This window comes from Python bivittatus, unplaced genomic scaffold, assembly GCF_059951505.1.
Source record: "Python bivittatus isolate LINGU-HERP-01145 unplaced genomic scaffold, Pbiv_v1 ctg000020_np1212, whole genome shotgun sequence".
NCBI classification, from domain to species: Eukaryota; Metazoa; Chordata; class Lepidosauria; order Squamata; family Pythonidae; genus Python; species Python bivittatus.
The window spans coordinates 26,964,836-27,086,731 of record NW_028277030.1 but is presented as its reverse complement, the minus strand read 5'-3'; the positions used below and the strand labels follow the sequence as shown (position 1 = coordinate 27,086,731).

General features: G+C 38.2%; 1 protein-coding gene across 13 annotated transcripts; it reads left to right on the top strand.

The window, feature by feature from the left end:
- The first annotated feature begins 8,044 nt into the window (after positions 1 to 8,044).
- On the top strand, positions 8,045 to 110,336 carry TAF1B (TATA-box binding protein associated factor, RNA polymerase I subunit B). Of its 13 annotated transcripts, XM_088136285.1 has the most exons (21): positions 8,045 to 8,252; positions 9,770 to 9,824; positions 17,210 to 17,277; positions 54,169 to 58,220; positions 60,826 to 60,916; positions 64,865 to 64,941; positions 67,001 to 67,276; positions 68,403 to 68,501; positions 68,900 to 68,990; positions 73,177 to 73,274; positions 75,190 to 75,288; positions 79,806 to 79,932; positions 82,442 to 82,595; positions 83,219 to 83,318; positions 99,326 to 99,473; positions 100,293 to 100,470; positions 101,175 to 101,221; positions 102,026 to 102,116; positions 105,552 to 105,622; positions 107,905 to 108,127; positions 109,342 to 110,336. In XM_088136285.1, exons 7-21 carry the CDS (start codon positions 67,259 to 67,261, stop codon positions 109,532 to 109,534), a joined length of 1,737 nt encoding a protein of 578 aa, XP_087992411.1. In that variant the 5' UTR covers positions 8,045 to 8,252; positions 9,770 to 9,824; positions 17,210 to 17,277; positions 54,169 to 58,220; positions 60,826 to 60,916; positions 64,865 to 64,941; positions 67,001 to 67,258; the 3' UTR covers positions 109,535 to 110,336. The 13 variants fall into 13 exon arrangements, with proteins under 13 accessions (XP_087992411.1, XP_087992402.1, XP_087992483.1 ...); XM_088136276.1 differs by lacking the exon at positions 9,770 to 9,824 and having other exon boundaries at positions 17,210 to 17,268; XM_088136357.1 differs by lacking the exon at positions 9,770 to 9,824 and having other exon boundaries at positions 79,809 to 79,932.
- The last annotated feature ends 11,560 nt before the right edge of the window (positions 110,337 to 121,896 follow it).

The following is a 121,896-nucleotide window of genomic DNA, read 5'->3' as shown; positions in this document are numbered from 1 at the left end:
GCAATTGCTGTACTCATCTCGGGTCATCTGTGTGGGAGATACTATCGCAAACTCTAAAGTAAAAGAGGATTGTTCACAGACTGTTCAATCCATAGTAGGATTGCCTTATATTGTGGCCCAGATAATGTTGTATAGCTATGGATGTTTGAGTGGCTTGCTGTAATGCAGTGCACTTAATATGCACAGTGTATGAGTAACATCAAGCATAACAGTGGTCATATGGCAAACAAAACTGAAGCCTTCTTTTGCAGCCAATGAAACTGTGCTGTAAGTTAGAGTACCCTTTAATGAAAATATTCACAAAATAACCAAATTGCAATTACATAGTACTAGTATAAGACCGAGAAAGTTTGATACTGAGAAAGAGCAAGAGAAGCTGATAGATAGCTTTGCATTATGAATATGGAGATTGATACCAAAATTATTTTGCATTGTAGTTGTCAAGCTCCCTCAGAATTACACTGTCATTTTTTCAGTGGTTTGCCCCAGAGTTTGGGCGGGGATCATGGTCTTGGATTACAAAAGTGTTGCAAAAATTAGGCTGGGTGGCTCACGCAACTGCAGGCCATAGGTTGCCCACCGTGGTCTTATTGTGTGAAATATGCAAAGCACAATGATTTAATCATGGTTTTAAGCAGTCTGGTTACTTGTGCTGCAAACCTGGATCACAGCAATTCATAAAAAGAAATGCTACTTCCATCTGCAGAAGGGCCTTCAAGCCAGCAGAGGTTTCTGCTTGGAGGAGACATGATTTTCATTAAGTCTCTTCGCAGACCCTTTTTAATCTCCTCACAGTCCTGTTCCAGAGCTTTGGGAAGGGGCCACAAAGGCTGTAGGGATAGAGGGAACTGGAAAAGTTGCTTTCCTGCTGTTCTTCTCTTGGAGGGGTCTCATGAGTGGGATTCTACTGAGGGATGCACCTCATCATGAAGCTTTCAGCAACAATTAGATCTAAGGCCCAGAGTCCAATTCTAGTCCTGAAACATAACACCAAAACATAATGATTGCCTATAAAATATTTATAGATGTGTAAAGTTATTCTGCCAACAACTGTAATGTGAAAATGCCACTGTTTCTTTGAAAAAGACATCTAATGAACTTCTAGTTCTGATGTTTTTTTGCTTGCCAAGAAGGCATTTATTAATCTCATCCCTGAAAGAGCTTTTTAAAAAATCCAGTTATATTTCAGATTGTTTAAAAAGTACTTGTCCTCACACATAGATGTCTGTGCTATTTTGTATGCTATCTAATAATAATAAGATCTATCTATCTAATAAGCCTGATACCATCAGAGGTGCTGGACTGCCATAGACTAGGGATGCTAGACAGGAACAATGAAGTTGTAGTCCAATACAGAGAGCACCAGTTGGGGAAGGCCCCAGCTGAAGCACAATGCTTACATTGTAAGTAATGTTCTTTTCTTTTTTTTCTTTTCTAAATTCACAAAATACAAGATTTTTCGTTCGGATGACAGCTTTGAAAAATGGCCTATGAAGCCTTTGCCTTTGAAAGTTATTACCAAAAAAAAAAAAATCTCCAACAGGAAATGTCAAGTTTACTTTCAGCTTAGGTAGGAGACCATCCATTTCTTTAGGAAACACATTCTGTCGTTATTGTTTACTTGGAAGTACATTTTTATTAAACACACACAGTTTGTCTCTTTGTGTTAACTTGACTTCACTAAACTCTGGATTTTGAAAGAAAATGGGGAAGACAGAAAGAAATGACTTATGCAGGCAGGTGGTATCCTGTAAAATCATAAATTCATGGTGAGCAGGATGATCTTATGTCTTCTGAGAAAAATGATCCAAATTTCAGTTTACTTGGTGGCAAATTTCTATGTTCTCTACAGCAACTCAGATGTTTTAGTCTATGTCCTCAATATAAGGTTTGTAGATAAATGCATGCTTTTGGGGATTCCCTATTTCTTTGTAGTCCCATGTCTGTGATCCTTTTACATCCTTTTCTGGGAAAAAGTGGGAGAATGGTAGCCCCCTGCCCCAAAAACTGCACTGGTTCCTAACTTGTTGCAGTTGGTATCATTGTGTACCATCTATGACAATCTTCACAGATTCACAATCTTGTGTTCTCTCTCTCTCTCCAAAGCTCTCGCAAAGAGTGGGAAAATACATAAAAGGGGAATTTCAACCTTGTTGAGCCAAAAGTCTTTATCTGAAAAGTCTCTGAGAGGAAGAAGCAATTACTTTTGTTGTGCAACATCTGAAACTCTGATGGATGGATTAGCGGAAGCTGGAATCACATTTCTGTGATAAATGATTTAAAACAGCAGAAATCTCCGGATACTATCTTGTAACAGCTTACTCTTTGCATGGGCACGAGCATGATAGTATTAAAAAGGGAGATAGTATTAGCAGATGGGAGAGAGACACACCCCATAGAGTTGAGGCCAGCTGTATGGCTGGGCCCCATTTGTTGAATTAGCAAAAGCACTTCTCTTAACTATGATTATGGTAGATTATAGGCATATAGTAAATGCCATGTAAATGGGCTCTTCCCATGTAAACCATAAATATTGCCCTTACATAAGATCACTGGAAATACAAAGACAAACAGTTCAACTTGTAATAAGCATGCATTTTAAAAAGATTTGAATAATAAAAATCTACCATTTTTAATTATAAAAACTAGTGGTGGGGCGAGCCTCCCAGATATCTATTTATGGATATTGTAATTGCAGATTTGCTATATGTTCGTATATGGTTTGCTTTTATTCCTGAGGCCATAGAAACCAGAACAAGTGCAGACATATTCCTCATATAATTCCCAAGGCACCACTCCCAAATGTCCATGATAGTATCTCAACAAAGGAGTTCACACCCTATTCAGAAGCATCTGCTTTTGATAAAACAACCCTTTCTTTCTGTTCTGAAAGGCTGTATTGAGGTTGTACAGCCTAAATCCCAGCAGAAGGTGGGTCCATTTCTTTAGAGGGTGCTATTTGTACAGAAACATGCTGTATGTATATTCAGATCTATTTTTGACACAAACTGTAAACAGTGTGTTGTTATTCTGTACATGATCTGTTTACATGACAAGGAACCACAGGAATTATTAGAATTAGCTAGGCTGTAATAGCACACTGACAACTTTCAGCCACTAAAGGTGCTAACCCACCTCCTCAACTTGAGTTAGTTTCTGATTCGTCTGTCTGTGTGTCTCTTTTTATGCAGTTAATATCCAAAAGTTGCTTGATTGTTACCTGGAACCAGATGCCTTGACAAACCACTGCTTTGTTGTGAGAAAAACCCTATTCATGACACAAAATCTACCATTTTTCCCCACTGGGAAAATGGTCAGTTGACAGCATTTTTGGAGTGATATTGTCAAGGCCATGGGGTTTGTGATGGGACCATATCTGCGATAATCCTGTAATAAGATAACAACTTACCTCTCCCCATCCTTTAAACAAAAATACATATAATTATTTTTAATACAGTAGTTTATGCTAAAATAGCATTCAAGCCAAATATGGCCTCTGAGGATTCCTTGATTAGCTCTGTTCCCATCATCCAGGCCCCAGTGTCTCTTCTTAAAGCATGAAAACAGTAGCTGATTGTAGATAAGCACAGTTCCCATCTTCCATTTTAATAAGACTATTAACATTTCCCTATTAGATCCAGTGGATCAATTTTTAAAACTACACTGCAGGCTGGGAATTGACTTTCTCCTGGGCAAGGAAGAATTAGCTGTCCTCAAGAAATGCAGTAAGATTTCAGAAATAAGTCCATTATGTATTTCCAAATGGCTGGCTGCGTTAATCTTTTCAGCAAAAATACAAAGAGTGTTGTGGCACCTAAAAACTAACAGGACTATAAACTGTGTGTCGAATGAAGTAGATTATGGCCCACAATGATGAATGTGACTATCTTCACAGTACTGATGACCTGTAGTTGGTGGCAACACCTAGTGGAGCTTGGCTGATCCCCCAAAAGCTAAACAGGGTTGGCTTGGTTAGTACTTGGATAAGAAACTACCAGGGAATCCTACGGTTGCAGATGAAGCTGGGAAGATAAAAAATCTGAAAGAGGACAACGACAGACCAGTTCTGCATTGTTGCCACAGTCCTCAGAAATTGAGCTTGACTCAAGGAAGGTGACCTTTTTCAGATGCTACTACTCTACTCTCTTCAACATTGCCACTGTGTGTGAATGTAGGGAAAGGGGCAAAGGGAAAGTGAACATGGGAATGTCTTTGGGAAAACACATTACTGGCAATTATCTCTCTCCCATAGGCTTGCCCTCAAATCAGTGCGTCCACTAATTCAAAAGAGGTCCCTGTTACCAATATAGCCCCTATCATTTATCCATTTGGGGTAATGATTAGGAAAGAGACCTAGTCTTTGATAATGGAGAGGGCATATAAGCCTTATGGCCAGCAGCCACAGAGACGTGTATCCTTCACACCTCTTTCTGCACAGCGGAAAAGACAAAAAAAGTGTAAAGTGCCTGGCAACTGCTTTAAATGCTAATGAAGCATGGATGGGTCTTCTTTGAAGTATATAAAACCACAGTTATTTCAGAACATTTGATTCAGTCCTGCTTCGTCAGAAGCTTTAACCGCGAATCTGCCGTCTCTGATATTGATCTCCCATTCACTGATCAGGATCTCCCCTGCTTACTCATCATCTGTGCATAGACTTTGAATCAGAATAAGACATTGCTCCTCTTCACCTGGAACTAATCTCAATCTCACTTTAAGGGATATCGTAATTTTGTACAGATCACATAGGTGACACCACCTGAAGTTATAAATTTCCCTTGAGATTCAGGACTTTTCAGGCTCTTACATATCCAGTATGTAGAGGTAGTATAATTTTATCTGAATTCATTTTCATACAGCAGTGTACAAGTAGCTAATTACTTCCTTACAGATTGCACTATTGTCTGCTGCTATTTCCCATAGAAGCAGCAATTCACAGATACCGTAGCTGATTGGGCAGGATGTCTGGTGAGCTTTTGTTCTGTATTTTAAGGAATAATAAAATACCAGTAAGATTAGACTGTAAAAATCGGGACAAGGGCTAAATGGCAGCACCCCTCAACTGTTCTGCCATCTAGTGGTTATCTGGATTTTTGCTGCCCAAATCTGGAAGCCTTGACTAAAGGCTTTCTCTGTAAGAGCTTTTCTGCCCACAAAGTTTGGTGTGTTACAAAAAGAGCAAATGCCTTAAAGTAGAAATACCTAAAAGGATCTCCAGTCCGTATCATGCTGAATAATTCAATTTCCATACACCAAGGCGGCTGCTGCTGCTGCTGCTGCTGCAGCAAACTGGGGTAAAATTCTCTCTTCCTGATATTTTTTTAATGAACAGGAAGAGGAAGAAGTAATGGAAAGACAAAGGATTTGATTCTAAAGGGACACAGGAATAAATAACAGGCATTACATTAGCCAGAGGATTCCAGTGTAGAGGAAGGAAGTTGTTGGAAGAGATTCAGTGGCTAGTCAGCAGCTGCAAATATATGGTGTTATAAACAGCAGTAACAGTCTGGCACAAAATTTCCTTCTGTAAATTCTATTTAGGAACAAATAAAATAAGGAAAACTGCCCCCCTCCCTCAACCCCAGACAGAAACCAGGAAGCATGCCATGTCACAATGTCTTGTGTGCAAAATGCATATTCACATGCCATAATATGAGTCACTCATTTGACTGGTCATATTAGGGAGTAGTTCCAAGGTTGTGCAGATATTTAAATTGATGCCAAGGCATTTTGGCAGCCATCTCCTTCTAAAGTGGCTAGAGGATAAGGTGGCTGGGATTTTAACATTTAAATTTCATTTAGACACATATGGAGATGAAAAGTGTGGTTTCTTCAAATTCTTGGTTATTTAATTATTTTGAAATAAAAAGTCCCCAGCAGCCTAGTGATAAATACATTTATTAAGGCAAACAACACTCCCCCCCCGCCCACAGATTGGTTTTCAGGCACCCTGAGAGTCTTTGGTGCTGCCTCAGACCAAATTGGCTGCCTCTCTTGAATGTACTTACACTGCTTTACCTGCTATAAATAGTGGGAAGATAGAAAAGGCCTCTTTGGGAAAAACAAATTTGACCTGTGCATTAGAACTGAGTTGATGATGGAGGAGGATACAGAGAGGATAGGGGTTTTGCTGTTTGTTTTCTTCATTTACTTATGCCCATACATGCTGTTATCCAAAAGAATAGAATTGCTGATATTTACACAGTATCATTCTTTCACCTAGATTGCTCCAGCTGGTTTGGATTATAATTCCCTAGGCCATATGGCAAATGATCGAGGATCATTGTGTTTTTAGTTCAACAATATCTGTACAGCACAATTTAGGAATGGGTGGGATAGGAGAATTTAAAGTACAGGTTTGGTAGGTGTATGAAGAAAAGAATCTTGGGAGTTTTGAGAGAGAGAACTAGCTGCCACTTTGTCCCTTTTCCATTGACTGATTGATTAAGTGCCATCAAGTTGTTGCTGACTCTTAGCGACCACTTAGATAGATTTTCTCTTTGACATCTGTCCCTAACCTGGCTCTTCAAGTCTTCCACATTGCACCCATTGCCACTATCATTGAGTCCGTCCACCTTGCTGCTGGTGGTCCTCTTCTTCTCTTTCCTTCTACCTTCCTCAGCATTAGAGCCTTCTCCAAAGAAATTGCTTGCATAATAAGCCTGGTCATTTGTGCCTCGAGTGAGATCTCTGGGCTGATTTGTTCAATGATCCATTGGTTTGTTTTCTTGGTTGTCCATGGTATTCTCAGGAGTCTTCTGCAACACCAAAGTTCAAAGCGCCAATACTCTTCCTATCCTGTTTCTTCAAAGTCCAGCGTTTACTTCCATAGAGTGTCACAGGGAATACTGTTGCTTCCACTATTCTAATCTTTGAAGGTATAGACACATCACAGCATCTGAATATCTTTTCCAAAGCCTTCCCGGTTGGGGCTTTAAATATCTTCATCCCATTCATAACTCACATCTCACATTCCTAACCCACAGGTCATTTCTATAATATACTGTTTACCTATTGCTAAGATATTGCTAAGACCATCTCTATGGACAGGCCAGGATGTTCTCAATAGGGATGCTGCATTATACAGCAGGAAAAAATAAATAAAAATAAATTAGCAAGGGAAATAATTGCTCAGGGAAAAAGGTTAGGCAGTTTTTAGAGTTTCCTTAACAGTGAGTCACATAACAATGTACCAGTATATTCAGCAGAATGTGGCTGGGTAGTAGATATTAAGCAAGGGCTGAATTAAGCCAAATTGGAAGAGCAGGCTGGGCTGATTACATCAGAATATGATGTGGAAAATCATCACTTTATCACGTCTCATAGGAGGTAAAATGTTCAAAGTTTGCTCTTCAGTAAAGAGCACAAATCTAGAGTACAGTGTTATTTCTATATTTTATTAGGCAGTGTTGTGTTTTTCTTCAGCTAAACTGACTAAACAAGCATGGCCTGTACTGTGGAATAATGTTTCATATAGGCTATGCTGCGTAATTGGTACCAAAAAAACCTTCAACTGTATTCAAATCCATTCATACTTTTCAGGAAGGAGAAAAGAAAAAGGACTGTATGTATGGGATCTGGAAATAACAAGAGAGATACTTGCATAGACATGATTGGACTTAAAACTGTTATCTCACCTTTTAGTCCTTCAAGAACACTTTCTAGGACCCAAAGGTTTATGAAAGTTAATTGCTATAAGCCTGTTATGAGGGTAAAGCTGAGTTTAGATCTCTTCACAGATGATGCTTGATGAATGACATTCTAGCTTAGCTACTGTGGTGACAAAATGGGGCAACCCATTTACTCCAACCCTTGCTCTCCAAAGGAAGGATGTGATAACAAAGGAACACAATTCTTGCATAGATAAAACATGCTTTGGAGATTTGAACAATCTCATTTTACTAGGAGGAAGCTGAACATTGTTGTTTTACACTCTGTTATTTGGCAGGAATCCACCTGTGAGTCATCATGAAACCGCACCTTTTCTATAAACCTTATTTGGAAAAGTAAGGGTGGGAAGTGGATTAGAGAGGCTGTGGGAAAAGGCTTGGTGCTAATAAAACATGATCTGCTTCTTCCTGATTTCAGAATTAGCCAGAGGCCATTTATTTGTGTATTGATTTTAAAGGTTTCTAAATTCTTCACTCACAAAAGGGAACACACAAGCACAGTTCCAAGACCAGATCAGAATACTGAGTTTGCAAACTGTCGTTTTAGCTTAAGCAAAGGAATTCCAGTTCCAGCCGGGCAAGGTAAGGCAAAGCTTAATTTCTCATTAAGTTAGGTAAAGGGATGGCGGGGGGGGGGAGCAAGAGTCAACTTGCCCCATCTTCTCATTGCTCCCAAGGATTCCAGGAAATGTGCCCGTCAACTCCTTGGCAAAACTGGGAGAGAGAAAAAATAAAGCTTCCAATGACAAAGTCTGATTATCATTTCCAGTTTCTACAAATCCAAAATCCAAAATCCAAAATGCCAAATTTGGATATGGTAAGTCTAAGCTTCTATTAAAGTGCAACAATTTGAAAACCAACATTTTCCCAATTCTGACATAGAAAAGACCTTAACTTTATTGGGATTTTTGGACCAAACATTTCTAGAGTACCAGCAGAACCACATCACCTGGGGATATGGTGATGCAGTCTGGTTTCTGGGAAGGAAGATTAGAGACAACATTGAAAAGATCTCTCTCCTGACATTTCTTCTATGGGTTTTTCCTCATTTGCCCCTAATCACGGCACAAACATACTCTCACAACATCATTTTTCTGCATGCCCCAGGATGTTTGTTTATTTATTTGTAAGGTTTACATACAGCTTTAGTCTGAATGGTTGCAAGCAACGTACATTTCTCCACTCTTATTGCATCCGCAGAATGCCACCCAGTGGCTCTGTTTAAGATCACCTGGTCTCTTTTGGGAAAGGTGGGCCCAGGGACCCACCTACAGGGCAGTGCAGAGCAATTTTTTGGGCATCTGGTGCAGTTGGATCCTGGTGGACCTGAGGAACTGGACAGGGTCCTCTGGGCTGTAAATGCCACCACCTATCAGTTAGATCCATGTCCCTCCTGGCTGGTTAAGGCAGCTTGGGAGGTGACATGTGGGTGGGTCCAGGCGACGGTAAATTCATCCTTGAGAGAGGGAGTGTTTCCAGCTGCCTTTAAAGAGGTGCTGGTGCACCCCCTCAAGAAACCATCACTGGATCCCACCATACTGGACAATTTTCGTACAGTCTCCCACCTCCCCTTTTTAGGGAAGGTGGTTGAGAAAGTGGTGGTGTTGCAGCTCCAGAGGATCCTGGATGAAACAGATTATCTGGACCCTTTTCAGTCAGGTTTCAGGCATGGATTTGGGATAGAAACAGCTTCGGTTGCACTTCTGGATGATCTCTGGTGGGAGCGGGATGGGGGTAGTGCATCCATCCTTGCTCTTCTTGACCTCTCAGCGGCTTTCGATACCATTGACCATGGTATCCTTTTGAGTCAGCTCGGGGAGTTGGGGGTGGGTGGCATAATCTTGTGCTGGTTCACCTCCTTCCTCCAAGACCGGTCCCAATCGATGTTGATGGGGAATGAGAGGTCCAGCCTGTGGCCCCTCTTTTGTGGGGTGCCGCAGGGTTCAGTACTTTCTCTGCTCCTTTTTAACATCTACATGAAACCACTGGGTGAGATCATCCACCACCATGGGATGAGGTATCATCAATATACAGATGATACCCAATTATACATCTCCATCCCAGGGGATTTAAGTGATGCTGTGACTACCCTTTTGCAGTGCCTGGAGGCTGTGGGGATCTGGTTGGAGAACAACAGGCTTCAGCTGAACCCTGGTAAGACAGAGTGGCTATGGGTAGGGGGCTCCTCTGTATCCAGAAGTTTACATCTTTGGTTCTGGATGGGGTTGCACTACCCCAGTCAGACCTGGTACATACTATAATCTAGGGGTCCTCCTGGACTCACAACTCCTGCTCAAAGAGCAGGTGGCAGTCATGGCCAGGAGGGACTTTGCTCAAGTACGTGTTGTGTGCCAGTTTGTCAGGTTCAGCCCAAAGAACTCCAAGAGACAATGCAAATACAGTTCTGTTGCATTTATTAGCTACAACCTCCAGACAGAAATCTCCCCAGACTGAACCCTAGTTCCCAAGCCAGCCAGCCATAACACCGTGAATTCCTTAGGGAGGTGCCAGCCTCATCTTCTTGAACTTCCCATGCTCCTGTTGGGGGCTAAGAACATGCTTATCTCTCTGAGCCTGGCCTTCATAAGTCCATTCCATCACACAGTTACACCGTTTCCTGGATCGGGAGGCCCTCCAATCGTCACTTGTGCTCTAGTCATCTCCCGTATAGACTATTGCAATGCGCTCTACATGGGGCTAACCTTGAAGAGTATCCAGAAGCTACAGCTGGTTCAAAATGCAGCCATATGGATAATATTAGGTGCTCCTAGGATGGCACATGTAATACTTTTGCTGTGGGAGCTGCATTGGGTGCCAGTTCGCTTCTGGTTCCAATTCAAGGTGTTGGTTATCACCCTTAAAGCCCTACATGGCATGGGACCATGTTACCTGGGGGACCGTCTCACCCCCATTATATCGACCCATCCCACCCAGTCAAGCAGAGAGGGTATGCTGCGGACCCCATTGACAAAAGAATGTCTACTGGCAGGGCCCAGAAGGACAGCCTTCTTTGCCGCAGCCCCACCCTATGGAATACCCTCCCCCCAGAGGTAAGGCAGGCCCCTACTGTCTTGACCTTCCAGAAAGCAGTTAAGACCTGGCTCTGCCAACTTGCATGGGGCAAAAAAAGGGGCAACCAACCCTGGGGGTGGCTAGCACCTTGAAGATGTTCCTGTATGTTAATATCTTCTCTACCAGCAGCACCTTGTAAGATAGTATTATTTATGTACTGTATGTATTTGGTTTTTATTGTATTTTTACTGTATTTTCATCGTATTTTAATTAATATTTATTTGTTGTTTTTATGTAAACTGCCCAGAGTCACTTCCTTGTGAGATGGGTGGTGGCTAAATTTGAAATATAAATAAACAAACAAACAAACAAACAAACAAACAAATAAATAAATAAATAAATATCTTAGCTAAAAAGTAATTGAACTCCAAAGGCTTTCTAAAACATTCAAAGCTTTTAGAAGATTCAAACACTGGGGGCTACCCTTACTTCAGGGATCAAGCTGTTTGAAAGAAGAGATGCTCCTACAGAGAATGCCCACTTGAGAGGCGGGGAGTTTCGGCAAGTTTTCTGTTGGCTCAGATTGCATGGGCAGAATCTATCTGGGAAAAGCAGCCTCACAGATACCTAGGCCCAGAGACATATAGGGCTACAGTATATCGGTTAACTACCAGTATCTTGAATTGCACTAGGAAATATACTGGGAGGTGATGCAGCTCCTGTGGCCGCGATGTTGGACAACAGCAAGAAGACTGCCCCCAAAGTAAACATGCTGCTGTGTTTTGCAGCCCTTGAAGTTTTCAGGGGTCTTCAAGGGCAGCCCTATGCCCTCATCTTGTCCCCAGCCAATGACCAAGACAGCTTTAAGTTATCCTTAGCTGTACCAGTGTTAAAGTGTTTTCTTCCTTATTACAAAACCATCCAGGGCAATTTCAATGCGGATAAATTCTGTTAGGTTTTGACCCCATAATTTTGGAGGAAAACTGGTGATTGCGCTGACTTGAAATCTCTAGGCAGGGATAGGGATCTGCAATCAGGACAGCAAATTTTAAACCGGTATAATTTTAACCTGGCTTAAGGACAATGGATAGCACTTCAGCTCAACAGTGGGAAAAGGCCTTATCTCATGAACTAATGTTATTGTCTTGATTTAAGGGAATTTGCGTTATATGTGATTGTTTTTATTAGGGGGAGGGATTTTTTTTTGAGTTCCTTTGGGAGGAAGAGAAATAAAAAAAACAAAAACAATTATTTGAATAATAATTAATAACAATAATAATAAGCCTAAGGACTTAAATCCTGAAGTTTTAACAAACTGTAGGCTTCAAGAAATCTTTCATCAATGTGTATGGGAGAGTGCTTTTGTGCATAATGCATGAAAAAGTCAGAGTTTTGCCTTAAAGAAGTATTTATCTATATTTAGGCTGCACAGGGTAGTTGAACAGAATAGCATCAGAAGGAGGAAAGGAATGAGAAAGAAAAACAGCCGTAAAGGATACTGTATGTACCTCAGGTTTGTTTCAGCTGAAGGTGGCATTGGTGGAAAGCTTATGATTCTGGAGACAGACATGAAAGAAATCACAGAGCTTCTATTACCCTGGAGAAAATTCCAAATATATGAGATCAGGTAGGGCTGTTTAAGAGAGGACTATGTTAATCGAGCAAGAGGAGAAGTGACTGATGGAGAAAACAAGAATATGGGCAACTGATGTTCTGTCTTCAGCTTTGTAATAAAACGCCCACAATGAGTCAAGAGCAGTTGATGTCTTTGTCAGAAGCCTTTGCATCACTTATGCCTGCTTTGACATTTTTCCATGGTCTGATGACAGCAATCCTGCACTGCACGCAGTTGCCTTAACTTGTCTACTGTTGCATACTAATGGCTTGTGCGAATCTTTGTTCTCCGCTTGGTTAGTGAGCAGAAGGGCTCCATGATTAATTCCTTTCAGCTTTCTTTATGCCTTCCTTATGAACTTGCCCATTTGTCTTTGGGTAAAGGGCGAGGAATTTAGAGGCATATGGATAAGGTAATCAAAATGCTATACTGGCTTTCTTAAAAATATGCTTCTGCAAATCAAGAAGGGCTGTTTTTTCCTAAAAGGCAGGTAGTGCCTCTGTTTTTATTTCAATATACTGGTAACCTCACAGAATGCTATGTAAACCTTTTACAATCCACGGTAAAGTGTTTGTAATACCACAGATAACTCTCTTCTAGTCTTTGTTAATAATACTATTATTTAATTATTAATTAAATAATAAATATTTATTTATTATTTATTTAAATAAATATAATTAAATATTATTTAATAATAAATAATATTATTTGTTAATAATAATGTTAATAATAAGAACATCAGTTCTTATTGTGGAATGTTTTGATGTTTCTTTTTATAGCTGTACCTCACCCAGAGTCACATTTGTGAGATGGGCGGCTATATAAACGTGAGAAATGAATGAATGAATAAATAAATAAATAAATACAATTTAATGATTATTCCTCTCTTTCTCTTAGAGGAGTCCAGGATGGTATATCAAAATAATAAAACTGTAGCATTTTTTTACAGTGAAACTTCCAATGAGAGCTTTAAAAAAACCCAATACAGATAGTCCCCAGGTTAAGAATGCCCGGTTTACTGACAAACCATAGTTAAGAACAGAGCCTATTGTAGCAAAATTTAAGTTAAATACACAATGATTCAAGTTAAATACGCAATGGTTCAAGTTCATTACACAATACTACTTACACAGTATTACACAATAATACTGTTCTGGCTTACAGACAAAATAGACCTTGGGAATGGAACTTGTTCTTAAACTGGGGACTACCTGTACATTGACAGGAATATAACAATATTTTAGTTTTAAGGCAACATTATTTCCCATTTGGCAGCATGGAAGCTAATTGCACTTCTTCCCATGAAAGAGAATTAAGACATCAGGAAGGCCTTGTGTCCAGTCAGCATCCTATGGGCCTTACCCATGGGGAGGACCTCAAGTTGGGAGTCTGTCTGATTTCCGTTCATGTATCAGCCAATAGTGGGAAAGCACACTGACTGATGCACGTGGGTCTGACATCTGAAGTACTCTGTCTTTATGCACGTATGAAATACAGATTATTTTCTGGGCACCTTGAATTTGTCATCCTTTGGAGCTGATTCAAGGAAAAATTCTGCTGGTATTAGCTGAAAGCCAACAGAAATTATTTTTACAATGCTAAGGTTTGTTCGTTCACTTGCAGAAAATTTAGTACAAATCACTTTAGCCATTTTGATGTCAACATTTTTGAACAAAGCTCTTTTTCTAAAATATGCCAGACATTCAGTAGGATGCTTTACTGGCCACATCTCAATACTATAAATAAGTATATTTTTCTTAAGATAGAAAAATGAAAGCAAAACGAAAAATAAGTCCATATTGAAACCTTAGACCAGGATTTATCTCATAGACTCACGCAAAGCAGATTCCTGATTCAGATTTCTGGTGTGAACACTTTTCCTGATATTTTGTTTGATCTGTTCTCCCCTGTCATCTCCAACTTTCCAGAAAAAGACAGATAGTTTCAAGGAGGCTTGTATGTAGTCTTGTGCTATGAATCTCTACATACTTAATTGCTTCCATATGTGATATGTTTGTATAATATTTATATTCATATCAGTTTAGCATTATCCTGTTGTGTGGTCTTCTCATCCACCACACCCTCTGAATAAACTATCTTTAGCGGGGAAAAAAGGCTTTTGACTCATTATGGAAACAATGAAAGATCTGCAAAATGAGGGACATTCAGATCTCACTGTCCAAGAGACAAGATGATAAAGCAAACTCCAATAAGAGCAATCAGAATAACTGCTCCAATATACAGTATATCCATGCTTGCGATAGCTGAAGACAGTTGGCTAGAGCTAGTAATAGTAATGGTTGATGTGTACCTTTGATCCTCAGGATGGAAAAAATAAGAATTCAATGGGAATAATTCAAGCTTGTTTGTTTGTTTTTAAAGATCCCCTCCTTATTATGGAACATGATTTTTTTTTTTCAGGAATGTAAGGAAAACATATATAGGGATGAACAGTACCAGTCTTCTAATACCTTGAATTTTAGAATTTTTTGGAAAAGCAACTCTCTGGGGAACAGAGGGTATTGGGGTTGGTCTGCAAGCAATCAGAAAAGGCTATGCACATTTATTTTGTAGTAAATGTCCCTGAGTTTGGTGGTTCTTAGTCTCAGCATGCTGAGGACTTTCGTCCTCTTGTTGCCACCCATTTGTAGAGGGTGAGTGTTTGTCAATCAGTTCAGGATCCTGATTTTCCATTAATGTAGGAAGCCTCCATGGATAGATGGGAATGATTAGAAGAGGACAGGAGGAGTATACTTGTCCATCCTGGTAGAAGCAGCAGCAACAGCTTTAGTTTTTGTACCTCCATTTGTTTGCTTTTAATAATTATTTCTTTTATTATCATATCTTCAGAGAATATAAGGCAGGTAATTATTGGGGGGAAACATATCTCATCTTCAAGTCAATGTGGTATTTGTAAAATTAGAAAGGAATCCCAGGTACTGGACTGGCTGTGAATAGAAGCCAATCATCTGGCATACAATTTATAGAGGAAATACCTACAACAAGATGAAGAAAGGAGAGATCACTTCTAGAAAACCGGCAAGATAAGAAACAAATTAGAAGTTTGGCACCAGTGTTTAGATTAAGACATGTTTGCTTATCTTGAAGCTATATTTCTCTTCTGATACTGTCCCACTACAACTCGCATCTTCCAGCTAATCATGCAGTTTGCATTTTGGAATCAATACTGAAAGTACCATGCTTCAAAATTAGCATTTCTCCAAATTTTGCAATATAATACAGTACGCCATTGAAAAAAACCCCTAATGTTATTTTAAAAAGTGTACAAAATAGTTGTAACAAATATAATGTCTAGAAATGATTATATTAGAAAAAATGTTAGCATAAGATTGTACCTGAGGCAACACTGTAAATGTCTGGATAAAAGTGGCCAAAAGGGCAGACACGTTTTGGTATAAAGCTTCTTTGGTTTTGTTTTTTATGTAGAGGAGTGTTACCAATAGAAGATGAGAAAGCAAAATGGACAGATCTGCAAGAAATGAAGCAATGAAATGGTCAGATTTGCCTATCCCAGTGTTGTCCAAATTTGGCCACTTTAAGATGAGTGGACTTCAACATGGCTGGCTGGGGAATTCTGGGAGATGAAGTCCACTCATCTTAAAGTGGCCAAGTTAGGACAACACTGGCCTATCCCTATTAAGAAGTAAGTTCCATTCAGTTTGGCGGAATTTACCGCTTAGTAAAACTTTTTTAGTATTACAGAGTTAGTTACCTAAGACTAACTCAGGGTTCTCCTATCTATGTTTTGCTGCCCAATCTGTGCCTCATTTCAGCTCCCTTTAGACTTTGCTTATTATCAGTAGAATCCCAGCCTGCACAGAATAAGGGATTTTTTAAAAATAACTTTAGAGAAAACAGTGTACAAAAATGCATACTCTCAAGTGAAAAGAATATACAGGTATGTTTTGTTATCCATCAGCTATCTGGTAGTTACAGTAGGTTCTCATTGAATTTTTTTTTTTTAATGTCCAGTTTTCACCCATAGTATGGTGCACACATTCCCTGATACCAATGAGGAGGAAATAAACAAAGCAACTATAAACTATGATTTTTTTTTTTAATTTTTCACTATTAACTATGATCTTTCCATCTTGCATGTGTTTTCACAGCCCTCAACAGAGTGCAGTGCAGTTTGTCTCTTGTCTATGATGTCTGATTTAGCAGTCAGCCAATGCTCTCACGCATTCTGAATAAATCTTGTGATCGTTAGTATGTTGCGTGAAATTATGTTCGTCTCCCTTCATCAGAAGAGTAACATCAACAGGCCATTTCATCATGGCAAGCCTGTCAAATCTAACCATCATTAGTACTGCGTTTCAGGAAAGGGCCAAGATCGTAAAGACGCATTGGTGGAAAGGTATTATAAAGTGAAAATGTACGCCATGGGATAAATTCAACATTGAAAAACAATCAGGAGAGGGCAATTTATTTTGCATTAAAATAATGGCAGCTTCCTGTGGCATCTACAGTGCAATCAAAACATTCTAGTCTTTTGCGCGAAAACTGTCAGCTTTCCCACAGATAGCAGCTGTTGGGATGAAGAGTATTTCATTTTTCATCACTTTAAGGGATGCTGACTATTACAAAAATGGAGGGCTATGGCCAGTTTTATTTTAAGAACTGTTTAGCACCATGCAATTCTATGCTTTGCTTTTAAGAGAATATTGCTTCAACAGCCAATACCGAATTTAAAAAGAGGACTCCAAAATAGATGACTATGGAAAGTGGTTAAAGGTGGGTCTACCTCAAGGATAGCTTTTTTTTTTAAGGACGTATGTCTTTCATTAAATAATCGTAACGTATCCAATATGTTGTTGTGTGAGTTGCTGCTTTCAAAATATACAGTGGATGGCTGTATGAAAGACAACCTTTTTTTTTTTTTTTTTTTTAGCAAAGACAGACAATATAAATTTTCGAACAGCGTAAACGGAATCTCTCCAGACTAAGAAGGTGAGAAAGGTATGGAATGAAGAAACTATCTTTTTAGTTGCTAGTGTATCTATTGTTATGCTGACAGAAGGCAGCTCTTAGCTCGTATTTGATAAGCACTCTGCTTTTATCCTTTAGACTGAATCCAGGAAACGTTAAATGCATCTCTGACCCATGACATTAATCAAACAAAACGACAGCTAAATGCTTAAGAATGCAATCTGGTAAATAGTTCTAAGTTCCTCCAATTTCCAGGAAAAAAAAGTTTAGGCAAATGCTTAAAGGCACAGAAGGTAATGGGACTTCCACTGATGGAAATGGGACCTTTTCTTCTGGTGCATGTGGTCTGAGGATGAATGAAGGCAACATCATGGGGACATAGCAGAAAACTGTTATTTGTTTATTCGATTTTTATCCTGCCTTTATTTCTGGTCAACTCAAGTCAGCATAAATACCTAATGTTTCTGCATCCTATTTTCTCCACAACAACCCTGTGAGGTGGGTTATGCTGAGAGACAGTGACTGGCATATAGTCACCCAGGTGGTTTTCATGCCCAGGGGAGGACTCACAGTCTCCTGGCTTCTTGTCCTAGTTCTAGTCCTAGCACCTTACTACCAAACTGGCTCTCATTATTAGATATTATTATTATTGTTGATGATGATGTTGATCACACAGTCAGCCAGTTGTTTAGACTGGATTTGGCATTTTTATCCACTATCAAGTCCTTCCCAAGGACCTGGGGTAGGCAGATGTTATTTGATGGTGTTAAAGGTCACAGGATATAAGCTGTTCCAAGTAAAGCTGCCTTTTGCCATTAACTGATGGTGATTTTGTCAGTGCCAATGGTCTTCAAATGGTGCTCCAGATGTTTTGGGATTGCACCCAAGGCGCCTATTATTATTGGCACTATCTTTGCTTTCTTTTGCCACAGTCATTCCATTTCTTTCTGCATGTCTTCGTATTTTGTGATTTTCTCCAGTTCTTTGTCTTCTATTCTGCTGTCTCCAGGTATTGCTATGTCCACTATCCAGACTTTTTTGTCTGTCTTATCAACAATCGTTAAGTCTGGGGTGTTGTGTGGCAGGTGCTTGTCTGTCTGAATTCTTAAGTCCCAGAGCACTTTAGCGTCTTCGTTTTCTTTGTTTTGTCTGTTTTATGGTCCCACCAGTTCTTGCTTGCAGGCAAATGGTATTTCTTGCAGATATTCCAATGCACTGTTGTTGCTACTTTGCTCTGCCGTTGTTTGTAGTCAGCCTGTGCGATCTTCTTGCAGCAGCTGACTAGGTGGTCCACTGTTTCTTCAGCTTCTTTGCAGAGGCAGCCTTTGCTGTCTGTTGCTGTCTTCTTGATTCTGGCTTTGTATGCATTTGTTCTTGAGGCTTGGTCTTGTGCAGCCAGAATTAGCCCTTCTGTCTCTTTCTTCAATGTTCTTGCTCTTAGCCATTGCCAGGTCTTGTTGTTGTTGTGCTGTGTATTATTATTTTGCCAGGCTATGCATTGTGCTACAATTAGTGCAAATGGGAAAGGCTGTTTTAGCTTGGCCCTAAGATAGTAACTTTTCTACACAAGTACAACCCAGGAGGAGGTATTTTACACAATACCTAGGCAATGTGCAGGATTATAGATGTTCTCTACTTGTTGCTTTGGGAAGAAATGTGTATTTCACGCTGCAGCCTTCTTCATCCTGGTGACCTCTGGACATATTATATTCCAACATTCCCATCAGCTTCAACCACATCTGGAAGGCCAGCTCAGCCATGGCAGGACCTTGTGGCTTACAGAAACTACAACCCAGCTGGTTGCGATCCAATTTCAGTTTCTTTGTCCTTATCTGGCACATTCATTTTAGCAACAGGTTTTTAACCCTGCATGAATTTATGTGTCATAATTTTAAATAGAAATATTTAAAATAATTCTCTTTTTGTTCCTAGTTCTTGCTTTGTTTTTATACAAAAATCACATGGCTTTTTGCTTTAGGCTTAGGCTCCAACTGGCACCCTCTTAGCAGGCATGTTGAAGAAGAAAAAAACACCTCTATTAAAATGTAAATACTAATCATTGTATCATTGCTTAATAAATATTTCACTGGTTAATCGTTCTAGCTCTATGAGTCATTTAAACTTTACAGCTAAATACTCCTGTTTCCTCCCTAAAACTTGGCTGTTTTAAAACTAAAACGTTGGATTCAATGTAAGAAACACATTCTAAACATAAATTAAATGGAAGTGATTTTTTTGCCTGAAACTAGTAATAAGTAGCCCTGGCTAAATGGCTGAACTGAACTTCCAGTGGTCCCATTCAGTGTGGAATTTGGCTGAGAATTGTAGGTTAACCAAATTGAGGTCGCTAAACTTCCTAGATCTGGTTTATACAAGTGCAGCTTTAGACCCCTATCAGGCCCTTATTCTGGGTAAACAGGAGAAGGAAGAATGGTGATAAGTTCATTCACTCCGCCCGCTCCTCCATTGCCCTCCTTGTATTCAGGATAAATACAATTTTTTATCTGTGTAGGCTTAGTAGAATGCAGAACCCTGATTTTCCACAACTCATTCCAAATTTGCACCCTATTGTGTAGCATCTGTACTGAAAATGAAAGGCTCCACATGGCTACTTAAACTTCCTTGTTTGAAGAAAAAGAAGAAGACAATGGTGATTTTTATGGGTCCTTTGATGAAATTTGATGTCCTTTGGGTGAGTCGCCCAGAGTCCCCCATTGGGGGGAGATGGGTGGGGGAGAAATTTAATAATAAATAAAATAAAATATTTTCAGCTTTGAAGGAAACACAAGCATGGATAATATATTAGGCTCACTGCACAATCTGGGATGAATAGCATAATATCCTACCTACAGATAGTAGTGGGAGGAAGCATCATTGCCATTGCCACTTCCACCCATGCTTGTCACCTGTTAGCTAGGGTACTTTTAAGCATGGGTTTACAGTATTGTCCTTTCAGAAGAGCAGGAAGCCTGCATCTAAAAAAAAGCATAATTTAAGAGTTCATAGAGTATATGGAGGATTGTGTGGTAAAATGGGAGAGGGCTTCCCCATGTACCTGCAGTGTGCCTCCGTGTGCCTGTCACTTGTCAGTGAGGCTATATTTAAACTTTGGTCTAGCACTCAAAAGAGTGCTAAATCAGTGTTCAGAAAGAACCTGAGTTACCAGCTTACATGCGGTATGGTGAGAGGGAGTGCTTCTTTGCACGGTGCAATCCTCCCATGCACTTAACCCCTGCAGCTATAGCAGCTATGGGGGTTGACCAGGCTTATGCACAGGGCTGCCCAGTGCAGTAGAAGTCAGCCTCCCTCTGCACCTTATAATCCCTGATACATCTGTCACTTAGCAGCTGATAGGACTGTAGGTGGTTGCCCAGTACCTCAAGAGACTCTGTTGCACCATGAACCCTCCCATCCATCCATTAGCTGTTAAGTCAGACTTTTTTTTCCATATCAGATTAGTGCTCTTCTGAGAGAACCTGGGTTTAAAACTAACTCAACTAACAGGTGACTAACAGGCAAGGGGGAGGGTTGTGTGATGCAATGGGAGATACCTTCCCTCCAACATCTCACCTGATGGGCAAACTCTAGAGTGAGTTTTGACTGATGGCTAAATACATGAATCTATTCCTTAACACGTGTCTCTTTCCCAACCCACATTAAGAAAAGTGGGGATGTTTTCCTGGCCTTGGATGATGCTTGGCAGGAAGGAGGAGAAACGAAGCCTTTGGAATCTACCAGTTCCTTTCCCTAACATGTTCCACTTAGAGTAAATAAGGACACCACCATTTGGTTCCATCAGGCCTATGTCAATTTAGAAATTATTAATAGGGACAACACACGTTATGCCCATATAGTTATTTGTTGGCCCTGTTTGGGTGGATTGCACTTGGAATGAGCCCTGAGCTTAAATATCGAACTATGTCCAAGCATTTATGAAGTGGGAGCTGAGAATCTACTCATTTGGCTGCTTAACATAAATAATTGCAAGGGAAGTAAAGTATATTATGACGTTGCTGGCTGTTGGGCAATAGACCCTTAACTAGGGCAGGGCATTAATCTCCCAGAGCTACTGAGAGGAGGCTTTGCTGGCTGTGAATAATGGCACTTTCTTTCCAAAGGGCATGCTGTATCAAGACACAATGCTCTCACATCATTTGTTATAATGTCACTGCAGAGTGAGTCAGCATGACACAGACAGAGAAGGAGGGAGTGCCAAAGAGCCAGTATGTGTAGGGTGTAAGACTGCTGGGGTAAGCAGGTTTTCCTTAAACAAAGACATACTACTTCAGCTTGGGAAAGAAAAAAAGGGGTTCTCCGAGAAGAGGATTGGAGTATTGTTACATTTAAAATTCATTCTTTTAAAATATTTATGTTAAAAGCAACCTCAAAGTGATCCAAAAGGAATGTGCACATCTCTGGATTAATTTAAAATAGTACAAATATAATTTGGGATTTTCAGGCCTCCCCACAAATGAGAATGACTTGTCCACGTGAGCTTCTGTGTCAGTGCAGGGCAGCCTAATAATACCAAAGTATATAAATTTGTAGGCATATCTACTTCTATAGCTATGATCCTGCAGCACAAGGCATAGCACTCCACACATACTGGCTTGCTCACGCCTGCAGGATAATAACTTCTCCAGCTTTTGTGATTGTCTATTAAAAGTTAATTAATGGAAACTTCTGCCCACAACATCTGTATACACATAACTAACGTAGTCTGTGAAAGCAAGAAGTTTTTTCAGATGGGCGGCTACCACATACTGGCTGCTTCTGCATTTGCTGATTTATCCCAAACTGATGCAATTCATTCCATCGGTTTTTAAGGAGAATCCAAAATTAGCTGTTCTCAGACTCTTGTTTCCATAATTTTCATAAATGTCCTGCTGACTTTTTCCAGACCCGATTTGTTACTTATTATAATTTTATTGTAGAGACAGCCTTTCTATTTAAGGCTTTTCCTTGCAACTAGCCCTTGTGCCTTTCTTTAAATTTGTTATAAAGTTTACAATTGCAATATTCAAAGATAAAATAAATAATGGCAATCGCTATGAGTGTAAAAACAAAAGTGGTAATTAAAAATGCTCTTTCTTTCCAAAAACAAAAAAGGAGTAATAAATAGCCAGTAATAAAGAGAGTCATAAATGTGGCTGTGCAAGTTGACAAGAATCAACTTTAAAAGCAGGCAAAAATAAAGACTGGGGAGCAATTTGAGGAAAGGCTGTATTGTGTTCGTTTGATTTTGACTTAGCACAGTGTATGGACTCAGTCCATGTGATGTGTAAATCACGGTTTGTAACTTAGCACAGTGTAGCTTATTCAGTAATAGTTGGTCTAAATTTTTCCAGTGAGGATTTCCCTTAGTTTAGGCGTGGGGTTTTTTTGGGGGGGGGGGGAGGTGTGGAAAGGACTGCTTTGGTAACAAAAGATCCCCCTTCGGATAACGTTTACATGACACGGTCCAGTCTGATTCTGCAGGGCTGTTGCTAGTGATGCTTTCTCAGCACCGATCTCCAATTGGCTACTCCAAGGTAGTATTAGAACAGTGTTGTCCAAACTTGGCCACTTTAAGATGAGTGGACTTCAACTCCCAGAATTCCCCAGCCAGCCATGAATTCTGGGAGTTGAAGTCCACTCATCTTAAAGTGGCCAAGTTTGGACAACACTGTATTAGAAGCTACTCTCTCAAGGCTCTTCCTTATGGCCGGGTCAAGATGCTTTCCTCCACTCCTGGAGTCAGCAGAAAAGGTGCATTCATTTATTTAAATCATTAAATTAAATGATTTAAATAATTAAATAATTCACAGTGTGTCCAAATAATAATTTATGATTCTGAGTGGTGTGCATTAAAAAAAACACCCAAAACATCAGAACCCAACCTGATTAGTAAATATAGTCTCAGGCAGGATCTAAAGCCTTGCCTTCTGACTAGAGGAGATAGAATGAACCTTTTCCTGTTAGGTTCATCTTTCACGGTAATCCAAAGTCCAGCTACCATTTTTTTCCCTGTTAGAGACATTTGATCCAGAGGAAAAAATAAAACAGGGCATACAATCAAACTATACTTGACAAATACCAAGAACAGGTTCACATTTTCAACTAAGACATATTTTGCTTAAACATGGTTAAACCACCACTGGCAAGGTTCCCACATCAAGCCAAACCATTTGCAGACCACAATAGCTAGGTTCACAAAATCTGCTTAACCAAAATCAAACTATATTATAGGTTAGTACATATCTAGTATCTAGTGGTTTGCCATCTTTGACTTTGGTTGGAATTACATTTCCCCAGTCAGAGTTGGTGTGCAATCTGGGGGTTCTTTTGGCTCCTGCTCAAAGAGCAGGTGGCTGCTGAAGCTAGATTTCTTGTGGGACCATTTCTCCCCAATGGTTTCTGCCCATCCTACTAGATCTACCAGGGTGGGCATGCTCGAAGTCCTCTCTGTGAAACGGTGTTGCTTGGTGGAGCCTTGGAAGCGTGCCTTCTCTGTCATGGCACCTGCCTTATGGAACAGCCTCCCCCACAAGAGATGCGGATGGCCGCAACCCTGTTGGCCTTCAGGAAAGCAGTGAAGGCCTGGCTTTTCCCCCAGGCACTGGGGCCACGGTATTGATGGAGCTGGCATGGGCTGGTTGGTGGATGCAAGTTTTATTTGGGCTTCCACGTTATGTTTGTTTGTTTATTTATTTAATCAAATTTCTCCCCCGCCCATCTCCCCCGAATGGGGGACTCTGGGCAACTTACAAAAACATTAAAACCATAAATATACATAAAATATATAATACATCTAAAATTTAAAAACAGTACTAAAAAAGGAAAATCCAAGAAGCTGGAAAATTGGGCTGAGGACAGCTGACCAGTATGAGGCTAGCCATCCCCCTGCTTGAAGTATTCCCTCCCCACCCCAGGCCAAGTGGCAGAACCAGGTCTTCAAGGTCCTTTGGAAGGCCAGGAGTGAGGGGGCCAATCGCACCTCCGGGGGCAGAATGTTCCAAAGAGCGGGGGCTACCGCAGAGAAGGCCCGCCTTCTGGACCCCACTAATCGGAGTTCTTTCACTGAGGGGTTCCAAAGCATGCCCTCTCTGTGTGATCAGGTGGGACGGGTTGAAGTCGTAGGGTAAATGTTTTTGTTTGTTTGTTTTAATTATATTGTGGTTTTGATTTTTGTTCACTGCCCAGAGTGCTTCCTGGTAGATGGGCAGCTATGTAAGTTTGTTCAATAAATAAATAAATACATAAAATCTATGAACTCTGTCAACCCCTCCCCTTTTTTGATAAGCCTAGATCTTGAGAACATGTGGATTGGCTTCCATTTGTGTCATAAATTCATCCTATTCTTTGGATCACATTTTGTATTAAACACAATTTTTTTAACCATGGCTAATTTGGGCGGGCTGAGAAATTCTCGAAAAGGAGGTAATTAAGGCCTGCACACAAACAATACCAAAGAGAAGGAAAATGAGACACCTAATGAAACCTATGTGGTTGCATACCCTGGAAAACAAAAAGGACAAGTTGAAAAAAAGGAAAGAAGGACATATAACAAAAGTAGAATATCAGAGAATAACCTGAAACTATATGGACTGAGGTCAGGAAAGCTAAAGTTCAGAATAAGCTGAGGCTTGCAACAAATGCCAAAAATAACAAAAAAGGGTTCTTTGGGTATGTAGAAAACAAAAGGAAATTCAAGGAACCATCTACTGGTTGGAGATGGTAACAGGCAACAGGGACAAGGTTTACGGTAATTCCTATTTTGCATCTGTCTTCTTCCAAAAGGAAAAAGTAGTCCAAGTTGTCAGAAGCCACAGGTCAAAATAGATAAGTTATTGGTGAGATAACATTTCTGAATTAATTTAAGCCTCTGGAATGGAATGTTGCACATCCCAGGATGCTACAGGAACTGGTGGATGTGGGACACTGTGTCCATTTCTAGTTTCCACAGAGGGAGATCCAAACTCAGAGTAAAGACGGGTGTCCTGACTGTGGGATCTATTAAGCAGTGAAACAGCCTGCCTCCTGGAACTGTGGGTGCTCCAGTGCTAGAGGTTTTCAAGCAAAGGTTGTTCAAACGTTTATATGGGATGGTCTGAGGATTCATCCACTGGGCAGAGGGTTGGACTAGAAGGCTTCCAAATTCCCTTCAAACCCTATGATTCTATATTTCTCACTGAATTAACCAGAATACTATAATTTCCAAATTATAGTGGTGGATTTCATGCTATGGCTTTGGCCACTGGCAGCTCTCATAAGAATTAAGAGCCATATTATTGTCCAGCCAAAGGCCCATCTGTTCCAGCTTTCTTTGAGACATCGTGGCTAGCTCCAAACGGATGCAGGAATTTCACAAGCAGGTCATTTGCTGTTGCTCTCCAGCAAAACGTGTGCTTGGCTTTTGGTCTTCAGAATCAGTATCCTACTGTGGCTTCTGGTTTTGTTTTTTTTTAAATCAGCAATGCCCTTGGCTCCTGTTTGGAAAGATGATGTCAGAAATATGACTTCTGAGCTAAAATTAACTAAATTTAACTAAACTAACTAACTAAAAATAACTAAACTAAAATTAATGTAATTCTTCAAGGTGCTTCCTTTTGGTTGGATTGTATCCAGCATAAATAATGACAGAAACCTATATTAGATAGCTTAGCCTAGCATGCAATGGCTACTTGTTCTGGAAAAGCACATACAGGTAGTCCCCAGTTTAAGAACAAGTTCTGTTCCAAGGTCTGTCTTTAAGTTGAATTTGTATGTAAGCCAGAACAGTATTAAGTAGTATTGTGCAATGAACTCAAACCTTTGGGTATTTAACTAGAATCATTGTGTATTTAACTTGAATTTTGCTACAATAGGCTCCATTCATAACTATGGGTCATCCATAAACCAGGCGTTCTTAACCCGGGGGATTATCTGTATTCTAAAAATACACAGTGATACTTGTTTATTTACTCTGCTGATCTTTTTTGTCCATAAAAATCCCAATCCAGCTGAAGCTAATGAAAGCAGAAGGTGCTGTTAACAAAGTGCCATTAATTTTAGGGTTATATCATCTTTCTTTGGCATATGATTTTTAAAAATGTAATCTATTCTGGGTTATGGATGTATCAGCAATTCTGGTTTCAAAAGGCTTGGAGGCAACAGGGTATAAGGAGGATCACTACAAGGAGGAATTTATTTTCACAACTGAAATTCTCCCATAAATTCCTATTTAGTGAGCCCTGACATACAGCTGAAAAGAAACCCCTCCCTAATCTTTTTGCCACAAAGCCGAACACCTCCCTCAGCATTATCTTTGTTTTTAAGAATGCCCCTAGGCCATTTCAAGAAAATAAAAAATGGGAAATTGATGCTGTTGGGCCTATGGAAGTGTGTCAACTTGTCCTGACAAAAGGATCAAGGTAAAACTGAAGGTAGTAGGGAAGCATATAGGGGGTGGCAGGAAACAAGGACACCAGTTTCCTGTTTGATGAGTGGGTGTTTTGTGATTGGCCACACCTACCATGTAGCCCATTTGCAGATGTGCAAGCTTCGCCCTGGATAATTGTTTTATGAGGTATCCACTAAATGTGGTTGAAATTCCACAAGCACCTTCTGGCAGAAGAAGCTCACCCACCACTGCTTAATGATTTGTATTTTTTATCCTGTCTTTCCTCTATGAACAAAAAGTGGTGTGCATTGAGAAAAGGACTCCCCTCATTTTACCCTTGCAACAACTCTGTGAGGCAGTTTGGCTTGACAGAGAGTAACTGCCTGGCCCAAAGACCTGCATTCATACAAGACTTCTTGGAATGTAAATAGTTGGGTTAAAATACTATTATAGCTCAGACCGTGCTCTGACGCTTGCTTAGAATAAAATGTTCTTGAAATTGAGACCCAATAAATAGATCCTCTTATGTCATCTACCACTGAAGGAAAGTCTTTATATATTGAAGGCTTGAGAATCTTGTTGGCATTATTCAGAGATTGCCCATCTTTTTGTGATGCTTGAGAGACCCACATGCAAGGCCAGGAATAGATAACTGCTCTGGATTCTTATCAGTTTCAGTTAACCTGGCTTATGGTCAGAGCTGTTGTTAAAAATCAGTGGAGGGATCTTCTAGTCCAGCTCTGGAGAAATCTGCAGATTATCAGAGAAGAAAAGAATGTATCATCTCTTAGTTGTGAAAAATCTCTCTCCTCACCAGATGAGTATTGGAGGATAACTGCCTATAATCAGTCATATTGAGTCTGTTGTAGCCCTGTGTGTTCATTTTGCAAGATGTTGAAATGTAAAATGTTTGGTGACATACAGTAGTTAATAGAATTCTGTATTCTATAAGTTTTAAGAATTCCTAACACATAATTGTCTGGAGAACTTGCCCACAGTAACTGCCACACTGTCAGTATTCTCTGCTGAAGCTGCACTAATTTAATACATCCAAAAATAAATTAAGAATGTACACACATCAGCTAGATGCTGAAAATTAAGTTAAGCAGTAACTCATAATTTTGAAAATTAAATAAAAATACCAGCTACTTCAGAAAATTGATCCAAGAGGAATAGCTGATTATATTAATGTGAAAATCTAGTTTTTTATTCACAGTTATCTCTTCTTCAGAGACCCAAGCTGAATGTGATGGCTCTATATGTGAGGCTGTAAATAAGGAGCTAAAAATGTAAGGAGAAGTAACCTGTCCTACAGAAAGTGTTTTATTTCTGTTGCCATGCTTTATCATCTGATGATGCTTCAGGCTAAGCTTAAATTTGGCTTATGCAAATGATTTCTTTCTTTAGCCTCTCGCAGTCATTACTAATATATGATTTATATATGTCCTCCACCTTTGAGCTGATAGTCTGATTAGCTAGCTAAACTGGAACCAGTAAGTTTTTTTATAGGTAATCCAACATTTTAAAAATACTTTACCTGCCTAGGTTCTTACTACCAACCCCTAACGCAAAATAATTATTTGATGTTATAACTGTGTTCTTAAACATGGTCGAAATACTATTAAATGTGGAGGCCTTACGTTCCGTATGCTCATATGTAGGCTTGTGTAGTATGACTCTTGAATCTTATATTGTTTTACCCAATGTAGGCTTGTTTCCCCCAGAGTGCTTCAGAAAAATTATTCCATGCCTGTACAGGAAGGAACTAAAATTTATTATTTTCCTCAGTGGAATTCAGTTATATCCCCACTTCTTGGGTCTAGACCAATATAAATAACTTGCACACTCTGACACTGTTAAATGTTTGCACTAATGTTACATATTTGAACTTATGCCAACATGTAGACATTTCCCTTGCTACTTTGTGATGAAAAAAATAAGGGAAAGAAGGCATCAGTACATAGAAAAGAAGACTCTTCAAGAGGAGAACAAGAATGTGATTAAGATGGCTTTAAGCAACCTTTCAGATTCTCTTAAAATTTATTATTAAACTTTACATGATAAGGGTGTGGAAATTATCTGGTTCAGAGATCTGGAGTCCCAGAAATAGCCTGATCTAGTCTGGGTAGTCCAATTCAAGTCAGGTTAGGGATCCAGAGAAGATTTAAGAAACTGTGCATTGCACTCCTCTTTTACTATGGGAAAAAGCAAGTGATGTAACCCCCCCCCCCCCCCAACCAAATACAACTGCAGACACATTAGATATTTATAAGAGTATGAATCATTAAGAGAGCCAGTCTGTTGTAGTGGTTAAGGCATCAGGCTAGAAACCGGAAGACCGTGAGTTCTAGTCCCACCTTGGGCACAAAGCCAGCTGGGTGACCTTGGGCCAGTCCTTCTCTCTCAGCCCTAGGAAGTCAGCAATGGCAAACCACTTCTAAAAACCTTGCCAAGAAAACTGCAGGGACTAGTCCAGACAGTTGCCAGGAGTCAAAAACTGATTCGAAGGCACAATCAATCAATCAATAAATAAATAGAATCAGTTGTTGTCAGCCCTCTCAGGTAAACCAGACAAGAAACAAGTCTAGATGAACTACAGGTAGTCCTCAACTTACAACCACAATAGGGACTAGAAAATTCATTGTTAAGTGGTATGTTCATTAAGCAAGGTATCACATGACTGCACCCGATTTTATGACATTTTTTGTGGTAGTTGTTAAGCGAATCATGCAGTCATTAAGTGAATTATGTGGTTCTCCATTGACTTTGCTTGTTGGAAGCTGGCTGTGAAGGTCACAAATAACAATCATGTGACCCTAAGATGCTGCAATCATCATAAATACATGCTGGTTGCCAAGTGCATGAATTCTGATCGTGTGACCACAGGGATGCTGCAAAGGTTCTAAGTGCGAGGACCAGCCATAAGTCACTTTTTTCAGTGCTGTTGTAACTTTGAATGGTCACGAAATGAATAGTAATAAGTAAAGGACTACCTGTAATTCTACTACATTGTAAGGTTACATAACAGAATCTTGCAAGTCTGAAAGCACACATCTCCCCCTCTCCCTATTTACCACCTTAGGGTGGGTCTTTCCTTTTGTTCTTTGACCATTACCCTATTGCAGACTCCTTTCTTTTTTATCTGATTGTTCCCTAGGTGGCATCTCTTTCCCCTGTCTTCCAAGGCCACCCTCACATTCCTTCATAGTACATGAGTATCTGAGTTACTTAGCTCCATTCAAAATGTTGTTGTAGTTACAGATGGAATGTGATGCCATTTCAAACAAGGGGCTACCAATGGCAAATTTCATACCAATAGGTTGAGGGAATTTCCTGCAAAGGAAAGGGATTTCACTAATTCTTCTTGAAAGCACAGGAGCTGGCTATTTTCTCCTTCACAGCCACTAGACCAATTCAGTTAAGGTAGCTCTTAAAACAGCTCAGGATGAGAGGCTGGATAACAGTAAGGTAGAGCAAATAGCACAACTCAAAATTTCTCTCATCCTCCATGATCACTTGTTTTGAAAGTGACCTGCCAATCACTGAATCAAATGTTCCCCTGCCATCTCTTCCTCACTGTGGCACTTTAATTAAAAATGGTGAAAAGGCAACTTTTATTTTTAATAGGGTTGCTGCAGTGCCGCTCTTTAGTACATGCCTGAGTTCCAGAGAAACTAATAGGAGTAGCCCTTGATGGAAATCTAGAGTTGGAATGCAGCATGTTCCCACTGATCCATCTCAACCCAGCTAACTAAAAATCTATTACTCACCTCTGACTCAGGATTTGGACTTTGGCAAAATCTAATGCACACCCCTAGCACATGATTTTGAAAGCAGCCCTGCCCTCATATGGAAAAATGAGCTTTTGACAGCAGGAACATCTTCAAAAGAGCCTTTCCTACAGCTCTGAACAAGTGGATGGGTTTCTAATGGGAGAGGTGGCCATAGTCAAGCTCTAACGCATTTAGTGTATGAAAGGGTATGAAATACAGTACAATTTGTATTGTACTGTAGCCAGTGAGCAGTTGATATCCAGTACAGCTTTTTTGATACATCATATGATCATATGATCCTGATGCTTTGATCCTTTAATTCACGATCCCTGTGCCTTGCATTGATTAGCAGTCTAGCTGCTGCATTTTGCACCAGCTACAACTTCTAGAGACGTTTCAAGCATAGCCCTGTGTGGACTAAATTGCAGTACTCAAGCACATCTCTCTCTCTCTCTCTCTCTCTCCCTCTCCCTCTCCCTCTCCCTCTCCCTCTCCCTCTACCTCTACCTCTACCTCTATCATCTCTGTGAGCTGTAGTCATCTGGGAATATCTTTTTTTCCCCCTAAAAATGTATCTTTGAAGAATTTAGGGATGAACATAAACTATCATGTATAAAAGGTCCTAATGGTTAAAATACTGACAAAACACAGTTTATCGGAATTTGATATAAAAGTATAGTCTAATGTAATTTTTTTCCTGTGTTTGAACAAATAGCATGGCTAATCAGAATAAGCTTGACAAATAGATAATTTTAACAGTCAAACTTGCTACGCCTGGTGAGATGATGGTTTCTATAGTAATGAAGAAACTGTATTTATGGGAAACATCATATGTGAGTGGGAGAGGGAAACAGTTCTAAGTGGATTTAAGTCCATTTTCAAGCAGCCACTTGTATTCATGATAGACAGAAGACTGGAAAAAGAGCACTGCTGATAAGAAATATATGGCATGAACAGAAAGATGTAAACTAGAGAACGGAAGACCTAAAAAGAATGTCAAAACTGATGTATTTGGGCATTGAAAAATATAACCTATTTCTTTTTCTGAAGTAAACCAAAGAACTGAAATAAGGCAGATATATTGCATAACTTTTGAAAGACAGGAAATTTTGTTTATATATTGCATCAATATAGTTGACTCATACACTTGAAGATTAGTTGACCTCTGAAATTTCTTCCAAATACTAGGAAGTATTTTGTCTGTTCTAATCCTCAAAAGATACTATTTTTACATGCCTAAAGTCAAGTCCAGTGAAGGCTGAATAATTTCAGAGTGCTTCAGAACAGTCTAAGATATAGCCAGCATAAAGCACAAATAAGCTCAACAATTCTAGTTCTCTGAGACTGCCATCGAATGCCCAGTAACCCGTGAATAAGCCCCACTGAAGAAAAAGAGACCAACTTCTGGGTGAAAGCAGGTAGAAGCCTTCTCCAACCTGTGGCAGTCTGGGTGTGTTGTGCTATAATTCTCACCATCCATAGAACTCTACCAAATGAATGGTGTATAAATGTGTGTGATAAATATTTTGTGGAATGTGTGGTAAACACTCAGTTGATCTTGGGAGTAAAGCTGCTGTGTGAAGCTCAATGGCAATGTTTTCCCAGCTTTGGTTTATCAATACTTGGAAGGGAGAGCATCAGGAAATAGGAGGATTATAGGCTAAACTTGGAAGTAAAACAAACAAATGCTGGCAAGAAACAGCAGGACATTTCTATGAAATCAAGGGTTGAACTCTACTCAAAAGGAACTTTACCTTTTTCTAGGAGGTTACGTCTTAAGCTATCCAGAGAATTTCTCTAGACTGAGGCAGACATAAATGACATACGTAGATGAATGACTTAATAAAATGCTAGTCTATTGCCATGAAGCAATATCATGCATACTGTACATACTTTCAGCTTCTCATCCAGAACTAAGACCTTTGAAAGAGTAAGAAGGAACATGCACATAGCTGGTTACAAGTTTCTGAGCCTAATCAGATTATAAAGAAAATTACATCTGTGTGTATTACACAGTTAACAATACAGATGTCTCTATTTTACTGATGGGGAATGTAGAGGCTGACATTTGACCCAATGTCACTATGTAGATCTTGATCAGTAGCCACACACTACAGATCAAGATAAATCTATGTTTTGAATGCCAGTGAATTAAGGCCTTTTCTAGGAAGACTCCCCCCCCCTTTTTTTTTTTGGTCTCAGTACTCTGAACAACACTTGCTGGCTAAATTTAGACATCTGTTTAATTTCCCACAAGGCCCCTCACGTAGGTCGTCCTGGGAAAATGAAAGGACGTCTAGACACAGCCACCCCACACTGCTTGGAGTGCTGTCCCTGTGATTCAGTAAACTCAGTGACAGAGTCTCTTTGTCCACAACCTAGACCCCTGGCTTCTCTGAAAGTGTTCCTGGCTAAGCAGCACTCCCATGACCTGACCTTTTTCCAGAGCAGACAGAAGAATTGTGTTTGCTGGTAGGCATTCAGATTGGCTGAGTTCACAAGAGACACTGAACCACAATTGAATTCATCACATTTTAGCCTAGTGTGTAATATGAACCAAATGTATACTTTGTCATTTGAACCCAGAAAATGGGCTTCATCCCATAAACCATAGTTAAATCAACCATAAGTGAGTGTACCATAAGGACCCAGACATTATTCAGATGCTTATTGGTAGCAGGCAGGCAACTGCAGGTTAAATTGGATCCTGCTTTATTTCTAAAGCAAGCCAAAAGATACTGATTCTCACAGGTTTCTTAAGGAAGACCAACCTATGTTCAGAGAGAAACTCTAACTATTAATGCATAAAAACCTGACAGTACATCTTTACATACATGATTATGTATTTTTGATGGGCCTAAAAAGTCTGATCTAATATTTTGGCATCACTTATCCTCCAACTCTCATTCCCATTAACTGTTTCTTCCCCATCCCTGCCTGTTTCCCTTCCTCTGTTCCCTCTGAAATTTCTGTTCTTATATTCAGAAAGTAATCTCCCAGTCCATGATTTTTTTTTTTCCTGTTTTCAATGCCTCACCATATTTGCTCTCAGTCAAATTTTAGTTTGGCCTCTCTGATACTGTTCAACTTACCATAAAATCAAAAGGGGTGAAGTTGGCTTTCTTTAAATTTCAGATTTCAGGCCTTTCTCATCATCTCATCCTACTTCTTCTCTTCCTTGAAGATTTGCTCTGCAAGGGTGTTTCCAAAGGAGGCTTTGCTTTTGTTTTGAGCCAATTCACTTTTGCAAGGCTGTTTTGCTCCAGTCAGCTTTCTATGAGGATGGTAGCCCTAACTTTCTTTTTGTAATGCATTATCTCCTTTATGTTGGCTTGTTGATTATTTATTTCTGGTATCTTATAAGCTGCCTTCAGTTGCTGGAAATAGGGCAGTATAGAAATGATTGTATAAATATCATTAATTAATTAATGATGCCTAAGGTAGCAGACCAAATCCATATCCTAAAGAATAAAACCCTTCAGTTTATAGGCCAGTTCTAAAAGAATGTCTGTGAACTGGCATCTCTTTTGTGCTTGAGTCACTGAATACACTAGCTTTGCATTTGGGAACCCTGAACTGTTGTAAACGGACATGTTGTATTGGATTTTCCTCACTGGTTCCTAGCCATAAACCACCTGGAAATGAAGCCAGATTAAGAAATCCCTTTCTGGATTTCAGCCACTTCCTCTTCTTTGGCCATGCAAATAGCCAGTATTCTGCCAAGACCATGCTTATCACAGTCCCCATTTAGTGGATTCCCCTGCTTCTTTATTCTTCCCATTCTTGCTGAGAAAGCAAGCCCCAGTTGCTTTCCTTTTCATGGGTGGGTTTTTGGGAACATTTGGTTTCCATTGATAGATGTTTGGCATTAGCTTCCTCCATTGACTCCTCCTCATACTTGACACCTTCCTGTCTGATGCATCTACTAGTGGACTAGTTTTTTTTTGAAAGAAGGGAAGGGAAGGGAAGGGAAGGGAAGGGAAGGGAAGGGAAGGGAAGGGAAGGGAAGGGAAGGGAAGGGAAGGACCACAGTTTTACTATTATTCCTGTTACTTGGGCTAGGAGGAGAAACTGGCAGAACTCTTATAAATTTCAAAAGAAAGAAAAATGCACTATTTCACCATTCCATCAGTGAACGTATTAAAAAAAATGATTCAGGATTTCATCAGTCCAGCCCTGGATGAAATGGCATGCCAGTGACCAGTGATGGGAGCAGAGGGGGTAAAGTAGCCAACTGCAGTGAAATGTAGCACAGTAGGTAAACTGGACCTCAGATGTGGGTGGGTGTATGTTTGTGCGAGTGCTGTCAGCATTTCCCAGAACGCATCATCAGTTACACCATAAGACACTATAGATCATTCATTCACGTGCTTTGGCTGGTAGCATTAAGTAGCCTTCCTGCCCTGTGTCTAAGGAGGCACGCTAACTTGCAGAGAATTGGCTGTCTTTGCATAACATGCTCAGCAAGAAATCGCAGTTAGTGGTCATATGCCACTCGTTATCCAAGGTTTCACACTTAGCACTTTGTCCAAACCCTAAATGGCCACTCTCTTGGATCTCTTTACCCCAGGGCAGGGCAGCATCTCTGTAGGGCTGTAGGGCTCTGGGTCTACCCTCATGGCCCAGAGGCCTCACTGCTGACACATACTTCCTGTGTCCTTTTCTTATCCAGCTCCAACTCCCTTAAACATTCTTCTGTTCCCATAAATGAGTTTGCTAATTTCCTTTCTGCCTGGAATTGGTAATATCTCTCTTTTTTCTGTTTTATGCCTCCTCCAAAATCACTTTGTTTGGAAGCTTTTAGATTATTATGTGGGTGCTATAATTCACTGTACCTAAGCCAAAACACAAATAATTGAAACAATCACTTATTTCTCACTCTGGCACATTTCTTCTCTTTGTCTTCTGTGTCTATTTAAACTATAAGACCTTTGGAGTAGGGACTGCTATATCTATTTTTTGTAAAGAGACACATCTATGCAGATGTGTTATATAAATACCAACACCCAAAGAGGTTTTTTTGAAATGTTATACTATTATCCTGCATGCTTTGTGAGTGTTCTTACCTACATTTTACTTTTAGAACAACAGTGAGAGGTTATTCTGAAAGAGCGTCGGATCAAAGGTCACCCAGTGAACTGTAGCAGAGGGGGAGCCGGCTTGCATATTGCAGCAATTAAAAGAGGATATTAAAAAAAAAATGGATAATTTATCATTAATGCCCAGTTAGTGAAACTAGAAGGCATTCTAGAAACTAGAATGAAATTGCAGGCAATATCATTTTAACTGTATTTGTCAGGAACTTGTGAGTTAATATAAGAGATGGGCCATGAGAAAATATAGTGCTGGACAATATAGCACTAGAACATATGTTTTGTAGAACTTTTAATTCCACTTCCATTGAACTGTGGCCAAGCAATGCTTCAGCTGTATTAAACCTTTGAGAATAACTTAGGGAAATAAAGTTTAAGGTGATAGTATACTTAAACACAACGTATCCTTCTTTCCAGACCCTCAGGTTATAAATCTTGTTTTAGGATTAAATATTTGTTATAAAAAGGAGGAAAACGTTGTAATTTAATTATATCTTTCTTCCTGGGACAAACTGAAGAATAGCTGTGTTTTATTAACGTTACATACCAATTCAATTTATAAATATGTTTTATAGAAAGGTATGGTAATATACTGGTTAATTGGAACAATGATAGAAATATATTGTTTGAATGGGGTGCAGGAGTTGATAGAATTTCTCCATGACTGACAGTTCCTGAACTGGGTGTAAGGGATTGTCCAGGGAGCAGTTATGATGCCAGGAAGCTGAGATTTGTGGGTAAAAGAAAGAACATCCTTGTCTGTTTGGACTGTCTGGGGGCACTTGGTGTGAGTGGGAAAGGTTGTTAGCAGATTTTAAAAGCAAAATTAGTTGTATTTTTCTACGTATATCCATGCAGTCTGATGAGTCAATGCCCATGTGACTAGAGTTGATTACAGCTTATACAACAGCAATAAAATGTGTATTTCAGAACACAGAAGAACATTCCTGTTGTTTTGTTGATAATAGCACCAAAAGCTAAAATGTCAGGCTGCCCAAAAAACAGAGATTCAAAACCTAGATTAGAAATGAATTAGAAATAATGTTACTTTGTAAACCACAGAATGATTAAAAAAAAAATCACCCTAATAGGAATTTTGGATTTTTTAAAATGGCCAACTAGTTTGCTTTTTGTGTAAGATGTAAATTATAAACTGGAGAGCAGTTTTCTCTCTACTCGTATATCCAGGAAATAATAACCTTTCAATATAAATTAACATGTCCATGCCTTATTATTTATCAAAGCAACACTGAGCTATCCCAGTAGTTTTTATATTCTACTGGGTATAAGTTGCAGGGAAGAAATATTGATGTACATACTGGAAAATGAAAAATAATTGTTATTTTTCTAACAAAATTAATACGTGCATAGCATGATACATAAAAGGTACCTTTTATAAGCAAAGTTATTATATATATTTATCAGGGCGAGGCACGCTTCCAAAATGACTTGGGGAAAGTACTTTGGACTTTCTGTGAGTGCCAACGCTGCTATTCATTAAAGCAGCCTATCAGTTTTCAGACAAACCTGAAAAAGATGCTATTGTTTTAAGAGACAATTTAATGAGTCATTGCCTTAAAGCAGCAGCCTCTTTTTTCAGACCCATGCGGAAGCCTGAAAAAAAGAAGAGACTCGTCTGCTTTCATTAGGAGGGCTACTTCTGTATTACTTTCAGAACATGCCCAGCCATAATAATTTATAGTTTCAAAAGATGTACTGACTTGCTTTTAAACAAGTTTTCAGTGGTGGAGTCTTTCTGGCAAGAAGCAAAACGAACAGCACATGCAAGAAATACAGATGAGTTCTTGAGTGTTGTCAGCTTTGCATCCCGGCCCTATGGACAGAGCAGAATACTGAAAAAAAAATTGACAGAGGAAACCGGAAGATGCGATTAGGCTTACAGCCTCACTGGAGAAGTGGAGTGGGTCCTTTGTGCTGAATGATGTGTCTCTATTCCTTTCTACTGCTGCATCTCCAGATGCTGCTCAATTTTAGTTCAAGGCTGTTACAGAGAGTGACTTCTACCCACAGGGATGTTTTGTGAGCACAAGATGGTGTCTAATTTTCATGCTACCCATAAAAAAGGAATTTATGACAAAGCCCAGTACGGTTGGATCTGGTCAAAAACTAGATGGAAGACTAGATTAGTAATTCTACTGGTAATTTTACACTGAGGGCCATGGAAGAAAACTAGGACATTAACACAATCAATAAAAATAATAACATTCTGAATCTTCTTCTGTACCAAATTCTCTTCAACCTCCAGAGGATGAATAAAAAGGAACAATGTTTTATGATATTTAGAACCCCTTCAATGTTTATTATGAAATTTTAAGTGAGAAAGTACATTATATTTTTATCATGAAATCAAAGCAATATATAGCAGGATCCCCAACAGTTCAGTTGTGTTCAAACAACATGTGCATCAGATAAAGATCTAGCAGGTACATTTGCTGAATATACCATATATACTTATGGATAAGCCGAGAATTTTAGGTGCCAAAATGCACCCAAAAAATTGGGTTTGGCTTATCCACTGCTGGGGTTATTCACAAAGTACATATGGTAATAGTTTTTAAAAGTACCCATATTTCCCTTATATACTTGTGTATAAGCCCATCTGCAGCTAAGCAGCCCCTTGAATGTTTAACCAAAATACCATGAAAAATGTGGGTCAGCTTATCTGCAGGTGACACATTTTTCATGGTATTTTGGTTAATAATATGAGGGTCAGCTTATCCGCCGATGGATTTATATGTGAATATATAAGGCACTAAGCTTGGTCACTGTTCACCTTAGTTTGGTTTTCTATAACTGATTGTATTGAACAAACCTAATTATGTTTGGTTAGTTTATGCTTTGATATATTGTTTGAATCCAGAAAATGAATTAATTCAGTATTCATGTTAAGCATGTGTGGGAATGCAGCTTCTATCATCTTCATACCACTCAGACCGATGACATATATTGTGGCATTTCAGACACACCCTAAGACCAAATTTATATGCTGTTGTAAAACTGCTTTAACTCTCAACTCTAGAGGCATGTGATAGTGTTACATTGATTTCAAACATAACAGTGCTTGTATGGCACCAGACATGTTTATACGAATATCAAATGTCAACATATGGGGTGGGACTAGTGTGTGTGATCCTCCTGCTCCCTACTCCATATATACAATGCGTGTGTGGGTGTGGGTGGGTGTTTGTAAAAGCTTTCTGAAACATCTGTTTTGGAGCAGAGAATGTATGTTCAGTCTGTAACACTTAAAATGTTGTATTTGCATTTAACATTTGAAAAACTTGATTGCAAACAACATTTCTTTGAATTATCGTAGCCCTCCTAGAGTTTTTTTCCTTTAGTTATAGTCAATGATCAATTTTGTTTCCAAAAATTTCTCCTCAATTATCTTTCTTTCTCTCTTGCAAAAATCTTGCATTGTTGCCAAGTTACAAAACCTTTCTGTTTTCCTGCCTACCTCTTTAATGTTTCAGTCATTCTCTGTTACATTTACTGCCAAACAATGACCAAATACCTGCCCCTGTGTAACAATCCTGAATGTCAAGGGACTTTGCACAGAATGCAAGATTGAATTTTGCATTCTTTAAGGGTTTTTTTTAAGGCATAGTCTTAGAAGCCAAGGTACCTTTTCTGGGCTTGGAAGTTAAGTAGGGTTGGGCTTGGGTAGTATTTGAATGGGAAATCTCCAGGAAATACCAAGGTGGCGGTAGGCTAGACTGGAAAGTTGAAAAACATCCCGAAAGAACGCAGCGGCAAGCCACTTCAGCATTGTTATTAAGAAAACTACATGGCCCTCTTGATAAAGTCACCAGGAGTCAAGCTTGACTTGAAAAAGACCTTACTCTTTTTTTGCATAACTTTAATTTGTCTTTCTTTTTGACATAATGTAAAGACTTTCCCGTTTGGATAAATCAGTCATAAACACTGATAAAATATCATAAAGGCTGTTTGTTTTTTCAAATTTCTATAATGTTTTTAGCAAATTCAGTGATTTGTTTGACAGTACAAACCCAACTTGTATATTTTAATCAAATGTTTTGATAATCAGATTTTAAGTTGTAGAGCTTTGACAAAGAATGTATTGCAGGCACTTTGGGCTTCACCACCTGTTTTGATCTTCAGGGTTGTCAGAAACATCAGCCCCTCTGTGAGGCCCTAGAGATGCCTTTCCCAGTTCAGCACCCCCAGATGTGAAAGCTTCCTAAATTCCTAGCCAGTATGCGCAATGTAGATTCTACTCCCATGTTTACGATAGATCTGAAAGTACTAGAGACAGAAGTCTGCATGGGTGTCCGCAGGGAATAGGCAAATGGACATGACTGAACGTACTTGTGTCGAATGTTGAGATGCAAGTACATAATGGTGTCACTTGGGTGATGATGTCACCGTGTACATGTCATCCTTTTGATATCACTACAGTTTGGCACAGATGCTGCTGGAAGTCTACATTACATTTTCTACCTGCAAAGTGAATTCTACCAGTAAATCAGCATATACAGTCAGTTCATCCAGATTCCAAGTCATGGGCAACTGATCCTACATGACCACCCCACATCCCTTTCACTTGCCTTCAACCAGATTAGTGCACTACAGGGAAGGTAGAAGTCCAGCCCACAACATTTTGCAGTACTGTAGTTGCCTCTTCCTTAAGTCACGTTGCATGTGTGCTCTTACTCAGTAAATTGATTTCAATACTTCCAAATAAGCAGCACAGTGAAAAAAGAATTATGGGAACAAGAGGGATATTGAGAAAATTGACTGAATTTGAAAATCTTATAACTCATAACACTGAACATTTGGTAGGCACAATTTACTTGTGAAATATGACTCAGAACCTGAGTAAGTAAAAGACTGTATGATGAAATGTATGCAGACTTTTAAAGTAAAGATGGAACAGTGGGAAATCCAATGGAAAAAAAGAATATTAAACTTACTGCAAATACTACACTTGGTATAAGTGTAATATTTGCAGTAAGTGGTATGAGAGAGAATTGGTACAAGATGTTTTGCCGTTACTGGTAGGTTACTCCAGTTACAATTGCCAAAATGAGTAACTTCTTTTCCTTAAAATGCTAGAAATACAATAAATAGATTGGATCCTTCTTCCACATGTAGTGGCAATGTTACAAAGCCCAACAATACTGGAAAATAATTAATGGTAGGATAAAACAAATTTTGGAAGTTGTAATTCCATTTCATCCTGAGCTATTCTTAGTAATTTCACTAAACTATTTATTTCTTCAAAGTCTATTGAACTGGTATTGTATATGTTAACAGCTGCAAAGATCTAATACTCCTTTTATTGGAAAAGATATTTGAACCTCTCTATGGAAAAATGGCTAACCAAATTGTGGGAATATGTTTTGATGTCTAGAACAACGTCATATTTAGAAAGATAATCTGATGTATAATTCAATCTTATTTCTACATTATAATTCTAACATGGAATTGTGCCACATCAAAAATTTAGGTTTTAAAGTTATATTTTAATTGGATTTATAATCTGCATATTATTTACAGCATTCTTCCAGTGTATTGTTTCTTAGTTATAGTTTTTCTTTTTTTCTCCTATTGATTTCAGTTGTGTTAACCAAATGTTTTTAAGTTCATTTTGGGAACTGCTTTCTGAAATTCCAATGTGCAAAGCACAGTGCAATGCACTAGGATACTAAAAAGTCCTCTATTGCAACCTTTGCTATTTTGGTGGCTGCAATGCGAGGGTTAGCAAATCATAGGACACAATGGCCTCCAGTTCCCTATTTGTGCCCCACTAGTACCCTTACATTGTGCCACCAAAGCCTGGAGACAAAATGGTGGAAGGTAGTGGCACAGTTGAAGGTGGTGTTATGGAGCCAGCTTACCTTCACAGTGTTCCAGACTATCAGTTGTCTCCTACAGCCTTGAGTGTAACATGTGCTGCTTACATAGGGAGGAAGAGTTTTCCCCCCAACCCCACCCTATTCAGGAAGAAAAAGGCCTTTGGAAGAAAAGGAGCAAGAAGGTATATCAAGGTATAAGATTTTCCTCCAACCTCATATTTGATGGAATTTGGAACACAGTTATTTCCAGAAAACCCAAAAACAAGTACGGGTAAAATTGAATCAGAAAGGAACTTCTGATTCAAAGGAGTTGTTACTTGGGTAGACAAGTATACGGTTAGCATTATGCTATGGCTATTTTTTATTTCCTGTATGCTAGTCAATATTTTTACTGTTTCTGATGTTTACTTTATTTATACAAGCTCTGTTATTGCATGCTTGATACAAGTTGGAATTTCTGTGCAGCAGAATCTCCTTTATTTTTAGCAGATGCGTTCCATCCTTTATTCTCCTGTTTAGCCTCCTAAGTAGCTTCTTATGGGAGATTTTAAGTCACTGTCTATGATTTTAGCAGCGCAATATGTTTATTCCCTCAGCATCATTTATTTTTGCATGTGACTACTTAAAGATTATTTTTTATGTGTGTGCCTTTAACTCCTCTTAACTCCTGGTGACCGCCTGAACAAATCCCTGAGTTTTCTTGGCAAGGTTTTTTGGAATTGGTTTGCCCTTGCCTCCTTCCTACTGCTGAGAGAGAGGGACTGTCCCAAAGTCACCCAGCTGGCTTTGTGCCTAAGGCAGGACTAGAACTCATAGTCTCCTGGTTTCTAGCATGGTGCCTTCACCACTACGCCAAACTAGCTCTCAGAGTTGAAAATTACTTCAGCTTAAAAAAAAAAAAATGAAAGAGAAGATTTTAAAATCCTTTACAATGTTTTTCTTCATCCCTCTTTTTAATTTTTTTTTATTTATTTGCCTTTTTATTTATTTTATGCATACACAATTAACAAAACAATCTTTAAACTTGATTAAAAAGTAAATAGACAACCTCAAACAAACTAAAAAAACAAGGAAAGGTCACACTCTGTTGTGCCAAACATCACCTTTTGTACTACAGTACTCTTTCATTTCAAGAGTGATTTTCTGTGCTGCAAGGATGAGAGCCCAGGTTAATTTAGATTACTACATCCCACTGATGGAACAGTTTGCTTAGATTCTTGTTCCTCCAAGCATCTCTCACCTCCCTAAGGATGAGTTCATACTTCATACTAAAGCTTGGTAAACCAAATTTTAAAAATCATGGGTTTTGGCATAGCATATGACGTGAACCTAGTTAACTGTAATTTATTCAGTAAGCTATGGTTAGGCAAATTATGGCTTAATGCAGTATGTACATATAGCCACTGGAATTCTGGGGAACCATGAATATATGGTTTTCACAATTCGTTTATTTTTTTAATAGTAATTTTATTAAAAGTTACAACTGCAACAATAAAAACTAATATAAACTAAAAAAGAAAAGAATAAAAAGAAAAAATAGAAGGTGCAGGAAAAAATAGAAAAATAGAAAAGAAAGAAAAAATAAGAATGTAGTAAAGAAAAACAAAAGAACAATATATAAAGAAATTACTTCCCCTTCATCACAACAAGTATAAACAATTTGAGTAACTTATCACCTTCTCTTAAAATACAACAAATGATCTCTTCTTCCCATATCCCATCTCTTATCTATAAACAAATCCTTAAAAGCTCATCATCTCAGTCCTAATGTAAGCAAAAGTCCACTAAGGGTTACCAGAGATAATAACATATCTATTTTAACCTTGATCAAGTAAACCAACTTTATATTCCTTCCTTTTACTTTTAACAATCTTGATCTTTAGTCCCTTCAAATAATTTCCTAGAACTTGATTTCTTTTCATTTTTTTATCTCTTCTCACAAAATTCTTCAAAGCTTTACCAAGCCTCTTTTGTATATCCAATATAGGAAAATTATCCAGGTTACTCTTTTGGTTTGTTATTTGTATATCCCTTTTAATTATTATGACATTAGCCAGTTTCTTTTGTATGTCCAGTGTAGCATCTTTTTCTGTATCATTCTTGTAGCCTGACATTTTTAAATCCACTTTCAGATCAGTCTCAGTTTTGTCAGGTAAAACTTGTTCTTCTTCCATAACATCTTTTAAACACAGTCTATCTATAGAGGCAGATACTCTTAAAACTAACTTCTGGGTCCACTGCTCAAATATATCCTTCAATATGTCCAAAGTTAAAATATTTTGCTTCATTCTGTATTTGTAAGTTGAATGTGTTTTTCTCCTTTAATTGTAATCTTTAATTCCTTCTATTTCCCTCTAGTGTCCAACCTTCAAGGTCCTATCCTATCACGTTTTTTAAAAAAGAATTCAAAACAAAAGCATTTTCCCATGGGAAGTATTCTTATAATTAATTCTGAAATCTTATTTCAAATCCATCTGGACCCTCAGTCTGTTTGTAACTTTCCAAAATCAAAGTTCTAATCGCCTTTTTGCTGTTTATCCCCCCCCCCCGCCTTTTTTAAAGTCCTTAAACTTGTATTTAAAACTTCTTTTGCTAAGGATTGAAGGAAACTCACCTGGTATTTTCAGATTTGTCAGTCCAAAGGTTCCTAATAGCTGAAAAACAATTAACAAGCAATTTCCGAATGTGATTAGAAAAGGAAGTATGCGAACCCAGTGTCCTTTTAAAGGTGCCGACTGTGGTTTGAACAAGATGGCTATTCCCTTGTCTCTCAGAGATCTCAATCCACTGGGGACCGTTGTCTTGCAATCTCCTCGTGAGGAGCAGCTGTCTGGAGTCCTAGTGGGTGATCTCAAGTCCTCTCCTTGTCTGGAGAGGAATTACAAAGAGCTGGTCTGTTTGCTGGCTCTTCATTCCACTGTGGTCGTCGGCTCCACTTTTAGTGGAGCCATCTTCAGTACGCCATTTCTTCCCCGGAAGTTTCCCATGTTTTCACAATTTGTTATCATTTTAGTATGCAGTTATATTTACTTTAGAACATGTATGCTATTTGTCATATATATGTACTTAATCCACATCGTCTTTGACACCATAGTACAAGAGTCTAACTTTTTAAAATGTGTATGATTTACTGTATGGTGGAGCTTACCATCAAGATGTAACGTTGTATAGTTGCTATCCTTTGTTCTGTTTAGACAAACTCTAGATCCCAGAAGTATGAATAAGAATGAGAACATATAATTTATCCATGAACTCCATAACAATAGCACAATGTTCTCCAGGAATTAAAAAATTTACAATAGCTAGCTACAATAATATTTAGCAAATGTTCACTCAGAGTATAGTAAATTATATAGTAGAACACAATAGTGTTGAACTTGGAAGACACTAAACAATTTAGACTGAGAACTGATAATTTAAAGAGTGGAAGTTGATGGATCCCTATTATTATCCCTTATAAATATATAAATCAGTGCTGAGAATGCAGATAGGTTTAACAGCAGGAGAGCAACAAAAAAACTGATTTTGGAAAACAAGCTGATTTGTCTGCAAAGAAAATTATTTCCATGAATAATTTTCACCACCTAAGTGAATATTGCTGCTTAGCATTTGGTTGTTTTTTTTATACAGAATGCTTTGTGGAAGAAGATGATTGATTTTCTGTAAATGTACAAAAATACTGCTAGCTCATGATGGGAGCAAAGGTTGACATAGCACTCTTTCTTCCATATGTTGATTAAATGACTAGTTGTTTATTGGGAACAAGATCATCTTCCCATAAGGCAGGGTGAGACCTTTTCCTCAGGTGACAGATAGGGAAGGATTGCAGACCATACCTTCTCCCACATCTACCATTAGGAGGGTTGTATGCCACCACATAGCTGTCAACAGTTATACCACCTGCTGCAAGAGGAAAGCAGTCAATGAGTCTCTCCAGTCAGAGCAGAAGCACATACCCTCATATATTGAAGAATTCTCAGAGTTAGCTATTGTGATGAATGACCATTCTGGAGAGCTAAGCTGGACATTTGTGCTTCCAAAGCAGCCATTCACCCACTCCTATGTCTCAGTCTGAGAATGTTTCAAATCATGTACACTGATACCTCATTTTGCAGTCTCCTCTGAGCAAAGTATCAGAATGGATGGACAGATGTTCTGGAGAACTACACAGATTGCTTTCCCAATGTAACAAACATCACTCTCTGGAGCTCCCACCAGGCCCAAAAGTGTTGCTCAGAGTTCTTTTTTCAGAGCATATAATTGGAGGTGTATCATTGGAGGTATCCCACCCACTCACTAATGGATAGCAGAAGCAATTTCCTTCCCCACAGTGCCTTAATGAAAAGAAGAAAGAATGCTGAAAAGGAAAGCGGAAGGAGGCAGCAAGGATGGCTTATCTCACCTCAGAGTGACAGAACCTGGGCCACTGCTAATTGAGAATAAAGGAAGTTTTATCTCAATTAAGTGGCACTCAGTTATCAAAGGAATGACAGTGACCAAAGATAGTTGCAGTCTTATTATTCTGCTGGGCTTCTCATAGCCACAGCATTTGAATATATATTATATGAAAAGGATGCTGGACTAAATAGGCCTTTGCTCTGATTTGTCAGAGAAGTTCTGGTTGAAAAATTGGAACATTATATTAATGTCAGCTTTCACAATTAGAAAGCAATAATAGGATAGGCAATTTTCCTGAAAAAATTCAAATGTATAAACTTTAATTTTGGAAAAAGCTGTTCAGTTCCATTGTTTTCTCATATGTACACTTCAGTACTCTTGAATGATCCACCCAATCATAGATGAAATGTTATGTAGTATAATTTTGTGATGCTAACGTTTTATCAGCTGACACAAATACACAATTGTGGTTTAAGACTTTCATAAACACAATCATGCAATATAAGGCATACCAGTAAAAAAAGTAATCATCCTCACCATTCAATTAAAGGGACAATTAGGGCCAGTGGTATAGCTCATTATACAATCAGGATTGTTTTGGCTCTACCTTTCTGTCTATCAGTCTCATAAACTTTAGCTCCCCTCATCATAGCGAAGTTCCCACCATACAAATTACACAGGTCTGTCATGTCCCACTCAAAAGAAGATTCTGAAGATCTACATGCAAAAATCACCATTGCCTAACAGTCTGAACAAGATTGGAGAAATAGTTACCAATTCAGAGATAAGGCTTTGAAATCAGGATGATTTGGTACAATCCTAATGGTTGTCCTGTCAAAGTCATTCCAAGACCACAGCATAAAATTTTCTAAGAAGTAACAAAAAGATCCCCGAAAATCTGCAGGCTTCTCTTGCTTTGGTTAAAGTCAGTGTTCATGACTCACTATCAGAAAAGCATTGTAAAAATGGGATTCATGGGAGAGTAGCAAGATGAAAGCCATTGACCACTAAGAAGAACATTGATGCTCATCTCTGATGCTCATCTCAAATCCCCCCCCCCCAAATCTGGATCATCCTTCAGACTTGTGAAAAAAATATGTTATGAACAGATGAGTAAAAAAGTGTTAAGTCTGATGGAAAGCAAATCCTGCTTTCAACAATAAAAACCTCATCAAAACTGTCAAGTATATAGGTAGTCATATTATAATTTGGAATGACTTTCCATCATGGAAAGAAACATGAGTTCTGTCTTGTATCAGAGAATTCTACAGGAGAAAAATCAGACCATCTGCCTATCAACTGAAACTGAAGAAAAAAATGGGCCATGTAGGAAGACAGTTATCCCAAACATACAAGAAGGACTAGAAGAGAATGGATAAAGAAGAACAAATGCAATGTTTTAAAATGGCCAAGTTGAAATCTAGACCTAAACCTAAATGTTGTGCTAGACCCAAAATTAACCATTCATACTAGAAAAACCTTCAAATATTACTGAAATTGGCTTAAGAACAGTCAGGAGTGGCACAGAAGACAAGCAGTTTGGGTTGTAGTGCAGAATGGCCCTTAATCTTTATTTTTTTCACAAGTGGATCCTACTTTCTCTGCACTAATTGTCCTAATTCTTTTTTTTTTTTTTTTACTGATGTTACAGAGTATTTGAAAGAGGTCATGAAGTTCCCACTGTAGGCTTGCTGATACTGCTGGGAAGACAAGATCCAACTTTTTTTTGTTTAGTAGCAAACCAGATATGTCATGAAATAAAGTAAGAAGATGCAGAAGTTCAGTAATAGCCCTTATTGGTTTAGAAATGAAAATCAAATTTTCATTCATATATGGATTAATCTTATAGCTTGTGTTCTACAGTATTGCCTTTCCAGTCATTTCTTCTAGAGGCTCATTGACAATTGCAAAGAGGAGAGGGGAAAGGGGACATCCCTGCCTTCTGCTGGCCTAGAATTCTAACTCTTCATTCAGCCTTTGTGACCTTTCAAAGAAACATTCTAGAGTCTCCCCAGCATCCATCACTCAAAATATCTTAGAAGTTAACATCATGATGCCAGGCTGACAAATGCTTTGGGTATTATTATTATTATTATTATTATTATTATTATTATTATTATTTAAACTTGTATGCTGCCCAACTCTCAGAGATGGGTGGCTCACAACAAACAAACAAATTACAATCAAATCAATAAAAGATAAGTTTGGTAAGTGCGATGGGAGGAATGCCGCAGAAACTTTTGCAGTATTATAGTAATTAACAATACTGTTTGTTTGTATGATTAAATCTCCCATCTGTTGACCTGGCATGAAGCCTCAGTGATCAACTGCTATATAATGACTAATTAAAAAAATTGGTCCTTCAAGCAAAATCTGATTCTTTATTAGTTCTACTGGTCTGTAAGATTCAAGATCACGCCAGAGTTTAAAAATGATAATGTTGGGAGTTTGGCATCTCTCCCACAGTTCAGTACTTTTGTATGGCAGTTTTAAAGGTAAGGTTGGTACACCAATACAATGTTTGTAATATTCAGTGGTAGTCAATATCTGTATCTGGTGATTTTTCATTTTTAAGACCTTTAATTACATCCTGCTCAGTTACTGAAGTGGTAAAAGAGGCCCAGTGAGAAAGAGGTCAGATTCTCAGTTCAGTTGGGTTAAGAAATTTATCAAGTTATTAAAGATAAATAGCAGAGCTATAGAATTTTTGTTTTGTTTTTTAGAATATTCCACTTATTTGAATAATAAATACAATAACAAAATGTGTATAATCATACAAATCTCCTTTTAAGAAAAAAGGAGGTAGTCTGACAGAGTCCCTGTGGGAGTGAGGATATAAAAATTTGAAAACCACCAATTCCATGAATTGTCTTTGGAAACTTTCTGGGCAGAGGGAGACATATTTTTGGGATCAGACGACTTACAAATAGCAGAAAGTGGAAAGCAGTGTCTTCAGGAAAAAAAAACAAACCAAGCTACATTTTACTACTATTCTCTCTCTCTCTCTCTCTCTCTCTCTCATGAGTGTATGCAAAGTAAAATGAAGAAAATAGACTTTGCTCAAATAAGAAAAAAAAAATCTGGATACAAGGGAGAACTTAAGTTTGACTGTCCCTCTTGGCTGAACACTAGCCATACCCCCTGCTGTCTGCCTCCTCTAGAAGTTGTCTTGGCTGAGCAATGCTGCCTCTTCCTTACTTTTACTTCCTAAGCAGTGGGAAAAAGAGTGTGACATCATTTATATGGTTAATTGGGAAGGGAGGAGGCAACACAAGTATTTGGCCTGGGCCTTAAGCTCAAAGGGACCTTCAGAGTTAGATTCTTGCAATTTTTAAAATTACAATATTCCAATGATGTCTCACTCTTTTTCTGTTTTGTTTTCACGTTATGATTTTTATTATAGCTTGGGGCTCCAAAAGATAGAAGTGGTCCGGGGCACTCACGATCACTGAAAGGATCTTACAATCTTAATTTGTACAAGTAAACTCTAAAACTTAAATGCCAAAACATCTTTGTTGGAGATTTTTTTGCAAACCCAGAGGGACTGCACGTTCAGACTATTTCTGAGCTTTTGCAGAGCATCCAGTAATTCTTTGCACTCATAATTTCACCAAGATCCAACCCTACTCTGCTGGTTTCTATAATTCTGTAATTTCAAGCCTTCTCATTTTTCCTTTTTTCATACTTACGTATCCTAAATTTATGGATGGGTACAGGTAGTTACAGGTAGTCCTCAGGTTACGATGGCAATTGGGACTGGAATTTCTGTTGCAAAGTGATGCAGTAAAACATGTCACATGACCATATTGCTTAGTGACGGCAATCCCAGCAGTCCCAGTTGCCGTCATAACCTCAGGACTGTGTGTGTCATTAAGCAAGGACCTCACGTGGCTGTGACATGGGAAGAGGTAGGAGTTCCAGGCAAGCAGACCAGTGGACAAGACCTACAAATGTTGGTAGGTAGGTGCCACGGGTGGGCATTATGGAGAGTGGGCAGGGGGGCAGGTGCTGTGGGTGGGCAGGCGCTATGGAGCACAGGTGGGCAAACAGGTGATGCGGGTGGGTGCTACGGAGCATGGGCAGGTAGGCACTATGGAGCGTGAGTGGATGAGCAGGTGGGTGAAAAAGCAGTGGGAGCAGGAGTGACTTACAAACTTCTGCCAGCTTCCCCACTGACATTGTTTGTGGGAAGCTGGCAGTGAAGGTTACAATTGGCAATCACGTGACTGCAGGACGCTGCAACCGTTGTAATTGCAAGCCAATTGCCAAGCACCCATATTGTGATCACGTGACTGCAGGGATGCTGTGATGGCTGCAAATTCGTAGACCAGTCATATGTCACCCTCGTTCAGCACCGTTGTAACTTTGAATGGCTGTTGAACAAGTGGTCATAACCCAAGGACTATCTGTATATTATTTAATATTAATCAGCACCATATAAAAAAGGCTGCTGCAAGTTAGACATGCTGATATAGTTTTGTTGACAATATGGAAGCAGCACAGCATTGCCTCCTCCTGGGATGTTTTGGACTTCCCAGTCCAGCCTACTGCCCTTGGATTTTGTCATAATATCCCATTTAAATACTAAGCAGGCCCAGCCTCGCTGAGCTTCTCAAGATCAACCAAAGTCATCTAAGTGCTGCCCCATTGCTGACTGACAGAATGTTTTCAGGAGCTAATAAAATTAGCATGCTAAAGTGAAGTTTTTGAACTCCCTTCCTGCTGATAAATGAACTTGAGGTTATTAAATATAAATAACTGTAGGGAGGGGACTTGTTGAAATAACATACCGACATATTTTCAATTTAATACACATTTGTTTCCAAACACCCATTATTAGGTTTATATCTCTCCAGACTTTCTGTCAAAGAAAATGGTGCTTATGGACCTTTTGGAAATGACCTCCCTATAAAGAGGCTTGCCTTTCCGTCACGTGACCCACCACGAGAGAGGATCTTCTCCTGTATTGATTGTATTCACTGATTTCTTGCTCTTGGTTGCTAAATATTCTGCAATTTTAGGCTACTTCGATAGCTTTGAAGGAGTCAGCAATCCTGCGTTTATTCTGTGTCGCTTCCTTCTTTTCCCCATTTTCTTGATGTCTCTCGACTGCTTTCACAGTGGTAAGTGGAAGAAGTAGCATCTTACATGATAAATAAAATGGTCCAAAACTATTTAAAATTCCACGGCCAATAAAATGGAGCTTGATAAGATCAAAAATAAAAACAGTTTAAAAGCAAAATAAGACAAATTAAGATAAAGTGAAACTGATCAAAAAGAGGAAAAGTATAAATTGGACTGAAGAGAATCTGAAGAGATGTGCTTTCACGTTGCCATCTTCTTCCACCCTCCAATGTAAGAGATGGGTTCTGGCCATTTCTCTAAACAAAGAGTGAGTGGGGGCCAAGCACACCTCCTCATTGAATGTACTCATAGCCTGGAGAATAGACAGGAAAAGCCTCTGTCCAGCCAACAATCTGGAACATCTTCAAAAGGAGCTCTCCTGCTGATCTGCATATCTGGGCAAGTGCAGAATGACAGAAGTAGTTCAAAAAATAATATAATTCTGCTATTATAAGGACAATTATTGATCTTTTGATTGGTTCAGCAAAAACTAATACCTTCTAGATATATATTTTTTTTTGTAGGAAGAGAAAACCCTTGTAAATTAGGAATAAAACTCAAGGATAACCTCAACATGCAGACAATATATGAAAATACTTGCATATTACTGAGGCTCCCGGTGACAATGTATGGCAGACTAGATATCCCTGAAGGAGCAGGGATGGCATTGTGGTGGACATTGGTGGCCAGATGGCAAATTCTGACCAGCTCAGTCTTTCCAGATAAAGGAGAAATCATGAGATTGCACACCTGAGCTCCAACAGCTGCTCCTTTTGAGTAGACTGCAGGAACTAAGGTTTTTGCAATCAGTTGAGCAGCTGGGAGTTGAGAGATTTCAACCAAGCCCACAGCCATAATGCAGCCTATATAGTCACAAGGTTCACACACACCTCATTTTTTAAAATACTTTCAGATGTAATTAATTTATAGTTAAGAGAGATTTTCTGAGCAGCAGGATAAGAAAATTCCATTTGGTGAGTCAACATTCTTTCTGGATTAAAAAGGGTAAAAAAGGTTTTAAAAAAATTTAAAAGTTTTAGCAAAAAGTTTAACAAGGAGTGGATGTAAGAAAATTTAAAACAGATAAAGGGATAGTTATTTTGAAATATTATTTTTTGGTCAAAGTGCTTTTGAGCAAATTAGAATTAAAGTGGATAAACGAACCGGACCTTCATGGGAGTGCTTTTTGTTTACCATTAAAGAGTGCAGACAATTGATGGATTTTACAAAATAAAAGATAAAGGTAATATGTGCCAGACTGTGATGCTGACTGTAACTAGGGAATGCCATTTGAGATGAAAGTATTAAGGGCACAGGAAGACTAAACAGAAAAAAAAAGGGGGGGAGCTTGCCTTTTACTCTTTCCCTTGTGACTGAAACACTTCCACTTTTGGATTACAATATTACAATGGCAACCGCCAGAAAAGCAGCAAAATAAATAAATAAATAAATAAATAAAATAAGGAGAAATTGGAGGAAATTCAAATGGAGATGTCAGATGAGACTACACAAAAATTTCAACAGGTGCAACAGGAAACTGAAAGGGATGATACTGAACTAGGTACTACAGGTATCGACTTTTCTAAATTTTTGGCTTGATTATGGATTACAAATGATTAATTTGGAATATAAATGGAGCAAATGCTCCTCAAAAGAGAAAAAAAATCATTATTTGAAAAAATCAAAACAAGATAGAATTTGTCTACAAAAAACACATATTAAAAAAAAAGGCATAAAATATTTGATTTATAAAAAATTGTGTGAAGAATTTATTTCAGCAAGAACAAAAAAAAAAAATGGAGTTGTTTTGTATATAAATCCCCAACTAAAACCAGAACTTGAATTGACTGATGACCATGGTAGATTTGTTGGGGTGGAAGTTAATTTGCATGAGACTAAGACTCTGATATTGGAAATTTATGCCCCAAATGAGGATAAAGTACTGTTCTATAAAGGACTTACGGAGAGACTAATAGGTTTCTCTTATGAAAATTGGTGTTTGATGGGGGATTGGAATGGAGTGATCTCCTCACAACTGGATTTTTCTTTTCAAGTGGCTAAGGCTCTTTTTCTTTCTTTCTTTCTTTCTTTCTTTCTTTCTTTCTTTCTTTCTTTCTTTCTTTTTTCTTTCTTTTTCTTCTCTCTCTCTCTCTCTCTCTCTCTCTCTCTCTCTTTCTTTCTTTCTTTCTTTCTACAAAAGTAACAAGCTCACAAGAGCAAGGAGCTCCATACAGAGGCTGATATTTCATTGTAGAGCTTCCTGGTTTGAACATGGTGTTGTGGGTATAGGTTGTCTTTCCAAGAAAAACTCAAGGGAGAAACAGTTGTCTATGCAGAACCGTATTCTCTTTTCAAGTAAATTGGATTGGATTTTCAAGTAAATTGGATTGGAAAAAAGGATAAATAGTAAATGGACTCTATTCCTGCTAGCGTTCATTCCACCATGCAGCTATTAAAAACAAATCTGCAAATCTGCTCCCAGTAAGATTTGTGGTAGATTTTTCTTATACCTCTCCATGTAATGTGTTTGCTTGTAGTGTTTTTTTTATATATATATATATCTTTAAAATGTATGTGTGTAGGTGGAAAGGGTCAGTTTGGTTGGATTGTTTGGTACTGTGTGCTTGTCTAATTGAGGAGCTGAGTTGAGTTTCTTGGCCTGGATTGATGTTATGTTTATCTATGTTACCTGTTACTGAAATTCCATCACTTCGTGTTTTGGGAATTCGTACTGAGTTATTAGATATATCCATAATTATAGACACTTAGTAAATGTGCAATTGCTCGATTCATGAGACCTATTTTAGGTGAGCACCCACAAAATGTTCTTAGCATTCTTTCTACATGTCTATACTTGTCATTCAGCAAACAATTTAAATATCTTTAAATATTAAAGAAAAATGTTAAAGTCACTCAAGGCAAATTCCCAAAAGTTTTCTTTGATTTGATGGACAATTTAGGACTTGTGGACAAATGAAGACAGAAATATGGCAATTCAGGAGAGTACACCTACTTTTCTGAAAGACATAGATCCTTTTCAAGAATAGATATGATATAGATTTTGAAGAATTTGGCTACTGAGGTTTCTAAAGTACAGATATTACTAAAGGCTTTTTTGGATCATAATCCTGTGAGTTTGGTGTATAAAAGGAAATCCAGTTCTTTTAGGTGGAGATTAAATGAAATGTTGTTACAGAAAGAAGCAATAGTGGAGGATTATAAAAAAAATTAAAATAATTTTTTGAAAATAATTTAAACAAAGGTACTGATTTAAGAATCATTTGGGATGCATATAAAGCTTTTATCAGACGTTATTTTATACAACATAATAGGGAACCAAAAAAGAAGAGGCAAGAGAAAACACAAGCTATTTTGGATGAGATACAGTAAAGAGGAAAAAAAAAGAATTAAAGAAATTTCCAGAGAAGATAAGTATTTCTCAACAAATTAAGCTTTTACAATGACAGTTATCTATGTTAACAGTAAGAGAAATGGAAATAAAAATGAACTATGTAAAGCAAAAAAATTTTGAGTTTGCAAACAAACCAGGGAGATGGTTGGCATATAAATTACGAAAAGAAAAAGAAAAGAAAATTATATTGAAACTAAAAGAGGAGACACTGTATTAATGGATAGTGTGGCCATACAAAAAGCATTTCGTCAGTATTATTCACACACACACACGTTTATTACAGCCATAAGGCCAGATACAGTCAGAATATACAGTAGTAACCATCTTACATCTATGTATATATATATATAAAACAAAACAATTAGTATTATTTAATCTAAAATTAAAGTAAAAATACTAAAATATATCAAAGTAAAATGCTATATTATAAAGTCTTAAATATAAATAATGGTGGAGTGTATTGTGCAAATGGTAGCACAAAACTGGGCAACTTGGGAGGATATTTTTGGATCCTTGTCCGAAAGGAGTAGCATTAAATAGAAATCACATTTCCTGCCAGGAAAACTCTTCAGTATCGGGTATATAAATATCTGCATTCCAAGATAGGGAAGCATGGAACTGCACTCCAAGGTATTGATGGGTGCGCACCTGTTCAATTGGGGTCCCATTTATTTGTCATTTGTGACTTTTATGTTGGTGTCGGGCAAAAACTAAAACTTCAGTTTTCTGATAATTTATTGAAAGTTCTTGATCTGTGCAGAATAAAGCTAGTGCCCTTAGTGCTCTTCTCATTCCCACTTGTGAGGTAGACATAATGACTACATCATCAGCATATAGTAGTGCTGGGATTACATGATCAGCCAAAATAGGTGGGTGATGGTCTGAAGCAGCAAGCGCTTGAATTATTGGATTTAGATACAAATTGAAAAGAAATGGAGCTAATATGCAACCTTGTCTTACACCTCTATGAATTGGGACTGCTCTGGATAAGTGTCCCCAAGGGGGGCATCTAATTTTCAGGGAGGTATTTGAGTAAAGCAACTGAATAAGAACCAGCAGCCTTTTGTCAATCGTGGTATGTCTCAGACTATCTCACAGTCTTTCCCTTGGTATTAGATCAAAAGCTAATTTAAAATCAACAAAAGTTGCAAAAAGGGAGCCACGAGGGGGAGTAGAATATTTTTCTGCTAAATGGTGAAGAACTAAGCAATGATCTAGTGTTGAACGTTCCTCTCTAAACCCAGCCTGTATAATATTATTCAGCAATAATATTTTCATTTTGTACCCAATCCACTAGCTTTAAATATAAAAATCCGGCATAAACTTTGTTTATTGTGTTTAGTAAACTGATAGGCCTATAATTTGTAGGGTCAAGTCTATTTCCTTTATTTTTATATATCGGTACAACAATGACCTGATTCCAGTCAGATGGAAATTATTCTGTATTACTAATATGTGTAAATAAGGTAGCCAAAACTGGGGCCCACCAGACTTTATTTTCCTTTATTAATTCTGGGAGGATAAAATCACCTCCAGATGCTTTACCTGGTTTTATTTGGGTAATAAGAGCTTTAATCTCAGCTATGGATACTGGCGGCCAAACTGGGAGGTCATTACAAGGGGGAATCACATCTGAGATTTCAGATTCCCTTTTAAAGATATTATAAAAATGATCCTCCCATTTATCTGCAGATATTTGTGTAATAGGGCATAAATGTCTATCCGTAAGAGACTGGTTTATTAAACGCCAGAACCAAGTGGAATTCTTGAGCTTTGCTGCTAAAATTAAATTGTTCCAATTCTCTCTTATAGCCTGCCATTTCTTTGTCTTCAAAAGGTCTTTATAATTTTTTTTTTTTTGAGTCTTAAGCAATTTTAAGGCAATTGAAGAATTTTCCTGGCGAAAGGTGGTTATTGCATTTAAGAGAGCTTTTTCAGCTTTAATACAGTCATGATCATACCAAGATTTAGATCTTTTATGTGCATAAACATACTTAGCTGTTGTACGTCTTGTCAAGGGGGCCTGAAGATTAGCAATAATTGATTGATACAATGATACTACTTGTTCATATGAATCGGATGAACATATTTGTGTATGCATCTGAAGCAGGGGCTCTGAGGTCAAAATTCCAGTCATAATTTTAGCTAAATCTTGAGACCATTTATTTTGTACTTGTCCCTTCATTGTAATGTCAATGGGGCAGTAGGCTATTTCTAATAATTCGAGGTTTGTTTTAAAATCAAAGAAACAAATTAATGGAAAGTGGTCACTATCAGGGCGAATTCCAGTATAAAAATAAGCTATATGACTTATAAAGTTCCAGGAAATCATAATATAGTCCACCACACTGGCCCCGTTTGGGCACCAGAATGTAAACTCCCCTTTTAGGTCATCCCTGACAGTGCCATTAAGTACTACTAGATCTAAACTATCCACAAATTGAGCCAAACGAAATCCTGCAATATTACATTTTTGATCTTTAGATTGTCTGGCTAATAAATATCCCACATAAGTTTTGGGGGGCATCTGCTAATTAAAATTGGTTTGTAAAGAAGCATCAGATTGGCCCATGCGTACATTAAAATCACCAGCTATTAGTATGACGGAATCTGGGTGTTGACATGATAGCAAATTTATGTAGGTATCAAACTGATCCCACAAATTGTTTATTTCCCTGTGCCCACGCACTGGGGGCAAATATACATTGACAAGTAATACAGAGTAAAATTTAAATCTGAGTAAGAGGGCTAGAGCCATATTTGAATAAGACTCCAGCATAACTACTGGGACGTTGAGTTTAACAGAAATCATAGTACTCAGGCCACCTGATGGTCTACCCTTTTTTGTACTGGGAATTGCATTTAAAGTAAAGGGAAGATATCCAGGGATTAATAGATCCTCCCTAGCCCACGTTTCTTGAAATAAAAGAATATTGAAAGAAGAAATATATTCCATAAATGAAACATCTAACATCTTTGCTTTCCAGCCTGCAACATTCCAGGAAAGGATAGAGATGCCCCCTTCTATAAGATAGAGTCATTTAGAGTCTGAGGGTACTGTCAGTGAGTTAACCGTACATACAGAGTTTTTCTTCTGGAATGGGGCCAAAGCTGAAGTTTCATCTAGTGTTGCCTGTTGTAGCGCCACCTGAGTCTGGAGGATAGCTCCAGTTGGGTGATTTTAGAACTTCTGGTAACAATATCCAGATCTGACTTTTGGGGAAGGAGACTAATAGGTTCCAAGGGATGTAACAAAAAGCCATCATGTGGAGAAGGTCTAAGTTCCAAAGAGCATTGTTCAGGATCTGCCTGTGATATGGGAAACACATCCTCCTCGATAGTTATTCCAACTTGTATACAGCAAGTGACATCCCTCTGGAGAAAACAGATTAATATCTAAAGAAATAAAATTTACTGAGCATTACAGAGGAACAAAAACAGATTATGAATGGACCTATAGCAATAAGGGAAGTTTCTGTAGCTATAAAAAATATGTCTGGACCAGATAGATTATCAGGTTATTATACATATACATATACAAAACATTTGAGGATGAACTTTTACAACTTTTACAAAATACAATGAACTGTATCTTACAGGGAGGAAAGATGCCAGAGAATTGGAAAGAGGCCAATATACCACTAATACCTAGAGGGACAAGATTTGACTTTAACAGAAACTATACGTTGATATCATTATTGAATAATGACTACATGTAGTTTACAATGATTCTGACTGAAAATAATTTTGCAAAAATTTATTCATGAGGATCAATGTGGATTTTTACCTAAAAGACAGTTAAAGGACAATCTTAGAAATGTGTTGGATATTTTGTAATATTTGAAGCAACATAATGAAAAACAAACTGCATTGATTTTCTTAGATGTAGAGGAGGCCTTCGACAATTTGAATTGGGCTTTCCTGTTCAAAGTTTTAGAAGATATGAACTTTGGAGAGAACTTTATAAAATGGGTAAGATGGATTTATACTTCACAGAAAGCACAAATATTGTTAGTAGAGATTTAACAAAAACATGTGAGATACAAAAAGGAACAAGACAGAGATGCCCACTATCTCTTCTCTTGCTTATTTTGATTCTTGAAATACTGAATAGAGATATAAGACAAGATGAGAGAATTGTGAGAGTAAAGATCAAAAAAGAAACTTATAAGTTAAGGGCTTTTGCAGATAACTTGGTGTTGATTTTGGAAGATCCTTTAAATGAAATTGAAACATTAATGGGAAAACTAAAAGAATTTGAGGCATTAGCAGGTTTTAAGATCAACAAACAGAAGACAAAGATGTTAACAACAAAAATGAAAATAGAAAATCAAACAGAATTGGTGAATAAAACCGGTTTTGAAAAGAAAGTAAAATTTCTCAGTATCACTATGACAAATATGAATTGTATGTTATTTCAAAATAACTATGTTAAGACATGGAATGACATTTTAAAAAATATGTTAAGTTGATAGAAACTACAATTGTCATTGCTCAGGAGAACGTGTGTGATAAAAATGAATGTCCTGCCTAGAATGAAGTTTTTGTTCCAGACAATATCTATTTTGACAACTGATGCACCATTTAAACAGTGGTAAAAGGATATATCTAAATTTGTGTGACGGGGAAAAACCATGAGTTAAATATAAGGTGTTTTAGGATGCAAAGGAAAGAGGAGGATTGGGTTTACCTGATTTGACATTGTATTTTGCAGCTTGCTGTTTGGTTTGGATGAAAGAGTGGATGCTGCTGAGAAACACAAGGTTTTTGGAATTAGAACATGACCTGAGATTTGGGTGGCATGGGTATCTGTGATAAAGTCAAGGTTAATGTGGATTTTAAAAACTATTATGTTGGACATGCCATATTGAGAATATGGAATACATACAAATTCAGGTTGTGCCCGAAAATGCCTTTGTGGCTCTCAGAACAAGCATTTTATAGACCAGAAATAATAGGTAAATACAAATGGTTAACTTATTGCGAGATACTAGAATTTTGTCAAGGGGAATATAAAATAAAATCAAGAGAAGTAGTGATGGCAGAGGGATATAGTTGCCAATGGTTTTTTTATTTACAGTTATTAGAAAGATTTAAAGTAAACAAAAGAGTTTATGGTTTCGAACATTGTAAGACTGAGTTTGAAATGGAATTACCATATTTTTCCATCTATAAGACGATACTTTTTTCTAAAATCGTTACACTAAAAATTGAAGGGCGTCTTATGCAAGGAAGTAAGCCGAGGAGAGAACCGCGCGGTTGCGAAACTGCCCATACTTTGTCTCTGCAAACAGGCTTCCTCCAATCACGAGCCTTATGTAACTGATGTCAGCTGATGCTGAACAAACCAATTGGAGGAAGTCTGTTTGCTGAGACAAGCTATCAGCGGTTTCACTCATGATTGAATATAATCAGTTATGCAAAAGAGCATGGAAACAGAGCTGCAGAGAGACAGTTTGGACCTCCTCCCACTGAGTGTATCATGTAAATGTTACCTAATTACTAAATAAAAATGTGTTCTGCTTTATCTTTAAAATATTGATTTCTTAATCTTGGGTTGGAAAAGTGGGGTTCATCTTATACATGGGGGCATCTTATAGATGGAAAACATGGTATGTACAAATAATTAACATGTAATTGCAAAAATGTACAAACTTCTATTGAAATCTGAAACAGAAGAAGAACAAGTGAAAGAATGTATCATAAAGTAGACTAAAATGTTTGGTTATAATATACAGCAGTGGCACCATCCTGATTAGCTTGAACTACAATTCCCATTATATTAAAAACAGGGAACATGATCTCAGTGTGATTTAAGATTTCACTTAGAAACTAAATGATAGTTCACTGTTTCCAACGTAATGGCTTGGTTCACACAACACATTAGACTAAAATGTGATTGACTGATTTATGGATAATTGTTTCATGCAAATGAATGCAGCTACAGTAAACAATAGATTAGAACAATTAAAAAAAAAAGAACCAAGAAAAAAACAAGCATCTAGGAGGAAAACAACATACTGTCTTACACAAAGTACTCCCCCAACTGGCTTGCCACCCACCCTAGCTCAAGGCTTGGGGGAAAAATCAGGTTTTAAGAGCTTGTTAAACAAGGTCAGGGTAGGAGCCATATGGACCTCTGGGATGATGCTGTTCCAGAAGGCAAGTGACATGATAGAGAAAGCCTGCTTTCTGAGTCTCATCAGATGACATTATTTATTGGGTGGGACCCAAAGCATGCTCACTCTGCCAACTATATGGATGGGGACTTCCGGTGAGGAACGGTGAACTGACGTCCTGCGCTCTGTGGGAGACACTGTGGCCGAAAGTTAGCTGGATATAGATTCAGACTGATAATTCTCTCTGGATAAAAGAGAGATCCTGAGATTACCCTTATGCATTCCAAACAGCTGGGGGGGGGGGTTGTGAGTTGGCAGCAGAAACCAATCAGCTGGGAGTTGTGGGTTTCACCATGACCTGAGCCATTAATGTAGCATTTTAAGGACTTAAACTTCATCTAAACTTCATCTTTTTTAATCATCTTGGAATTTGATTTTTTTCTTACTGCTTCTTTAAGATTAAAAAACCTTTGGAACTGCAAGTTGAGCATTCACTGGATGAGTCTCTCTTCAATCTGTTTAAAAAGAAAATTATGTGTTTCCAGCTTTGTAAGTTCTTTATTTTTTGCAATATACAGCAAAAGGTTGATTATAGTATTGTTTTTGGAAAGTTTTTAAATGCTGAGGATTTGGATGAAATTGATTTAAAGAAAGTTTTTTAAGTTAATTGAAAAGATTCTCTTGGCTGGGAAAAAATTCCATGTTTATATTCCAAACTGATAACAAGACTTTGAAGGTTGATCACTAGAGGGCACCAGATGGCTTCTTTAAAGGAAACATTTGATCTGTGGGTGCAAGAAGTGCTTGAGTTATTTAACTCAGTATTGGAACCAAAAGGTGTAATTGAAGAAGAACAAATCCCTTTGAATTAAACTGAAATAGAAATAGAAATACAAATAGAATTGGATGATCATCTAAAAATTTTTAAAAATATACAAATAATATATCAAAATGAATGATGTGGATTACCCATTTAAATTGGAATATAAGAGATCTACTGGAGTGGCTACATTGAAATTACAAATTGACTTTGATAAAGATGACAAGGATTTCAAGAGAAGAGACAAGGATAGTAGAAGAAAGCAGATGTTAGAACTTTATAAGATCTGAGAATTGCTGGGAGGAAGAAGAAAAATACAAAATTGGTTTATTTGATTATGGTTAAATAATGGGTTGCTATCTCTGGTGATGTTTAATGGCTACTTTGGATAAGTTTTTTTTGAAATGCTCAATTGGGTGTAACAGATTAGTTTGTAATATCTATGTTACTACTGTTGGTATATAAATAAGGAGTTACTATTTCTGGTAATGTTTAACAGTTTTTATTTTTCTGTAATGTTTAATTGTTAATTGGAATTAGATTTTGATTATTAGGAGAGAGATTAGAGGGATTTTGTTTAAATGGAAAGGGGGACTAAACTAAGGACTACTCATTTAGTCTGTCAGTTATGTCTGTCGATTTTTACTGGTCCTTTTGTTGATTAATGAGGAGAGCTGAAGATTTAGAGATGGGTCTATAGAAAATGGGGTGAAGTATAGAAGGAAGATGTATTTGGTTGTATCTTAAGAGACAATGATAAGTTATTAATGTTGAATATACTTGCTGGGGATGAAGGTGGAAGTTTCTTGTTAACTTTTTTGAGGGGAGTTTTTTTTTTCTGCATTAATTTTTTTTCTTTTTCCTTTTTTAAAAATGTCTTTTTGTATTAGGTTCTTATATTAGTTTTATCTGTTTTATATATTCTTTAATAGAGTTTATTAAAAAAACAATTATAAGGATGGGCAGAAACTACAGGAGACTAACATTTCTTCAGATAGCCAGACCCTATGCTATGAAGGGCTTTATAGGTAATAGCCAGTGTCTTGCACCTAGAAGCCTATTGGTAAGCAATACAGCTCACAAAGCAGAAATGTAAAATGGGCATACTATGACATTACCATAATTGCCTGCATTGCTGCATTCTAGACTAGCTGCAGCTTTCAAGTGGTCTTCAAGAACAGTACCATGTAGAATGTGTGGCAACAGTCTACATACAAGGTGATCAAGGTATAAGCAACTGTCTGGAGGTCCTCGTGGTCCAGAAACAGGCACAACAGGTGCACAAGATGAATCTGTACAAAAGCCTTCCTGCCCACAGATGCCATCTGCTCTTCAAGCAGGAGCTCTGAGTCCAGGAAGACCCTCAAACTGCACACCTGTCCTGAACAGGGAAGTGTGATCCCATTCAGGATTTAATATGGAAAGTCTCTGCTACTGGGTATATCAAACACCTATAGGTAGTAGCTTAAGAACTAGCCTTTTTAGGGGTTGCTCTCAGCTTTACAATTCTGTACTGATGGAGATCAGGCAAGTTCACTCCCTGTTATCCACTCACTGGCAAGAAAATCCTGTTGTTTTTTAAAAATTCTGGTCAGCCTTTGGTGAGTAAGCAAGGTTGGGAGCTGAATCAGGCTTAAATTGCTTGGGTGTAGTCTCTGTTACTGATGCAATTTTAACAGTGTTTCCTATGTTTTTAATAGTATTCTTAGTGGCTAGTTGTTGTTTCCTGCTATTTTCTTTCCTTTTATTTTTATTATTAGCTTTCTTGAATGCCTTTTTTTTTTTAGCCAGAAACTTAGGGTACAGACACTAAATATATATCTGGGACACCACATATTGGCTTTCCGCCCAACAGGTTTGCAGAAGTAGTCTGTAGCAGTAGCAATTTCCGCACAATAGCAAGAAAGAAGAAAGCTGGGATGCAAGAGAAATATTTCTGCTCCGAATCATATGATTTGTAAAGTGAAATATACAGCCTGCTTTGCAAGACAGTTTCAGAAAATGGCGTCACAATATATCAGTAAGAAGTACAGTACTAGCAGGTCTCTGATGGGAAGCAATTATCTGTAACCTTTCTTTGTCAGGGGCTTGCAAGAAATAATTGGGATGTTCCTTGGGGACTCTTCCCTGAAGCCCTGTTTTGAAGCTTCAGCTGAGAGAGCTTGACTGTATTCTGAAAGCAAATGCTATATTTAACAATATGGCTCAAAAGCAGACTTTCATTATATTGAAGGAGATAAATGGTTTTGTATTCAAGTTAGATATGCTTATTCAGCTCTGCAGGTTTGGGAAAACAAAGATCAGAATTTAATATTAGCAGTGGAACCTTGCTCATTAGAAATGAAGCTTGTTGGAATCCACCAGGCATATATGCATTAACTTGAATATACTGCATGCAACTCTCTTAATTAGAAACTGAACTGAAGCGCGAAGACAGGCTGTCTCCTAACTCCAAAATTATCATATTCCTATCAAAGCCTCAGTATGCTTGGGTAACCTGTAATTAGGGACAAAGGTTAACACATAATTTTATATGTTGAATAACCAGTTATATTTATGTCATTATTCAAAGGTAGGACTCCTGGCATGTGAGTGTGTAAGACAGAAAGAAAGTCTCCACTCATATTAGGTCGGATGAGTAAATGGAGGCGGAACTGAAATGATTGTTTGGCTTCCAACAATTGTATAACTGTTTCAGGATTTTTTTTTTACAGTATGCATTTATTTTGCATTCCAAATTTGAATAATATTTAATTTTGCTTTTTCAGTTTGACAAGTATTTACAACTATTCCAATGTATACCTTCAGTCACGTTTCTAACTCATAACCGCTTCCCAACCTCAAATAAGTATGTCTGTGTGTTCTTTGAGGATGGGGGTGGGGGTGGGGGTGGGGGTGGGGGTAAGACATGTGTGAATGAAACCAATTGCACCATTTGCAACAGCTTGCTTCTCCCCCCCAAGGGTTGCTGATGTGTTGAATTCCATAGCTATATTATCAATTGATAACAATAGATACAAGTTTTTTCCCCCCCAGATGCATGTTGTTTACTTCCCATTTGAATGCTTGGGAAGTTTATAGCACTGATGACTTGTGAGACTGGCTTTATGCCCTGGAAAGTTCCATGCATATTAAGCTAGGACCAAACACTTCCTTCATATTATTTTCACAGTTTAAATGCTTCCTTGAAGATGCAATTAAGCAACAAGATAAAAGGGTAGATACAACATAGGTGTATACTTTTCAATCAAATTATCTAGCCCAACTTTCATCCAAAGAAAGAATCATTAGACAATACGATAACAGTTCTTCTATAGCACATTTATATTGGGTATACACAACTCACCAGTTGAAATATAATTGGCTAGTTTCTGACTTAAGGTTCGTGTTTGCGTGATATATATTTGCATGGTTGAATTAACCATTTTTTTTCCAATTAAGCTTATATACTCGGTACTGTACAGAGAACCCATTAAACCATAAACTAACTACACAGGCTAAATTCACACAACGCAGCAGACTAAAATATGATAGGCTAGTTTGTGGGTAAAACAAGTTACTTTGTTGTGTGAACCTTGTCTATAAAAAGTAATTATCATGTACGTTGATAAATTACATACTGCCAAGTTTTGATGTATTAATTGCTGTAAAAGAATTAAAACTCCATATGAACATAGATTGATCTCCCTTTAACAACATGTGATGGATCAAGAGGAATCAGCCAGTTCTGAACATGGCTTGCTCTAGGCACAAGGTAGGTTCTTATCCATCAGTATTTCCCATATCCCTGCCAAGTAGCATCCACGTAATGGGTACATTCACATGACATACTTATCTAAGATTAATTTAAATACGGTTTATGGAATTCATCCAATTTTCTTAGTTTACATGATGCACTGAGTCATAAAGCAATCAACAGACTGTGCAATGGCTGAGACTCCAGACACCCTGGGTAAAATAAGTGACAATTTTACAAAATTTGCAGATGATACAGTCCTTTAGTAGTTCAAATTCTGATACAATGACCAAGATGAACAATAAGCCTTTTAGCTGCTACTAAGACTGTTAATTTGGTAGAATCCAAAACAGCATGCCTAAGAAATAAAACTAGGTTTGCAGTATAAAAACTAGGATTTGGAAAAACTAACTTCATATTAAGAGGTGCAGAAGAGAGATTATATAGCTAATATCTATGACTTGTATTTTTTAAATTGACAATTAACACAAAATGTACAATAAACATTACAGAACATAATTCTGATAACACCCAAATTTTCAACAGCAAATATACATTTTTAAACCTCATCAGAAGGAAAGAGAAACAAAATTGCTATTTTTAAAATTTGCTTATGGTATATGATTTCAATTGCATTTGTAAAATATTAATATGCATGAAAGCTAAGAAATTATTACTAATTACAAAACAATGCTGCATGTTAAAAGTATCTTTAAAAGAAGCCTAAAATATCATATAGACAAGGATAGTAATTGTACATTTGATAGTACGTTTGAACTGGTGAAATCAACTTCTGCTCTCAGGAGGAGTGAGATCATAAAGGGAAGAAAATAAACATGAAAAGACATAATATTCTATTTTATTTCTATTATTGTTACCCAAGAGGTGCACAGTGCTGTAAGGTATCACAACAGTAAACTTCTGAAAAAGTGTAGCAGTATCCTGTAGTGAAACACCTTATTTAAAGATACACCTCCTTCACCAGGCTTTTGGTTGCTAATTTTAGGATTAAATTACATTTTTAATATTTCTGATTCTTCTGTTCTTGTCCTTAATGTTTTGTTAGCTGCCTTGAATACTCACTGCTTGCCAGAGTAGAAATGCAGATTATAAATAGGATAAATGAATGTAAATAAAATTTAGCCAAATATATAGAGACAGCCATGATTGGATTGTAGCAGTAAAATAATTATGAGCCATTGTATTCCTCCCTGCCTCCAGTATTGCTGCAAGGTGGTGATTGGAAGTATCTATTTATTTTAAAATTAAACCAAGTTCATTACTTTGCATTTTTCCCGAGGAAGCCAAATAATACACCACTGTTATTGGCAGACCATAATTTAAACCAACTGTAGTCCTTTGTTCAAACAACACTGGTTAATGTATAGATTCAGGGGCTTTTGATCTCTAGCAGAAATAAGCAACAGGCTTTCCTCTAGATCTCACTAAACTTCCAATGGCCAGCATTTCAGTCTACAAAACTAATGGTGAAAGATGCCAGGATCTGAAACTCAGGAACATCGGGGGGGGGGGGGGGGCAAAGACTGCTCCCTATTAAAGCAGCTGTAATGGCAGGAGGGGGGAGATTCACACACAACACAAACTTGGGTCTCTAGTTCTCTCTCTGTTAAACTTTTTTCTCTCAGGACCGCTTCCCACTTTTAAATATTATGGAAGACCCCAAAACAACTTTTATTTGTATGGGTTATATTTATCAATATTTACCATATTAAAAATTAAGATTGAGGCATTCACTGCCACTACCGCTGCTCATGATTGTTTGGTGTGATTTCAATATTGTATTATTTTGCAACATAGGCTGGCAAATAATTTTGATTTTGCAGACCCTTGAGAGGGTCTTGGGGGACCCCCAGGGGTCCTAGAACCGCACTTTAAGAACACTGCTCTATCTTAACCAGGCCTCTCTGCTTATAACTAACTGCTGCACAAGTACCCATCCTTGATTTTTATGATTTAAAAAATGTTCTGGAACGTTTGTTGTGTCCTTTTGTTAAATTACATGGATCCAATAGTCATTCATCCATTCATAATAGATATTTCTACTTTTCATTTCCAGCAACCAAACCCTGAATATAACTTGCACTTCGATGTAAGAGTACGCAGCTTAAAATTCTCGGCCTTCAAGCCCGCAGCTATAAGTATTGTAGACCATCACGTTAACGCAGAAAGCAGCCGCTGTTATTACCAACCTCGGAACCCAAGAGCTCGAGGTCTCGTTTCCCGGCCGGTAGCTGTTTCCGTTGCTCCCCGGCATCACAAGTTGGTTGCTATGGCGCAGTCGCGGTGATCGCTGGCGCGTGAAACGGGGCACGCGATGGAGGAGGAGGACGCGGTGAGGTTGGAACGTGGCTGGGGTGGGGGGCGGCGGCATTTTAGTAACAGACATGAGGACTAGGTAGCGCGTATTGCACATTGAGAATAAAACAGGGAGGGAGTGAGCGGGAAAATAATTTTATGTATACATTTGTGGGCAAATAATGACGTAGGTAGGATCTGTTTTTTAAGCATGCATCTTGTATCTTTAACAGCTTGTCGGTAACTATCGCAGGCTGTTTGCTTTTATTTCACAACCATGCTGGAGAAAGTTTAATTGGTTAAATTCAGGAATCTTTGAGAGGAAAGACATACCTTGAGGGAATACTTAACCTAGAGGTTACAATCTGGATTCAAAAATCTGGACGACCAGTACGTACGTGGCAGCAGTAAAGCGGCATAGAAAATTCTCTTTACAGCCATCTAATGGTCGTCTGGATTTTGTGCCCCTGATTTGGTCTTTTCTGTTTGTTGCTTGAGTTTCCATCCTTCTGTAAGGTGTTGGGGTTTCCAACCTCCTCCTATGGAGCTGTTCTTTGCATCATTTAGATCAAGAAAAAAGAGTAAATTTTGCAACAATCAAAACCAAGCGTGTGTGTGGACTGAAATCACATTTATTACAGATAAAGACATTAACGGTACACCCATGCATCTTAGTGGTGGAGTGTAGTTAATTTTATCTATCAGTTATTCCCTCTCCACCATCTTACGCCCTCCCCCAAGTGTGCTCCAGGGTTTGTGGATTTGAGTTGCAAAGCAGAGGAGAAGAATCACAATTGTGAGAGTAAATATTTAGTTGCATAACAGTGATGGTAGCACTTTGTTTATATGCAGTAAACTCCCCTGTGATCAAGGCGACTGTTGTCTAGTAAGCATACATAGGACTGTATGTCACAAAATCAAGTACAATTTTATACATGCTTAGTTGAAGGAAATCACCCTGAATTTATTTGCAGATATGCATGACCATAGTACTTTTTTAAAAAACCACATTATATGCAGACTGTATATTATGACCAAATAAGATACGTGCTGTAATATGCTAAAGTATTTTTCTTAGAAGTTGCCATAGTATTTCATAGCATTGTGCATTTGGATGCAATGAAAAGTATTGACATTTTCACATTTCACATTGTTTGTTTTAGAGAGACTACAATGAACCTTGTGGATATTGTTCTGCTATCAGCTGGAGCATTACAGAAGAAGGCAGATTTTACTGCACATCTTGTCACACTGTTATAGAAGTAAGGTTGCTGTTATTTGTTTCCCCATTTCAAAACTCACCTTAATTTTAAGTGTAGATTTTTAAAGGTTAAATACATGAACATAATATGTGAACTTCTTAAATAATTGTAGACCTGATCTAGTTGTTTTAAAGTGCAGCTATCTATATGAAAGAATGATTGGCACTGGAAGGGGACACATATTGGGGCCTGGTAACTCAGCCATTCAGGAGAGTTTTGTGAATCTGTTGCAGGTTCCTATCCAAATGAAAGCCTGTCTTGATGACAGCTGTGTGCATATATCCTGCTTACTGTATTCTCCATCCCAAGATCACTGTTGCTTAATTAAAGTAAATGTAAAAAGGCTGAATAATTTTGGGCATATTTATTAACATTACATGTTTTCAAAACTCTTGCAGAAGACTAGAGAAGTTCTAACTGGTGATGTTACCACTAATGCAAGGGCACAGTCTATCTCTAGAGGATTAAGAAAAAGAAAGAATAAATTTGGTAAGATTTATGTTTTATCAGTTTGTTATAAAAGTATGGAATGTTGATTTTTCCCACCTTATACAGCTAATGCTGAACAAGTTATAGTCATCCAATATGATGTGCTTGTTCACGTCAGTTCTGCAGCAGGAGTGATCAATATAATCTGTGGGGCACAGGGATATTCATAGGATGAGAGCCAGATCTTTAGTGTAAAAAAAGTCTAATCCTCTACACACATGGATATAAAGTGGTAAGAATCTGAAATGAATAATTTATATGGAGACAATTTTGTTTTCTGAGAGTAATGCTTTGCAAGCCTACTTTTCAGAATCTGATGTTTTTTATTTTCAAAATTGAGGATAAGCGCTTTAGAATCATAATACTGTTAAAAGTGCATTAGGACTGGTATTTGTTAAAGACAACTACAGTGGGGCAAAAAAGTATTTAGTCAGCCACCAATTGTGCAAGTTCTCCCACTTAAAAAGATGAGAGAGCCCTGTAGTTTTCATCATAGGTATACCTCAACTATGAGAGACAAAATGAGAAAAAAAAATCCAGAAAATCACATTGTCTGATTTTTAAAGAATTTATTTGCAAATCATGGTGGAAAATAAGTATTTGGTCACCTACAAACAAGCAAGATGTCTGGCTCTCACAGACCTGTAACTACTTCTTTAAGAGGCTCCTCTGTCCTCCACTCGTTACCTGTAGTAATGGCACCTGTTTGACCTTGTTATCAGTATAAAAGACACCTGTCCACAACCTCAAACAGTCACACTCCAAACTCCACTATGGCCAAGACCAAAGAGCTGTTGAAGAACACCAGAAACAAAATTGTAGACCTGCACCAGGCTGGGAAGACTGAATCTGCAATAGGCAAGCAGCTTGGTGTGAAGAAATCAACTGTGGGAGCAATAATTAGAAAATGGAAGACGTACAAGACCACTGATAATCTCCCTCGATCTGGGGCTCCACGCAAGATCTCACCCCGTGGGGTCAAAATGATCACAAGAACGGTGAGCAAAAATCCCAGAACCACATGGGGGGACCTAGTGAATGACCTGCAGAGAGCTGGGACCAAAGTAACAAAGGCTACCATCAGTAACACACTATGCCGCCAGGGACTCAAATCCTGCAGTGCCAGACGTGTCCCCCTGCTTAAGCCAGTACATGTCCGGGCCCGTCTGAAGTTTGCTAGAGAGCATTTGGATGATCCAGAAGAGGATTGGGAGAATGTCATATGGTCAGATGAAACCAAAGTAGAACGTTTTGGTCTAAACTCAACTCGTCGTGTTTGGAGGAGAGAGAATGCTGAGTTGCATCCAAAGAACACCATACCTACTGTGAAGCATGGGGGTGGAAACATCATGCTTTGGGGCTGTTTTTCTGCAAAGGGACCAGGACGACTGATCCGTGTAAAGGAAAGAATGAATGGGGCCATGTATCGTGAGATTTTGAGTGAACACCTCCTTCCATCAGCAAGGGCATTGAAGATGAAACGTGGCTGGTCTTTCAGCATGACAATGATCCCAAACACACCACCCGGGCAACGAAGGAGTGGCTTCGTAAGAAGCATTTCAAGGTCCTGGAGTGGCCTAGCCAGTCTCCAGATCTCAACCCCATGGAAAACCTTTGGAGGGAGTTGAAAGTCCGTGTTGCCCAGCGACAGCCCCAAAACATCACTGCTCTAGAGGAGATCTGCATGGAGGAATGGGCCAAAATACCAGCAACAGTGTGTGAAAACCTTGTGAAGACTTACAGAAAACGTCTGACCTCTGTCATTGCCAACAAAGGATATATAACAAAGTATTGAGATGAACTTTTGATATTAACCAAATACTTATTTTCCACCATGATTTGCAAATAAATTCTTTAAAAATCAGACAATGTGATTTTCTGGATTTTTTTCCCCATTTTGTCTCTCATAGTTGAGGTATACCTATGATGAAAACTACAGGCCTCTCTCATCTTTTTAAGTGGGAGAACTTGCACAATTGGTGGCTGACTAAATACTTTTTTGCCCCACTGTATAATAGGAAGCGTATACAAAGTAATAATAGATTCAAGCATGCCAAATATATTCAGACAAAACATGCAAATTGGCTATGGCTCCTCCAGATTATATGAGACAGCTGATCTAGTTTTTGGATCTAAATAGTTTTCTCCACTCTTGCATTTTAGAAAACATAAAAAGAAAAATATTGCAACCCTTGCCATTTTTTTTAAACTTCTAGCATTTTCTAAGGCACAAAGTACTTTACCATTCACTTGTAATGATTAAGAACATAGGCTTAAGGGATTATATACAGAGCAATACTTTATATTATAGTCATAGTGTGAGAATTTAAGCTTCAGTTTAAAAAAACTTCTAGACACATGGATACACAGTGATTTATTAAAAGGGTTCTGGAGAAAATGGATTATCTTGATCACTTTCAATTGTGTTTTAGACCAGGAGTTACAACAGTAGTCCTTGGGTTATGACGGCTGTAGGTACGGGAACTAAGTCCTGGTTGCCATCGTTAAGCAAGGATTGTGTGGTCATTAAGTGAGAACCTCACATAACCTTGACTTCCTGCCTGCTTCCCCATTGACTTGTGGTGCAGGGGTTCTCCTTTCTCCATGGTTGCTTCCAGATGGTGTTGATGGAGGGAAGAGATTGAGCCTAATGCCCCTGAGAAGTGGTGTGCCACAAGGCTAGATACTCTTGCACCTTCTGTTTAAAATCTACATGAATCTGCTGGGTGAGATCATCCATCAGTTTGGGGTTAGGTATCACCAGTGCGCTGATGATAGACAGTTGTATATCTCAATTCTCGTCTGACTAAGCAATGCTAACAATGAGCTATCCCAGTGTCTGGAGGCTGTGAGTGCCTGGATGGGGAGAAACAGGCTCAAGCTCAACTCTGACAAGACTAAGTGGATGTGCTTGTTTGGGTACCCTGGATCCAGAGAACATCCATCCTTAGTCCTGAGTAGGGTGACACTGCCCTGGTGCAGTGGGCTGGTGCACAATTTGGGAGTGTTCACGGACTTCTGGCTCCTACTTGAGGAGCAGGTGGCAATTGTGGCCAAGATGGCCTTTGCACAGATTAATTTTGTGTGCCACTTGCTCCCTTCTGTGAACCAGCTGGCTCTTTGATCACTCATGCTTTGGTCATCTTGCATATGGACTGTTTTAATGCACTCTACATGGATCTGCCTTTGAAGACCACTTGGAAGTTGTAGCTGGTCTAGAATGTGTTAGCCAGGCAATTGTTATATTATGAACACCTCTGCTTCAGAGGTTGCACTGGTTACCAATAAGTTTCTGGGTGCAATTCAAAGTGCTGATTATCACCTTTAAAGCCCTTCATGGCATAGAGCCTAGCTACTTGAGGGACTGTCTGTCATAGTATCTGCTTGTCCTGTTTGGTCTGACAGAGTCAGCCTACTCTGGATCACATTGATAAAATGGGACCCAGAAAACATGCCTTCTGTGTTTCCACTTCTGCTCTTTGGAACAGCATTCCTCCCTGAGATTCACATAGCCTCCATCATGACCTCAAAAAACCCTTATAACCTGTTTTTTCCTCGGACCTTGGGCTAACATGGATGTAACATTTACATCCCTATCTCTGTTGATCAGTGTAAACACTGATATTTTTGCTACCATCAGGGCTAAATTGATAGCTGATAGTGAATGAAAAATGGTAAGAAGGGAGACTGAAAAATATACGTTTAGGAATATATCGTTTTTATATAGCTGGTTTGTCTAATCAGCTGCATTGATGTACGTCAAAATCCTTTTCAATAACCTACATATATAACTAGAACTAAAATTCTTTCCTGAAATAGAACTATATGCATCTCACTGGAAAGAGCAATTTGTGTAATAGATAGTTATTTGAGTATAACTGCTAGTTTTTGTTATATCTGGTTAAAGTAAGGTCACTTTTGAATGAAGCTTGACCCCCAGTGCCTTACATGGACACATCCAGGCAGTATTTTTGGTATGATAGAGAAGTGGTTTGCCACTGTCACCTTCTAGGTTTGTCTGGTATGTACTGTAGATGCTAATTGTGCAATTTATTTTTGTCTATTTTCAGTATTTTCTCCCTAATAAGTACGTTTAAGAATCCGTTCTAAAGTTTCCAACTGATATAATTTGAGCCATGACAAAAATAAGCTACTCATAAGATTTCACTTTCCATTAATTTTTTAGATAAAGGATGGGAATGGTTCATATGTGAAGGCTTTCAATATATTCTTCGGAAGCAAGCTGAAGCTCTGCAGTCTTTAGGAGTGTCTTCTCAGATGAAGGTATTTTGCTCTGTTCAGTAATGAGGTTAATCACAGTTTGCTTAACCATTTTAAAAATAAAGCAGCTATCTGGGGTTACACAGTATGCTAGGTTGTGGGTAGGTTCGTGCAACACACACTAAGCAAAACAAAACAAAAAAAGACCACATAATGGTTTTATATTGTTTTTTTGTGTATAATATTGAGCCTTGATTTAGAACAAGAAGGACAAGTCTTGGAAACATCTGTTAGCGTATTTCAAGTAATTGATAACTTTTAGGAAAGCTTTATGGGAAGGATGATACTCTATATTTTCTTTGTATTGCAATTATCATGTGATGATTGGGGTGGTAGTAGCATTATTTATTTATTTGTTATTAGATTTGGAGACTGCCCAACTCCCAGAAATCTCTGGGTGGCTTACAATACAAACAAAAAGACCAAATAGTAAAAAAACATGCATGTCTGGAAAAGAAAACAACCAAACATCCCCCAAATCAACAAAAAGCTAACAAAGGCTGGGCATCCACCCTAACTCGAGGCCTGGGAGCAGAACCACATTTTTAATAACTTGAAAAACAGCTGTAGAGTAAGAGCCATAGAAATATCTGGGAGATGCTGTTCTAGAGGGCAGGCACTGCAACACAGAGGGTGTGCTGCCTAGGTCCTGATAGACTTTGTTTAATTGATGGAACCTGGAATGTATGCACTCTGCTTGATCTCACTGGGCAGGCAAAAACTATCTGACATAGATGGTTCCTCAAACAGCCAGGCCTTGAGCCGTGTAGAGCTTTATAGGTAACGTTCAGCACCTTGAATTGCACTCAGAAGCCAACTGGCAACCAGTGCAGCTCACAAAGCAGGGATGACACATAAGCGTAATGTGACATGTCCACAGCTGCCTGGTGTAGTTTCCAAGTGATTTTCAAGGGCAGCCCCATGTAGGGTGCATTTCAGTAATGCAGTTGAGAGGTGATGAGGACAAGAGTGACTGAAGGGCCTCCTATTCTAGAAGTAGGTAAATCTTTTTAAATTCATGGGCTAACAGAGATATTAATACTTTAGATGAGCTTATTACCCATCAATTTTTTAACCAGTTTGAATTATTGAGTCAGGAATATTGCAAACTGGCAATATATCCAATTAAAATACTGTTTGATTTAACAATTTGGTCCAAATAAGCAGTTTCTTATTCCTGAACTACTATCTGCATTGAAATATGCTTTGGATGATTCTAAATCTGCAGTATTTGTAATAGATAAGTAAAAAGTACTGTTAATTGAATAGATATCACTTATTTGCATTAAGTTTGAATAAAGAGTTGGAATATCCCATATTAGCAAATTGTGTTAAAAGTTTTTAAAGTATATTAAATATATTGCCTATAATATCTAAATGAGACTGATTCAGCTAAAGATTTTTGTTCATGTTGATTGGAAACTTCAGAATGTTTTAAAAAGGCTGACAGTTAACGTCATTATGCTGGAAGTGTAAATGCCCCAAAATTGTTCCATTTTGATTTAATGTCAACAGATTTTTAATATGGTTTTGGAAAAATTAATGTGTTTTAAAAATGTGAGTGTGATTTTGAATTAGATACCACAGTTTTTCATCTATCAATAGATGAAGACCAGTGAATTTACCAAACATGTGTCATAAGCAAAAAAGCCTAATCAATATTATTCCATGTGTCAAGGTTTAATGTTTCATATAACTGTCATCTATACATATAGAGAGAAATCATGTGTCACTTTTTTCCTTTTTCCTTTTTATCTTTTTTCTTTCTTTCTGTACTAAAGCATTAAAACAACAACAACTACAAAACCTATGGTTGGTTTAATGTGAGTTCTAGGATACAGACAACCTCATCAAAATGTATGAATGAGAAAGCTTCCTATATGCTAATATTTATGAATAATACGCTGGTTCTTATCAGGATGAAGTTCTGTATAATTTTTGGAGAAGATATCTTCAGAAGAGCAAACAGGCTTACAGCGACAAGCCTCTCAATGATGTTACTCAAGATATTTTATCAGTAAGTATAGTGTTCAGGAGAAATAATAACCACTTTCTTTATACTGATACAGTTAATATAGCACTTACATAAACATAAACACCCAAGCTTAAATTACAAATCAGACTTTTCTTGCAGTTCCTTGAAAATGTATGTTATTTACTATTATCTTTGACAAAATAAGCTATTTTTGCAGTAATTTTTTTAAGAATTCCTAAATATTCTGTTTTTCAGTACATTTTCTGTGCTTTATTGAATAATAGTTAAAATATGTAACTGTTTCCAGAAGGTGGATATTAGTTCAATGTAGTGAAAACGGTGGTGCTTGTGATACCTTAAGTAGACAACTTTTTGTGTACAATGTAGCACAACATTTTGTGTACAACATCTGATGTAATTAATGAAGGGGCTGAAGTCTGTGAAAACTTAAATCTGTCAGGTTCAGCCCAAGAACAGCAACGAGGCAATCCAGTATAGTTCGGTTCCTTCAGTAGCTCACACCTAACAGACACAATCTCCCAAGACTAAACCTGTGCTAAAGCAACTAGTGGCTATAACCTGTGAGACTCTAGGGAGAGGCCAGCCTCATCCTCTTCGTCTTCCCACACTCTTGCTGCAGGCTGAGGAGGCGCTTGCCCTGGAATGTCTCTCCTCCCTCCTGACAACCTTGAAGTTCCATTCCAGAATCTTCCCCGCTCATGCCATCCATTACAATATCTTCACATAGTTTATCATCCTTTAAGATTCCACAGGGTTTGGTGTTGTTTTTTAAATATATCAATACTTCAAATTTTGGTGAAAGGTACAGATAGTCCTCGGTTAATAACCACTTGTTCAGGGACTGTCTGAAGTTGCAACAGTGCTGAACGGCGGGCGGGGGGGAGGGGACTTACAACCGGTCCTCGAAGTTCTGGCTGTCCCTAGTTCCTCCACGGTCATGTGATTGTGATCCGGGCGCTTGGCAACTGGGTTGCACTTACAACAGTTGTGGTGTCCCACAGTCACATGATTGAAATTTGTGACCTTCCTCACCAGCTTCCCACAAGCAAAGTCAGTGGGGAAGCTGGCAGGGAAGGTTGCAAGTCGCTCCCACTGCTTTTTCTCCTGAGGAGACTGCTAACGGATATGCCTGCCCACAGCACCCCCCTGCCCATACTCTGTAATGCACATACTCCCACACTTGTACAGCATTGCAGCGCCCCTTTCCATGAGTGCTCGCATGGCGCCATAGCACCTCTTCCCACACCTACTCATGCAGTGCCCCTTCCCACGCCCACCTGCACTTGTGTGGCGCTGCGGTGCCCCACCCACTACACTCCATAGCACTCCCCACCCTGGCCTGCTTGCGAGCCTCCTGGCACTTGTAACTTCTTGCTGGCTTCCCCACGGACTTGCTTGTTGGAAGCTGGCATCAGGGACTGCTGGGATCACCATTGCTAAGCAATGTGGTCACATGATGTCATGCTTTATGACTGCATTGGTCAGCAACAGAAATTCCTGCCCCAATTACCATTGTTAAGTGAGGACTGCCTGTAGAACTATCAGTAAGAGTACTACAAATTTGTGGACAAGCTCCTTATTTCAAAGTGCCATTTAATAACTATTTTGCAGCTTTACAATTTTTAGCAGTAAGAAGTTATTTTTTAGTTTTGTCTTGGAGGTATTAAATCCAGCAGATGGAGTCATATATGCTGTGTTTCAGGCAAGAGGAATCTCTCAAATGTTCAATTAAATAATACGTTACAGTTAATGTCTTGGTTCAATCAGCATTTTCTCATCTATTACTTGAGAAGCAGCACACTTACGTATAAAAGATCTGACTCTGCTAAACACTGGGTTGGACTGAACATAGATTGTCCTCACCCGGTATTTTAAATTGGACTTGTTCTAAAGTTTATAGTTTTATTTCACATTCACATAAACTTCATGAAAATAAAGGAGAATACTACTACTGTGGAAAGTACACATGCTCTTACTGTAATTTAGTAATTTAAATATAGATTATATGTAAATATTTGTGACTGCCTGAGACTACAGGTAGTCTTCACTTACTGACCATTTGTTCAGAGATTGTTCAAAGTTACGATGTTGCTGAAAAAATAACTTTATGGCCCATTTACGATCTTCACAGCATCTCTCAGTTATGTGTTCACCATTACAGTCAGTAGACATTGTCATGTGTCTGACATTTGGTTTTTTCTTTCTTTTCTCCCTTGCAGAGTAGAGAGATTGGAGAGAGAGATTGCAAGAAAGTAAGCTGTTTGCTGTTCTACACATTGAAAGCAATGCGATTGCACCAGCAGCCCACAACTGGGAGCAGACTAAGCAAACAGTTTACAGTAATCTCTTGAAATCTCTTTCTCTCCAATTTCTCCACTCTGCTTTGGAGGGCAGGGGAGAAAAAAAGCAAGCAGGTTCTGTAGGCAGTCTTTCCTTTGCCTGACCCTTTCCCTCTGCCAGTGCAGTTGCATTGCTTTCAGTGCGTAGAAGAGTACACAGCTTACGCTCTTGAAATCTCTTTCTCTTCAATCTCTCCTCTCTGGGGCGGGGGGGGGGAGAAACAAGCGATTTCTGTAGGCAATCTCTCCTTTGCCTGACCCTCCCCCCCCACCTCACAGAGCTGAAAGATTGGAGACAAAGAGATTTCAAGAGAGTAACATGTTTGCGTAGCACACCTGCAGCTCCTAGCCCCCGGCTGTGGCGTGATTGCATTGCTTTTGAGGTATACAAGGCAGTAAGCAGGCACTCCAGCATTTCAAAAGTCAGGGGAGGGGTTAGGAGGCAAACAAAAGCCAAAGGTGTGAAACTGACTAGTCTTGTCTCTTTCCAGCTGGAAAGCAGAGTCATGGTCACATGATTTCCTTTTTTTAAAATAATTTTATTAAAGATCATATAGCACAGATAAAACATATACAAACCCTAATACAAAATTACATTAAAAAAATAAGAAAATGCAGAGAAAAGAAGAAAAAATCTCCCCCCAAATAAAAATAAAAAGAAGAAACTTCCCCCTTCATCCCAGCAAGTATATACAATATTAACAATTTATCACTGTCTCTTAAAATACTACCAAATACATTTTCATTCCATACTTCACCCCATTTTCTGTAGACCCATTTCTAAATCCTCAGCTCTCCTTATTAATCAACAAAAGGTATAAAGATTGACAAACATAACTAACAACATATTTAGCTCCCCTTTCCATTTAAACATAATCTCCCTAATCCCTCTCTTAATAATCAAAATCTAATCCCAATTAACAATTAAAGATTACAAAAAGATAAAAAATAACCATTAATCATCATCAGAGATAGCAGCCCATTATTAATCCCAATTAACAATTAAGCATTACAGAAAAATAAAAACTGTTAAACATTACCAGAAATAGTAACCTCTTATTCATATGCCAAAAATAGTAACATAGATATTAGAAACTAATCTATTACACCCAATTAGACATTTCCTAAAAAGAGTTATCCAGTCAAAGTAACCATTAAACGTCACCAAAAATAACAACTCATTGCTTAACCATAATCAAAACAGTTTTGTGTTTTTTCTTCTTCCTCCCATCAATCCTTGTATCTCATAGATAAAATTCTAGCATCTGCTTTCTTCTATTATCCATGTCTCTTCTCTTAAAATCCTTGTCATCTTTATCAAAGTCCGTATGTAATTTCAATGTAGTCACTCCTGTAAGTCTCTTATATTCCAATTTAAATGGGTAATCCACATCCCTCTTTTGATACATTATTTGTATACCTTTTTTAATTTTCAAATGATCATCCAATTCAATTTGTAAATCCAATATTTCCATCTCTTTCTTATATGTTAATTTTTTTAAATCCACGTTAAAATCCGTCTCCGTTATCTTCCATGGAATTTGGTTCTCTTCAGTAGCAAATAACAATAGCAACAGGACATCAGTTTGCTAGCATCACCAGAAGTGTGAATCACAGTCATATGATTTCCTACTCAGCAACTGCTTCGCTTAGAAGCAGAGTTGCCAGTCCCAGTTAGGGTCATTAAGCGAAGACTACCTATATTGACATGAGCTTAATAACCAAAAGAAAATGATGTCTCTTACTTACTCTTACATCTGCTATGAATCAGTTGGTATAAAAGTAATGGTGACTTGAATTGTCTACAACTGATTTATACTCTCTATGTATAAAATGTTTATTCTTCCATTTTTCTTTTGTATCTGTGTTATTTGTTGTACCTAGTTTTTGTAATGTATAGTTTTGGTTGAATTGTTGATAATACATTTTTGTTGTTTTTGTTTTGTTTCTACTTGCATTTTGTAAGGAAATCAGTAAAAACAAACAACACATTTACAGTTCTAGTTTTTATGGAAATCATTTTGCACTAACTTTGTGTAAAATGCACACTTTCTGAAAATATCGGTTTGATATTTTGCTTGGAAAATTAAACTTAACTGATTTTTTTAAAAAAATAAGGCTTGCTTTAATAAAGAAGAAAGAATCCCCTTGAACTCTGGGCTAAAGTTATTGGAGTCTGACAGAACTATTTTTTTTAAGCAGCACACAGACACTGAAACAGAAGTTGAAACGACTAGTCTGATTAATCTGGCTAGTTCAGCAAGTGATACAGATGTGATATCAGAATTTAGCATTGGAGCCGCTTCTTCTATTAGCAAAGCATCAGGTAAGAGCAAATGTGCCTTGTTTAGTTTTTTGTGTAGTTAGTTTAGATATGAAAATATATTTCTACTTGATTACTTTGGAGACTTAAGCATACAGTCTTGATGTCTGTGTGGAAAAATTATAGAAAATGTCTTTAACTATAAAAATAATGAAAAAAATTATACAGAAACAATTTATTGACTGCCAGACTCACTGGGAATTCCTGTGTGTTGCAGAAGACTCTAAGAAAGTCTTCTTGGTATTCCCCAATCTAGAGCTCTCTCAGTGGATTTAGGTATACATTTCAAAGTATGGTCATTCTGGATAAGGATGATGGAGGATGTATTCTAACACATTTGGAAGGCTCCTGAATACTGCTTGAACAAGTCAGTTTTATGGCTGATCTAGCGTTGAACAAATACTAGGGAGAAGATTTTATCATAGGTTTTATAGGTCATGCTGTCATCTGAAGGTGTAGTCTATTACGCTTGCATCAGCGGCCCAAAAATGTGTGTTTTTTCATTGAGGTTCATTTACTATGCATTGATAAATTATCCAGGCCGTCCAATAGGATTAGCAAATAGTAGTATGTTATATAAAAATATATGGAAACTGTCCTATCATTACCATAGACATTCTAACAATATAATGTGGCAGATCATCAACACTGTATGATGTCCTTTCTTTTTACTATGTACACTGAATAAATAAGGCAGAATCTGGGCCTAAAAATAGATCTATGTAGGTAAATAGTGGGGGGAAATTAAATTTGAATCCTCAAGCTTCAGAGTTGCATCTTTCCAGTATCTTGCTAGTGGCTGGGGGACTTTTCTACCAATCAGGCATTATGGAATCTTGGGGTTTTGAAATGTTTATTTAACTGTTAATGAAGCTGGCAAGTTGAAATCTTCCATTTGATGCAGCTATGTACACATTATTGGGAAGCCTATTAAATTTGTGGGTTGTTATGACATGTCTTAAATGGTATGTGGAATTAGATTTATTGCTGACTGTCTACGCTGTTTTGTATAATCTAGAACAAATAAAATGAAAGACTGCTAGCATGATGTTGTTAACATGATGGCTACAAACAGAGCACAAAGAATTGCATTTTGGACTTAATCTGAAGTTAGTGATAGAATTTCTATCAGCAGTACTTTTAAGATACAGCCTGTATGTAAAAGAAGGCAAAACTGATGACTGAAAAGATTAACTGAACTTCATAGTTTTTGTTCTGTAACTCACATATACAGCACACTCAAAACAATTCTTGTGTTTCCTTCTAGGTTTTTAGAAGCCATGACCTAGGATACTATATTCAATCACTTTGTTTAAAGACAGTAAAGGCAGATTGATGTTGAATATGGTAGAGCTGCTGCTATTAATGGATTTAACACCTTAATTAAATGTATTCATTGAAAATTAAATATGATCCATAGGAAATATGAATAGCTCACAGTCTTCATTGCTAGATGTTGAAAAGATGGCAAACTATACTACAGTCCCATTGAGGTTTTGTAATATGTTTCCGTGTAAGATATTGCTAGCTCTTAATTTGTTAGATTTGTGTCCTGCCTTTCAATCAAGAGCATCAGGCATATATGTTACCTCCTCCTATTTTTCACCACCACCACAACAACTCTGTGAGGTAATTTGGGCTGAAAGAACAACCCAGTGGTTCCATGGCTGAGGCTGAACTAGAACCTGGGTCTCCCCACTCCTAGTCTTAAGCTTAACTACTAAATCACAGTGGTTCTTAGTGGTGATAAATATATGCTATAAAATGTATCTTCAAACATTTGTGGTAGACATTAAATGTACATATCGGAATATTGTGAGCCTATGTGGCTAACTTGCTGAGTTGGGCAGTAGGATACATTCCAGATATTTTGAACTAAAATTTCCATTATTTCTAGTCTTGGATGGGGCAACACTTCCCTCTCAAGACTGATGCGCAATCTGGGGGTCTTCTTGGACTCACAGCTCATTCTTTTTGTATGTAAATAAATGCTGTTTGTTGACTGTCCAGCAGTTTTCTGCAATTTAAAATATGAGTTCCTAAGGTGGGACAGTTGCTAATTCTACAGTGCCTCTTATACTGTGGGTGCAGAAGCAAGAAGGAGTTACTGCTTTTTCTCCTCCTAATTTTGCAGTTGAATGTTCATATTTCACTGATGACATATTTCCTCCATTGTATATATGATTATTTTGTAGTTGTAGTTATTTCCATTTTTGAGTAATAAATATTTCTGTTATCTCTTCTGTTCCTTATTTTTAGCTGAATACAAGTTGAATTGGTATATGCCAGCCTATGCCTCAAGTAAAGCCACATAGGATTAATTATTTGTGTTAATCTTTAAAGATTGTGTATGCTCCTTTGCTATCCTTCTTGCTAGGCTGAAAAAGTAAACCTATTGGAGGGGTGCTAATGTGCTCAAGACAGGCATAATTTGTAATTTCTGCAGCTTTCTTCAGTGTGGGTGTATTGTAGAAAGGTTGGCTTGCTTTACCTGATGGAACTCTTTCTGTAGGAAGGTCTGCTTGGTCTGGATCAGTGGATGGCAGTTCATATTTACAGAAAAGAAAGAAAGGGGATCTGAGCTTGTCCATGCCAATGACCCTGGCTTTCTGCTATCTGGCATTATTATGGCTGAGAGAATCAATCACATTATCAGATCTTTTAAGGTAATAATAATGTCTAATAAAACATATTGGTTATAATCCTACCTCTACTTCTGCATTTAATTACAGTGTTATGCATTTGGGTAAAAAAAGTTATCGTTGGTTGCACTAAGTAAACCTTGTCACTTTTTTATTCAGCTATGCATGAGTAGATTCACATACTTAAAATATTCACTGACTACCTTTTTAAATGAATAGTTTACAAGATTGATTGCAAATACACATATGTGCTATTCAAACAAAATAATTTGAGCTAATTAAAAAAATTAGTACCAGTCAGTAATCGCAAACCAAAAACAGTACAAAAGTGTCTTGATTAGTCTTTGAAAAGGGGTAATTGAACAGACACCCTATACTGATTCATATTTCTGCTTTGGTCTATCTCCTAATACTCTGTCCATGCTGCATGAAACATGCCTGTATTGGCATGTAGAATATCTCAGCTAGTAGAATGCAGCCAGAAGGGCTATCCCTAATAAATTAAGATACTTTAAGATAATATTTAGCATGGATTAGGGATGCCAGAAATGTGCACATTTTTAAAAAGTTTATAACTAACTTTTGTTCTGTGTTGTGAACTAAACTGCAATACATGTATTGATTTTACTTTCATTTCCTTAACCCAGGTTGGTAATGGATGGTCACATTCCTTACTTGAATGCTTTTAAAGATTTCCCAGAGGAGATGAAGATGTATGGGTCTGACTTTAAGATCTTTCATGTACAGGTGATTATTACTGAATATTTGTCTGTTAGGACTCTGCTGCACTTTGGATTCAATTTCCAGAAGGCATTTCAGAGTGCATGGGGGTATGTGTTTAACATGTTGAAATAGCTGGATTGAGATTGAATTAGAAGCACTGCAGTCTTTTCACCTAGTACATGTGGCTCAGTAGATATTTTTACTCGTCATACAGTTTTATTAAATAATGATAGTCTTTCAGTGCTCTTCTATGTGCATTACTTGCATTAGGGTTTTATATATTCAACTATTACTAAAATGTATACTAATTACATAAATCAGTATGTATTGTAATTTATATTCTTAAAAACAACACAGGAGAAAAAAATAACTAGATGGTATTTTACCACAAAGGAAGGTTGATTGTTAAATCTGTGCGTCAAAGGTTAGGATACTGGATACAGAAGGGCTCCTTGGCTGATACTCACCACAACATAGTCTAGTGCTAGTTATTAGTGTCAGCTTTGTAAACCATCTTCTTGGTCATGGGGAACAAGGTGCTGGGCTAGGCAAGACTTTGGTCTGATCAAATAGAGTCCTGTTCTCTATGTTTTAGTGCCAAGCAACTGGAAGGCAAGTACTGTTCATGATTGCCCAACCTGGAAGATGCAGAATGACTCAAATTAGAAATCATCAGTAACTGTATGAAATAAATCAAACACAGCTTGGAAGAAAATAGCACCTACATTGTTGCTTCATACAAAATTTGCTGGGAAATAATCTGATATGGCAAATAGTCTTATGGCATTTTAAATATTACAGTAACATATAGAATCTTTTTATGCTATTGTAATTTTGTCAAGATTTAAGCATTACAATTTTTTTAATTGCAAAAAATTAAGATGACCATCTGAGAGTGTTGATCTAGTTAAGGAATCTCACAGAGCACCAGTGTGATGTCATAGTTGCTATGCACCTGCATATACAGGTAGTCCCCAGTTTAAGAATGAGTTCTGTTCCCAAGGTCTATCCTTAAGTTGAATTGGTATGTAAGCTGGAACAGTATTATTGTCTAATACTGTATAAGTAGTATTGTGTAATTAACTCGAATCATTGTGTATTTCACTCAAATTTTGCTACAGTATCTCCATTCTTAACTCTGGGTCATCCTTAAATCAGGCGTTCTTAATCTGGGGACTACCTGTACAGTAGGGGCAGGCAGACTTTTTATGGATAGGACTGTTCTGGGTTCTTAATTTTGTCCTGCCTCTGAGGGCAGCAAGAGGCAAAGCCAAAATGTTCAGCCTTTTTTGTTCATTTTTTGCTTAGTGTGGACAAAATGCATTAAGTTCCATACAACTTAAGAAACCCGGTTTTTTTTAAATTTTGCAAGCAAGTAAACAAAATCATTCTGTGAAAAAAATATATATTGGCAGTGTTCTGGGGGCTTCATGTGACCTGTGGGACATAGTATATCTGTAACATTTTTGTAGCATATTCTTCCCCATCCCTATATTCTACTCAACCTACCCCATGAGATCTTACAGTCTAGAAGTATTGCTGCAGCAACAGGTTGCAGAACCACAGGATCAGTACTACAGAACATCACAGTAAACCACCCATGTTTTTTTCCAATTCCACAGCTTTTGGCAATAATGGAGGGGTATTAATTAATTAATTCATTCATTCATTCATTCATTCATTCGGCTACCCATCTCACGAATGTGACTCTTGGCAGAGTCACAATACAATAAAAGAAACAATAGAAACACATATTAAATAACTATTAAAAAATAAGGAAAACATAACAAATAAATAAGACCAAAGGATAATGTTAAAAACCTCATACATAATAAAGCCATCTCACAGCTCCCTTGTTTCCAAAAGATTCCCAGGCCTGCTGGAAAAACCACATCTTGAGAAATTTCCAGAAGGCCAAAAAGGTTGGGCCTAGTCTCACCTCGGGGAGGATAATGTTCCAAAGGCCAGGTGCCAACAACAGATGCTAGACTAATAAAATATTGTGCCTTATTTTGTAATTCATTTTTGAAATAGAAATTGTGACTATATTAATTGTTACTTTTGCATTCCTTCATGTTTACAGGGAAAAAAGATATTGCAAGCTATTTGCATTTTAAACTAGAAAATTCATTCAAACTTTGTAATAATGTATTGTCCATGTGGTTCCTGTAAAACTATAAGTAGACCTTGTTTCACGACCACAACTGAAACTGGCAACTCAATCATTAAGTGAAGCAGTCACTAAGTGAAACTGTGACTGTGCTTACGTTCTTACTTCAACTTTCCTTTGCTTTATAGATCTGCGAAGGTTGTAAATGCAATAATTATTCATAAAGTTACTTTTTCATCACTGTCATAACTGCGAATGGTTGCTAAACAAGGCAGTTTCTAAATGAGGACCACAGGTAGTCCTTGCAGGACTACTGCGCTGCGAGGAAGCCAAGGATTAGAAGAGAGTAAGCAGGCAGACAATGGGGAATACACATAGAAAGCAATGTGCTGGTGCCGGTAGCGTACTTACTCTCGTCTAATCCCTTCATCTCCAATCTCTCCGCTTTTTCTCCCTCCCCCCGCCTCTCGCAGAGTGGAGAGATCTCTAGGGAGATGACGTTCAAAAGCGAGGCAGTGCCTTCTACCCAGGGACCTACCTCCTGGGCTGTCTGGCCAGGCTTCCTCACGGCCCTTTCGCAATCCCCTCCTTTCAGTCAAACTTTTCCTTGTAGCGAAGCAGCCACTACCACAAGGCCAGTTAACTTTCCCCCACATCTTCCACCCCGCCAAAACAGAAAAAACTGACCAGGGTCCCAAGCCGGCACGATCTTCTTTTTGCAAGTGGGGCGGGGCAGAGACTCCAACCGCATGCAACTCAGAATGTACAATGAGGCTGGGAAGGCACCCCTTTGGGTCCCTTCAGATCTGGGGCCAGCTGGAAGGAAATGCCCAGGAGCTGACAGGCATCTTTCTGAGGCAGATGTCCAGTTTCCCCCATGACCAAGCAGGAATAAAAATCCTGGACAGGAGCAGCGGATGAGGGAAGCCGCCTCACCACTCTTTTCCACTTGGCAGAGCACAACTGGACCCTCAGCAAAGCCCTGTCCTTCACTGCTTCCCCCTCCCTGCCTTCCAACACTCATATTAGGATAGGGATGCCCCCCCCCCCTGCAATATGTACGACTGGAAGCCCCACCTTCTCCCCTTGCTGATCCTCTCCCATCCAAACATACTGCCACCACCCAGGTTTCCAAAGCAAGAGAGAGGAAACATCTGTGCACCTCTCTTCCCTCTCTCCGTTGATGCCCAGGTTGCTCTGGAGCCCTCTCCTCCTCCCATGTGCCAGCTGCAGCCCCTCTTCTCTCCTCACCCCACTCCCAGAAAAGAAGGGCCTCGCTATGCAATTTCTGTAGGCAATCTCTCCTCTTCCCTCCTCTCCTTGCAGAGCAGAGAGATTGGAGATGAAGGGATTAGAAAAGAATGAGCAGGCACGCAATGGGGAATGCACCAGCTGTTTGTTGAGTGCATTCATGGCTGCAGGTGCCAGCATTGCTTTCAATGTGTATTCTCCACTGTGTGCCTGCTTACTCTCTTCTAATCCCTTCTCCAATCTCTCCCCTCTGCAAGGGGGAAAACATCAGACGCAGGATGTGTACTGACTGAAATGGTGATCACGTGACTGAGGAATGTCATGAATGTCATAAATGGTTCCAAATTGGTTGTAAAGTTATTTTTTCAGCACTGTTGTAATTTTGAATGGTCGGTGAATCAACAATCGGTAAGCAAGGACTACCAGTACTTGTATTATATATTGAAATAATGAGCTAAAACTATAATACTTTCAATTTAAACCATATAAAATTTCTTGTTGTGATGTAATAGGTTTTCATGCAGTTCTCAAAAGAGTGTATCTAATGTCTTGTTTTGGCTGTTTTCATACCATTTCAGTTACCTTGTCGTTTTAAAAATGGTTATTTTGTATTGATGTCAGCTCTTCAAGGTAGATCAGACTAGGAATCCAGTGTCATGTAGATCAGTACTACTTTTTTTGTAATGCTGTAATAACAGAATATTGCAAGTCTGAATGCGCTTCCCCATTCCCTCCCTTTATCTTCATGAGAACTAGGGAGGGGTTTGTCTGAGACGTTTACTCACATTACATTCCTGCCCCAGACTCAGGCCTCATTTATCTGACTGTTGTAGCAGCTCTTCCTCCTGTCACTCAAGGCCATTTCCTCTCTCCTCCACAGCAGTCCAGAAAGGTACCTTGAACAATAGTATTGAAAGCTGCCAAGAAATCTAAAAAGATCAGAAGGGGTACACTCCCCGCCCCCCAGATCCTGACCCATGAAGGTGACCAGTGTGCTTTTTGGCTGTTACTCAAGTCTGAATTCTAACTGACAAGTGTCCAAATAATCCCTTTCCCTTAGAGTAGTTTGTAGTTGGGCCCCACCATGCTCTCAACAAACTTCCCCAAAAAGGTTGATATAGTTATCAAGTTAAACCAGATCCAGGAAGGACCTTTTCTAGAGGGGGGCACACCAAAACCCCGTTCAACACAAACATTATAATCCCATCTCTCAAGGAAGCATTAACTATCTACTGGATTCAACCCCTCACATTCTGCCAAGCTTCCTGAAAGAGCCAAGTAGAGCAAGGATCTAGCCCATGTGTTATAGAACTCATGCCACAGTTTACCTTATCCACATTCTCAGAATCAGTAAACCAAAACGAATACCAAAATGAAACCAAATACCAAAACCAAAACAAAATATTGCAAGATGCTCTGCAGTCATTTTCTGATTTTGCCCATGCAGAGTCCAGGCCTGAGCAGATTGAGTGATTGTAGTTGCAAAGTACTTCCAAAAATCTCAGGAACATCTTCCTGCTTTCCACCTTCCAAAAGTGCACAAGTCACCCTAAAGAATACCACATGGCACGCTCCACAGATGCAATAAGAGTAGTGAAGTGTACACCTGGGACAGCGCTCTTTTTCTCCGAGGGGAAGACAGATGCACACAATCAGTTACATTTGTCTAATCCCTCATGGCCTTAGTCTTAGTCTCAGGTCCAGGTTGCCTTGAAGTCTTTTGCTGCTTTGCAGCTTCCAAGATGTCAGCCTCTTTCGTTCGCTGGTTTAGAAGAAAGAGTAACAAACAGAACTTCCATCAACCCACACACACTGCCAGCCCCCCTGGGCCATTCCCCTTCTTCAGCAGCTGGCTGGATGCTCTAGCCTTATCCTGTTGTCTTCTCAACTCTCCCAATTCTCACTGTCCCATGCTATCATTTTCCATATCAATCTGCCTCCCTCAACCTTCCATTTGACTCTCATCCATATCTTTATCCAGTCTTGCTCCTTGCCCATCACTTCTCTCAGTGACATTTGTAATCCTCTGTTCTCCTTCTTGCTTTCATTCCCTATCACTCACTTCTACCTTCCTCCTTGTTCCAGTCAACTCTTGTCTACCCATCAAGCCTTCATCAAAGTCTCTGCTGGCTGCCTTCCCCATCCAACTCACAATTACAAGTACTGTACAGCCATCCCTGCTGAATCTGTCACCTGCCCTCTGCTTCAGTTGACCAGCAGATGCATGCAGTTTTCCTGGCTTCCTTGCTTCTAGCCATAATCTTCCTGGCTGCCTGACATCTTGCCATGTTCTTCCCAGCCACCATTTGATGATTAGCTGAGCCTGTCCAGACTATATCTAGTTTCCATCCACATGTCTTGGCTCATTCTCTCTCTTCCAGTAACTCACTGTCCCAGTCCACATTCCCCATTTATTTTATTTATTTTTATAAGATTTCTATAACTGCTTCAACATTCCACTCTTCTTCCCTGTCTATCAAAATAATTTTATGTGTCATAGGTCCTTACACTTACTTCTGGAACTGAGTTCTGAGACCAAGAATTGTTTGGAAATTATAAAAAAAAGCCTCAACCCACCCAAAGTTGACTCTTTTGTACAACCTGTTTCACCCCTTCCAGAATTGAATCTGCCTGTCCAATGAAAATCTTGGGAAGAGCTGTTAAGAGCCCCCTCTCCATTGGAAGTTAGACATGGATGAGATGATACACCTTTTCTGTGGCAACCTCCAACTTTGACACTCTTTAGCTCCAAAGATTCATAAAGCTGCCTTTTCCATGGCATTAGACATTTCACTGAGCCTTTAAACCTCTCATTGATCCCTGTTGGAGGGTAGGGGTTGTTACTGTTTTTTAAAGTAATTCTTAATGGGATATAACCTACCTTGATTTGGGCGCTCTTTAAAAATGGGCATATAAACAAATCATAGGCCCATGTTAGAACCCAGTGCCTCAGTATTTAGCTGATACTCTGTGGGTACCTTCCTCCTGCTCCAAGTCAATGGAATTTAGCAAATTTGTCATCAGAGCATGATTACAAGCTCCATATGGGGTGGCTGTGTAGAGATAAACAGGATGTTCCAGATGCAGGGTTGATCTGGTTTCTTTGATTGTTTTTCTAAATGTTTATATTTCTCTCTAATATGACAACTTATGCTCATTTTAATGAGACAGTTATGCTTTTGAAACTGTCTACATTTTTTACCAGTGCTATTTTCTTGTTATATGAAATACCAAGTCAGAATTCTCAGTTTTTACTCCTTTCATGCCATATAGTAATTTTCTCGTCTGTCCAGTTAATATTTTGGAACATGACACTCTTTTTATTGGTACATATTTTCAAAATATCTATTAAGAGGTAATTAAATCAGAAGGTGGGCATGTAGCATTTTATTTTCTCTCTTGAAACAGCTTCAAAAATGACAGTAAGCAAGGGTGAGGCTCTTTAAAAAGAGCTGAGGAGGAAGTTTACTTCTGACATTTATTGTAATCAGGTCTATCACTGGAATCTGCTGTTGTGTAACAGAAACTCTGGCTTGTCCTTACCTGTTGAAGTATTGCTTAATAGAGAAGGAAAATGAATTGAGTGAGATGTGTGTCCTTTAATATCTATCTTAGTGTCTATGAGGGAGGGAAGGAAGCTACCACCTTCCTCCCTCTGAAGAGAGTTGAGTTTTACTGCTATCCCCAGTCCTGTAATTTGTGACATTGAGAAAATTTTGGAATTTTTCCATTGTCACTGTTCTACTTCTGTAGTCGGGGGTTACATTCTTCATACTGTATATTGCTTATTCCTTGGAGTGATTCAGGATATTAAGCAGTTCTCTAAGTTAAGCAGTAGGTGTTTCACCCACATATTTGTTCTTTTCTACCAAGGGTTGTCCTTTAAAAATCTGAGGCACGCCTTCCGTTGTTATATCATATGACCACGTGCCTCATAAGTATTAGAAGATAAGTGTCTTCCCTTGCATCACTGCTCTGTATTTCTTAAATATTTCATACCTGCTCTGTATTTAGCACTTTAAAAAAATCATTTAGGGAGACGAGAAAACTACAGTATCTTCCAATAATGAGCCAAATGTGACCCAAAATTAAAAAAATAGTAAGTTTATTCATATGGGTTGCAACATGATATTCTGTGTGTGTGTGTGTGTGCGTGCGCATATTTTTTTTCATCAAATATCAGAATAGCTGGATTCATCTTTGGATTTGGGGATATATAGGGTAAGAAGATAGAATTGTTCTGCCAGCAGATGAACAACAGTAGATACAATATTTCAGAAGGATAGTTGTTTTCTAAAATGTTCACAATCCCACTTAGGGAGGAATTAAGTCCCATGCCAATGGCTATAGCTTATTATTGTTCTTTGTTTTGGTAGTTGTTGTAAGCAGCACTGATTTTTGGGAGGAAGGGAAGAAAAGGCAAATTATAAATAGAGAAATGGGGCCTTAAACTTCTGTATGTACAGGTTGTCTCCAGTTTAAGAACAAGTTTTGTTCCCAAGGTCTGTCCTTAAGTCGAATTTGTATGTAAGCTGGAACAGTATTATTGTATAATACTGTATAAGTAGTACTGTGCAATTAACTTGAACTATTGTGTATTTAACTCATTTTGTTACAGTAGGCTCCGTTCTTAACTATGGATCGTCTGTAAACCAGGTGTTCTTAACCTGGGGACTACCTGTACATAAGTCAATGAAAATTATTTAAAGATTGTCAGTATTCATTGTAAGGCATTTTGAAAATATCAGTAATCATATTAAGACATGGTAAGGCAATATTCATGTTTTTTGTTTAGACTTTTTTTTCCGGTTTCATCAGTTAAATCTTCAGAACAAGAATTTAATCAGTTTTAATATAATATTGTAAGATGATAAAATACTACTCTTATACTGAATTAAGTAGCACTTTGGGTTCTTTTTTCTCAAGTGCATTGTAGGTGGTGTGATAAAGTACTTTTGCAATAATTACATCTACTCATTTCTCTTCTTCCACTGTCATTGCTAATGAACCACATTCGTGAAGCCTTGCAAATATCTGCCAAACCTGTTTGACCAGACTAAATTGTATGACATGAAAAAATGTATACATACCAAAAGTAGCTCCGACTGGCTGTATCACAATTTTTCTAAGTACTGAAGGTGGTATCATAAAGCTTATTTCTGTCTTTGCACAGTTTTTTCCCCCTTTTTTATTTGTTTTTTGAAGTGGAGGGAGTACAACATTAGAATGGCAAGGTACAAAACTCTTCATTTGTTTAAAACCTACATTCATGCATTATGTGAAACACATCCCTTCCCAGTAGCATCATGATGAACTTGGGGATTGCTTATAAACTGTACTTAAGAAGTTAAATTTTCTAAAATATAGCAACTATGCTGATGAATGGAACCAAAAGAATGCCATAGATTTAAGCAATTGCTAAAATAATTTCACTGTCTCCTGGCTTTTAAGTACAACTCCAAAGTGTTGGCTTCAGTCTATAAAGCCTTCTATGGCTTGGGGTCTAGCTTTCTGAAGGACCCCTTTAATCTACCCAGACCTCTGTAGTAATTGTAAGATGTGAAAAAATGATGTGGAAGAATTCTATTCTCCTACTCCAAACATCTGTCAGGGAGGAAAGGGAGATAGGAAGTTAGTATAAAGTTTATTACAATCATATACCAGCCTACATAAAATACACATACAACCCCCCATAATTCATCAAAATAACAATAAAGGATAAAAGGAGAGAAAAAAGTTAGAGCTGAGGTTAAAATTAATATTGATGATATGGGAGGAATGCTGTTGTGTTAGACAGTATTTGCTGCCTCATCCTCATAATGGCCAGACAGAATTTGGCTACACTCTGAGCAACAGTGCTTTTTTTTTCTTCCTTTCCTATACGGAAGGACAAAAAAATCCCCAGATTTTTTTAATGCTTTTTCTCCCCTTGGACTTTCACATCTGCTGCTTGATGGCTAAGGCTATTAGGTAACATTTAACATCTTACAAACAGGGGCTTCTCTTTCTAACAAGGCTGCACATAACCATCTTCTCTGCACCCACAGGCCTCCTTATCTTGGAAATTCTGCAACTCTTCAGAGCAGATTTGAGTTGTTTGTTTGAAGTTGCAGGTTAAGAGAAAATCTATGAACATTCTTCTGGCAGAAAGCCTATTTTCTGAGTCTCTTCAGTATTCAATACTAGCTGTGATTCTCCACTTATGGAACCTTCCCCTCAAGAGGATCCTTGGTCTCAGATCTAATGGCTTGTTGTTTAATCATTCAGTTGTTTCTGACTCTTCATTACACAATAAACATTGTATCTGACCCATGTTTAGATCACTTCCAGGTCTGGATGAGATTGGCTGTCACCTGTGACCACCATGGGGCCATTCATACAGCCCGCCCCAAACACCTTGTGGATTATGATAGATTCCCTTGTGGGTGCTTGGGGATTTTCTTGACAATCTGGTGGATAGATCCATCAAATACCTGGTTAGCCACTGGCAACAGGAGGCAATTAAAGAGAAATTAAAAGATTATTTAGTTAAAAATGGCATACTGCCACATAAAATATAGGAATTAAGTTTTATAAGTCTTACTGGCAACTAAATACATAATATTGCAGCCATAGAAGACATCGAAACTGAAAGTAGAATGAAGAATTGTAAGGAAAAGCTTATGTTTCTTTAAAAAAACAATATATCTAGCAACAAAAAAAAGCAGTGTGTCATTTGGGCACTTCTGACTTTTGATGTTACTTATTTCATTCCATATAAGCTGCCTTCTATTTCACCAGGCTCATGAGCTACAGAAAAATACTTTAAGACTAAAACGAAATGCATAACAAGGGAACGATCAGGAAGGGAATTTTAATCTGATCTATATTTTACAGGTATAAGTTTGCAAAGTACTGAGTCACTAGGTCATTTATTGTTTTAGCTGTAAGTTTTATATCTGACATAGTCATTGATGATATTATCAATTCCCTTTTGCATAATTGGCAACTGATTGTGCTAGAAATCATTGCATCACAGATTTCTGTGTATGGAGTTTTCTAGTACTGTGTTACATTCATATCCGAGGGCCAGTCTGGTGTAGTGGTGAAGGCACCGGGCTAGAAACTGGGAGATTGAGAGTTCTAGTCCCGCCTTGGGCAGAAAGTTAGCTGGGTGACCTTGGGCTAGTTCCTGTCTGTCAGCCCTAGGAAGGAGGCAATGGCAAACTACTTCCAAATCTTGCCAAGAAAACTGTAGGGACTAGTGCAGGCAGTTGCCACAAATCAACACTGACTAAAAGGAAAGAAAGGAAGCAAGCAAGCAAGCATATGGGACAAATATGCTTCTAAAGTGGTACTTCTTTAGGAAAAAATAAACATTGGTTCAAGACATAAGGAAATAGAGTACAAAAGAATACTTCCCTTTGAGCCAGGACCCTGGCATTTTTCCATAGTACTGTAGTATATCCAAAAAAAGAGAGGCTATAACCATATAAGCTGAAAGACACTGTCCTCAATATTCTGCTCACAAGAGAGGCTGGAAATGGAGATAATACAGACCTCTAGGGAAGTGAATCCCCTCCCAGATTATTAGTTAGTTCCATAGATTTGATGCACATAGCCAACAATGCAACAATGCAGTGTTTCTAAGTATTTCATAGTATTTTCATAGAATTTAAGTATTAAGTGTTACAGAAGAGAATCGGTCTCTGGGCTAGCTGTGCAAAAAGCTGGTCAGCCAGAACTATCTGAGCAGTACAGCGCAAAATAGAGTTTTCAAGACTCGCATACCTAGGCTTAATTAAAAAGTATTTAATATGTCTATGAATCTCTTTGGAGGAAGAAACATCAATAACCTGCGCTATGCTGATGATACTACCCTGATAGCTGACAGTACAAAGGAACTGCAAGCCCTAGTACTAAAATTCAAAGAGTACAGTGACAAAATGGGACTAACAGTTTTGTTTTGTTTTGTTTTGTTTTGTTTTTTTGTTTTGTTTTGTTTTGAAAAATGACAACAGATAGAACAGCCAGCCTTAGAATTGGCAGTTAAAATATTGAAGTGGTGGATAGCGTCTGTCTTTTAGAATCAACCATCAACAATAAAGAAACAAGCAATCAAGAAATACACTGCAGACTAGCACTTTGTAGAGCAGCTATGAAGGCCTTGAAAAAGATATTGAAATGTGATGTGTCTATACCTACAAAGATCAGAATTGTGTAAGCTATGGTATTCCCTGTGACGCTCTATGGAAGCAAAAGTTAGACTTTGAAGAAGTAGGATAGGAAGAGTATTGACACCTTTGAACTTCAATGTTGGAGAAGACTCTTGAGAATATCGTAGACAGCCAAGAAAACAAACCAGCGGATCATCAAACAAATCAACCCAGAGTTTTCACGCAAGGCACAAAAGACCTGGCTCAAATTATCCTACTTCGGACACATTATGCGAAGATGTAGCTCTCTGTGGTTGCTAGGAGCCAAAACCAGTGGCACATAATCAATCTCTTTGCTTTTGAAAATATCTGAAGTGGTGTAATTACTGTTCACATTTTGTTTGTTAGCTTGGGTTTAGTATTTTTTTAAAATATGCATTCAAATCTAACTGCAGTATTTTTTTCCCCACAATCCTATGAGGAGATGGGCCTGAGAAGGACTATTGGCTCAGAGTCATCTGGTGATTTTCCTTGGGTGAATATGGACTAGAACTTGGCTCTTCCTGCTCCTAGTCCAACACATTAACCACTAGACCGCACTTCCATGGTTATGATAGGCTAATCAGTTGCACACTTGTTGCTCTAAATTTTAGCATTGGGCCTTAAAGTATTTCTGTTGTTCTGATCTTTATCTTAGTGTACGTATATTTGGCATATCCAAATTTGTATAAATGCTTTCTTTGCTTGAACAGTCTTACTGTATTTCGTTGCCCTGCTGGCCAAACTGCTACTATTGTTTTTAAAGGGAAAGGCTTGCAGGTAAATAGCTGCAGAAAAATTATACTGTTGGCAGAGATTTCTGATTTGCTTAGATTAAACCTCCTCTCTCTATGGAGGTCCATATGCACATTATGAATGTGACTAATTTTTGTTAACACAATGAATATCTCAGTATTACGGATGTGACAGAGAAAGCATTCAAGTAGCCTTGGGTGGGGTGAATGTGGTCCTCGCTATTTCCTGTATATTCCAGTTCTTTTTAAATTATATGGGTTGGTACATGTTTAAATGCTTTTTGTAGGTAAAATATTTATGATGGGTTTTAGTTAGTTAGGTTTCTTTAAATGAATGGCTGTGTCCTGATAGAATTATTCAGCAGTTAAAAATTACATGAAATGCTTCTTTAAAACCGTTAGATAATTACCGTATAATTTTTCTAGTGACAGATTTAGCATTGTAGATTTTTCAGAAATTTTGTTCTGGAGACAGGTTGATAGATATTTCTTTAAAGGAGTTTAAACTGCCTATTAAAGTTTAAGAAAATCCTCAGAAATGCCATGTATAGTATGTTGCTCTAGTTTTCTCACATTAAGACAAACTGAATGTAAGAAATTGTATTTCTAAATAGATGTGTGTGGAGGGTCTTTTTTTGGTTTGCTATAGACTCCTTCCCATTGTATTTCTGAGATCAGACTAGTGCTGTGAATGGCTACTGAATGGCTACAGTTGTCATGTGCAATGTTTGCTTAAAATGTTGGTGGAATATGATACGCCTTTGCCTATAATATACACAGGTTAATTTGGTAGTGATTTTGGTTTCCTACAGCATAGTGGTATTACCCACTTAAATCTCTCTGCATGAGTTGTCTTTGCTCCAGGAATTGCCACTTAGAGCAATGGACTACTTTCAGCTTTGCCCGAGCCCAGAATCTTTTTTAGCTATAGAAATGGCCATACCATTTGCAATATTAAAAAAAGATTCTCCATCTTCCTTAGGAAATTTGTTCCAGTACTCAGATTAATCTTTATATACTTCATGAATGTTTAGGGTTGAAAAAATTGCTGTTTCAGTTCACATATTTCAGAATAAAACTTTTCCAGTACATTCAGTTCATTTTATGTTGATTAAAACATTATATTGCAATTTTTAAAATTTTTGGGAGATTATGCGTAGAGATGTCATACGTAGAATATCTAGGAAAGGATGTTGCTTCCACCTTGTAACTCTCATTGTTAAATCCTGCTTTTTGACTACTATCCTGAAATGTCTGAAGGCCAGTATAAACCCGGATGCACAATAGCCCTGGTATGCAAATATTTCTGGTTTTTCAAGAAAAACCTCCAGGTAGAAAAGTTACTTTAAAAAAAACTTGCTGATCTGAACATTCATGAATATAGTAATACAGCTTGTAAATATTTATGTGCAGGTAGAAAACTTTTTTTTTTTTAATTATACACATGATGTGTTGCTGGTCTCTGGGATCCTGAGCATATTTAATGGAAGTGGTAAAGCTTGAAATGTTTTGAATGAATGTTGTATTGCCAGACTCTTAAATAAACTACAACAAGGGAAGAAAAGCTGTTATATAGTAGATAACAATGCTTCTCCCCATTCATGCATTGTTTTCCCTTTCCTTTGTCCAGTTTATTAATGCCCCTATATAGTGATTTCTTTCAGAGTCCCATAACCTATAAGACAAGAATGGAGAATCTTCAGCATATGGAAGCCTCTCTGAAATGTCTTCTCTTCCATTGCTCCTTATCCTGCACCACACATCCGTCACACTTCCTCCTTGAGCAGGAAGAGGCAAGGGGAAGCTGGCTCTTGCTTGTTTGTCTAGTGTATGTCTTCCCTCACTGGGATTCTGGCACACGGGACAGAATACTTTCTTCTGTGCAGAAGGTAAACAAGGAACAGCAGCTGTTTTTCTCCTGGATGAAGAAATGCATGACCTCAGATGGGGCTTAACATCTATTAAGCTCTGCCACTTGATGTTACCCATCTGATTCACACACACGTGCGCGCACACACAACTGAATCTAATTCTCCACCCCTGCTATAAGATAATGCCAGTAGAACAAACATACATGTGCTATATTCAGGCATGTTTTAAATAATCTGTAATTATTCTGGGATATTGGCAGATCTCTACATCTTCTCATCAGTTCCTTCCATAACTTTTATTCATAAAAGAGACTTTTGTTGTGTCTTAAATTCACTATGTCGCAACACAAATGTGAGAACAGGTTGCTTGCGTCTCCCAAGCACTGCACATACAGCAGAAAAAATAGAAGTGGTGACTCCACAAAAGATAACTGCCTAATAAAGCAAAGGCAACGTTCGTGGATATCCATGTGATATTTTTCCTATTCTAGTTTCACTCTTTTACCTTTATGAAAGTATATCTCCAGTAGGTGAGGTAGTCTGGATCCATCCCTCTATTCTCCCAAGGAGATTTTTCCTGGGTTCCATGAATCCTCTGAAGCCAAAAATGTGGGTGTATTCACATGATACATCAAATCACTCCAGTTATATGGGACTGCACATGCTATCATATTACCATCCTTCCCCACTTCTCATCCTGTGCTCTTTAATCATGCTCTGTGGCTTTTCTTAGACTAAGTGTGTTCAAGCCTGAGTACCAGTTCTGTCTGGTGGGCAATAACTAGAATTGAAAGGCTGTTTGGACAACATGCTTAGCCTTGCAAAAGATATTGGACCATGAGAGGAGGGCTAAAATGGAAGCACAGTATTTTTTGTTACTAACTAAAATGGCGCCTTTAGGTACATGTTCTAAGTATCAGATGGATTATGGTTGGTCGCACAGTCAGCCAGATGTTTAGACTGGATTTGGTATTTTTATCCACCTATCGAGTCCTTCTCAAAGACCTGGGGTAGGCAGATGTTGTTTGATGGTGTTAAAGGTATTGTCACAGGATATAAGCTGTTCCAAGTAAAGCTGCCTTTTGCAATTGACTAATGGTGATTTTGTCAATGCTGATGGTGTTCAAGTAGTGCTCCAGATGTTTTGGGATTGCACCCAAGGCACCTATTATTATTGGTACAGTACTATCTTTGCTTTCTTTTGCCATAGTCATTCTAATTCTATTTGCAGGTGTTTATATTTTGTGATTTTCTCCAATTCTTTCTCTTTTCTTCTGCTGTCTCCAGGTATTGCAGTGTCCACTCTCCAGACTTTTTTATCTGTCTTATCAACAATTGTTAAGTCTGGAGTGTTGTGTGGCAGGTGCTTGTCTGTCTGAATTCTAAATCCCAGAGCACTTTAGCTTCTTCATTTTCTATTGCTTTGTCTGTTTTGTGGTCCCAGCAGTTCTTGCTTGCAGGCAAATGGTATTATAATCATTATCATTATTTTATTATTTTATCCTTATATATATATATGCGTGCACACACACACCATATATATCAGTGATGATATATGCATGACAATAATGATAATGCAGTCTGAAATTATTGCAAACAAATAATTTAAAATTAAATTTACTTAATTTCTTCCTGTGATATTTATGTTTTAGCTAGATATTTCTCAAAAGAGCATAACTGATTAAAGTTCAGGCTGGAAGAACTCTGCATAATCCTTGGGGCTCTGTAGGGTAGCTAAGAAAACACAGGCTTCCGTCTTGAGCAAAATGGGGATGATCATGTAGAAAATGAGTTTGTTCATACACACATACTCGTAACCCAAAACATCCAAAACATCTTTTAATACTTATTTACATATTTTGTTTTTCAGTCTTGGCCTAAGTATGATGATGTTCATAAAAAAATGCATGCCCTTGCAGAATTCATGGACCTGCCTTGTTTTCCAGCTATAACAGAGCGCAGTTTCCTTCATCCAAACATTCTTTGCATGAAATATTTGATGGAAGTTAACTTGCCTGGTAAGGGAACATTTAGTAGTCTACTTCAATACCTTCTAGTTGCTTAAATGTTCTTCTTGTTCAAAGTCTTAGTTTTTGAAGCAGGGGACCCTATATTAAGTTAATGGGTAGAATGAACAAGCAGTCGGTCGTCCGTCCATCCATCCATCCATCCATCCATCCATCCATCCATCCATCCATCCATCTCAGACTGTAGATTCAGACCATCTCTGGAATCTAGTGAAGTAGTTGATTCATGATATCCTTGCTAAACTTGAAAAGTCAGAAATGTTCTTACAGCAGTATGCTCTTAATTTAGTGTAACAGTTAAAAAGAGTTCCTCTCTATTTAAAAAACAGTGCTATCATACTATCAACCTATAAAACTTTAGCAAGTATGCTGTTTAAACTTTATTTTTGCAGCATCTGAAGGCATGATCAGATAGTCAAAATTCAGAACTATGATTTAATTATACTTGGTGCATTAAGTTTTTGTTTACTTATGTTTTCTAGCAAAATCAGTGGAACTTTATGGAGTTTTACTTTGATTATATAATGCCCAAAGTAACTACTTAATTGTTTTTACTGACCTGGGCTATTTTCTGCTGAAAGATGTTCTAGTATGATTTTCCATGCTATCTGAAATACTAATTCCTAAGGACCAAACATGTTTACTTGCAACCATATAACTATTTCAGATAGAGAATATGTACCCCATTGTACATTGTATAAATAGAGAATTGTACAAATAAAGAATATCTACCCCACTATTTCAGAAAGTTGAATTCTGTAATATTTGAGGCTACTGCTACGCTCAGTTAATCATTTTTTCTTCATTCAGATGATATGAATAAATGGACTTGCAGAGTGGTAAAAAAAATTGGTGTTGGTGAAACAGACTTTTTGACGCTCCATCCTGGTAATAAATCAACTTGGAAAGTGAAATATGATATTCTTGCCATAGCTGTTATTATAGTAGTGCTGAAAATTCTATTCTTGCTGGATGATGAATATGAGTGGTAAGTGTTCATTGATACATAAAAAAGATTACTTAACATTGCAGCTGTGAATTGCAAAAATGGTAGTCAAGTATTCTTAATTATAAAAAGCTAAAGAAATTGAAATCGGATTACATAAAAGGTATCTTATTGCTTGATTCATGTTAATTTCAGCCACAGCTGCTCACTGGGTGGCTTTGGGCCAGTCAGGTTCTCTCAGCCCAGCCTACCTCGCAGGATTGTTGTGGGTCAAAAAGGAGTCAGCACTATGTACACAGTTTTGCGCTCCTGTACAAAAGACAGTATATAAAGCTAATAAATAAACAATAAATAAATTGCACTTGGATTTCCTTTTTCCTAAAACAGATTACGAGTGTTCATTGAAGCTCTAATAGTATCAGAATTTATTGAACCTAATATTAAAGTATTATTTAGCTCATGTGGCAGCAGATAACACTTGTTTCAATGCAGTGAGGTTTAATATTAGCGCTGCGCTGGCAACCTGAATTTTTACATGTGAAAATTTAGTGATGTACCCCTCTGATGCAGCAGGTGCTAGTTTGTAAATAGTGTAAATATGAGGCTGACAGTTTAGACTCCTGGGCTGTTAAAATTTTGAATGCTCTGGCTGTAGTAATTCAGATATTAAATACATTTGACAAGTTTAAACACAGGGGTCATGATTCCAATAAATAGCAAATCTGATTAATATACTATATTTTCAGGCTGCTAGCAAACTATGCAGAGGAAAGAAACAAAGAAGACAAAGAAGGTACCAAGCTTTTTTTAATAACAATCTAGATTAAGCTTTGTAATTTCAACCATTCCTCTTAAAGTATCTGTGAGATAATTGTGAAGGCTCATCTGGTGCATTATGTGAACTGAACAATATTTGAAATTATGAAAAAGGAAACAAAAAACTCTGCATAATTTGGAATATGTTGGCAGATGACTTTAAGAATGTTCAAGGGGTTGCACTGTCTTAAATTTTAGACATACGGAGAGTAGCATAGCAGATACCATAGAATGTAAGTTCTGAGTGGCTGAATTTAGAGGTCATGTGAATTAACCAGTTAATCACAGAGATTCACAGATTGGCTACAGGTTTATGCTTTTCTTTCTCAATCCCTCACTGTTTTGATGCACATTTCCCTCAAATGTTCCTGCTGTCCATAACTGTGATTAGTACTAAACTATTTTGATGACCTATAGGTTTTCATCAGTCGTAGCTCCATGTGTCCTATGACTGTTATGGTTTAATAAAGATTGTTTTGTCACAGGGTGACAAGCTGATGAAACCATTTTATAGGCTTCAGTGTAGGTTATGTGGGATTAAATCACTATCTTAGAAAATTTGCATTAGGAACTGGATTTGTTTATATTAGCTAATATATGCCCTTAATCTTAGGATATCAAAAAATCATCCTAGTACTCTTAATTACAGTGTGGAGGAAGTTAGTGTGGTTTCTTTGTGTAATAAGGCTTGTCTCTGTTTCTGAGCTTACTCTCTATTGAATGCTTTTAAGTTTTTTTAGGAGAAAGAAGGAGAAAAATTACAAGTTCTTTTTTACTACAGGTTGTCCAGTTTTTGATATTAGAAAATGGTACATGGTTGTAAAGAATATTCTGGATGTGGAGCAGAAGAAATTTAATGAAGAAAGAATCAGGTATATTTCTTACATACCTACTGTATTTATTGTGATATTCCCTTTTAGGTTAAGCAGTGTTATGCAAAACAAAGCAAAGAAGTAAGAAATAGTGAGCCAAAGAAAATAAGGCATGATAAGAAAAAAAAAAGGAAATACAGCTTAATCTAGTTTACACCAACACCATTCACTATATCTCTCCATATCTTTATATCCATATGAACCAGTCTTGCTTCCCCCATACGTATACATTGCTTCATACATTGCCTTTTGTCCTTTAATCTTCCCTCTTTTCAGGATCTCATCAACTTCAGTCAATGATGATTTTATCAGTTTTCCCCTTCCTCTCAACCTATTCACCCTTCATATATTTCTTTTGCAACTGGATCCTCATTCATTCTCTCTGTATGACCAAACCAGCTCAGTACACATCAGTCACTTTAATATTCACATTCTTCATTCTTGACTCTTATCTCTTCTTGTTTTTTATGTCAGACTTTTAAAATAGCCCCTTTCCACAACATTCAACTTCTTTGTTTCCTTGACATACCCAACTTTCATTTCCTTGTAACAAAGTGGACAGAAGCCTCCTCTTAAACATAGCCATTTCACCTTTTTAACAAATGTTTGTTCTTTGCAGCAGACCACATACTACCTGCTACCATTTACTCATCTTAAAATGTCTCCGTCCATTTCCCCCTGTTTAATAAATATTCTAGACTACTACTCCAATCTACACTACTGCTACATTGATCTGGTTGCTTTTTTTTTTTCTGTCTAACTTCCCCTTTCTGTATACTCTGACCAATTTGCAGTGAGTATAAATATTTAGACCCCCTTAGAAACCATAGTGTGTTTGTATTTGCCTTGCTATGTGATATATTTGTTGTTCAGTCGTTAAGTCGTGTCCGACTCTTTGTGACCCCATGAACCATATTGCGCCAGGCCTTCCTGTCCTTCACTGCCTCCCTGAGTTGGCTCAGTTTCATGCTCAGCGTGATATATTGCATATATGGAAACCATTCTTGCTTGAATATGGTTAGACTTCTGTTGTGGATATATGCTGTTAGTTTTGCCATTGCTGCTATTCTCCAAGTTTAAGTTCTCAATCAGGTATCGTTGGTGTTGTATCTTTCTTCTAATGTTGGGCAAAATGTATTCTTGCAGCCATGAGCATGTATCTTAGTAAATTATCATGTTCCAAATTTTGCTCATTGTAATCTGGCATCCTCTCTCAATCAAGATTCTGCCAAATACTTAACCAAGTGTTAATAAACTAACCCCAGGATAAGTTTTGCATTTCTATTTGCTTATTTCCTTTTGTACAGAGGACCAGTACAGCATTCTTTCAATTTTCAGACACAGCCTTTATACTCACATGTTAACTAAGTTACACGGCCACTTCATAAGGAAATCAGATCTATATTTTCATATTTCTTTAGTTAGACCATCTACACATATAGCCTTCCAATTTTTCAACATTCTCACTGTATTTATGATTTCCTTTTCATCAGTGTTTTTCTTGGACACTCACTACATTTCAGTCCCACTCTTTGGTATATCACTATCATTCCAATACAGATCTCAAAAATACTCCTAATATTCTGCTGGAGGTTCCTTATCGGCCATCTTCATTCACTTGGAGAAGAATGTTTTATTATAATCAAAGTTGCTCTGCATTTTCCATGCCTTCTTTAGGCGTTTGCTTGTTTAACTGTTTCTTGCTCTCTTTGATTACGTTCTTTGCAACTTTCTTTTTTTCACATTATATCCTATGCTTCTTTCATCATTTTTGCAGCAGTCATTAGCTTATGTAGTGTGAATTCTTTAGAACCATACGTAATACTGCACTACTGTGTCAGAGGTTATCTGATTCCTAATACACAGAGTCTACTTAAACAAACAATAAAGTGCACTGCTTTGTGTGCGGCTTGTTTAATCAGAATATCTATTAGCAGAAATTGGATGAAGCTCAGATCACATTGTAGGTCATAATATTACAAGATTATGGATAGTTCTAAAAAGTTCACAAATTCCTCCCACCGCTGATTTTTTTTTTCTTTTTTTTTTCGGCTCATCCACCCAGACTCTTGCATTTGGTCATTCTGCCTGGCATTCTTTTTCATACCTTCCATTACCATAGCTCCATACTCTTCTATGGCATTCTGTAATATAATTTGTTTCAGTCTGTTCCAAAGAGCTTCCACATCTTCTTTCCATCTATTCATTTTCTATTTATTCTCTTGAGAAACTATACTACTATCACCTTTTCATATTGAGTTCATATTTTATCTTCCTGCAGTCTTTCAACTTTCACTCTGGTTTCTTTCATTCCGTTTTCTTCCATGTTCATTTTCCCCCAAGGTCCCCTCCATATCAACTAATGACCCCACATTCAAAACTTTAATCATCCTTGTATCCTTCAGTAATTCACTCAGTCTTTTTAACACACTTTTTTATCCATTCCTTTTCCATATATACAATTAAACAGACTTGTGATTAAAGATAATTTTTCTAAGCAGATGCTCATCAAATAGTCACCATTTTTATTCATTCTGGAATCTCCGAATGGCCAAAAGCACTTTTTTTGTACTCCCTCATTTTGTTCCCACCCACTCATTCATATAACCTAACAGAATAATTTTCCTTCTGAATCGCTTTAATTCAGAATTTTAATTCAGAAAAATGCACAGTTTTCTCCAAATTCACCTCTTATTTTATCACCAGTAACTGGCATCTAGCATACACAACTGTTACTGTCCTATGGATTTTTACTCTAAACCACAGGTTAGCCATTTCATTCATAATTAAACCTACACCCTCACTTCCAGGCCTGTTTTTATCAACTCAGCTGTAAAAGATCAAGCCACTGTCATTCAGACCTGCATCCTTCCTGTTTCTCCTTAATCTCACAAACACACAACATATCAAGTTTTCTTTAATTTCTTCTGTTAATTCATGGTGTTTATCATTGACTCCTCTTATACTCCATGTGATGGTCATCATTTGCCATAGTCATCAGCTAGACCCATAGATATTGACCTCTACCACCCATCATGGCTTTGGTTAACTGAAGCTTTCCCATAATGTTTTTAGTGATTTAGAAAAGACATAGGCTAAGTTACAAGCTTCAGTTGTATCCATCCTGCATGTAGTACTCCCTGCTACTAGTAGGACAGTACTGGTCAAGTTTAGCATATTTTCCATTTGAGGGAGGAATAATGATACTGAAGAGATAATGGTGGAGGTAGAAGTCATGTAAAACCCTGTACGTGGGAGCTTGCCATAATGTAACCTCTGTATCTCTCAGCTCAGAGCTTAAGGTAGGGGACCTGTATATGTCTTTCTGGTGGTGGTGGTGGTGGTGGTGGTGGACTAGATTGTAACATGATCATTTGGAGGTATTTAGATGTATGCTGTTTCCTCCATGCACCCACCACCATTATTTCATCTTAGGCATTTATGGCGATGCGAGAAGCCGTTATTATATTCAGCCTCTGAAAAGCACGTTGTCCTCAAGAAAAAACGCGAGTATATTTACTGTTACTTTCCCTTTCCTAAAATATACGTTCTTTTCCTTTTTGTTCAGACAATGAGAACCTAAAATAACTTGCTCCTCAATTATAGAACTAATTTTATTCATTTGTCTGTTTGTTTGTTTGTTTATATGATTTATACAGCTGCTCATCTTACACAGGTGATTCACCAGGTAATTTACCAATAGCCATTTGCCCTACTCTTTCTGAGTATACAACGTTAAGCATTTCTTAGAACTGTTCCTTCCAGGGCGATCATTTTCAGGCTCTCTTTCCCATTCTGCATCCTAATAAGAGCACCTTGGAAGGGTATCTCCTTCCAGAAAGAACAAAGAACATTTCTCATTTTAACTCAACAGGAAAAAGAGTCATCTTGATCCCCACACCGGTCCCACTTAGTGAGCCAAGTGGAACAGAATTCCCTAAGAGCTTGGAATGTTGTTAGAATCAAGGAAAGGTTCTACTGTAGGCACTCCAAGAGTTTTAATGGAAAGCTTTCTTCTGTGGTGTTCAGTTAGGGAAATGTCTGAACACTGGGGATGGTTTTTGGCATCTCTGCAGGCCAGATTTGTTAAACTTTTCGTTTCTAATTCCTTAAGATATCAGAACCAGCATTGAATAGCTTCTGCAGAGTAGGTTTTTCCTCTTATCCACCTGTTTATTCAGATTAGATCCTTTAGTTTTATCTACTAGTCATGTTCTCTTACATTGAATTAAAATTCATTTTTATAGTCTTATTATTTAAATTTCTAGGGTTGCCAACAACTCTGGGCAGCCCTAGAAATCTGCTTGTGAATTTTCCCTGCTTAGCCTATTCTCCCTGTAATTGAAATTACCTTTTTCTGACCATCTCCTTGGCCATAAACTCTTTAGCCAGAAACTAGTCTTTCAACTGAAGTTTCTCAGTTGATACTTCCTCCCTGAGATCTAGTATGTTACCCTCAATGTAATTCCTCAATGCGCAGGAGGGCTCTCTTTTAATTTTGCCTAAGTTCTTTTCCTTCTCAGGAGAAATATAGCATTGGCAGCGATCACATAGAACACTTTGATTCTTCCAGAAAGGATTGTGTTGCTTATTTTCTTGGCTATTCATGGGATGTCCCTGGCTACTAAGATTTTGCATTTCCCTTTCTGGGTAGAACAGGCATGTTATGGTTTAAGCTTCCCTGATGGTAGATATGTAGGCAGCACTTGAGTTTTATTATGCCCCTCTTCACTAACATTTTTAGCCTGGCTACAGATGTTTTGACTGTACGTTTTCTTCTGAGAGTGGCAGTGCAGAAATGTTTGATTCCTGGAAGGCTTCCTTCTAATGCTTTCTTAAACCCTGAGATTGCAAATGCTCCTTATGAGGCCTGGGGGGGGGGGGGGGAATACATAATTTCCTTACTGTGAATTTTTGCTCTCTTAAGTGTCATGGAGGGCATTTGGCCATCTCTTTTTTCCTAGGACCAGATATAAGATATAACAACAACAACAATAAAACCCCTAAATTAAACAACAAATTAACATTAAACAGCACTGTTGGATTTTCCCCTTGTTTGTGCTTTTGTGCCTGTTTTAACTACTCTAGCTTGTTGAAAGCTCCAGTCGTTAGAGCTTCTCACTTCAGACATACTTTAGTATTGGGTTCAGAGACTGCATTGTTGTTTCAGTCTGATCTAGGAATTGAGATGATACCTGCCCTTGAAGAGGTGGGGTTTTTTGGGGGGGGCAGAGGTCTTTGTATAGAGCAGCTGGATCCCATCTTGTTTTGTATTGTATTGTGTTGTGTTGTGTTTTATTGTTTATTATATTGTGAGCTGCCCAGGATTGGTTTGGAGTCAGGCAGTGCCTAAACTGAAACAAGTAAACAAACAAACAAGAGACAAAATTAGAAATTTAATCCTGCCTTACTTGCCCCCGGAGCTACCCTTTTGAGGTCACAAATGCCCTTTGTGACACTCCAAGAATAGAAATTCATGATAAGGAAATTTATGTTATCCATTCTTAAGAGAATGAGATTTTCCCTTTTTGTTTGCATCAACTCAACTGTTCATGTGAACTACACAAGAGTTGAAAAATTAAAATGCAAGTCATGAGATACCCACAGTCTTGAAAGTCATGCTTTAACCACCTGTATCTCTTCTGACTTTGAGGCAAAGACAATTCTCCAAAGGATTTGAGTGTGTTATGTGAAGTTTGCTTCCTTCATACCACCTGAAATATTTGGGTATACCTTAAACAATCTTGAATGGTTGTATTTTATTATTGTAGTATTTTGTTTTGTATAGAAGTAGTAATGGATCTTCAGAGACAGTTTCGTACCCTGACTGGCTGCCTGGACCTAACTGAGAAGCGAAAGCCTTCCCTTTTCCAGCTAAACTGGACTGAAGAAAGCACCAAAAAAAATTGTTTTCATGGGCACAGTCTCGCAGCAGTTTTGCAACAAAAAGCTGATATTTTTACACCTCTGAACAGAGACTATTGGTTGTGTACAGTTAACAAGTTCAAGAAGTAAGTACTTAATACTCTTGTTGAAAATGTATGCTAAATGTTCTATTTTAAAATGTCTACATTAAATTGTCTATATTAAAATGTCTGTATTAAAGCAGCAGTACACAAACTGAAGACATAATGTAGTTGGCAATCCAGTCCAGAGATTGCCAAAAGTTGTTAACAAAACAAAAATAATTTTTAATATGACGAACAGGGAATATTATTAATTACATTATCAGAGAGGAATCCTATTAACTATAGGCATTTTAATTAAATGTAGATATAAATGATCTATCCGTTTATTCTGGGTTTTTATGTTATTTTAAATTACTCTTGTTTTATTCTGCTTTTCTTTTATATTTTTATTATATTTAATCTTTTTATATTTAAGTTTAAAATATTTTTAAAGCAAGGACCAGTAATGCTATAGAAACACTTAGAGACATTTTCCACATATATCAGACCAATCATATTGTGCAGCTTAACATGCTGGCTAGAATAGATGACTCTGTACATAGATGATTTCTGTACTGTTTGTAAACATTATTTATCAATAGTCCCAGGGCTCCATTTGGCCACCAAACCTATTTTTTAACCCTTATAGACACAAAGTGTGGCTAGCAAAATTTGCTATTGATAAACAACAGAGATTTTCCACCAGTTTTCAGTGGGAAACCAAACAAAAATGGCATATTAGCAGTCAAACAGATTCAAACACATCTAATAAACTGTGAAAAAAACTTCCATCATCACTATCAGTGAAAATCTTACACTTCTGTGTAGTATCTAAATGCTTCGTTTTAAAGAACGTAAGAAGATCTGTAATGGTTTCATTGGTGGCCATCTGGTCTGACATTCTGGCTAACCAGATGCATTCAGGAAGCTGATAAACATGGCAGGAGAACAATAGCCCTCTTCCCTGTGATCTTTTATCAGCTGGTATTTTGGATACAATGCCTGAGATTCTAGAAGTAGTCCATAGACGTCAAAACCAGGAACCAAATGGATAGCTCAATCCTCTATGAATTTACCTTGTTTGCTGTTTGTTTATATTTATAGCCTGCCTTTATATATTTATATCCTGTCTTTCCTCCAAAGAAACTTTGGAAGCTTCCTTCATTTTAAGCCCACAAGTGTATTAGTATTTATGAATTGGCCTCTTTTTCTGAATTTTGTTATTTTAGAATACATTTGTGCTACTTTTTCTACAATGTTGTTTCTCTCTTTGTTAGGGTGTGTGGTCATAACGGACAGTACAGTGAATCAGATTTTCCCCATACCTATCAGTTTGTGCTAGATCTGTTTTCCTTCCTCCTGAGAGTACAGCCATCTCTCATCCATGAAGAAGTATCTACGATAGAACATAAACTGTTTCATTCCAAACTTCATATGAAGTCCAGAATATTCAAAGTTCAAAAAAAATGAAAACTCGTAAGACCAGAGACTATTGAGATAGACTAAAGACCTGTAGTAACCAAAAATAATCCATGTAATTTTCATGCTCCATTTCATTCATTCCATGGGAATCATCAGGTTAAGACAGATGCATCCTTCCTGCAATTAGTTTATATTTAGGTCAGCTTCAGAAATCATACTCCCAACAACCAAGCTTTATGAGAGAAGAAACCAGTGGTGAGTTTTAACACTACCTCTGTTCTCTCAGGTCTCTCCTGCCCTAGGAGCCTTGGTTTTGTAGAAGATTAATCAATTGTTAAACAACAGTTTTCTCTGAAATGCATATAATACTGGTAAGCCCCCATTCACATCCAGTCTGGGAAACTTTTGATTGTATGATGCATACAAAGTGGGCTTGCAAGCTAAATTTGTTGGACTGGTAATATGTTTGAACATCCATACATTCAGGGAAGTTGCAGAAAAGAGGAGATCTGACTGATTACCAATTTTTTTTTCCTGTGCAGTACCAATGATATTGTAAAGTGTTCATACATTTATTTATATTGTATAATATAAACAATATAGATATTTTCTTTATATACCTTTATAATGTTTTCCTTATTAAAATGTTTAAAAATAAAACCTGATATATTGAAGTATTACCTTTTTGGAAATTTAAAAAAAATTCTCCTGAGTCTAATGGAACAGAAGGCCACTTGTTACAATGCCTTGTCTCAAAGTGTACAGGCAGGTTCCAACTTCTCATTCTGACTCTCCAGGTGGAGAGCAGTTTCAATCCCAGAGTAACTCTTCCTAATTCTGTTTTTGATTCTCTTATATTTTACAAAGTAGGTTCATAAGAGTAGCTAAATGTGGCCTTAACATTGAAAGATAAAGGGTTGTTTGTTTGTTTGTTTGCTTGCTTTACCATTAAAGCTCAAAGGAAACTTGGTGGGAAAAAAATCAAGTGTATTGGGATATCTTACTTCCTAATGATACTTTTGAAAAATAACTTGGAGCACTAGTTGATTACAAACTGAATATGAGTTAACAAGGTAATGAGGCTGCAAAAGCAGCAAATGTAATTTTAGGTTGCATCAACAGAAGAGCTGTTCCTTAATTAATCATGAGAAGTAACCCATTTATTCTGCTTTGGTCAGATCCCCCCCACTCCCCTGAGTGTTGTATCCTGTTCTGGGTGTCATGTTTCAAGAAGGTTTTAGAGGAATTGGATCAGTGCAGAGAAGGGCAGTGAGGATTATCAGAGGACTAAGAACAGAATCCTATCAAAAGAGAGAGAATAAACTTAGTACCTTTAGCCTTAAAGAAAGGCTGAGGGAACTCTTCAATACTGAAAGAATGCCGCACAAAAGAAAATAAAAGACCAGTTCCCTGTTATTCCATGATGCAAGACCTGGAATAACAATTTAAGTGATTGAAAGGTAGATGCCCATTGAATTCTAGGAGGAAAAAAATATCCTAACAAAGCAGATTGTTAGTGGAACTGAATATGCAGAGAGCTGGTAGGGTCCCCTTCCCTCGATGTGTTCAAGTAGAATGTAGAAAGCCATCCATCCAGAATGATTTAACGTGGTTTCTGAAACTGAAGAAAGGGGCTGGGCTCAATGGCCCTTCCAGCTGTGGTATTCTAAGATTCTAAAAAGTGGAACAGCCGTCATGCCTAGTCAGATTTTTCTTTTACTTCACTTACACATTTAAGTTAAACTTGTAATACTGGGCTACTGCAGGCTCAAATTTGGTTTTCTTGGAACTTACCATTTCAAATTAATTCCACCCTGCTTTGGAGATACAATATTAACCTTTAGCTACTGCAGTTTAATTGTATAGACGTGTTTAATAGCTTACCTCCTTTTGAAAAATGGGGTATATTTAATGACAGATACAACTTTATTTTGGAACTACAGGGAGTCAGTTCTGTATTATAGACTGCTTACCTTGAACCAGTCCTGGCCCAAGTAATTTGTTGTATTCTTTTTGGGATGTTGGAGCAACTTAATATCCAGTGCAGAAGACTAAAACTGTATTTTTTAAAAATACTTGTATTTTGGTGGTAAACAATATGGTATTTACAATAAAAGGTGCTACACTTCTAATGCAGCTGATCTCAGTTTGAGCATTCAGCATTTTATGAACAAAATCATAAGTAAAAGGCTTGTGATGCATAGTACAGGTAATCCTCGACTTATGACCATTCAGCAACTGTTTGAAGTTACGACGTGCTGAAAAAATGGACTTACAACTGATCCCTGAAGTTACAGCCATTGCAGCGTCCTCTTGGTCACATGATTGCAATCTGGGTGCTTGGCAACCCATTCATACTTACAACTGGGTTGCCAAGCACCCTGCGATCACATGATTGCCATTTGCATCCTTCCCTGCCAGCTTCCCATAAGGAAAGTCAATGGGGAAACTGGCAGAGGAGGCTGCAAGTCGCTTGGGTAAGTGTTCCCCACCCATCTCGGCCTTTCTTCGCTCACTTGCACCCTCCTTCCCTCTTTGCTCAGTTGCACACACCAGCGTCCTCCTTCCCCCTTCGTGCTCAGAGTTTGTTTCGTGAGCCATTGGGTAAAGTTTTGCTCCCTTTCATTTGTTCACCCAGCTGCCTTCTCTCCCAATTCACCGCACTGACCTTTCACCTTTTGCATCCAGCCACCACAGCTGAAGCACATGTACCTTGCTGCCTTTGCTGTCTCCTTTTTGGATCTCTGACCACCATGTTATCCCAGGCACTCAAGCTCCCTATAAGTGGCTCCCTGAGCCAATCCCCAGTGCTTTCCCATTAGGTGAAAGCACTTCCGGCCTTCCCCACTGGCTGGCATTCTGCACCCTCCAGCTTCTCCAGCAAACTCTTCCTACATGTGGCTCCTTGAGTCAACCCCCAGCACTTTCCCATTGGGCGAAACCACCTCCTGCCTTCCCCATTGGCTGGCTTTCTTATTTGCACCAGGCTGGGGAGCTTTTGGCTTTTTTCTTTTTCTTTTTTACAGTGCAAACCAAAAGCCCAGCCCAACCCCACCCAGGAGCATGGCGCAAAGGGGCGTTTTGGTGTGCTGTGCTCCAGGAGCGTTTTGCAAAGGGGCTTTTTGGTGTGCCATGGCTCTGGGGCTGCTTTTGGCTTTTTTTTTCCCCACAGCTGAAGCCCAGCCCAGCAGCAAGGCCAGGCACACCTCGTCAGTGGGTACAAGAAGTTGGTGAAAATCAGCTGAGGCGGCAGAGTACAGGGCGGCAAGGGTCTCGGAGTGCAGGCTGGCGAGGGCAACTGTGGCTAGGACTGGGCTGGGGCAGCTGCGGTTTCCCAGAGTGTGGCAAGCAGCTCCAGAGCCTCATGGTTCTGGGGCTGCTTGTTGCCCCGCAAGGCAGGGTGCAGGGCGGCCAGAAGGACAGAGATGGGGGGGATAAGCAGATGGGGAGAGTTGGAGGCAATCCCTTACCTTACTGAGGCTTGGGGCTGGGAGGGGGACTAAGCCTGGAATGGCTTGGGTTGGGGTGGGTACTTGCTTAACAACCCACAATTCTCAGTTAATGACAGCAACAGGGCTTGCCAGGATTGTGGTCTCTAAGCGATGTAGTTACATGACATCTCACTTTACAACTGCATTGCTTAATGACGGAAATTCCAGTCCCAATTGTGATTGTAAGTTGAGGACTACTTGTAATGCTTAACCTTTATGGAGATCAGGTTTTTAAGGGAACTCGAGTAGTGAAAAAAAAATATCCCGAAGAAGTCAGTGGCAAACCACTTCCATATCAGGTCAAGAAAACCTGCATAGATGCACCCATGAAAGGCCCCAGGAGTCAGGAAACTTTAATTTTATTTGTGTGAGCCGAGAACACCAGGCGCTTTGAGTCCACTTCAAATGAGCTGGAGCTGCATTTCTCAAGCAGCTAAAAGTGGAATCACCTGGGGGTAAGGTGTGAGGCTCTAAAACAATAACTTTAACTACTTTTCTGTTTGTATTCAGATTACAATACCTTGTTCTCTTTCCAAATGCCTTCAGCAAAAATCAGCAGTTTATCTGTGCTTTACAATTTCTTGTACAGTACAGTATTTTTTGCTTCCTTCTCTGTCACACTATGCTCTGCTCTCCGCTTCCACTTCTGTGGAAAATACTGAGTAATGAGGATCACAGCAAGGCCAATAAGGCTGCTGTCACTGAATATTACAGATCGTGTCCACATGCACTGGGTTTGAAGTGGGTGTGGACAAAAAAAAGGATAACTTTATGGCATAGGGCCTGGATACCTGAGGGACCACCTATTCCCACTGTTTCTGCCTACGTTCCAGCAGAGCGAGCGTGCTCCAGGTCCCTCTATTAAATATTGCCATCTTATGGAACCAAGGAAGTGTGCCTTTTCTGTCACAGCCTTCGCCCTCTGGAACAGCACCCCCCCCAAAGATGTGGACACCCCCTCTCTCCTAGGGTTCTGGAGAGCTCTTAAAATCTGACTTTGGTCCTAGGCTTGGAGTTGATGAGTTTGTAGGGCCCCTCATTTGGTTTGATTTCTTATGGTTTGATAGTTTTAGTCTGGGCTGCCTATGGGGTTGTGTGTTTTTAATGGTTTTTAGTGTTTTGGATTTGCATTTGTAAGCCACCCAGAGTCTATGGGAGTGGGTGGCTAAAATTAATTTAAATAAGTAAATATTTATGGTAATTTTTTTATTTGTTTTTCTATGGTTCTACTTTTGATTTAATAGCAGTCCTACTTGCTTCAGATACATAACACTAATAATCAGTATTTTAACGTTCTTTACTAATTAGGCTGAAATAAACTTTTTGTTTTATAAAAATTCAGCCTTCTTGTCACAACACTCCAGGTGGCTTTCAACAGTTTAAAAACACAAATGCCAAATTAATAAAATACCATAACAGTCAATACCATCATATCATCCTAGAAACGGAAGCACATGTTTTAAGAAATAACATCCGCATATTGAAATTATTCAGCTCATCAAGGAAAATGCCTGCTAGAACAACAGCATCTTGAACAGAAGCTGGGTGTGTCTATGGTGAATTTCCCAGGAAGTGAATTCCATACTGTGATCCAGGTACAGCTACAGAAAATAATTCTCCCAGATTTGGGCAACAAACAATTATGTTGTGGTTATCTGCAGAATGAAATGGAAAATAATTTCCCATACTAAATTTAAAGCAGTGTTTTTCAAAGTTGGCAACTTTAAGATGTGGGGACTTCAACTCCCAGAATTCCCCAGCCACATACCTTAAAGCTGCCAACTTTAAACAACACTGATTTAAAGGAATAATAGGGTCAAGTGAGCTGAGATAGCCCATTAGGTATCCTAGGACTAGACTAACTGCAATACAAAGACTTTGAATTGTACTTATAGCTAAAGTACAGTAGGAGAAATTCATTGTAATACAGATTACAGACATAGATTCCCAATTCTGATCTTTGCTACCATGTTCTGGCCTGGCTAAAATTCCTATAGCTGAAATTTCTGAATGGCAGTCCTATGAAGAGGGTTAGTTAGTTATTTAGTTCGTTATTTTCTCCCCTGCCCATCTCCCCCCAATGGGGGGCTCTGGGTGGTTCACACAAAACATTAAAACAATAAATACATATAAATACATAAAACATAAAAATTTAAAAAACATTACTAAAAAGGAAGAGAGTCCAAGAAGATGAAGGATCTGGGGCTGAAGACAGCAGGCCTCTATGGGGCTAGCCATCCCCACGCTTGCACGTATTGCAACAATCCAACAATTTCTAAGTGAGGTTGAAGTCCTATACTTCTTTGGAAGTAAGCCAGGTAGCACAATAGGATTTACTTCTGATTAAACATACATAAGATTGTATTGTTAGGCTTAGGTTACCATCACCTAGTCTGATCTCCTAGCTTAAGTTTGACAACAGTTCCTAGGGCCAGGAACTGACATTCAAGCATCCAGGAGCAAAATGGGTTCAGAAATACTCAGATTTGGGCAGCTCTTTCATACTCTTGTAAACCAAGGTGGTGCCATGAACAAGATCCATCTTCAGATTCTTAAAATAGAGCGAAGTGGGAGGGCAACAAAACTTCAGGAAGTTTTTCAAAGCAGGATGATGTTATCTCCCAAATCAGTAGGGTAACAGTTTCTCTTTGTGCTAGCAAGTGAATAAAGTAGTAGCAAAGCTTTCAAGATGTATTTATCACAAATTAGAATGTGAGAAATCAGAAAGTGCAGCCAATAAGGAAACAGAGGTTGGATATTCCTTTTTCTTTGGGACGTGTTTATCATGTTCTAACTTAAATGGTACCACTTCACAATTTTATATGAATAACTAAAAGCTGTGTGTTTTGAAAGTTGAATCTATGAAGTAAGAAGAAAGCCCTAGTGAATTCAGTTGAATTACTCTTGGCTCAGGTAATTACCATAGAAATGCAGTTATACCCTGTAAACTTATTAAGGAGATATTAGTGGTTTGATCTGATTGTGTGTCTGCATTTATAATGAAAAAATTAAACCAACAATTTAGCTTCTCTAAGTAAAAGAATATATCTGTCCATCATCCATCTATCCTGAGGCTCTGATAAAGTTTCAAGAATGGTTGAAGGGGCTATCAGTGAAGTTCCTACACTTCAGTAGATTCTGCTGCTAACTCACCATTTAAGGCACGTCCTATTACTCATGCTTTAAAACAAAGGATAAATCTCTGTTTCTCTGTAGGTTGTACATTTTTCTTGCAACAGTCAACATCTGAAAATATGCAGTGCCTGTGCCCCTAGGAAGGAAAGACCTCCAGGCATTACAGATTCTCAATAGAAGCATTAGAGCTGATTTCCTCTGTAATGTATGGGGGCAACTTTGAGTGATGTGTTAAATATCAGGGCTGTACATACTTTGAAAATTATATGGAATTATTATTTTGGACCACGCACAAGCACAGTGCTTCTCTGCCCTTCATTAAAGCAGCCTAAGTGCAGGAGCCTGGAAAAAAGGTGTCTGTGTGAGGTCTGAAGAGCATCCTCCAAAATATTTTTGAAGTATGGACAGCTTTATTATATATGCTCCCGTTGCATGGCTGTCTACATTTTGTTAGTCCCCCAAAGGACCTAAAGAGCAATAAGATACACTATATAATTCATCTGGAGGAAGAGCCCATAACAACAGCTGCAAATCAGTAATTTTAATTTTAAATGCACATCTTCCTTTTACACAGGATAAGAATAATTTTTGCAGCAGAAAATACCATAGGTACAGTAAGTTACAGGTGGAGAATGCTACAGCACATTCTGGATTGCAGTTTCTCTGGGAGCTTCACAACAAGCCCTACATCAATTATGCAGGAGCAAATCTAGATGTTGTTTGGCTTGAAACCAAGCTGTAATCAAAGAGAGAATCTGTTGGGTTAGCTCCATCTGGGAACTGATTATGCATAACTGACATTGGCATGATTCTGATTTGAAACAGTCCGGCTGCAGTCACACAGATTCCTCAGAAGAGTCAGCAGCGTTGTTCCTTTCTGCTGGTGATGCCATCAAAGCAAGACTATGGAGCAGAAGGCCAGAGCTCCACTAAATAGAGTGAGCGGGATCCCCTCTACCACAGGCATAAAACTAGATTGCCATTTCTGAAGGCAAAACAATACCCATTAGCATCTTAAAAGGGAGAGAGGGAGATGATTAAGGCCACAGTCTAAAATTATCTAATGCTAATACTTTTCTCAAACTCTTGTTCCTTGGGGGTTCCACTTCCAACATTAATGAGATTGCTTTTAGCATCAAATAATCAGTGATGAAAGTAAGATGCCTCAGTAGCAATACCATCTCAAGGTGTCTGGCTTAAATAATTAAGAAAAATAATAGTGGGCATACTGCACTTTGCTGCTGATTAAAATAATTTTATCTTTAGTCACAAAAAAGGTAGCTGTGCTGGCTGTAAGAAAAAGATGAAATGTTGTAGGAACTACACCAATTCAAAGTCTGCTTTGCATTTCTACAGCTCATCAGGATGCAGCAGGTTTTCTGAGTGCTACTGTCTGGACCTCTGTTTCCCTAGAACAGGAGATGGTGACCTTTGGGCATATTGGAAATTCTCAGAGCATACGGTGGGTGCACTCACACAACAATTGCATAAGGACAGGCAGCCACAAAACATTAATTTACCAGAAATCAAACTCTGGAAGTTGTTCCCTGCTACAACTTCCTGCTGCCACCACTCATCGGGTATTGTCTACTTAGGGGTCAGGTGTCCCCTTTGCGAACGAAGCAGGGGTGAGAAGAGTCAGCAGAAGATTAGAAGGAAGAAGCTGGAAGAGAAAAGGGCACTTAAAAAAAGAATGGTCTAAAAAGGCGGCAAAATGATTTGAAATGGCTAGACTATTTGATTTGCAGATATGGAGTCATGTGATGGCTCCTTGCCCAATCCACTACAATAATAATAGTCAGCTGCTCTCGCTGCTGTTTCACTTTTCTTGGGAGTGTTCTTCCTCAATGAGTTAGAAAGGACCAGCCCAATCTGTGGATGCTGGAGGTTTCTACATCTAGTAGCAATTGTATCTTTAAGGCAGCCCCGTGCTGTGAAACAATGGTTCTCAACTGGTAGCGCATATTTTATAGGTGAGTCTCGGAAGTAATCTATATGGGACACAAGATAAGTCATGGAGATTTCCATTCAGTCTTTTAAACCATAAACAATTATGACAACAGCATGCCTGTAAACATACCAATATCCTTATGGGAAACAGGAGGGGGATTTTGTTTCCCTCATGGTGGGATCTAGGCACTTTCAAAGAAAGCAACTGGTAGGAATTAAGATATGAGATTGAAAAGCAGAGCTGTAAACAGGGTTTCTCAACTCCAGTGTAATTAGAGCAAGGTTACAAGCATTTTACTTCTGCCTGGCCCATTAGTCAAATGCGTTGCAGCCACCCAGTCTGTGCAACAAAAGGGTGTTACTTCACTGAAAGCAACTCTGTGAATGGAGTCACTGATGAATCAGCCTGGTCAACATGGGAACTGCAGCTTTCTTTTGAAAGTTTAATTCAAATCAATTTAGAGGCAAATGTATGGCATTTCAAGGGTGGAGGTGATATCAAAAGGAAATGTAAAGACAATCCCATAAGTATTTCCTCAGATTTGCACTCCCTTCATGGTAGGATCTTTTAACCCTGTGTGCCTCTCTTCCATCCTCCTTATAGCTGCTGAGTCTTCCTCCTCCTCCTCCCCCAATGTTGTCCCTATTTCCTTGATAACAATATAGAACTGGTTTGCCATTAGATTTTTCTAGGGTGCTATTTCAACTTTAATAGAGAGTCCACCTATTAATTTTAAGAGAAAGCAGTCTTTTTCTTTTATGAGTGAGAAAAACATTACTCATAAAGACCACAAACAGCTAACAGGGAGAAAGAGACTTGGACCGGGGAAAATCAGGTTCAAGTCCCTGCTCCAACATGAACTTCATTTAATGACTTTGGACCACCCCCTCTCTTGCAGCCCACCCTAATTCACATAGCTGTTGGGAAGATAAAATAATGGATCGCTCTGAGCTCTTTAGGGAGAAAGCAGTTTATTTATCTAATAAATACATAATAAACAACTGAGAATTCTGGAAAAATATACAGTTAGGTTTGATTACAAAGTTTGTTCCAGACTCAGAATATACATATACATATACACAACACATACACACACATGTATATGTGGAAGGAAGAATGAACTAAAATGCTAATTTAAGCATTCATAAATACGTATGTACCAATGGTATTCACAGCAAACGTCAAAAAACCCAAGATGATGCATGTAATAAAGGGCCAGGGCTTGGATTACACAGCCATGACCACCATGTTGACTTTTTCGATTCTTCCTCCTCCAGTGAACACCCCCAATACCTACCCATCATGCTCTTTGTTTGGGCTAAGCAATATTATAGAGAATGCAGAGAAGCAAGAAATGCAAGCCCTCAAAATTAAAAGCCCAAGATAAGAAAATACAGTTAAATTTGGTTTATTACACCAACACCATACACTGTACCTCACCACACCTATCCTTTTTCCTTTCCACACCTCTCTGTCCATACTTTTCTTCATACATTAATTTTTATTCTTTAGATTTCTCTCCTTTCAAGCATCTCACCAACTCCATCAACTCTGACTTTCTTTCCTTCCCCTTGTCCCATTCATTCTTCTTTCATTTCTTTGTTTTGCAATTGCATGCTCCTTTTCTCAGTCTAACCAAATCACATCAGTGTACAGCTTGGACACTATTGAATTCAATCCACATTCATTCAGCCCCCTCATTTTTTCTTGTCTCTCCTTGTTTCACCACACCTACTTCTTAACAATCCCACTTGCATTCCACTTATTTTTATGTTTTCTTGACAAATCCAATCCTCACTTCTAATGATAAAGTAGACAGTCACAGATTCCTCTCACAGCCATTTTAGCTTCCTGCAACAAACATTCTTCACAACAGAGCACACACTACCTGCTACCTTTTGACTAGCATTTGGCTGTTTTACCATTCATGTCTTTAGTAAAATACTTTACTAAGGCAAGCAGTCAGAATCATTCTGCATTTTTCTGCCTCTCCTGAACCGTTCCTTGTTGTTTTACTACATTCGTTGCAACCATCGTTTTCTGTCTCTGCTCATCAAACAGCATCTTTCTCTCAGACTCATTTCTGCACTATGCATTTTTCCTTCTCCACAGCTACTTTCACTTCATCATTCCTCTAAGCATCTTTTTTCTATATTTCCCATTAATGTAACTCTTCGTACTTCTATTGCAGTCTGTAATGTGCTTTTCATTCTGACCCAAACACATTCCAGTCCTCACTTTCCATTTATTCTGTTGAGAGATTCATCTGTCTACTAATATTTTTTCATACAGGATTCAAATTTTCTCTTCCCACAATTCTATTTTTATGCTCATTTTCTTCCATGTACATTTTTTTCCTGAGATCCCCTCTTGACACTACCAAGAAATTGTCTTCCCCACAGTTGGAGCCTCTCACCATTGTTGTATCCTTCACTAATTCAATCATTCATTGTAAACAAATTAATAAATCATGTTTTTAGAATCATATTCATTCCTTTGCCTGTCTATACATGAATAAACTTATGTTTAAACCATATAGTCAAAACAATAGATCTTTTTCTCAAGCAAAGAGTCACCAGTCTCATTCATTCTGGGGTCCCCAAGTAACCAAATAACGTTTTTCTATGTTGTTTTGTTTTCACCCATCAATTCATGTTATACAACTGAATTCCCCCATGCCATTCATTTTAGAATAGTGCACAATTTCCCCCCAAACTCCTATCTGATTCCTCCATTATTACCATTCACTGGAGTGTAACATTTGCTGATTTTATTACTGAACATTTAAATCATGATTTATACATGATTTGAATGTTAAATGTTTCATCTGGCAATTTAAGTGTATTAAATTTTGAATGTGTAATTATGGAAGCTTATAGTGGTAATAAAATTCTAAACTATGGACAAATGGAGCTGATATACAAGACTCTAGTATGCAAATATACAAGCAGCATGAAAGAAAATGCCCAATTAGGTTTTACAGGGTGGCACCTTTTTATGTTATGGGAATAATTTTAGTCCTTCATTAATGACTGATCTTACCCATATTTCAATGTAGTAATAAACAGGTATCTAAATTCAGAACTTCATCAAGATACTTGCCTTGGGCAAGTCTCTTTACCCAATCCACTTTACGGGGAAGTTAGGATAGAAATCGGTATGATTTTGTTTACAGAGTTCCTACACGAACCTGACGCTCTTCAGAGAGTGTCACATAAGGCCCTATCTCAGTCCTCAGAAGTTGGAAAGCGAACCAAAAGTGGATCGGTTAATTAGCAGCATTAAAGTTCTGGAATACTCTGGTAGACTAGTCAACTGTTTGCATAAAGCTCCAATGCAGGATATGCATCTTTCAGGTTGATGTTTAGTTTGTTTTGCATTATTGGCTTTTTTTTTTTACAAGTAAAAACGGTACCTAGTATACAGATTTTAGGCGCACTTCTTCGAGATACGTGATCAGGGGTTACCCTATCAGAAAGGTAGCAAATAGAAATTTAAATATATGCAATAGCTCCCGTATTCTAAATAAAAGTGAAATCAGGGAACAGGTTTGGATTTAGCTCAAGCAAGTGAAACAAACGCACGGACGCAGAAATCTGCACCCCCGCCCCTGTGAATCACCGTCAGTGACACACTTAGGACACACTTCAATCTTCATCCTGATCTTGCGTCTCTCTCAACCCCGCGTGGAAGGGGGTTTTGGATAATTTGGCCCCTTCTTGTCGACGGCAGTGGGGAGGTCCAAGGGGAGCCTGGACCATGCCGTAGAAGCTGCGGCACGACAACGCTACGTTCACAGAACTTCTGCGGGATCCGACTGGACCCGCCGCCAG

Excerpts from the sequence above, each read along its gene's own strand:
- TAF1B (XM_088136348.1), top strand. Across the intron at positions 73,275-75,189 it reads GAGTGTCTTCTCAGATGAAG|GATGAAGTTCTGTATAATTT; the intron begins GTATTTTGCTCT and ends GGTTCTTATCAG. Across the intron at positions 101,222-102,025 it reads AAACAAAGAAGACAAAGAAG|GTTGTCCAGTTTTTGATATT; the intron begins GTACCAAGCTTT and ends TTTTTACTACAG.